This window comes from Somniosus microcephalus, unplaced genomic scaffold (assembly GCF_052327205.1).
Source record: "Somniosus microcephalus isolate GS21.2 unplaced genomic scaffold, FLI_Smic_1.0 unresolved_chr1, whole genome shotgun sequence".
Lineage (NCBI taxonomy): Eukaryota > Metazoa > Chordata > Chondrichthyes > Squaliformes > Somniosidae > Somniosus > Somniosus microcephalus.
In genome coordinates, this window is record NW_028225179.1 from 36,931,144 (window position 1) to 37,056,132 (window position 124,989).

The 124,989-nt window shown below is 53.6% G+C and overlaps 2 protein-coding genes across 4 annotated transcripts in view; both read left to right on the forward strand.

Annotated features, from left to right (window-relative positions):
* Window positions 1-13,688, forward strand: part of LOC147094627 (fructose-bisphosphate aldolase A-like) — a 16,780-nt gene extending 3,092 nt beyond the window's left edge. Inside the window, exons 2-5 of the mRNA XM_085974455.1 lie at window positions 4,241-4,324; window positions 5,719-5,893; window positions 9,760-9,959; window positions 13,072-13,688. Coding sequence (XP_085830581.1) covers window positions 4,241-4,324; window positions 5,719-5,893; window positions 9,760-9,959; window positions 13,072-13,167 — 555 coding nt within the window. The 3' untranslated portion in view covers window positions 13,168-13,688. The remainder of the gene's footprint in view (window positions 1-4,240; window positions 4,325-5,718; window positions 5,894-9,759; window positions 9,960-13,071) is intronic.
* Window positions 13,689-49,531: 35,843 nt separating this feature from the next.
* LOC147094628 (serine/threonine-protein phosphatase 4 catalytic subunit) lies at window positions 49,532-121,430 on the forward strand. Of its 3 annotated transcripts, XM_085974456.1 has the most exons (9): window positions 49,532-49,686; window positions 50,917-51,029; window positions 54,542-54,593; window positions 92,119-92,169; window positions 93,415-93,516; window positions 108,436-108,609; window positions 109,058-109,184; window positions 110,524-110,713; window positions 120,125-121,430. In XM_085974456.1, exons 1-9 carry the CDS (start codon window positions 49,537-49,539, stop codon window positions 120,252-120,254), a joined length of 1,089 nt encoding a protein of 362 aa, XP_085830582.1. In that variant the 5' UTR covers window positions 49,532-49,536; the 3' UTR covers window positions 120,255-121,430. The 3 variants fall into 3 exon arrangements, with proteins under 3 accessions (XP_085830582.1, XP_085830585.1, XP_085830584.1); XM_085974459.1 differs by lacking the exon at window positions 108,436-108,609; XM_085974458.1 differs by lacking the exon at window positions 93,415-93,516.
* The last annotated feature ends 3,559 nt before the right edge of the window (window positions 121,431-124,989 follow it).

Consider the following 124,989-nt stretch of genomic DNA (forward strand, 5'->3'; position numbering starts at 1 on the left):
AGAGAGATGGGGAGTGGGAGAGAGACGGGGAGAGGGAGAGAGACTGGGAGAGGGAGAGAGAGACGGGGAGAGGGAGAGACGGGGAGAGGGAGAGAGACGGGGAGAGGGAGAGAGATGGGGAGAGGGAGAGAGACGGGGAGAGAGAGATGGGGAGAGGGAGAGAGACAGGGAGAGGGAGAGAGAGGGAGAGAGAGGGAGAGAGAGAGAGAGACGGGGAGAGGGAGAGAGACGGGGAAAGAAAGAGGGAGACGGGGAGAGAGAGAGAGACGGAGAGAGAGAGGGAGAGAGAGAGAGACGGGGAGAGAGAGAGGGAGACGGGGAGAGAGAGAGAGACGGAGAGAGAGAGGGAGAGAGACGGGGAGAGGGAGAGAGACGGGGAGAGGGAGAGAGACGGGGAGAGGGAGAGAGACGGGGGAGAGAGAGAGAGACGGGGAGAGGGAGAGAGAGACGGGGAGAGGGAGAGAGACGGGGAGAGGGAGAGAGACAGGGAGAGGGAGAGACGGGGAGAGAGAGAGAGACGGGGAGAGGGAGTGAGAGACGGGGAGAGGGAGAGAGACGGGGAGAGGGAGAGAGACGGGGAGAGGGAGAGAGAGAGACGGGGAGAGAGAGAGAGACGGGGAGAGAGACGGGGAGAGGGAGTGAGAGACGGGGAGAGGGAGAGAGACGGGGAGAGGGAGAGAGACGGGGAGAGGGAGAGAGACGGGGAGAGAGACGGGGAGAGGGAGAGAGACGGGGAGAGGGAGAGAGACGGGGAGAGGGAGATGGACGGGGAGAGGGAGATGTACGGGGAGAGAGAGAGAGACGGGGAGAGGGAGAGAGACGGGGAGAGGGAGAGAGACGGGGAGAGGGAGAGAGACGGGGAGAGGGAGAGAGACGGGGAGAGGGAGTGAGAGTCGGGGGAGAGAGAGAGAGAGACGGGGAGAGAGAGAGAGAGATAGAGAGAGGGAGAGAAACGGGGAGAGGGAGAGAGACGGGGAGAGTGAGAGAGACTGGGGAGAGGGAGAGAGTCGGGGAGAGGGAGAGAGACGGGGAGAGAGAGAGAGACGGGGAGAGAGAGAGAGACGGGGAGAGAGAGAGAGATAGAGAGAGGGGGAGAGAGACGGGGAGAGGGAGAGAGAGAGAGATAGAGAGAGGGGGAGAGACGGGGAGAGGGAGAGAGACGGGGAGAGGGAGAGAGATGGGGAGAGAGAGAGAGACGGGGAGAGGGAGAGAGACGGGGAGAGGGAGAGAGACGGGGAGAGAGAGAGAGACGGGGAGAGAGAGAGACGGGGAGAGGGAGAGACGGGGAGAGGGAGAGAGACGGGGAGAGGGAGAGAGACGGGGAGAGGGAGAGAGAGACGGGGAGAGGGAGAGAGAGAGAGACGGAGAGAGAGAGAGACGGGGAGAGGGAGAGATGGGGAGAGGGAGAGAGACGGGGAGAGAGAGAGAGACGGGGAGAGGGAGAGGGACGGGGAGAGGGAGAGAGACGGGGAGAGGGAGAGAGACGGGGAGAGGGAGAGAGACGGGGAGAGGGAGAGAGAGAGAGAGACGGGGAGAGAGAGACGGGGAGAGAGAGAGAGACGGGGAGAGGGAGAGAGACGGGGAGAAGGAGAGACGGGGAGAGGGAGAGAGAGAGAGAGACGGGGAGAGAGAGACGGGGAGAGAGAGAGAGACGGGGAGAGGGAGAGGGACGGGGAGAGGGAGAGAGACGGGGAGAGAGAGAGAGACGGGGAGAGGGAGAGGGACGGGGAGAGGGAGAGAGACGGGGAGAGAGAGAGAGACGGGGAGAGGGAGAGAGACGGGGAGAGGGAGAGAGACGGGGAGAGGGAGAGAGACGGGGAGAGAGAGAGAGACGGGGAGAGGGAGAGAGACGGGGAGAGGGAGAGAGAGAGAGAGACGGGGAGAGAGAGACGGGGAGAGAGAGAGAGACGGGGAGAGGGAGAGAGACGGGGAGAAGGAGAGACGGGGAGAGGGAGAGAGACGGGGAGAGGGAGAGAGACGGGGAGAGGGAGAGACGGGGAGAGGGAGAGAGACGGGGAGAGGGAGAGGGACGGGGAGAGGGAGAGAGACGGGGAGAGGGAGAGAGAGAGAGACGGGGAGAGGGAGAGAGACGGGGAGAGAGAGAGAGACGGGGAGAGGGAGAGACGGGGAGAGGGAGAGAGACGGGGAGAGGGAGAGACGGGGAGAGGGAGAGAGACGGGGAGAGGGAGAGAGAGAGAGACGGGGAGAGAGAGACGGGGAGAGAGAGAGAGACGGGGAGAGGGAGAGAGACGGGGAGAGGGAGAGAGACGGGGAGAGGGAGAGAGAGGGAGAGAGACGGGGAGAGGGAGAGAGACGGGGAGAGGGAGAGACGGGGAGAGGGAGAGACGGGGAGAGGGAGAGAGACGGGGAGAGGGAGAGAGACAGGGAGAGAGAGACGGGGAGAGAGAGAGAGACGGGGAGAGGGAGAGAGACTGGGAGAGAGAGAGGGGGAGAGGGAGAGAGACTGGGAGAGAGAGAGGGGGAGAGGGAGAGAGACGGGGAGACGGAGAGAGACGGGGAGAGAGAGAGAGATGGGGAGAGGGAGAGAGACGGGGAGAGAAAGAGAGACGGGGAGAGGGAGAGAGATGGGGAGAGGGAGAGAGACGGGGAGAGGGAGAGAGACGGGGAGAGGGAGAGAGACGGGGAGAGGGAGAGAGACGGGGAGAGGGAGAGAGACGGGGAGAGGGAGAGAGACGGGGAGAGGGAGAGGGACGGGGAGAGGGAGAGAGAAAGAGACGGGGAGAGGGAGAGACGGGGAGAGAGAGACGGGGAGAGGGAAAGAGAAAGAGACGGGGAGAGGGAGAGACGGGGAGAGAGAGACGGGGAGAGGGAGAGAGAGACGGGGAGAGGGAGAGAGATGGGGAGTGGGAGAGAGACGGGGAGAGGGAGAGAGACTGGGAGAGGGAGAGAGAGACGGGGAGAGGGAGAGACGGGGAGAGGGAGAGAGACGGGGAGAGGGAGAGAGATGGGGAGAGGGAGAGAGACGGGGAGAGAGAGATGGGGAGAGGGAGAGAGACAGGGAGAGGGAGAGAGAGGGAGAGAGAGGGAGAGAGAGAGAGAGACGGGGAGAGGGAGAGAGACGGGGAGAGGGAGATGGACGGGGAGAGGGAGAGAGACGGGGAGAGGGAGAGAGACGGGGAGAGGGAGAGAGACGGGGAGAGGGAGAGAGACGGGGAGAGAGAGAGAGACGGGGAGAGGGAGAGAGAGGGAGAGAGAGAGAGAGACGGGGAGAGGGAGAGAGACGGGGAGAGGGAGATGGACGGGGAGAGGGAGAGAGACGGGGAGAGGGAGAGAGACGGGGAGAGGGAGAGAGACGGGGAGAGGGAGTGAGACGGGGAGAGGGAGAGAGACGGGGAGAGGGAGAGAGACGGGGAGAGGGGGAGAGACGGGCAGAGAGAGAGAGACGGGGAGAGGGAGAGAGACGGGGAGAGAGAGAGAGACGGGGAGAGGGAGAGAGACGGGGAGAGGGAGAGAGACGGGGAGAGAGAGAGAGACGGGGAGAGGGAGAGAGACAGGGAGAGAGACGGGGAGAGGGAGAGAGACGGGGAGAGGGAGTGAGAGACGGGGAGAGAGAGAGAGACGGGGAGAGGGAGAGAGACGGGGAGAGGGAGAGAGACGGGGAGAGAGAGAGAGACGGGGAGAGGGAGAGAGACGGGGAGAGGGAGAGAGACGGGGAGAGGGAGAGAGACGGGGAGAGAGAGTGAGAGACGGGGAGAGAGAGAGACGGGGAGAGGGAGTGAGAGACGGGGAGAGAGAGAGAGACGGGGAGAGGGAGAGAGACAGGGAGAGGGAGAGAGACGGGGAGAGGGAGAGAGACGGAGAGGGAGTGAGAGACGGGGAGAGAGAGAGAGACGGGGAGAGAGAGAGAGACGGGGAGAGAGAGAGAGACGGGGAGAGGGAGCGAGACGGGGAGAGGGAGAGAGACGGGGAGAGGGAGATAGATGGGGAGAGGGAGAGAGAGAGACGGGCAGAGGGGGAGAGAGAGACGGGGAGAGGGGGAGAGAGAGACGGGGAGAGGGAGAGAGAGAGACGGAGAAGGGAGAGAGAGACGGGGAGAGAGAGGGAGAGATAGAGAGACGGGGAGAGGGAGAGAGAGAGAGAGAGAGAGAGAGACTGGGACAGGGAGAGAGACCGGTGGAGGGAGGGGGAGAGAGACGAGTGGAGAGATAGAGAGACGGGGAGAGGGAGTGAGAGTTACTGGGAGTTTTGAGCAGCCATCACATCGTTTCTTCTCTTCCAGAACGGGATTGTGCCCATCGTGGAGCCCGAGATCCTGCCCGACGGAACTCACGATCTGAAACGTAGCCAGTACATTACAGAGAAGGTAGGACCATCGCAACAGGCCATTCGGCCCCTCGAGCCTGTTACACGGGAACAGGAGGAGGCCATTCAGCTCCCTCGAGCCTGTTACACAGGAACAGGAGGAGTCCATTCGGCCCCTTGAGCCTGTTACACGGGAACAGATGGAGGCCATTCAGCCCCTCGAACCTGTTACACAGGAACTGGAGGAGGCCCATTCAGCCCCTCGAGCCTGTTACACAGGAACAGGAGGAGGCCCATTCAGCCCCTCGAGTCTGTTACACAGGAACAGGAGGTGGCCATTCAGCCCCTTGAGTCTGTTACACAGGAACAGGAGGAGGCCCATTCAGCCCCTCGAGTCTGGTACACAGGAACAGGAGGAGGCCCATTCAGCCCCTCGAGCCTGTTACACAGGAACTGGAGGAGGCCCATTCAGCCCCTCGAGTCTGTTACACAGGAACAGGAGGAGGCCCATTCAGCCCCTTGAGTCTGGTACACAGGAACAGGAGGTGGCCATTCAGCCCCTCGAGCCTGTCACAAGGGAACAGGAGGAGGCCATTCAGCCCCTCGAGCCTGTCACAAGGGAACAGGAGGAGGCCATTCAGCCCCTCGAGCCTGTCACAAGGGAACAGGAGGAGGCCATTCAGCCCCTCGAGCCTGTCACAAGGGAACAGGAGGAGGCCATTCAGCCCCTCGAGCCTGTTACGCGGGAACAGGAGGAGGCCCATTCAGACCCTCGAACCTGTTACACCGGAGCAGGAGGAGGCCATTCAGCCCCCTCGAGCCTGTTACACCGGAATAGGAGGAGGCCAGTCAGCCCCTCGAGCCTGTTACACGGGAACAGGAGGAGGCCATTCAGCCCCTCGAGCCTGTTACGCGGGAACAGGAGGAGGCCATTCAGCCCCTCGAGCCTGTTACACAGGAACAGGAGGAGGCCATTCAGCCCCTCGAGCCTGTTACACAGGAACAAGAGGAGGCCATTCAGCCCCTCGAGCCTGTTACATAGGAACAGGAGGAGGCCATTCAGCCCCTCGAGCCTGTTACATAGAAACAGGAGGAGGCCATTCAGCCCCTTGAGCCTGTTATCCGGAACAGGAGGAGGCCCATTCAGCCCCTCGAGCCTGTTACATAGGAACAGGAGGAGGCCATTCAGCCCCTCGAGCCTGTTACATAGGAACAGGAGGATGCCATTCAGCCCCTCGAGCCTGTTACACAGGAACAGGAGGAGGCCCATTCAGCCCCTCGAGTCTGTTACACGGGAACAGGAGGAGGCCCATTCAGCCCCTCGAGCCTGTTACACAGGAACAGGAGGATGCCATTCAGCCCCTCGAGCCTGTTACATAGGAACAGGCAGAGGCCATTCAGCCCCTCGAGCCTGTTACACAGGAGTTCACACTTTCTCTCTCTCTCTCCCCCTAGGTCCTGGCCGCTGTCTACAAGGCCCTGAGCGACCACCACATTTATTTGGAAGGAACCCTACTGAAACCCAACATGGTGACCGCAGGCCATTCCTGCACACACAAATACAGCGCCGAGGAGATCGCCATGGCAACTGTGACCGCATTACGACGCACTGTCCCACCTGCAGTTCCAGGTGAGGTCCTGGCCGCTTCCCAGTGTCCGAGTCCAGGCTAGAGGGAGCCCTGTGTTGTACCTGTCCCCGGGAGCGCTCGATGCTGACACTGGGTATAAAGTGGGGGTACACTGTCAGGATAATGTATAGGGAGCTCTGTATTGTACCTGTCCCCGGGAGCGCTCGATGCTGCCACTGGGTATAAAGTGGGGATACACTGTCAGGGTAATGTAGAGGGAGCTCTGTATTGTATCTGTCCCCGGGAGCGCTCGATGCTGACACTGGGTATAAAGTGGGGGTACACTGTCAGGGTAATGTAGAGGGAGCACTGTTTTGTATCTGCCCCGGGAGTGCTCGATGCTGACACTGGGTATAAAGTGGGGGTACACTGTCAGGGTAATGTAGAGGGAGCTCTGTATTGTACCTGTCCCCGGGCTCACTCGATGCTGACACTGGGTATAAAGTGGGGGGTACACTGTCAGGGTAATGTAGAGGGAGCTCTGTATTGTACCTGTCCCGGGAGCGCTCGATGCTGACACTGGGTATAAAGTGGGGGTACACTGTCAGGGTAATGTAGAGGGAGCTCTGTATTGTACCTGACCCCGGGAGTACTCGATGCTGACACTGGGTATAAAGTGGGGGTACACTGTCAGGGTAATGTAGAGGGAGCTCTGTATTGTACCTGTCCCCGGGAGTACTCGATGCTGACACTGGGTATAAAGTGTGGGTACACTGTCGGGGTAATGTAGAGGGAGCTCTGTATTGTACCTGTCCCCGGGAGTGCTCGATGCTGACACTGGGTATAAAGTGGGGGTACACTGTCAGGGTAATGTAGAGGGAGCTCTGTATTGGACCTGCCCCGGGAGTGCTCGATGCTGACACTGGGTATAAAGTGGGGGTACACTGTCAGGGTAATGTAGCGGGAGCTCTGTATTGTACCTGTCCCCGGGAGTGCTCGATGCTGACACTAGGTATAAAGTGGGGGGCACAGTCAGAGTAATGTAGAGGGAGCTCTGTATTGTACCTGTCCCCGGGTTCGCTCGATGCTGACACTGGGTATAAAGTGGGGGTACACTGTCAGGGTAATGTAGAGGGAGCTCTGTATTGTACCTGTCCCGGGAGCGCTCGATGCTGACACTGGGTATAAAGTGGGGGTACACTGTCAGGGTAATGTAGAGGGAGCTCTGTATTGTACCTGTCCCCGGGAGCGCTCGATGCTGACACTGGGTATAAAGTGGGGGTACACTGTCAGGGTAATGTAGAGGGAGCTCTGTATTGCACCTGTCCCCGGGAGTGCTCGATGCTGACACAGGGTATAAAGTGGGGGGTACACTGTCAGGGTAATGTAGAGGGAGCTCTGTATTGTACCTGTCCCCGGGAGCGCTCGATGCTGACACTGGGTATAAAGTGGGGGTACACTGTCAGGGTAATGTAGAGGGAGCTCTGTATTGTACCTGTCCCCGGGAGCGCTCGATGCTGACACTGGGTATAAAGTGGGGGTACACTGTCAGGGTAATGTAGAGGGAGCTCTGTATTGTACCTGTCCCCGGGAGCGCTCGATGCTGACACTGGGTATAAAGTGGGGGTACACTGTCAGGGTAATGTAGAGGGAGCTCTGTATTGTACCTGCCCGGGAGCGCTCGATGCTGACACTGGGTATAAAGTGAGGGTACACTGTCAGGGTAATGTAGAGGGAGCTCTGTATTGTACCTGCCCCGGGAGCGCTCGATGCTGACACTGGGTATAAAGTGGGGGTACACTGTCAGGGTAATGTAGAGGGAGCTCTGTATTGTACCTGTCCCCGGGAGCACTCGATGCTGACACTGTGTATAAAGTGGGGGTACACTGTCAGGGTAATGTAGAGGGAGCTCTGTATTGTACCTGTCCCCGGGAGTGCTCGATGCTGACACTGGGTATAAAGTGGGGGTACACTGTCAGGGTAATGTAGAGGGAGCTCTGTATTGTACCCGTCCCCGGGAGCACTCGATGCTGACACTGGGTATAAAGTGGGGGTACACTGTCAGGGTAATGTAGAGGGAGCTCTGTATTGTAACTGCCCCGCGAGTGTTCGATGCTGACACTGGGTATAAAGTGGGGGTACACTGTCGGGGTAATGTAGAGGGAGCTCTGTATTGTACCTGCCCCCGGGTTCGCTCGATGCTGACACTGGGTATAAAATGGGGGTACACTGTCAGGGTAATGTAGAGGGAGCTCTGTATTGTACCTGTCCCCGGGAGCGCTCGTTGCTGACACTGGGTATAAAGTGGGGGTACACTGTCAGGGTAATGTAGAGGGAGCTCTGTATTGTACCTGTCCCCAGGTTCGCTCGGTGCTGACACTGGGTATAAAGTGAGGGTACACTGTCAGGGTAATGTAGAGGGAGCTCTGTATTGTACCTGTCCCCGGGAGCGCTCGATGCTGACACTGGGTATAAAGTGGGGGTACACTGTCAGGGTAATGTAGAGGGAGCTCTGTATTGTACCTGTCCCCGGGAGCGCTCGATGCTGACACTGGGTATAAAGTGGGGGTACACTGTCAGGGTAATGTAGAGGGAGCTCTGTATTGTACCTGTCCCCGGGAGCGCTCCATGCTGACACTGGGTATAAAGTGGGGGTACACTGTCAGTGTAATGTAGAGGGAGCTCTGTATTGTACCTGACCCGGGAGCGCTCGATGCTGACACTGGGTATAAAGTGGGGTTACACTGTCAGGGTAATGTAGAGGGAGCTCTGTATTGTACCTGTCCCCGGGAGTGCTCGATGCTGACACTGGGTATAAAGTGGGGGGTACACTGTCAGGGTAATGTAGAGGGAGCTCTGTATTGTACCTGTCCCCGGGAGCGCTCGATGCTGACACTGGGTATAAAGTGGGGTTACACTGTCAGAGTAATGTAGAGGGAGCTCTGTATTGTACCTGACCCGGGTTCGCTCGATTCTGACACTGGGTATAAAGTGGGGGTACACTGTCAGTCAGGGTAATGTAGAGGGAGCTCTGTATTGTACCTGTCCCGGGGGTGCTCGATGCTGACACTGGGTATAAAATGGGGGTACACTGTCAGGGTAATGTAGAGGGAGCTCTGTATTGGACCTGCCCCGGGAGCGCTCGATGCTGACACTGGGTATAAAGTGGGGGTACACTGTCAGGGTAGTGTAGAGGGAGCTCTGTATTGTACCTGTCCCCGGGAGCGCTCGATGCTGACACTGGGTATAAAGTGGGGGGTACCCTGTCAGGGTAATGTAGAGGGAGCTCTGTATTGTACCTGCCCCAGGAGCGCTCGATGCTGACACTGGGTATAAAGTGGGGGTACACTGTCAGGGTAATGTAGAGGGAGCTCTGTATTGTACCTGTCCCCGGGAGCGCTCGATGCTGACACTAGGTATAAAGTGGGGGGTACACTGTCAGGGTAATGTAGAGGGAGCTCTGTATTGTACCTGTCCCCGGGAGCGCTCGATGCTGACACTGGGTATAAAGTGGGGGTACACTGTCAGGGTAATGTAGAGGGAGCTCTGATATGTACCTGCCCCCGGGTTCGCTCGATGCTGACACTGAGTATAAAGTGGGGGTACACTGTCAGGGTAGTGTAGAGGGAGCTCTGTATTGTACCTGTCCCCGGGAGTGCTTGATGCTGACACTGGGTATGAAGTGGGGGTACACTGTCAGGGTAATGTAGAGGGAGCTCTGTATTGTACCTGTCCCCGGGAGCACTCGATGCTGACACTGGGTATAAAGTGGGGGTACACTGTCAGGGTAATGTAGAGGGAGCTCTGTATTGTACCTGTCCCCGGTAGCGCTCGATGCTGACACTGGGTATAAAGTGGGGGTACACTGTCAGGGTAATGTAGAGGGAGCTCGCTAACCTGCTCGTTTCCCACCCCCTCCATCTTTCAGGCATTACTTTCCTGTCCGGAGGTCAGAGTGAAGAGGAAGCTTCCATCAACCTGAACGCCATCAACACGTGCCCCCTGCACAAGCCCTGGGCCCTCACCTTCTCCTATGGCCGCGCTTTACAGGCCTCTGCGCTGAAGGCTTGGGCCGGCAAGAAGGAAAACACCAAGGCCGCCGAGGCGGAGTACGTCAAGCGGGCTCAGGTCAGCAATAACTTCCTTCTTTTTATTCGTTCACGGGATGTGGGCGTCGCTGGCGAGGCCCAGCATTTATTACCCATCCCCTGGTTGTCCTCGAGAAGGTGGTGGTGAGCCGCCTTCTTGAACCGCTGCAGTCCGTGTGGTGAAGGTGTTCCCACAGTGCTGTGAGGGAGGGATTTTGACCCAGCGACGATGAAACATAGAAACATAGAAGATAGGAGCAGGAGTAGGCCATTCGGCCCCTCGAGCCTGCTTCGCCATTCAAAGAGATCATGGCTGATCATCCAAATTCAGTACCCTGTCCCTGCCTTCTCCCCATATCCCTTTAGCCTTAAGAAATATATCCAACTCCTTCTTGAATATATTTCATGAATTAGCCTCAACTGCCTTCTGTGGCAGAGAATTCCGCAGGTTCACCACTCTCTGGGTGAAGAAATTCCTCCTCATCTCAGTCCTAAATGGCTTACCCCTTATCCTTAGACTGTGACCCCTGGTTCTGGACTCCCCGACCATCGGGAACATCCTTCCTGCATCTAGTCTGTCCAGTCCTGTCAGAATTTTATACGTTTCAATGAGATCCCCTCTCATTCTTCTAAACTCCAGCGAGTACAAGCCCAATCGACCCAATCTCTCCTCATACGTCATTCCTGCCATCCCAGGTATCAGCCTGGTGAATCTTCGCTGCACTCCCTCCATGGCAAGAACATCCTTCCTCAGATAAGGCGACCAAAACTGCACACAATACTCAAGGAAGGATCGGCCGATATATTTGGTGGTGTGTGACTTGGTGGGGAGCTTGGAGGTGGTGGTGTTCCCGTGCGCCTGCTGCCCTTGTCCTTCTAGGTGGAGGAGGTCGCGGGTTTGGGAGGTGCTGCCGAAGAAGCCTTGGCGAGTTGCTGCAGTGCATCTTGTAGATGGTACACACTGCAGCCACAGTACGCCGGTGGTGGAGGGAGTGAATGTTGAAGGTGGTGGATGGGGTGCCAATCGAGTGGGCTGCTTTGTCCTGGATGGTGTCGAGTTTCTTGAGTGTTGTTGGGGCTGCACTCATCGTTGACCTCTTTCGTTCTGTCACGATGCACCAGGCGATAAACGCCAGTGTCAAAGAATCATAGAACCCTCCAGCACAGGAGGAGGCCGTTCACCCCATTGTGCCTGTGCCGGCTCTCTGATTTTGAACACCTCCATCAAATCTCTTAACCTTCTCTGCTCTAAGGAGAACAGCCCCAGCTTCTCCAGTCTCTCCACATCACTGAAGACCCTCATCCCTGGTACCATTCTGGTCAATCTCCCCTTAACCTTCTCTGCTCGAAGGAGAACAACCCCAGCTTCTCCAGTCTCTCCACATCACTGAAGACCCTCATCCCTGGTACCATTCTGGTCAATCTCCCCTTAACCTTCTCTGCTCTAAGGAGAACAACCCCAGCTTCTCCAGTCTCTCCACATCACTGAAGACCCTCATCCCTGGTACCATTCTGGTCAATCTCCCCTTAACCTTCTCTGCTCTAAGGAGAACAACCCCAGCTTCTCCAGTCTCTCCACATCACTGAAGTCCCTCATCCCTGGTACCATTCTGGTCAATCTCTCCCTTAACCTTCTCTGTTCTAAGGAGAACAACCCCAGCTTCTCCAGTCTCTCCACATCACTGAAGTCCCTCATCCCCGGTACCATTCTGGTCAATCTCCTCTTAACCCTCTCTGTTCTGAGGAGAACAACGCCAGCTTCTCCAGTCTCTCCACATCACTGAAGTCCCTCATCCCTGGGACCATTCTGGTCAATCTCCCCTTAACCTTCTCTGCTCTAAGGAGAACAACCCCAGCTTCTCCAGTCTCTCCACATCACTGAAGTCCCTCATCCCCTGGTACCATTCTGGTCAATCTCCTCTTAACCTTCTCTGTTCTAAGGAGAACAATCCCAGCTTCTCCAGTCTCTCCACATCACTGAAGTCCCTCATCCCTGGTACCATTCCGGTCAATCTCCCCTTAACCTTCTCTGCTCTAAGGAGAACAATCCCAGCTTCTCCAGTCTCTCCACATCACTGAAGTCTCTCATCCCTGGTACCATTCCGGTCATTCGTAGCACCCTGTCCCAGCCTAACTTGCTCCATTCTCGGCTGGTCCTTGAGCACTTTGATTGAGAGAGGAGGCAGGCTACTCGATTCAAATCTAGTGGTGCATGAAAGACATACTCGAATTTCTCCAGCGCCTTTCACCACCTCAGGACGTCCCAAATCGCTTTACAGCCAATGAAGTACTTTTTGAACTGTGGTCACTGCTGTAATGTAGGAAATGCGGCAGCCAATTTGAGCACAGCAAGATCCCTGATACAGCAATGCTGCGCAGAAGTAAGGCAGTGATTCTCTGGAACTTGACTCCCCAGTACTACAATCCTTAGTGATGTGATGGGGGACAGTGTGGGGACCCGTACCCCGGGGAGAGTCGGCGCCCGTGGGGACCCGTACCCCGGGGAGAGTCGGTGCCCGCGGGGACCTGTACCCCGGGGAGAGTCTGTGCCCGCGGGGACCTGTACCCCGGGGAGAGTCTGTGCCCGAGGGGACCCGTACCCCGGTTAGAGTCGGTGCCCGTGGGGACCTGTACCCCGGGGGGAGTCGGTGCCCGTGGGGACCCATATCCCGGGGAGAGTCGGTGCCCGTGGGGGACCCATACCCCGGGGAGAGTCGGTGCCCGTGGGGGACCCGTACCCCGGGGAGAGTCGGTGCCCGTGGGGGACCCGTACCTCGGGGAGAGTCGGTGCCCGTGGGGGACCCATACCCCGGGGAGAGTCGGTGCCCGTGGGGGACCCATACCCCGGGGAGAGTCGGTGCCCGTGGGGGACCCGTACCCCGGGGAGAGTCGGTGCCCGTGGGGGACCCGTACCCGGGGAGAGTCGGTGCCCGTGGGGGACCCATACCCCGGGGAGAGTCGGTGCCCGTGGGGGACCCGTACCCCGGGGAGAGTCGGTGCCCGCGGGGGACCCATACCCCGGGGAGAGTCGGTGCCCGTGGGGACCCGTACCTCGGGGAGAGTCGGTGCCCTGGTGTGGCTGGGGTAGAGGGCAGGTGTGAGCAGGTTGTGGGTGCGAGACTGATCTAACCGTGCTTTTCTTCTTTCCACAGAGCAATGGACTGGCGGCCCAGGGGAAATACGCCATCTCTGCCGCGGCCGGAGCCGCAGCCGGTCAGTCGCTGTTCGTTGCCGACCACGCATACTGAGGAGGGTCATCCAGGAGGGGTCCGACAGGTCGGGGGCGAGGGGTGCGGAGCGTCGAGCGGTCCCTCCCCGGCCCTCGACAGCCGACCTCTCCCGCATCGCAGCCAGCTCGTGCCTCCTGTGCTCACACCACCGCCCTCGTCCCTAATTAAAAAATAACACTCCTGCATCTCCCGTCAAACATCGGCTCTTCGACTATGGCGGGCTTCGCCGCCCAGTCCCCAGTCGAGGGGCCGCCATCATCTCCCGCCGCCCCCCCCAGAGCTCATGTGCGTCCGCAGAGCCTGCCCGTCGTGTCTCGACTTCACTGTTTCTTCGCGTATTTGGTGTGTGTGCGTGTTCCCGTGTCGGCGCATGTCCGCGTGCGTGTGTGCGGCGCGTGCGTGCACCCGTGTCTGCCCGTGCGTTCCTGTGTTCCTGTTCAATGTGGCGACCACTGTGTAACCGGTAGAGGCTGGTGTTTCTGTCGCTGGTCAGTCTCTGTAGATGGTGCAGCGATGAAATAAAATCAGAGTATATTTAACGCTGTGTGTGCACGTGTGTGCGTCAATCAGTAAACAACCGCAGGTCTCAAGGGGGGTGGAGCTCTCCGTGTGAGCCGCGCAGGGGAGCGTCGACAGGAGGAAGCAGCGAGGGACGTCACAGTCGAATAGCAGCCCGTCCTGACCAGGTGTTCTCACGTACAGGGACCACTGGACGGCAACGAGTGGACGAACGCAGGAGGGACCTGACGTAACAAAACTCACTACACACTTGGTTTGAGTATAAAGCAAAGCTTTAATCAACTTGTTTCAGAACATGGAGGTCTCGTTGTATTTCACTAGTTCCTTGTCTTACAAAATGTCCCTGGGCAAGCTAGGGCCGACGCCCGAGTATTGAACCTCCAACAGTGCGCCGCTCCCTCAGTACTGCCCCTCCGACAGTGCGACGCTCCCTCAGTACTGCCCCTCCGGCAGTGCAGTGCTCCCTCAGTACTGCCCCTCCGACAGTGCGGCGCTCCCTCAGTACTGCCCCGACAGTGCTGCGCTCCCTCAGTACAGCCCCTCCGACAGTGCGGCACTCCCTCAGTACTGCCCCTCCGACAGTGCAGCACTCCTTCAGTACTGACCCTCCGACAGTGCGGCGCTCCTCCAGTACTGCCCCTCCGACAGTGCGGCGCTCCGTCAGTACTGCCCCTCCGACAGTGCAGTGCTCCCTCAGTACTGCCCCTCCGACAGTGCGGCGCTCCCTCAGTACTGCTCCTCCGACAGTGCGGCGCTCCCTCAGTACTGCCCCTCCGACAGTGCGGTGCTCCCTCAGTACTGCCCCTCCGACAGTGCGACGCTCCCTCAGTACTGACCCTCCGACAGTGCGGCGCTCCCTCAGTACTGCCCCTCCGACAGTGCGGCGCTCCCTCAGTACTGCCCCTCCGACAGTGCGACGCTCCCTCAGTACTGCCCCTCCGACAGTGCGGCGCTCCCTCAGTACTGCCCTTCCGACAGTGCGGCGCTCCCTCAGTACTGCCCCTCCGACAGTGCGGCGCTCCCTCAGTACTGCCCCTCCGACAGTGCGGCGCTCCCTCAGTACTGCCCCTCCAACAGTGCGGTGCTCCCGCAGTACTGCCCCTCCGACAGTGCGGCGCTCCCTCAGTACTGCCCTTCCGACAGTGCGGCGCTCCCTCAGTACTGCCCCTCCGACAGTGCGGCGCTCCCTCAGTACTGCCCCTCCGACAGTGCGCCGCTCCCCCAGTACTGCCCCTTCGACAGTGCAGCACTCCCTCAGTACTGCCCCTCCGACAGTGCGGCGCTCCCGCAGTACTGCCCCTCCGATAGTGCGCGGCTCCCCCAGTACTGCCTCTCCGACAGTGCGGCGCTCCCTCAGTAATGCCCCTCCGACAGTGCAGCGCTCCCTCAGTACTGCCCCTCCGACAGTGCGGTGCTCCCTCAGTACTGCCACTCCGACTGTGCAGCGCTCCCTCAGTACTGCCTCCTCCCGACGGTGCGGCACTCCCTCAGTACTGCCCCTCTGACAGTGCAGCGCTCCCTCAGTACTGCCCCTCCGACAGTGCAGCACTCCCTCAGTACTGTCACTCCGACTGTGCAGCGCTCCCTCAGTACTGCCTCCTCCCGACGGTGCGGCGCTCCCTCAGTACTGCCCCTCCGACAGTGCAGCACTCCCTCAGTACTGCCCCTCCGACAGTGCGGCACTCCCTCAGTACTGCCCCTCCGACAGTGCAGCGCTCCCTCAGTACTGCCCCTCCGATAGTGCAGCACTCCCTCAGTACTGCCCCTCCGACAGTGCGGCGCTCCCTCAGTACTGCCACTCCGACTATGCAGCGCTCCCTCAGTACTGCCTCCTCCCGACGTTGCGGCGCTCCCTCAGTACTGCCCCTCCGACAGTGCAGCACTCCCTCAGTACTGCCCCTCCGACAGTGCGGCACTCCCTCAGTACTGCCCCTCTGACAGTGCAGTGCTCCCTCAGTACTGCCCCTCTGACAGTGCAGCGCTCCCTCAGTACTGCCCCTCCCACAGTGCAGCGCTCCCTCAGTACCGCCCCTCCGACAGTGCAGCACTCCCTCAGTACTGCCCCTCCGACAGTGCGGCGCTCCCTCAGTACTGCCCCTCCGACAGTGCGGCGCTCCCTCAGTACTGCCACTCCGACTGTGCAGCGCTCCCTCAGTACTGCCTCCTCCCGACAGTGCGGCGCTCCCTCAGGACTGCCACTCCGACTGTGCAGCACTCCCTCAGTACTGCCTCCTCCCGACGATGCGGCGCTCCGTCAGTACTGCCCCTCTGACACTGCAGCACTCCCTCAGTACTGCCCCTCCGACAGTGCAGCACTCCCTCAGTACTGCCCCTCTGACAGTGCAGCGCTCCCTCAGTACTGCCCCTCCGACAGTGCAGCACTCCCTCAGTACTGCCCCTCTGACAGTGCAGCGCTCCCTCAGTACTGCCCCTCCGACAGTGCAGCACTCCCTCAGTACTGCCCCTCTGACAGTGCAGCGCTCCCTCAGTACTGCCCCTCCGACAGTGCGGCTCTCCCTCAGTACTGCCCCTCTGACAGTGCGGCGCTCCCTCAGTACTGACCCTCCAACAGTGCAGCACTCCCTCAGTACTGCCCCTCCGACAGTGCAGCACTCCCTCAGTACTGCCCCTCCGACAGTGCAGCACTCCCTCAGTACTGCCCCTCCGACACTGCAGCGCTCCCTCAGTACTGCCCCTCCGACAGTGCGGCGCTCCCTCAGTACTGCCACTCCGACTGTGCAGCGCTCCCTCAGTACTGCCTCCTCCCGACGGTACAGCGCTCCCTCGGTACTGCCCCTCCGACAGTGCGGCGCTCCCTCAGTACTGCCACTCCGACTGTGCAGCACTCCCTCAGTACTGCCTCCTCCCAACGATGCGGCGCTCCCTCAGTACTGCCCCTCCGACAGTGCAGCACTCCCTCAGTACTGCCCCTCCGACAGTGCAGCACTCCCTAAGCACTGCCCCTCTGACAGTGCAGCACTCCCTCAGTACTGCCCCTCCGACAGTGCAGCACTCCCTCAGTACTGCCCCTCTGACAGTGCAGCGCTCCCTCAGTACTGCCCCTCCGACAGTGCAGCGCTCCCTCAGTACTGCCCCTCCGACAGTGCGGCGCTCCCTCAGTACTGCCCCTCCGACTGCAGCGCTCCCTCAGTACTGCCCCTCCGACAGTGCAGCGCTCCCTCAGTACTGCCAGTCCGACTGTGCAGCGCTCCCTCAGTACTGCCCCTCCGACAGTGCAGCACTCCCTCAGTACTGACCCTCCGACAGTGCGGCGCTCCTCCAGTACTGCCCCTCTGACAGTGCAGCGCTCCCTCAGTACTGCCCCTCCGACAGTGCAGCACTCCCTCAGTACTGCCCCTCTGACAGTGCAGCGCTCCCTCAGTACTGCCCCTCCGACAGTGCAGCACTCCCTCAGTACTGCCCCTCTGACAGTGCAGCGCTCCCTCAGTACTGCCCCTCCGACAGTGCGGCTCTCCCTCAGTACTGCCCCTCTGACAGTGCGGCGCTCCCTCAGTACTGACCCTCCAACAGTGCAGCACTCCCTCAGTACTGCCCCTCCGACAGTGCAGCACTCCCTCAGTACTGCCCCTCCGACAGTGCAGCACTCCCTCAGTACTGCCCCTCCGACACTGCAGCGCTCCCTCAGTACTGCCCCTCCGACAGTGCGGCGCTCCCTCAGTACTGCCACTCCGACTGTGCAGCGCTCCCTCAGTACTGCCCCTCCGACAGTGCGACGCTCCCTCAGTACTGACCCTCCGACAGTGCGGCGCTCCCTCAGTACTGCCCCTCCGACAGTGCGGCGCTCCCTCAGTACTGCCCCTCCGACAGTGCGACGCTCCCTCAGTACTGCCCCTCCGACAGTGCGGCGCTCCCTCAGTACTGCCCTTCCGACAGTGCGGCGCTCCCTCAGTACTGCCCCTCCGACAGTGCGGCGCTCCCTCAGTACTGCCCCTCCGACAGTGCGGCGCTCCCTCAGTACTGCCCCTCCAACAGTGCGGCGCTCCCGCAGTACTGCCCCTCCGACAGTGCGGCGCTCCCTCAGTACTGCCCTTCCGACAGTGCGGCGCTCCCTCAGTACTGCCCCTCCCACAGTGCAGCGCTCCCTCAGTACCGCCCCTCCGACAGTGCAGCACTCCCTCAGTACTGCCCCTCCGACAGTGCGGCGCTCCCTCAGTACTGCCCCTCCGACAGTGCGGCGCTCCCTCAGTACTGCCACTCCGACTGTGCAGCGCTCCCTCAGTACTGCCTCCTCCCGACAGTGCGGCGCTCCCTCAGGACTGCCACTCCGACTGTGCAGCACTCCCTCAGTACTGCCTCCTCCCGACGATGCGGCGCTCCGTCAGTACTGCCCCTCTGACACTGCAGCACTCCCTCAGTACTGCCCCTCCGACAGTGCAGCACTCCCTCAGTACTGCCCCTCTGACAGTGCAGCGCTCCCTCAGTACTGCCCCTCCGACAGTGCAGCACTCCCTCAGTACTGCCCCTCTGACAGTGCAGCGCTCCCTCAGTACTGCCCCTCCGACAGTGCAGCACTCCCTCAGTACTGCCCCTCTGACAGTGCAGCGCTCCCTCAGTACTGCCCCTCCGACAGTGCGGCTCTCCCTCAGTACTGCCCCTCTGACAGTGCGGCGCTCCCTCAGTACTGACCCTCCAACAGTGCAGCACTCCCTCAGTACTGCCCCTCCGACAGTGCAGCACTCCCTCAGTACTGCCCCTCCGACAGTGCAGCACTCCCTCAGTACTGCCCCTCCGACACTGCAGCGCTCCCTCAGTACTGCCCCTCCGACAGTGCGGCGCTCCCTCAGTACTGCCACTCCGACTGTGCAGCGCTCCCTCAGTACTGCCTCCTCCCGACGGTACAGCGCTCCCTCGGTACTGCCCCTCCGACAGTGCGGCGCTCCCTCAGTACTGCCACTCCGACTGTGCAGCACTCCCTCAGTACTGCCTCCTCCCAACGATGCGGCGCTCCCTCAGTACTGCCCCTCCGACAGTGCAGCACTCCCTCAGTACTGCCCCTCCGACAGTGCAGCACTCCCTAAGCACTGCCCCTCTGACAGTGCAGCACTCCCTCAGTACTGCCCCTCCGACAGTGCAGCACTCCCTCAGTACTGCCCCTCTGACAGTGCAGCGCTCCCTCAGTACTGCCCCTCCGACAGTGCAGCGCTCCCTCAGTACTGCCCCTCCGACAGTGCGGCGCTCCCTCAGTACTGCCCCTCCGACTGCAGCGCTCCCTCAGTACTGCCCCTCCGACAGTGCAGCGCTCCCTCAGTACTGCCAGTCCGACTGTGCAGCGCTCCCTCAGTACTGCCCCTCCGACAGTGCAGCACTCCCTCAGTACTGACCCTCCGACAGTGCGGCGCTCCTCCAGTACTGCCCCTCTGACAGTGCAGCGCTCCCTCAGTACTGCCCCTCCGACAGTGCAGCACTCCCTCAGTACTGCCCCTCTGACAGTGCAGCGCTCCCTCAGTACTGCCCCTCCGACAGTGCAGCACTCCCTCAGTACTGCCCCTCTGACAGTGCAGCGCTCCCTCAGTACTGCCCCTCCGACAGTGCGGCTCTCCCTCAGTACTGCCCCTCTGACAGTGCGGCGCTCCCTCAGTACTGACCCTCCAACAGTGCAGCACTCCCTCAGTACTGCCCCTCCGACAGTGCAGCACTCCCTCAGTACTGCCCCTCCGACAGTGCAGCACTCCCTCAGTACTGCCCCTCCGACACTGCAGCGCTCCCTCAGTACTGCCCCTCCGACAGTGCGGCGCTCCCTCAGTACTGCCACTCCGACTGTGCAGCGCTCCCTCAGTACTGCCCCTCCGACAGTGCGACGCTCCCTCAGTACTGACCCTCCGACAGTGCGGCGCTCCCTCAGTACTGCCCCTCCGACAGTGCGGCGCTCCCTCAGTACTGCCCCTCCGACAGTGCGACGCTCCCTCAGTACTGCCCCTCCGACAGTGCGGCGCTCCCTCAGTACTGCCCTTCCGACAGTGCGGCGCTCCCTCAGTACTGCCCCTCCGACAGTGCGGCGCTCCCTCAGTACTGCCCCTCCGACAGTGCGGCGCTCCCTCAGTACTGCCCCTCCAACAGTGCGGCGCTCCCGCAGTACTGCCCCTCCGACAGTGCGGCGCTCCCTCAGTACTGCCCTTCCGACAGTGCGGCGCTCCCTCAGTACTGCCCCTCCGACAGTGCGGCGCTCCCTCAGTACTGCCCCTCCGACAGTGCGCCGCTCCCCCAGTACTGCCCCTTCGACAGTGCAGCACTCCCTCAGTACTGCCCCTCCGACAGTGCGGCGCTCCCGCAGTACTGCCCCTCCGATAGTGCGCGGCTCCCCCAGTACTGCCTCTCCGACAGTGCGGCGCTCCCTCAGTAATGCCCCTCCGACAGTGCAGCGCTCCCTCAGTACTGCCCCTCCGACAGTGCGGTGCTCCCTCAGTACTGCCACTCCGACTGTGCAGCGCTCCCTCAGTACTGCCTCCTCCCGACGGTGCGGCACTCCCTCAGTACTGCCCCTCTGACAGTGCAGCGCTCCCTCAGTACTGCCCCTCCGACAGTGCAGCACTCCCTCAGTACTGCCACTCCGACTGTGCAGCGCTCCCTCAGTACTGCCTCCTCCCGACGGTGCGGCGCTCCCTCAGTACTGCCCCTCCGACAGTGCAGCACTCCCTCAGTACTGCCCCTCCGACAGTGCGGCACTCCCTCAGTACTGCCCCTCCGACAGTGCAGCGCTCCCTCAGTACTGCCCCTCCGATAGTGCAGCACTCCCTCAGTACTGCCCCTCCGACAGTGCGGCGCTCCCTCAGTACTGCCACTCCGACAGTGCAGCACTCCCTCAGTACTGCCCCTCCGACAGTGCGGCACTCCCTCAGTACTGCCCCTCTGACAGTGCAGTGCTCCCTCAGTACTGCCCCTCTGACAGTGCAGCGCTCCCTCAGTACTGCCCCTCCCACAGTGCAGCGCTCCCTCAGTACCGCCCCTCCGACAGTGCAGCACTCCCTCAGTACTGCCCCTCCGACAGTGCGGCGCTCCCTCAGTACTGCCCCTCCGACAGTGCGGCGCTCCCTCAGTACTGCCACTCCGACTGTGCAGCGCTCCCTCAGTACTGCCTCCTCCCGACAGTGCGGCGCTCCCTCAGGACTGCCACTCCGACTGTGCAGCACTCCCTCAGTACTGCCTCCTCCCGACGATGCGGCGCTCCGTCAGTACTGCCCCTCTGACACTGCAGCACTCCCTCAGTACTGCCCCTCCGACAGTGCAGCACTCCCTCAGTACTGCCCCTCTGACAGTGCAGCGCTCCCTCAGTACTGCCCCTCCGACAGTGCAGCACTCCCTCAGTACTGCCCCTCTGACAGTGCAGCGCTCCCTCAGTACTGCCCCTCCGACAGTGCAGCACTCCCTCAGTACTGCCCCTCTGACAGTGCAGCACTCCCTCAGTACTGCCCCTCCGACAGTGCAGCTCTCCCTCAGTACTGCCCCTCTGACAGTGCGGCGCTCCCTCAGTACTGACCCTCCAACAGTGCAGCACTCCCTCAGTACTGCCCCTCCGACAGTGCAGCACTCCCTCAGTACTGCCCCTCCGACAGTGCAGCACTCCCTCAGTACTGCCCCTCCGACACTGCAGCGCTCCCTCAGTACTGCCCCTCCGACAGTGCGGCGCTCCCTCAGTACTGCCACTCCGACTGTGCAGCGCTCCCTCAGTACTGCCTCCTCCCGACGGTACAGCGCTCCCTCAGTACTGCCCCTCCGACAGTGCGGTGCTCCCTCAGTACTGCCACTCCGACTGTGCAGCACTCCCTCAGTACTGCCTCCTCCCAACGATGCGGCGCTCCCTCAGTACTGCCCCTCCGACAGTGCAGCACTCCCTCAGTACTGCCCCTCCGACAGTGCAGCACTCCCTAAGCACTGCCCCTCTGACAGTGCCGCGCTCCCTCAGTACTGACCCTCCGACAGTGCAGCACTCCCTCAGTACTGCCCCTCCGACAGTGCAGCACTCCCTCAGTACTGCCCCTCTGACAGTGCAGCGCTCCCTCAGTACTGCCCCTCCGACAGTGCAGCGCTCCCTCAGTACTGCCCCTCCGACAGTGCGGCGCTCCCTCAGTACTGCCCCTCCGACTGCAGCGCTCCCTCAGTACTGCCCCTCCGACAGTGCAGCGCTCCCTCAGTACTGCCCCTCCGACAGTGCAGCGCTCCCTCAGTACTGCCAGTCCGACTGTGCAGCGCTCCCTCAGTACTGCCCCTCCGACAGTGCAGCACTCCCTCAGTACTGCCCCTCTGACAGTGCAGCGCTCCCTCAGTACTGACCCTCCGACAGCGCAGCACTCCCTCAGTACTGCCCCTCCGACAGTGCAGCACTCCCTCAGTACTGCCCCTCCGACAGTGCGGCGCTCCCTCAGTACTGCCCCTCCGACAGTGCAGCACTCCCTCAGTACTGCCCCTCTGACAGTGCAGCGCTCCCTCAGTACTGCCCCTCCGACAGTGCGGCGCTCCCTCAGTACTGCCCCACCGACAGTGCGGCGCTCCCTCAGTACTGCCCCTCCGACTGCAGCGCTCCCTCAGTACTGCCCCTCTGACAGTGCAGCGCTCCCTCAGTACTGCCCCTCCGACAGTACGGCGCTCCCTCAGTACTGCCCCTCCGACTGCAGCGCTCCCTCAGTACTGCCCCTCCGACAGTGCAGCGCTCCCTCAGTACTGCCCCTCCGACAGTGCAGCACTCCCTCAGTATTGCCCCTCCGACAGTGCAGCACTCCCTCAGCACTGCCCCTCCGACAGTGCAGCACTCCCTCAGTACTGCCCCTCCGACAGTGCAGCGCTCCCTCAGTACTGCCCCTCCGACAGTGCGGCGCTCCCTCAGTACTGCCACTCCGACTGTGCAGCGCTCCCTCAGTACTGCCTCCTCCCGACGGTGCGGCGCTCCCTCAGTACTGCCCCTCCGACAGTGCGGCGTTCCCTCAGTACTGCCACTCCGACTGTGTAGCACTCCCTCAGTACTGCCTCCTCCCGACGATGCGGCGCTCCCTCAGTACTGCCCCTCCGACAGTGCAGCACTCTCTCAGTACTGCCCCTCCGACAGTGCAGCACTCCCTCAGTACTGCCCCTCTGACAGTGCAGCGCTCCCTCAGTACTGACCCCCCGACAGCGCAGCACTCCCTCAGTACTGCCCCTCCGACAGTGCAGCCCTCCCTCAGTACTGCCCCTCTGACAGTGCAGCGCTCCCTCAGTACTGCCCCTCCGACAGTGCAGCACTCCCTCAGTACTGCCCCTCTGACAGTGCAGCGCTCCCTCAGTACTGCCCCTCCGACAGTGCGGCGCTCCCTCAGTACTGCCCCTCCGGCAGTGCGGCGCTCCCTCAGTACTGCCTTCCCCCAACGGTGCGGCGCTCCCTCAGTATTACCCCTCCGACAGTGCAGCGCTCCCTCAGTACTGCCCCTCCGACAGTGCAGCACTCCCTCAGTACTGCCCCTCCGACAGTGCAGCGCCCCCTCAGTACTGCACTGGGAGTGTCGGCCTGGATTCTGGGCTCAAGTCTCTGGATTGGGACTTGATCCCACGACCTTCTGTGTCAGAGGCGAGGGTGTTGCCCACTGACCCGAGGCTCAACACAATTATCACAAAAGAATTACAGATGAGGGCCATTCGGCCCATCTAAATTCATCCCTCCAGTCAGATACTTGCTGTATCCTATCTCTTAAAGGAAGGATCCCATCTGCTGTGTAGAATCTTGCAGTACAGGAGGAGGCCATTCAGCCCATCGTGCCTGTGCCGGCTCTTTGAAAGAGCTCGCCAATTAGCCCCACTCCCCTGCTCTTCCCCCATATCCCTGCAATTTGTTTCCTTTTCAAATATTTATCCAATTTCCTTTTGAAAGTTACTATTGAATCTACTTCCACCGCCCTTTCAGGCAGCGCGTTCCAGATCACAACAACTCGCTGCGTAAAAACATTCTCCTCATCTCCCCTCTGGTTCTTTTGCCAATATCTTAAATCTGTGTCCTCTGGTTACCGACCCTCCTGCCACTGGGAACAGTTTCTCCTTATTTACTCTATCAAAACCCCTCGCAATTTTGAACAACTCTATTGAATCTCCCCTTAACCTTCTCTGCTCTAAGAAGAACAATCCCAGCTTCTCCAGTCTCTCCACATCACTGAAATCCCTCATCCCTGGTACCATTCTGGTCAATCTCCCCTTAACCTTCTCTGCTCTAAGGAGAACAACCCCAGCTTCTCCAGTCTCTCCACATCACTGAAGTCCCTCATCCCTGGTACCATTCTGGTCAATCTCCCCTTAACCTTCTCTGCTCTAAGGAGAACAATCCCAACTTCTCCAGGTAACTGAAGTCCCTCATCCCTGGTACCATTCTGGTCAATCTCCCCTTAACCTCCTCTGCTCTAAGGAGAACAATCCCAGCTTCTCCAGTCTCTCCACGTCACTGAAGTCCCTCATCCCTGGTACTATTCTGGTCAATCTCGCCCTTAACCTTCTCTGCTCTAAGGAGAACAATCCCAGCTTCTCCAGTCTCTCCACGTCACTGAAGTCCCTCATCCCCTGGTACCATTCTGGTCAATCTCCCCTTAACCTCGTCTGCTCCAAGGAGAACAATCCCAGCTTCTCCAGTCTCTCCACGTCACTGAAGTCCCTCATCCCTGGTACCATCCTGGTCAATCTCGCCCTTAACCTTCTCTGCTCTAAGGAGAACAATTCCAGCTTCTCCAGTCTCTCCACGTCACTGAAGTCCCTCATCCCCGGTACCATTCTGGTCAGTCTCTCCCTTAACCTTCTCTGCTCTAAGGAGAACAATCCCAGCTTCTCCAGTCTCTCCACGTCACTGAAGTCCCTCATCCCCTGGTACCATTCTGGTCAATCTCCCCTTAACCTTCTCTGCTCTAAGGAGAACAACCCCAGCTTCTCCAGTCTCTCCACATCACTGAAGTCCCTCATCCCTGGTACCATTCTGGTCAATCTCCTCTGCATCCTCTCCAAGGCCTCGACATCCTTCCTAAAGTGTGGTGCCCAGAATTGGAGAGTTACCACAATGTAGGAGTTTATTTTAAGTGTCAATCACTCCCTGTGTCTCGAGAAATGTCTTGATGCCAGTTCCAAAATTTACAATTTTGAGGTGAGTTTGCGACCACATTAGATCCGATCACTAAGAACGCCTATTTCCACCACCGTAACATCGCCCCTCTCCGCCCTTGCCTCAGCTCATCCGCTGCTGAAACCCTCATCCCAGCCTTTGTTACCTCTAGACTTGACTATTCCAACCCACTCCTGGCTGGCCTCCCACATTCCACCCCACATAAACTTGAGGTCATCCAAAACTCTGCTGCCCCGTGTCCTAACTCGCACCCAGTCCCGTTCGCCCATCACCCCCTGTGCTCGCTGACCTGCAATGGCTCCCGGTCCGACAACGCCTCGATTTAAAAGTTCTCATCCTTGTTTTCAAAGAACAACATAAGAAATAGGAGCAGGAGTCGGCCATTCGGCCCCTCGAGCCTGCTCCGCCATTCAATAAGATCATGGCTGATCTTCTACCTCAACTCCACTTTCCCGCACTATCCCACATCCCTTGATACCCTTAATATTCAAAAATCTATCGATCTCAGTCTTGAATACACTCAATGACTGAGCCTCCACAGCCCTCTGGGGTAGAGAATTCCAAAGATTCACCACCCTCTGAGTGAAGAAATTCCTCCTCATCTCAGTCCTAAATGGCCGACCCCTTATCCTGAGACTGTGACCCCTGGTTCTAGACTCTCCAGCCAGGGGGAAACAACCTCCCTGCATCTACCCTGTCAAGCCCTGTAAGAATTTTGTATTGAGATCACCTCTCATTCTTCGAAACTCTCGCGAATATAGGCCCAGTCTACTCAATCAATTCAATTCAATTCAATTCAAATCGCTTTATTGGCATGACAAGGTGCATCTTATGTTGCCAAAGCATCGAAAAACATTTATGGTTGAACACATAAACGCAGATCTATCCATACAGTGTATAAACAGATATATCCCTGAGTGTATAAATATACATTCGTATAATTTGTATATACTCTTTTTTTCAGATTTAATGGTTGTGTCCCTCTGTTTATGGCAAGCTGTAACATAGTGTGCCGCTGAGGTTACACAATTTCTCTGTTCCCCTAGTAGGTATGGGGGTTTTTGGTCGTCATTCAAATTTCTGAATTCAGGGCATATTTTTGTGAATTTTGGGTAGAAATTCTCCCTGATGCCCTGATATTTTCCACAAGCTGTGAGGAAGTGCATCTCTGTCTCCACCACTCACTGACTGCAGTGAGAGCATATCCTGTCCTCTCTTGGCAGCCGGGGCTGCCTGTGTCTGCCTTTTTCGATGGCCAGGCTATGTTCACTAAGTCTGTACATTGTCAAGGTTTTTCTCAGTTTGCTATCCTTTACCATGGTCAGGTATTCAGCCATGTTGTATTGTCTGTTTAGGGCCAAGTAGCAATTGAGTTTGTTTTGGGTTTTTGTTGTTTCTGCCCAATATGAGACATATTTTTCCTTTTGCTTAGTGACAATTGTGTTGGGTCGAGTTCTCTGTGCTACGATGTCACTGTCCTGGGGCTGGTTATTGTTAGTAGTGTTAGTAATTACTTCACTGAGTCCCAGGACTAGTTGACTGAGGGTATTCTTCTTTATGGTCCTCTCTTGGCATTTCAGGGCTTCGTAATGATAGCAGTGGGGGTTGCTCATTTTTAGGTGTTTCCAAAATTTGGTGGCTCTTTTTTGGATAGTGATTATTAATGGATATTGGCCTAGTTCTGTCCTGCATGCATTGTTTACGGTTTTCCTTTGGGTCCGGAGGATACTTTTACAGAATTCTGCATGTAGGATCTCAATGGGGTGTTTGTCCCATTTTGCGAATTCTTGTTGCGAAATCTCTCCTCACAGGACAATCCCCCCATCCCAGGAACCAGTCTGGTGAACCTTCGTTGCACTCCCTCTATGGCAAGTATATCCTTCCTTAGGTAAGGAGACCAAAACTGTACACAATACTCCAGGTGTGGTCTCACCAGGGCCCTATATAATTGCAGTAAGACGTCTTTACTCTTATACTCAAATCCTCTTGTAATAAAGGCCAACATACCATTTGATTTCCTAATTGCTTGCTGTACCTGCATGTTAACTTTCAGTGATTCGTGTACAAGGACACCCAGGTCCCTCTGAACACCAACATTTCCCAGTCTCTCACCATTTAAAAAATACTCTGCATTTCTATTTTTCCTACCAAACTTCACATTTCTCCACATTATACTCCATTTGCCATGTTCTTGCCCACTTATTTAGCCTGTCTATATCCCCTTGAAGCCTCCTTGCGTCCTCCTCACAACTTACATTCCCACCCAGCTTTGTATCATCAGCAAACTTGGATATATTACATTTGGTCCCCTCATCCAAATCATTGATGTAGATTGTGAATAGCTGAGGCCCAAGCACTCCCTCCATGGTCTCGCCCCTCCCTATCTTTGTAACCTCCTCCAGCCCCACAACCCTCCGAGATCTCTGCCCTCCTCTAACTCTGGCCTGTTGAGCATCCCCACCCTCCCGATTTCCATCACTCCACCATTGGCGGCCGTGCCTTCAGCTGCCTGGGTCCTAAGCTCTGGAATTCCCTCCCTAAACCTCTCCCCAACCAGCGGAAATAGTTTCTCTCTCTCTCCCCTATCTGTTCCCCCTTAATATCTTAAAAACTTTGATCAGATCACCCCTTAACCCTCTGAATTTCAGGGAATACAACCCTAGATTGTGTAATCTCTCCTTGTAACTTAACCCCTGGGAGCCGGGTATCATTCAGGTAAACCTACAATGCACTCCTTCCAAAGCCAATATATCCTTCCTAAGGTGTGTTGCCCAGAACTGCTCACAGTGCTCCAGGTGTGGTCTAACCAGGGTTTTGTACAGCTGCAGCATAACTTCTACCCCCTTGTAACATAGAAACATAGAAGATAGGAGCAGGGGTAGGCCGTTCGGCCCCTCGAGCCTGCTCCGCCATTCAATGCGATCATGGCTGATCATCCAAATTCAGTACCCTGTCCCTGCCTTCTCCCCATATCCCTTGATACCTTTAGCCTTAAGAAATATATCTAACTCCTTCTTGAATATATTTAATGAATTGGCCTCAACTGCCTTCTGTGGTAGAGAATTCCACAGGTTCACCACTCTCTGGGTGAAGAAATTCCTCCTCATCTCTGTCCTAAATGGCTTACCCCTTATCCTTAGACTGTGACCCCTGGTTCTGGACTCCCCGACCATCGGGAACACCCTTCCTGCATCTAGTCTGTCCAGTCCTGTCAGAATTTTATAAGCTTCAATGAGATCCCCTCTCATTCTTCTAAACTCTAGCGAATATAAGCCTAATCGACCCAACCTCTCTTCATACGTCATTCCTGCCATCCCAGGTATCAGTCTGGTGAATCTTTGCTGCACTCCCTCCATGGCAAGAACATCCTTCCTCAGATAAGGCAACCAAAACTGCACACAATATTCAAGGTGTGGTCTCACCAAGGCCCAGTACAACTAAAGCAAGACATCCTTGTTCTTGTACTCGAATCCTCTCGCTATGAAGGCCAACATACCATTTGCCTTCTTAACCGCCTGCTGCACCTGCATGCTTACCTTCAGCGACTGGTGCACAAGAACACCCAGGTCTCGTTGCACTTCCCCTTCTCCCAATCTATTGCCGTTCAGATAATAATCTGCCTTCCTGTTTTTGCCACCGAAGTGGATAACCTCGCATTTATCCACATTATACTGCATCTGCCCAATCACCCAACCTGTCCAAATCATACTGGAGTTTCTCGGCATCCTCCTCACAGCACACACGCCCACCCAGCTTTGTGTCGTCTGCAAACTTGGAGATATTACATCCAGTTCCCTCGTCTAGATCATTAATATATATTGTGAATAGCTGGGGCTCTAGTATTCTAGTCCTCCAGATAGAAAGGCCAGCATTCCATTAGCCTTTTTGATTATTTTCTGTACCTGTTCATGACATTTTAATGATCTATGTGCAAGGACCTCCAAGTCTCTTTGGACCTCCACTGTTTTTAACTTTTCACCATTTAGAAAGTTTCCTGTTCTATCCTTCTTAGGTCCAAAGTGGATGACCTCACATTTGCCTACACTGAAATCCATTTGCCACAGTTTTGCCCATTCACCTAATCTGTCTTCTTTTCTTTCGTATGGTCGTAGCAAAGTGTTAGGAGAAAATTTGGTTTAAGGGATATAAAGGGGTCCTCAATATTCGACCGGTATAAAACTATCTGAAAGGTACCATTTAGTCTTGTTCGCTGGAAAATGAAACGCAAAGCATCATGGGATACTTGGCTATATTAACTCTTTTTAAAATAACAAGTAGATTTAGATGACCAAGGACATTCCAAAGCTCTGCTCGTAAATTACTCCAAGTACATGTGTGGAGGAGGCCTCTTGGAAGAGATAAGGGCACAAAGGCACATTGATGAGGCCTTTGCAGACAGGTCTTGGAGAATAGTCGGCTGGCCCTTTTTGACTAGGGCTTTGTTCAGCGAGGCCATGTCGTGCTGGGGATGCCTGCCTCCCTATTTTTGATAACAAGGATAAGAGATAAGCTCATGAATGCGAAGTTAGAATGATGCTTTCGCAGCCCATAAGCTTGTCACTGATGTATTCAGGGGGTACTCGAGTTCGAAGGACAGGTTTGGTAGTTGATTGATTAACCATGTAAACCAATGAAATATCAATATTCCCACGTATACAGCCCATTAGTAATAAGTGGGTGTTGTCTAATAAACTGTATAAACTAAGCTGTATTGTCACTTTTCCTCTGAGAACGGAGCCTCCAGCTGGGGTTGGCTGAGGTGGTTCTCCCGTGTGCACTCGTAATAAACTATTGATCTGGGTAACACCTGAGTCTGTTAGTTCTGTTTTACCATCCAGATTTTCCTCGCTTACACAGAGTAAATCAGATGTCAATATCTAAGTCAGATATCCCGGCCAAAGCTTCCGGTGTAACAGCGTGGATATCTTGTAGGCGGCCTGCGAATTTCCTCTGAGGGCAGTGCTCAACGATGTGCTCCAGGGTCAGGTCAGGAGCTCCACAGTCTCATGATGGACATGCTTTAATCTTCCGTCTATGGAGAAGGTGGCGGTTGATGGTTGGCCACTGTTGGCGAGGAAGGTTTGATCCTTTGGGTTGTACTGTGGGGTCCTCTTTAACTTGCCATAGAGGGATTGCAACGAAGGTTCACCAGACTGGTTCCTGGGATGGGGGGATTGTCCAATGAGGAGAGATTGAGTAGACTGGGCCTATATTCTCTAGAGTTTAGAAGAATGAGAGGTGATCTCATTGAAACATACAAAATATTTAAGGGGCTTGACAGGGTAGATGCAGGGAGGATGTTTCCCCTGGCTGGGGAGTCTAGAACCAGGGGTCACAGTCTCAGAATAAGGGGTCGGCCATTTAGGACTGAGATGAGGAGGAATTTCTTCACTCAGAGGGTTGTGAATCTTTGGAATTCTCTGCCCCAGAGGGCTGTGGAGGCTCAGTCGTTGAGTAGATTCAAGACAGAGGTCGATAAATTTTTGGGAACGAAGGGAATTAAGGGACATGGGGATAGTGCAGGAAAGTGGAGATCAGGTAGAAGATCAGCCATGATCTCACTGAATGGCAGAGCAGGCTCGAGGGGCCGAATGGCCGACTCCTGCTCCTATTCCTTATGTTCTTATGTTCTAATGCCACCTACCTTTGTGTCATCTGCAAATTTGGATATGTGACTTTCTATGCCATCATCTAAGTCGTTAATAAATACGGTGAATAGTTGAGGCCCCAACACAGATCCCTGCAGGACACCACTAGTCACCTCCTGCCAATTTGAGTACCTTGTAGGAATTAACGAATTCCTACGAATAACTGAGAACGACACCAGAGAACAATTAAACAGGTCTTTACTCAACGGAGATGCCACGAGGACTGCCTGGGCGGTCCCGTGGTTTGCGACGTGACGTCATCGTGTTTGCCCGCGTTTTCCCGCGCTCTTAAAGGAGCCACGCCCCGTACATGCAAACTCTATATACAAAACACAGTAATGCCTAACACAATGGTACAGGTTTAGGCTGGTGTTAGAACATCGTTAAAGAGAATTATATACAGTTAGCCAGAGTCATTCAGTGGTTCTGCCACATGCGCCCCCCCAGAGTTCGCTTTAATGGACAAAGTCAAACGGTGAGGGGGTCTGACGAGCCTGTCAGAACGACTCCTGTACTCTCGAGGCGGAGGCTGCAGGGCGGCTGGCGGTCTGGCGGGCGGTCGCACTTGGTCTGCCGTAACGACGATGGGTGGCCGACCCCGTCTTGGCGGTTGTGCTGTCTCGACGGGGCGGTCGAGGTCCAAATGTGCCGGCTTTAAGCGGTCGACCGAAATGTGGTCCGGTTTACCACCGACATCTACCGTGAAGGTTTTGTCCCCTGCTTCCAGGAGTAAGTCATGGCAGGAGAGCTCAGACCCGTGTTCTGCTCCTCTTGCTCCATGTGGGAAATCAGGGACGCTGCCAGTGTCCCTGACGACCATGTGTGCGGGAAATGCATCCAGCTGCAGCTACTTGCAGACCGCATTGCGGCGCTCGAGCTGCGGGTGGATGAATTTTGGAGCATGCGCGATGCTGAGAGGCTCGTGGATAGCACGTTTAGCGAGTTGTTCACGCCTCAGGGCAGGGCAGCACAGGGGGTGACCATCAGGCGGAGCAACAAAGGCAGGCAGGTAGTGCAGGGAACCCCTGCGGGCATCCCCCTTTCAAACAAGTATACCGCTTTGGATACTGTTGAGGGGGATGACTCACCAGGGGAAGGCAGCAGCAGCCAACTTCCTGGCACTGGGGGTGCTCCTGCTGCCCAGGAAGGGGGGAAAAAGAGTGGGAGAGCAATAGTGGTAGGGGATTCTATAGTAAGGGGAACAGATAGGCGTTTCTGTGGCCGTAGACGAGAATCCAGGATGGTTTGTTGCCTCCCTGGTGCCAGGGTCAAGGATGTCACTGAGCGGCTGCAGGGCATTCTGGAGGGGGAGGGTGAACAGCCAATGGTCGTGGTCCACATTGGTACCAACGACATAGGTAAAAAGAGGGATGAGGTCCTGCATCAAGAATTTAGGGAGCTAGGTAACAGATTAAAGAGCAGGACCTCAAAGGTTGTAATCTCTGGATTACTCCCAGTGCCACGTGCTAGTAAGTATAGGAATGGGAGGATAGAGCAGATGAATGCGTGGCTAAAGAGTTGGTGTAGGGGGGAGGGTTTTACTTTCCTGGATCACTGGGCCTGCTTCTGGGAAAGGTGGGACTTGTACAAGTCGGACGGGTTGCACCTGAACCAGAGCGGGACAAATATCCTTGCGGGGAGGTTTGCTAGCACTGTTGGGGGGGGTTTAAACTAACTTGGCAGGGGGATGGGATACAGAGGGGAGCTGAAATAGGGGGGGATGTGCTGCCAATTATAGAGAAAAAAACAAGTCAGCTTGGTAGACAGGGCAAATATATAAGGGCAAGGCTGGATGGCATCTATTTTAATGCAAGGAGTCTTGCAAATAAGGTGGATGAGCTGAAGGTGTTGATAAACACATGGGAGTATGATATTGTTGCTATCACGGAGACATGGTTGAGGGAAGGGCAAGACTGGCAGCTCAATATTCCGGGGTACAGAATCTTCAGGCGAGACAGAGGGGGAGGTATAAGAGGAGGGGGTGTCGCAATATTAATTAAGGAGTCAATTACTGCAGTAAGGAGGGATGATATATTAGCAGGGTCCTCTAATGAGGCCATATGGGTGGAGCTTAAAAACAAAAAGGGGGCAAGCACTTTGCTGGGAGTGTACTATAGGCCTCCAAACAGTCAGGGGGAGATAGAGGAACAGATATGTAGGCAAATCTCAGAGAAATGTGCAAATAATAGGGTAATAATAATGGGGGATTTCAACTTCCCCAATATTAACTGGGATAGTCAGAGTGTGAAAGGCTCAGAGGGTGTAGAATTCTTAAAGTGCATCCAGGAGAGCTTTTTGAGCCAGCATGTAGAAAGTCCTACAAGAGAGGGGGCGGTACTGGACCTAATTCTAGGGAATGTGGCCGGCCAAGTGGAAAAAGTGCTAGTAGGTGAGCACTTTGGTGATAGTGACCATAATATGGTAAGATTTAAGGTGGTCATGGAAAAGGACAGGGATGGGCCGGAAATAAAGGTTCTAAATTGGGGGAAGGCCGATTTTAATAGGATAAGGCAGGATCTGGCCAAAATGGACTGGGATCAGCTACTTGTAGGAAAATCCGCATCGGAGCAATGGGAGGCTTTCAGAAGGGAGATTGAGATCATACAATGGCAACATGTTCCCGTAAAGGTCAAGGGTGGTTCCAAAAACCACAGGGAACCTTGGATGTCAGGGGATATACGAGAATGGATTAGGAAAAAAAGGAGGGCTTTTGGTAGATACAAAAGGCTAAAGACGGAGGAAGCCCTAGAGGAGTACAAAAAGTGCAGGGGGATACTTAAAAAAGAAATTAGGAGATCAAGGAGGGGCCATGAAATAACACTGGCAAGCAAAATAAAGGAAAATCCGAAGATGTTTTATAAGTATATTAAGGGTAAGAGGATAGCTAGGGAAAAAATAGGGCCCATTAGGGACAAAAGTGGCAATCTGTGTGTGGAGCCGGAAGATGTAGGAGGGGTTCTAAATGAATTTTTTGCATCTGTTTTCACTATGGAGAAGGACGATGTAGACATAGAAATAGGGCGGGGGGACTGTGATATGCTCGAACATATTAACATCGAGAGGGAGGAGGTATTGGCGGTTTTAGCTGGCCTAAAAATGGATAAATCCCCAGGCCCGGATGAAATGTATCCCAGGCTGCTGTGTGAGGCAAAGGAGGAGATTGCGGGGGCTCTAACACATATATTCAGGACCTCTCTGGCCACAGGGGATGTGCCAGAGGACTGGAGAACCGCTAATGTAGTACCATTATTCAAGAAGGGTAGTAGGGAAAAACCGGGGAACTACAGGCCAGTGAGCCTAACATCAGTGGTAGGAAAATTATTGGAAAAAATCCTGAGGGACAAAATTTGTCTCCACTTGGAGAGGCAAGGATTAATCAGGGATAGTCAACATGGCTTTGTCAAGGGAAGATCATGTCTGACTAATTTGATTGAATTTTTTGAGGGGGTGACTAGGTGTGTGGATGAGGGTAACGCAGTGGATGTGGTATACATGGATTTCAGTAAGGCCTTCGATAAAGTCCCGCACAGGAGACTGGTCAAGAAGGTAAGAGCCCATGGAATCCAGGGTGCCTTGGCACATTGGATACAAAACTGGCTTAGTGGCAGAAGGCAGAGGGTGATGGTCGAAGGTTGTTTTTGTGACTGGAAGCCTGTGGCCAGTGGGGTACCACAGGGATCGGTGCTGGGTCCCTTGCTGTTTGTGGTCTACATTAATGACTTGGATATGAATGTAAAGGGTATGATCAGTAAGTTCGCGGATGATACAAAAATTGGTAGGGTGGTAAATAGCGAGGAGGGTAGCCTCAGTCTGCAGGACGATATAGATGGGTTGGTCAGATGGGCGGAACAGTGGCAAATGGAATTTAACCCGGAAAAGTGCGAGGTGATGCACTTTGGGGGGACTAACAAGGCAAAGGAATACACAATGAATGGAAAGACCCTAGGCAAGACGGAGGGTCAGAGGGATCTGGGTGTGCAAGTACACAGATCCCTGAAGGCGGCGGAACAGGTGGATAAGGTGGTAAAAAAGGCATATGGGATACTTGCCTTCATTAGCCGAGGCATTGAATATAAGAGCAAGGAGGTTATGATGGAGCTGTATAAAACACTGGTTAGGCCACAGCTGGAATATTGTGTGCAGTTCTGGTCGCCACACTACAGGAAGGATGTGATCGCGTTAGAGAGGGTGCAGAGGAGGTTCACCAGGATGTTACCAGGGCTGGAGCGCTTCAGCTATGAAGAGAGACTGGGCAGATTGGGTTTGTTTTCCTTGGAGCAGAGGAGGCTGAGGGGGGACATGATTGAGGTGTACAAAATTATGAGGGGCATAGATAGGATGGATGCTGAGGAGCTTTTTCCCTTAGTAGAGGGGTCAATAACTAGGGGGCATAGATTCAAGGTAAAGGGCGGGAGGTTTAGAGGGGATTTGAGAAAGAACTTTTTCACCCAGAGGGTGGTTGGAGTCTGGAACTCACTGCCTGAAAGGGTTGTGGAGGCAGAAACCCTCACAACATTTAAGAAGCATTTGGATGTGCACTTGAAATGCCATAGCATACAAGGCTACGGACCAAATGCTGGAATATGGGATTAGATTAGACAGGGCTTGATGGCCGGCGCGGACACGATGGGCCGAAGGGCCTCTATCCGTGCTGTATTACTCTATGACTCTATGACTCTATGACACGCGGAAGGGACCGGTATATGGGGCCTTGAGCGGATCCCTATGTGCGTCATGGCGAACAAAAACGTACTCAGCCTTGTGAAGCTCCGTGGGAACGTGTGACCTCTGCAGCCTGTGGTGCGAAGTGGGCACCGGTGCGAAACATCTGGTCGCCTCTTGGTGACTAGCAAGCTGGGCAGACGCGGATCAGGGCTCCGTCGATGTTGGTAGGAAATCCCCTGGGACTCGCAGCGGCTGACCATACACGAGTTCCGCTGATGAAGAGTGAAGGTCTTCTTTGGGGGCCGTGCGAAGGCCCAACAGGACCCACGGTAGCTTGTCTGCCCATCCAGCGTCCTGGAGGCTGGCCCTCAGGGCGGCTTTCATTGAGCGGTGGAAGCGTTCGCAGAGGCCATTCGCCTGTGGGTGGTAGGCTGTGGTGCGGTGCAATTTGACACCGAGTCCTTGGGCCACTGCATTCCAGAGTTCGGAGGAAAACTGCGGTCCCCTGTCCGACGAAATATATGCGGGCACTCCGAAACGGGCGATCCAGGAGGAAATGAACGCCCTGGCCACGTCCGCCGAAGTAGTGGATGACAGGGGGACCGCCTCTGGCCATCTGGTGGTGCGGTCAACCATGGTCAGGATGTGTGAAAAACCATGGGAGGGTGGGAGTGGTCCTACCAGGTCCACGTTGACATGGTCAAAACGTCGCTCCGGAACTGTGAAGGTGGCCAACGGAGCTTTGATGTGGCGCTGTACCTTGGCCTTTTGGCAGACCACGCAGGTGTTGGCCCAGTCGCAGACGTCTTTATGCATGCCATGCCATACAAATTTCGCTGACATCAGTTTCTGAGAGGCCTTCATTCCAGGGTGTGACAACCCATGTATGGCGTCGAACACTTTGCGGCGCCAGACGACCGGCACGACAGGGCGAGGATCCTGTACGGAGACGTCACACAACAGCGTGGTACCTGCCGAATGGAACTTGGCATCGGCCAACTGGAGGCCAGTGATGGCCGTTCTGTAAGCTTGGACTTCCGGGTCTGATGCTTGGTCCGCTGCCATAGTCGATGCCCAAATGAACCGTATTGACGAACGCGCGGGAGAGGCAGTCTGCCACCAGGTTGTCCTTACCGGCCATGTGCCGTATATCCGTGGTGAATTCAGATATGTAGGTCAGTTGACGCTGCTGTCGGGCTGACCACGGTTCGGCGGTCTTGGACATTGCAAAGGTCAGCGGCTTATGGTCCACAAAGGCGGTGAAAGGACGTCCTTCCAGAAGGAACCGAAAATGGCGGATGGCCAGAAAAAGGGCGAGTAACTCCCGGTCGAACGTGCTGTATGCTCTCTCATTCTGCCGTAGTTGACGGCTGAAGAATGCCAACGGCTGCCACGTCCTGTTCACCCACTGCTGTTGCACGGCAGCGACTGCGTAGTCCGACGTGTCGGTGGTGAGGGCGATGGTGGCTCCTGGCAGCGGGTGCGCCAGCATAGTCGCGTTGGCTAAGGCGCTTTTGGTGTCGGCGAACGCTCGGGCCATGTCATCCGTCCAGTCTACCGGGTTCTTGCCAGTCTTGCCCTTGAGGGCCTCGTACAGGGGCCGCATGAGTAGTGCCGCCTTAGGCACGAAACGGTGGTAAAAGTTTACCATGCCTAGGAATTCCTGCAGGGCCTTTATGTTCTGCGGGCGTGGAAAGGATGTCACCGCCTCTACCTTCGAAGGTAAAGGAACCGCTCCCTCGGAGGTGATGCGATGCCCCAGGAAGTCAGTTTGGTGCAGGCCAAACTGACACTTGGCCGGGTTGATAATGAGGCCGTGTTGGCTGAGGCGTCGAAAAAGGGTGCGTAGGTGACAGGTATGTTCCTCCTTGGTAGGACTGGCAATTAGAGTATCATCCAGGTAGACGAAGAGGAACTTGAGGTCCCGCAGCACGGAGTCCATCAGGCGTTGGAAAGCCTGGGCGGCGTTCTTTAACCCAAACGGCATTCTTAAAAACTCGAAGAGGCCGAATGGGGTGATGACTGCGGTCTTCTGGACGTCCTGTGGATGAACTGGGGCCTGGTGGTAGCCCCGGACGAGGTCTACTTTAGAGAACACGGTGTTCCCTGCCAAATGGGCAGAGAAATCCTGGATATGGGGGATCGGGTACCGATCGGGAGTGGTGGTGTCGTTTAGGCGTCGATAATCACCGCATGGCCGCCATCCACCGCCAGGCTTCGGGACGATATGGAGGGGTGAAGACCAGGGACTATTCGACCGGCGAATAATCCCTAACCGTTCCATGGTTACGAACTCCGCCTTTGCGACTGCCAGCTTGCCAGGTTCCAGGCGCCGGGCCCGCGCGTAGACCGGGGGGCCGTTGGTGGTGATGTGGTGTTCTACACCATGTTTCGTGGCTGCGGAGGAGAACGTGGGTCTTGTCAGGTCGGGGAATTCACCGAGCAGGCGAGCAAATTCGTCAGGAGTCGGGAACGCACAGGAGGCGGTGCGTGACGTAGTGTTACTGTGGTAACACGGAAGAGAATTAAAAGTTGCTGCGTTGATCAGCCGCCGGTTCCTAACGTCGACCAGGAGGCTGTTGGCGCACAGGAAATCCGCGCCGAGGAGGGGCTGGGAAACTTTGGCCGTAACAAACTCCCAGTGAAAACGTTGCCCCCCAAGGCACACCTCCACTCGCCGTCTGCCGAAGGTCCGAATTGCTCCGCCATTGGCCGCTTCAAGGGCGGGGCCATGATTCCCCGTCTGCACCTCGAGGTCGGACGCGGGTAAAATGCTGCACTGCGCTCCGGTGTCGCACAGAAAACGATGACCGGAGAGAGTGTCGGTGATGAACAGCAATTTTCCCGCGTTGCCGACCGCCATCGCGGCCGCGGGGTGCCCGTTAGACCCGTTCCTCGGTGGTCGCAGTGTCAGTTGTTGGTTTTTTTTGTGGAAAACTGCAGGGAGGGCGGCAACACTTCGCCTTCGCGCCAAACTGCGCGTGGTAGAAACACAGCCCAGCAGGCTGACGAGCTGGGGCGGCGTCTGCGGGGGATGGGTGCCTCGTGGCTGCGCAGTACTGCCGAGTTACAGCGAAAATTTTGCCAGCCTCCGCAGCGAGTGTTGTGCAGTCTTCAATTTCAGATCTGACCAGGGCAGCTTATACCTGTTCAGGCAGTTGGCTGAGGAAAATCTCGCGGAATAGGAAACATTCCCGTTCTGAGCCCAGGAGTGTGAGCATTTGGCTCATCAACTCTGAAGGCTTGGAGTCCCCGAGCCCGGGCATAGCGAGTAATCGACGGGCACGCTCCGATTTTGAGAGCCCGAAAACCTGCAGTAACCGCGCTTTGAGGGTTTCATACTTGCGCTCCGTTGGAGGGTTTTCGAGGAGGCTGACGATCCGAGAGGCGGTAGAGCTGTCGAGTGCGGAGACCACATAAAGAGACTTGGTCTGATCCGCATCGATGTTCCTCAGGGCGAACTGGGCCTCGACCTGAATAAACCACGAGGGCGCTTGCTGCTCCCAGAACTGCGGTAGCTTCAGCGAAACGGCGTTCGCTTCCATGCTGTGTTCTTCTTTTGTGAAAACGTTCGCAAAAATGGGGTCACCAATGTAGGAATTAACGAATTCCTACGAATAACTGAGAACGACACCAGAGAACAATTAAACAGGTCTTTACTCAACGGAGATGCCACGAGGACTGCCTGGGCGGCCCCGTGGTTTGCAACGTGATGTCATCGCGTTTGCCCGCGTTTTCCCACGCTCTTAAAGGGGCCACGCCCCGTACATGCAAACTCTATATACAAAACACAGTACTGCCTAACACAACGGTACAGGTTTAGGCTGGTGTTAGAACATCGTTAAAGAGAATTATATGCAGTTAGCCAGAGCCATTCAGTGGTTCTTCCACAACCTCCCATTATCCCTACTGCCTGTCTCCTAGCACTCAGCCAATTTCCTAACCAGGTCAATAATTTGCCTCAATTCCATGGGATTCAAACTCAGTTAACGGTCTCTTATGTGGGACTTTATCAAATGCCTTCTGGACGTCCATATCAATAACATCCATAGACATTCCCCTGTCCACTACTTTAGTCACCTCCTCAAAAAATTCAGTCAGTTTTGTCAGGCATGACCTGCCTTTCACAAATCCATGCTGGCTCTCTCTGATCAGCTGAACATTTTGGAGCTGTTCAGTCACCCTGTCCTTAATTATAGACTCTAGCAATTTCCCGACAACAGACGTTAGGCTAACTGGTCTATAATTCCCTGTTTTCCCGCTCTCGCCATTCTTAAATAGCAGAGTGACGTGTGCAATTTTCCAATCTAAAGGGACGGTTCCCGAATCGAGAGAACTTTGGAAGATTATAGTTAGGGCATCTGCAATGTGCTCACCTACTTCATAGAAACATAGAAGATAGGAGCAGGAGTAGGCCATTCGGCCCCTCTAGCCTGCTCCGCCATTCAATGAGATCATGGCTGATCATCCAAACTCAGTACCCTGTTCCTGCCTTCTCCCCATATCCCTTGATCCCTTTAGCCTTAAGAAATATATCTAACTCCTTCTTGAATATATTTAATGAATTGGCCTCTACTGCCTTCTGTGGTAGAGAATTCCACAGGTTCACCACTCTCTGGGTGAAGAAATTCCTCCTCATTTCTGTCCTAAATGGCTTACCCCTTATCCTTAGACTGTGACCCCTGGTTCTGGACTCCCCGACCATCGGGAACATCCTTCCTGCATCTAGTCTGTCTAGTCCTGTTAGAATTTTATAAGTTTCAATGAGATCCCCTCTCATTCTTCTAAACTCCAGCGAGTATAAGCCCAATCAACCCAATCTCTCCTCATACATCATTCCTGCCATCCCAGGTATCAGTCTGGTGAATCTTCGCTGCACTCCCTCCATGGCAAGAACATCCTTCCTCAGATAAGGCGACCAAAACTGCAGACAATACTCAAGGTGTGGTCTCACCAAGGCCCTGTACAACTGCAGCAAGACATCCTTGTTCCTGTACTCGAACCCTCTCGCTACGAAGGCCAACATACCATTTGCCTTCTTAACCACCTGCTGCACCTGCATGCTTACCTTCAGCGACTGGTGCCCTTGTAAGATTTGCAAAATTGAACATTGTCCTATAAGGGTCTATTGGCAGAAGAGGCCTTAATTTTAAAGACTGTTTTAAAAGAAGCCCAGAAAAAGGGGCATACAAAATGGCCACCAGACCCGGTGACCAACTTTTCGGGACAGTTTAAAATGGTTCCTGCAGTCCCCAGACAGCCTTTGTGGATTCAGCCCACAGTAAGTTCTGGAAGGCCGTTTCGGAGAAAACGAAACCAGACAGAACCACATACATATGGATTGGATGCAGATCCAGTCAGATCGGCCTGTAGATAAAGGCCATCTGCATGTTTACCCAGACAAAGGGAAACAGTTTTATCTATATATAAAGAAGGATTGATCTGTCTGTCTGTCTGTCTGTCCTTCGGTGTGTCTGTCCGGCTATACACTCGAAAGTTATAGAGCGTACCTACACGTGCGTTACGTCCAAAGAAAGCTTACGATTCCAGGACGGTCGTAAGCATATTTACTTTTCGCTCGCACAAAAATTGTTCGCACCTTATACAAAAAACCTTCAAAATTCCACTCATTATCTGCTAATTAGCATTGAGTGACTGACGTCAAGGTTCCACCAATTCTGTGCCGTCATGATTGACCAATCCTACAGTTCAGTCACCTGATGGTTGGCCAATCGCTGCGTCTGTGCGCGGGACTAATGATTTTGAACTCAGGCATCGGGCAGCCATTGCTTCAACTACTTCCAGCTCAAAATCTGCTAATCCAGCTTCGAAAAAGTTAGTATCTCTTTTTAAAATAACATAAGATTTACCAAAAACGTTTTATAAGTTCTTTCACTTTCATCTTTCAAGCTCTTAAAAGGTACAAATGTTGCCCGGCAGCAGATTCACAGAGGGACAGAGAGACAGGGCCCAAAGCCTGGGACTCGATTTAAACCGCCCGGCCCAAAACAGCCCTGGCAACGCGGGGCCCCCCCAGCTAGTATTCATAATAAGGGGAGCATCAAAGACCCATTAAAGACATCAAGAAGACATTCAAAACAATACAAGGTCATTCCAGACCAGAGATGGCCGTTACCGGCCATCCCAAAGTAGTTTAAAACAAAATAACTACCCCGCTGTGTTACCAGCCCGCCAAAAGTTAAACAAAGACTAACCTTGATTTGGCGGGAGATAAAGGCCTCTTTTGAGAAGTATATCTGGAAGACCCGGGGTAGCGATCGAGGTTCTGAGAAAGATCGAGGTGCTGAGGAGGTTCACAGGATCCGAGGCTTCAGCTGGGCTTCTACATCGGCGCAGAGTTCAAGCGGAGACGACGGAGGATCGAGGTTTGGGATGGGAGGTCGAGTCAGCATCTAGGCCCGGGGCAACTGTCGGGAGATCATCGTCCAACCCCGGGACGCTGACAAGTATAGGTGAAACCTATATGAAAACGGTGAACCAACTGGGATGTGCGACGAAACCCATACGAGAATGGTAAAGCAGTTGGTCTCTCCCCGCACCGACTTCCGGGCCTGCTGACACCCAGCCTGTCCGTGACCTTCACCTCGAGGAAGAAGAGAGAGTGTCGCAGCCCGCAGCGCTGACCACGTGGAGACAGGACGCCTGAAAGGATCAAAACGCAGACCTGTTTCAAAACTCTATACTTTCCAACTGGATTGGTGAGCATGTTTCTGGCCCCTCACGATCTGATCTAGATAGGCTTAGGGGGTGGGCATTTAAGGGGTAATTTTAACAATGAGTTGTTGTCCCTCGATGTTCCGTGTGTTTCCCCATTTCGTGATGACTTTTGTAAAGTATAATATGCCTGTATATATCTTAGCCAGTACTGTATTATGATTTGTTTTTCCCTCCCATGTACCTTATTGGTTTGCAGTTTGAGTTGTTCCTTTATGCAATAAAATTTCATTTTGTTTCCATTAAACCTGGCCTATCGAGTATTCTCTACATTGTAGTTCCTGCCTCAAAGTCCAGTGTCTAGAACCTAAGGGGCGAGTGGGTCGAACCACTCAAGGTTTTACTGTGCAAAAGAGAGAGGCCTCTAGAGAGAGAAACCTCTGCGATCGAAAACCCCTTACACCCTGAACCATGGGGATGCCCGCTATCCCAGCAAAGCCACATGCGCGTTCGTGCAGTTTGTCTCGGCTTATGGGGAAAGAGTTGTAACTCCCTTCTCCTTTTGTACAGAGCATTTGTCACCTCCCGGATGCAGCAATGGAACACCGTCATCAAGTTTGCGGATGACACCACGGTAGTAGGCCAGATCACCAACAACGATGAGTCAGCCTACAGGGTCCAGCATCTCGTGAAGTGGTGCGCCGATAACAGCCTGGCCCTTAACATCAAGAAAACCAAAGAAATCATTGTGGACTTCAGGAAGTCCAAAGGCGGAAGTCACACCCCCATCCACATCAATGGGGCTGTGGTGGAAAGGGTGGACAGCTTTAAGTTCCTCAGAGTTCACATCACGGAAGACCTCTCCTGGTCACTCAACACCTCCTCTCTGGTGAAGAAGGCCCAGCAGCGCCTTTATTTCCTAAGGAGGCTGAAGGGCTGTAACCTGTCACCCCTGATTCTCTCTAACTTTTACCGCTGCACTATAGAGAGCATCCTGACAAACGGTATCACAGTATGGTATGGCAGCTGTAGCTACAATGACCGGAAAGCCCTGCAGCGGGTAGTCAAAACTGCCCAACGAATTACCGGCACCCGGCTACCGACCATGGAGCACATATACCAGAAACGCTGTTTACGGAGGTCACGGTCCATCATCAAAGACCCTACCCACCCCAGCCACAGTCTGTTCGCCCTCCTGCCATCTGGGAGACGCTACAGATGCATTCGCACCCGTACGACCAGATTTAGGAACAGCTTCTTTCCCAGGGCTGTCATCCTACTGAACTCCACAAATAAACTCTAAAGCCTGCACACCTGCCAATGCACTTTATTAGGGTTATGTTTATGTTAATATACTACAAGCCAAATGTATGTTGAATGTTTAAATGTCTTAATCCAAATGTACACTCTCGGGAGCCGCAAGCCTACATTTCGTTGTACTGCACTTGTGCACTAACAATGACAATAAAAGTTGATTTGATTTGATTTGATTTGATATGCGCAGCACATAGACTAACGTTAGGAATGATACGGAGTAGATTAGCACGGCCCGTGAGCAAGCAGAACACGCAATTCGTGAAACGTTCCCAGGGACAGAGAGACCTGGGAGTTAATGTGCGTAGGTCCCTGAAGGTGGCAGGACATATTGAGAGAGTGGTTAGCAAAGCATATGGGATCTTGGGCTTCATAAATAGAGGTATCGAGTACAAAAGTAGAGAAGTTATGCTGAACCTTTATAAAGCGCTGGTTAGGCCACAACTGGAGTATTGCATCCAGTTGTGGTCACCACACTTTAGGAAGGATGTGAAGGCCCTTGAGAGGGTGCAGAGCAGATTTACCAGAATGGTTCCGGGGATGGAGGATCTTAGCTACAAGGACAGGTTGGAGAAGCTGGATTTGTTTTCATTAGCACAAAGGAGGTCGAGGGGTGATTTGATAGAGGTGTACAAGATTATGGGCAGCACGGTGGCATAGTGGTTAGCACTGTTGCCTCACAGCGCCAGGGACCCGGGTTCGAATCCAGCCTCGGGCGACTGTCTGTGTGGAGTTTGCACATTCTTCCCGTGTTTGCGTGGGTTTACTCCGGGTGCTCCGGTTTCCTCCCACAGTCCAAAGATGTGCGGGTTAGGTTGATTGGTTATGATAAATTGACCCTTAGTGTTAGGGGGATTAAACACGTGGGGTTACGGGGATCGGGTGGGATATGTGTTGGTGTAGGGGTTACGGGGATCGGGTGGGATATGTGTCGGTGCAGGCTCGATGGGCCGAAATGGACTCTATCTGCACTGTGGGGTTTCTGTGATTCTGTGATTATGACGGGTTTGGATAGGCTGGACGGGGAAAGGCTGTTCCCACTAGTTGATGGTACAAGGACTAGGGGACACAGATTTAAGTTTTTGGGCAAGAGATACAGGGGGGATGTGAGGAAAAACGTTTTTACACAGCGAGTGGTGATAACCTGGAACTCGCTGCCGAGGGAAGTGATGGAAGCAGAGACACTCAATGTTTTCGAGGGGAGACTGGATAGTCACTTGAGGGGAATAAACTTGCAGGGCTACGGGGATAGAGCGGGTGTGTGCTGTCTCTCCCTCTAACTTAACCTTACTGTATGTACATAACCTACTTATATATGTATAACTTACCTGTTAGGGCCGTTGCCCCTTTAACTCACCTTTTAGGGCCATTGCCCCTTTAAGATGCGCCTTAGCGCGCTGACGTCACGTCACGTACGACGTGACGTGCGTGAGGCGGCTGCCGGACCGACTCGGCTCTCCGGAAAGGCCGCCGGCACAGCCCGGCCTAGCGTCTTCGGCCGCATCGATCAGCCGCCGGGAGCGCCGCTATCTTCCGCTCCCGCGGCAAGCACCGGCCCAGCCTGGCCTCCAGCCCCGCTCCCGACTTAGGCCCCAACGGCCAGCGACGCAACGACCGGCAAACGTGACGACGTCACAACCCCGAGCGTGATGAGGTCATCACGCTCCCCACGGGACTGCGAGCTCATTCCTCGTGGAGCAGCCGCCGGAACAGGACCTGCGCCACGGTGCTCCTCAGTTGTATTGCCCCCATGCTTGAGTCTTGGAAATTGTTTGTCTGTAAGTATTTTAGAATGCTATAGACGATTAGCGTACACTGTATGTTGTAGAAAATGTTTAGTTGTAACTTTTCTCGGTCTAGCTGGTTATCTAGCAGCTGTATTTGATACACTATGTACAGGGCTAATTTAAAGAGAATACCTTCCAGCTTGCTAAATGTATATTCGTTGCCAGACGTACTGTGTTGCCCAGGCGTACCTAAATTTGTGTACACATACCAATTATGCGTCTGTATACTAATGCGTCCTTCCATTTCTGTGTTGTATTTCAGTTTTACAATAAGAATCTTTCAATAAAGCGTTACAAGAAAAGTCAAGCCTTGTGATTTTACGGGAAGATATCAAGTTGTTCGCTATCTGTCTAGCTCTGCATAGCCACGCGTTGCGAGGGCAGAATAGGGGGAGTGGGACTGACTGGATTGCTCTACAGAGAGCCGGCACGGACTCGATGGGCCGAATGGCCTCCTTCTGTGCCGTTATGACTCTGATGTCCCCCAGTTGAAGCCTAGAAGGAGCCGCCGGCGTAGAAATTCGGAGCCACCGTCATTTTCACTGCCACCAACAGGGACGCCCCGGTCCTGAGCTGAGGCTGGAGCTCTGGCTGCAGGAGGTGGCAGAGTTCAGTGACCCTTATCCTTAGTCTGTGACCCCTGGTTCTGGACTCCCCGCCATCGGGAACATCCTTCCTGCATCTAGTCTGTCCAGTCCTGTTAGAATTTTATAAGTTTCAATGAGATCCCCTCTCATTCTTCTAAACTCCAGCGAGTACAAGCCCAATCGACCCAATCTCTCCTCATACGTCATTCCTGCCATCCCAGGTATCAGTCTGGTGAATCTTCTCTGCAGTCCCTCCATGGCAAAAACATCCTTCCTCAGATAAGGCGACCAAAACTGCACACAATACTCAAGGTGTGGTCTCACCAAGGCCCTGTACAACTGCAGCAAGACATCCTTGTTCCTGTACTCGAACCCTCTCGCTACGAAGGCCAACATACCATTTGCCTCCTTAACCGCCTGCTGCACCTGCATGCTTACCTTCAGCGACTGGTGCACAAGGACACCCAGGTCTCGTTGCACTTCCCCTTCTCCCAATCTATTGCCATTCAGATAATAATCTGCCTTCCTGTTTTTGCCACCAAAGTGGATAACCTCGCATTTATCCACATTATACTGCATCTGCCATGCTTCTGCCCAATCACCCAAAATGTCCAAATCATACTGGAGTTTCTCTGCATCCTCCTCACAGCACACACGCCCACCCAGCTTTGTGTCGTCTGCAAACTTGGAGATATTACATCTACAGACATTCCCCTGTCCACTACTTCAGTCACCTCCTCAAAAAATTCAATCAGGTTTGTCAGGCATGACCTGCCTTTCACAAATCCATGCTGGCTCTCTCTGATCAGCTGAAAATTTTCGGGCTGTTCAGTCACCCTATCCTTATAGACTCTAGCAATTTCCCGACAAAACTGAGATGAGGAGAAACTTCTTCACTCAGAGGGTGGTAGGTCTGTGGAATTTGCTGCCCCAGAGAGCTGTGGAAGCTACATCAGTAAATAAATTTTAAACAGAAATAGACAATTTCCTAGAAGTAAAGGGAATTAGGGGTTACGGGGAGCGGGCAGGAAATTGGACATGAGTCTAGGTTCGGATCGGTCATGGCCCTGTGGGTGGCGGAGCGGGCCCAGGGGCCGTGTAGCCTGGTCCTGCTCCTACTTCTTGTGTTCTAATTCTGTGTTAGATTTCAGGAGATGGTTCTATTCACAGGGATTAGTGGAGGCCTCAGGAACAGGCTGCCAGCTAGGAGTCCTTCAAGAGTAAATTGGGCCTGTTCCTGGCTGGGGTGGAGATTACCTTTTACAGAAGGTAAGTACTGTAGGAAATACAGGGACAGAGTGATCTCCTGGATGAGTTTCGATCGCCTAGATGGGTCGGAGAGGAATTTCCCAGATTTTTTCTCCCAAATTGGCCATTGGGTTTTTTATCTGGTTTTTCGCCTCTCCCGGGAGATCACATGGGTTTGGGTGGGATGGAGAGTGGAAGTAGATTTGAAGTTAGGATCAGATCAGCCATGATCTTATTGAATGGCGGAGCAGGCTCGAGGTGCCGATTGGCCTACTCCTGCTCCTATTTCTTATGTTCTTATGTTAACAGACATTCGGCTAACTGGTCTATAATTCCCTGTTTTCCCTCTCTCGCCATTCTTAAATAGCAGAGTGACGTGCGCAATTTTCCAATCTAAAGGGACGGTTCCTGAATCGAGAGAACTTTGGAAGATTATAGTTAGGGCATCTGCAATGTGCTCACCAATTCCTTTAAAACCCTGGGATGGAAACCATCTGGTCCTGGGGATTTGTCACTCTTTAGTCCCATTATTTTCTTCATTGCTGTTATTTTACTTACGTTAATTTTATTGAGTCCCCGTCCCTGATTTAGTTTCCTTGCGATTTCTGGCGTGCTATTCTCGTCCTCTACTGTAAATACTGACGCAAAGTAATTATTCAACATGTCCGCCACTTCCTTATCATTGACAATATCACCGCTTTCAGTCTTTAAGGGGCCAACAATACTCCGGGGGAGTTGCCTGAGGATTGGAAAGTGGCAAATGTGACACCATTGTTCAAGAAAGGGTGCAAGGACAATCCTAGTAACTACAGGCCGGTCAGTTTAACATCAGTGGTGGGTAAAGTTTTAGAAACAATAATCAAGGAAAAAATTAACGGGCACTTGGAGAGGTTTACGCTAATTAAGGAGAGCCAACACGGATTTGTAAAAGACAGATCGTGTTTGACTAATCTAATTAAATTTTTTGATGAAGTAACAGGGAGGATCGATGAAGGGAATGCAATGGATGTTGTCTACATGGATTTTAGGAAGGCGTTTGACAAAGTACCACATAGAAGGCTGGTTAGCAAAATTGAGGCTCCTGGAATAGGTGGGTCAGTGGCAGCTTGGATAAGGAATTGGCTTAAGGACAGAAAACAGCGAGTTGTGGTAAATGGCTGTTTTTCAGACTGGAGGATGGTAGACAGTGGTGTTCCCCAAGGGCCAGTGATGGGGCCACTGCTTTTTTTGATATATATAAATGACCTGGATATTGGAATACAGAGTAGCATTTCTAAATTTGCCGATGACACCAAACTTGGGGGTGTGGCAAACAGTGAGGATGGTACCAATCGACTGCAACAGGACATAGAAAGGCTAGCAGAATGGGCAGGCAAGTGGCAGATGGAATTTAATACAGAGAAGTGTGAGGTGATGCATTTTGGCAGAAGGAACAGGGAGAGGCAATATACACTTAATGGCACAGTTTTAAAGAGTGTGCAGGGACAGAGGGACCTGGGAGTTAATGTGCATAGGTCCCTGAAGGTGGCAGGACATATTGAGAGACTGGTTAGCAAAGCATATGGAATCTTGGGCTTCATAAATAGAGGTATTGAGTACAAAAGTAGAGACGTTATGCTGAACCTTTGTAAAGCGCTGGTTAGGTATTACGTCCAGTTCTGGTCACCACGCTTTAGGAAGGATGTGAAGGCCCTTGAGAGGGTGCAGAGGAGATTTACCAGAATGGTTCCGGGGATGGGGGGGATCTTAGCTACAAGGACAGGTTGGAGAAGCTGGATTTGTTTGCATTAGAGCAAAGGAGGTTGAGGGGTGATTTGATAGAGGTGTACAAGATTATGACGGGTTTGGATAGGCTAGACGGGGAAAGGCTGTTCCCACTGGTTGATGGTACAAGGACTAGGGGACACAGATTTAAGGTTTTTGGGAACGAGATACGGGGGGGGGATGTGAGGAAAAACTTTTTTACGCAGCGAGTGGTGAGGACCTGGAACTCGCTGCCGAGGGAAGTGGTGGAAGCGGAGACACTCAATGTTTTCAAGGGGAGACTGGATAGGCACTTGAGGGAAATAAACTTGCAGGGCTACGGGGATAGAGCGGGGGGAATGGGACTGACTGGATTGCACTACAGAGAGCCGGCATGGACTCGATGGGCTGAATGGCCTCCTTCTGTGCCGTTATGACTCTATGACCTACTTCGAAGGTTGGTTATCCGGGCATCGGACCAGTATGAGGCTACTCCCATTGCCCTGGCATCTTTGCGTGATACGCGTACAACTACTGGGCCGTGGGTGAAGAACGGGGTTACGAGCCCGAGGTATGGGAAGGTGGCTGGTGCCCGTCGGGCCCGTACCCCGGGGTGAGTTGGTGCCCGTGGGGGACCCGTGATTCAAGAAGGAGTTGGATATATTTCTTAAGGCTAAAGGGATCAAGGGATATGGGGAGAAGGCAGGGACAGGGTACTGAATTTGGATGATCAGCCATGATCTCATTGAATGGCGGAGCAGGCTCGAGGGGCCGAATGGCCTACTCCTATCTTCTATGTTTCTCTCTCTGGGGGTGATTCTCTCTCTCTTTCTGGGGGTTGACCAATGGCTCCATCTTCCTGCCCCTCACCAAGATGGCGCCCAGCTTCCTGCCACTCACCAAGATGGCGCCCAGCTTCCTGCCCCTCACCAAGATGGTGCCCAGCTCCCAGCCCCTCAACAAGATGGCGCCCAGCTTCCTGCCCCTCACCAAGATGGCGCCCATCACCGTTCCGTTGTCATCACGTGATCCGCAGGTCACATGGAAATACGGCCCGCGCATGCGCCGCGTGTCCCGGCCAGTCGCGGCGGACTGCGCATGCGTGCCTGGCCGGACTGCGCATGCGGCCTGGACCCCTCTCTCCTTTCCCTCCCCCGCCATCTTGTTTCGGCGGGGAGAGCGTCCGCCGGGACAGTGGCGCGCCGCCAGCTTGTTCGCTGGACGCGGGAGCCGGCGCCGGAGGAAGGGAGAGCCAGTGTGGGGCAGAGAAGGTAACACCAAACCCGGGGCGGCGGGCGAGTCGGCGGGGAGAGGGGGAGCCGGAGTGCTGCGGCCGCTGCTCGGGCTCGGCTCGGCACCCAGCGCTGGCGGAGCCGCTCGGGATCGCTCGGCAATCTCCGGAAACCCGCACTGCGCAAGCGCGGCGCCTGCCGCCCTCACATGCGCAGAGAGGAAAACTGGGCTGCCGCTGGGGGGAGGGGCCTGTGCCACTGGGGGAGGGGCCTGTGCCGCTGGGGGAGAGGCCTGGTGTCACTGGGGGAGGGGCCTGTGCCACTGGGGGAGGGGCCTGGTGTCACTGGGGGAGAGGCCTGGTGTCACTGGGGGAGAGGCCTGGTGTCACTGGGGGAGGGGCCTGTGCCGCTGGGGGAGAGGCCTGGTGTCACTGGGGGAGGGGCCTGTGCCGCTGGGGGAGAGGCCTGGTGTCACTGGGGGAGGGGCCTGGTGTCACTGGGGGAGAGGCCTGGTGACACTGGGGGGAGGGGCCTGGTGACATGGGTGGGGCCTGGTGACATGGGTGGGGGGGGCGCATGTGTCACTGGGGGGGGAGGAGACTGGTGCCACTGGGGGGGAGGGGCCGTGACACTTGGGGAGGGGTCTGTGCCACTGGGGTGGGGGCATGTGTCACTGGGGGGGGAGGGGCCTGTGACACGGGGGGGGGGCATGTGACACGGGGGGAGGGGCCTGTGCCACTGGGGGGAGGAGCCTGTGCCACCGGGGGTCGGGGCCTGTGTCTCTGGGGGAGGGGCCTGTGACATGGTGGGGACCCGTACCCCAGGGAGAGTCGGTGTCCGCGGCGGCCCATGGCCCGGGGAGAGTCGGTGCCCGCGGGGACCCATGGCCCGGGGAGAGTCGGTGTCCGCGGCGGCCCATGGCCCGGGGAGAGTCGGTGTCCGCGGCGGCCCATGGCCCGGGGAGAGTCGGTGCCCGCGGGGACCCATAGCCCGGGGAGAGTCGGTGTCCGCGGGGACCCGTACCCCGGGGAGAGTCGGTGTCCGCGGGGGCCCGTACCCCAGGGAGAGTCGGTGTCCGCGGCGGCCCATGGCCCGGGGAGAGTCGGTGCCCGCGGGGACCCGTACCCTGGGGGAAGTCGGCGTCCGATGGGGGTGCTGGAGGTGATGTAGATGGGCCGGGGAGTAATGGTGACTTTGTTGCTCAGGTCTCTCTCTCTCGGTTGTTGACTTGGGTTTCACTCTGTTTCCCTTCCCCTCCCCTCCCCTCAGGTCATTCTCAGCACCATGACAGAAATCAGCGACCTCGACCGACAGATAGAGCAGCTTCGGCGCTGTGAGCTCATCAAAGAGAACGAAGTAAAAGCCTTGTGTGCCAAAGCCAGGTCAGTGCAGCATTACTGTGGGTCAGGGAGGGGCCGGCTGGCTCTCTCCATCCACCTCTTCCTCTTCCGTCTGCTCCTCCTCTGTACCCTGTATCTAACCCGTGTTGTACCTGCCCTGGTAGTGTTTGATGGGACAGTGTAGAGGGAGTTTTACTCTGTATCTAACCCGTGCTGTACCTACCCTGGGAGTGTTTGATGGGACAGTGTAGAGGGAGCTTTACTCTGTATCTAACCCGTGCTGTACCTACCCTGGGAGTGTTTGATGGGACAGTGTAGAGGGAGCTTTACTCTGTATCTAACCCGTGTTGTACCTGCCCTGGGAGTGTTTGATGGGACAGTGTAGAGGGAGCTTTACTCTGTATCTAACCCGTGCTGTACCTGCCCTGGGAGTGTTTGATGGGACAGTGTAGAGGGAGCTTTACTCTGTATCTAACCCGTGCTGTACCTGCCCTGGGAGTGTTTGATGGGACAGTGTAGAGGGAGTTTTACTCTGTATCTAACCCGTGCTGTACCTACCCTGGGAGTGTGTGATGGGACAGTGTAGAGGGAGCTTTACTCTGTATCTAACCCGTGCTGTACCTGCCCTGGGAGTGTTTGATGGGACAGTGTAGAGGGAGCTTTACTCTGTATCTAACCCGTGCTATACCTGCCCTGGGAGTGTTTGATGGGACAGTGTAGAGGGAGCTTTACTCTGTATCTAACCCGTGTTGTACCTGCCCTGGGAGTGTTTGATGGGACAGTGTAGAGGGAGCTTTACTCTGTATCTAACCCGTGCTGTACCTGCCCTGGGAGTGTTTGATGGGACAGTGTAGAGGGAGCTTTACTCTGTATCTAACCCGTTCTGTACCTGCCCTGGGAGTGTTTGATGGGACAGTGTAAAGTGAGCTTTACTCTGTATCTAACCCGTGCTGTACCTGCCCTGGGAGTGTTTGATGGGACAGTGTAGAGGGAGCTTAACTCTGTATCTAACCCTGTGCTGTACCTGCCCTGGGAGTGTTTGACGGGACAGTGTAGAGGGAACTTTACTCTATATCTAACCCGTGCTGTACCTGCCCTGGGAGTGTTTGACGGGACAATGTAGAGGGAGCTTTACTCTGTATCTAACCCCTGCTGTCCCTGGCAGTGTCCTCAGCCCAACCATCTTCAGCTGCTTCATCAATGACCTTCCCTCCAACATAAGGTCAGAAATGGGGATGTTCGCTGATGACTGCACAGTGTTCAGCGCCATTCACAACTTCTCAGACAATGAAGCAGTCCATGCCCACATGCAACAAGGCCTGGATGACGTTCAGTCTTGGGCTGATAAGTGGCAGGTAACATTCGCGCCACACAAGTGCCAGGCAATGACTATCTCCAACAAGCCAGAGTCTAACCACTTCCCCATGACATTCAACGGCATTACCATCGCCGAATCCCCCACTATTAACATCCTGGGGGTCACCATTGACCAGAAACTTAACTGGACCAGCCACATAAATACTGTGGCAACAAGAGCAGGTCAGAGGCTGGGTACTCTGCGGCGAGTGTCTCACCTCCTGACTCCCCAAAGCCTTTCCACCATCTACAAGGCACAAGTCAGGAGTGTGATGGAATACTCTCCACTTGCCTGGGTGAGAGCAGCTCCAACAACACTCAAGAAGCTCGACACCATCCAGGACAAAGCAGCCCGCTTGATGGGCACCCCATCCACCACCTTAAACATTCACTCCCTCCACCACCGGCGCACCGTGGCTGCAGTGTGTACCATCTACAAGATGCACTGCAGCAACTCGCCAAGGCTTCTTCGGCAGCACCTCCCAAACCCGCGACCTCTACCACTTAGAAGGACAAGGGCAGCAGACGCATGGGAACATCACCACCTACAAGTTCCCCTCCAAGCCACACACCATCCTGACTTGGAAATTCTAGAATTTTTTGAGGATGTAACTGGTAAAATAGATAAGGGAGAACCAGTGGATGTGGTGTATTTGGACTTTCAGAAGGCTTTCGATAAGACATTAACGTGTAAAGTTAAGAGACCACATCTTGAGTATTGTGTGCAGTTTTGGTCGCCTTAGCTGAGGAAGGATGTTCTTGCCATGGAAGGAGTTCAGCGAAGATTCACCAGACTGATACCTGGGATGGCAGGAATGACGTATGAGGAGAGATTGGGTCGATTGGGCTTATACTCGCTGGAGTTTAGAAGAATGAGAGGGGATCTCATTGAAACTTATAAAATTCTAACAGGACTAGACCGACTAGATGCAGGAAGGATGTTCCCGATGGCGGGGGAGTCCAGAACCAGGGGTCACAGTCTAAAGATAAGGGGTAGGCCATTTAGGACAGAAATGAGGAGGAATTTCTTCACCCAGAGAGTGGTGAACCTGTGGAATTCTCTACCACAGAAGGCAGTAGAAGCCAATTCATTAATTATATTCAAGAACGAGTTAGATATATTTCTTAAGGCTAAAGGGATCAAGGGATATGGGGAGAAAGCAGGGACAGGGTACTGAATTTGGATGATCAGCCATGATCTCATTGAATGGCGGAGCAGGCTCGAGGGGCCGAATGGCCTACACCTGCACCTATCTTTTATGTTTCTATGTCGGCCGTTCCTTCATCGTCGCTGGGTCAAAATCCTGGAACTCCCTCCCTAACAGCACTGTGGGAGCACCTTCACCACACGGACTGCAGCGGTTCAAGAAGGCGGCTCCCCACCACCTTCTCAAGGGGCAATTAGGGATGGGCCATAAATGCCGGCATTGCCAGCGACGCCCACATCCCATAATGGTGGAAAGGGTGGGCAGCTTTAAGTTCCTCGGAGTCCACATTATGGAAGACCTCTCCTGGTCCCTCAACACCTCCTCTCTGGTGAAGAAGGCCCAGCAGCGCCTATATTTCCTAAGGAGGCTGAAGGGATGTAACCTGTCACTCCTGATCCTCTCTAACTTTTACCGCTGCACAATAGAGAGCATCCTGACGAACTGTATCACAGTATGGTATGGCAGCTGTAGCTACTATGACCGGAAAGCCCTGCAGCGGGTAGTCAAAACTGCCCAACGCATTACCGGCACCCGGCTACCGACCATAGAGCACATATACCAGAAACGCTGTTTACGGAGGTCATGGTCCATCATCAAAGACCCTACCCACCCCAGCCACAGTCTGTTCGCCCTCCTGCCATCTGGGAGACGCTACAGATGCATTCGCACCCGTACGACCAGATTTAGGAACAGCTTCTTTCCCAGGGCTGTCATCCTACTGAACTCCACAAATAAACTCTAAAGCCTGCACATCTGCCAATGCACTTTATTATGGTTATGTTTATGTTAATGTATTACAAGCCAAATGTATGTTGAATGTTTAAATGTCTTAATCTAAATGTACACTCTCGGGAGCCGCAAGCCTACATTTCGTTGTACTGCACTTGTGCACTAACAATGACAATAAAAGTTGATTTGATTTGATAAGCGACTAAAAGAAAAAGATGGTGAGGTGGGAGCTTGTTCTAAAGCTTGTTGTTGTGGTTTCAGGGAAATTCTGGTGGAGGAGAGCAATGTCCAACAAGTAGATTCTCCCGTAACCGTGAGTATTCACCCTTTCGTGTTCTCCGAACCCCACTGCTGCCTGCTTTCAAACTACCCCACACCTTACACCACTGGCTCAGCCGTGCTGTACCTGTTAACTACAGAATAATCCTGCCTAGGTGTCAATCCCAAAACGACCCCATCCGTTCATTGCATCCCTGTGTTGTATATATATACTAGCTGGCGTGCCCGGCGGTGCCGAGGCTTTTTCGAGGGCATGTTGTTGTTGGAAGAGAGAGAGAGCGCGACTGGGGGGGTGGGCGGGGGAAAGAGAGAGGGCGACTGGGGGGGGGAAGAGAGAGCGCGACTGGTGGGGGAAGAGAGAGAGCGACTGGTGGGGGAAGAGAGAGAGCGACTGGGGGGGGAAGAGAGAGAGCGACTGGGGGGGGGAAGAGAGAGAGCGACTGGGGGGGAAGAGAGAGAGCGACTGGTGGGGGAAGAGAGAGAGCGACGGGGGGAAGAGAGAGAGCGACGGGGGGGGAAGAGAGAGAGCGACTGGGGGGGAAGAGAGAGAGCGACGGGGGGAAGAGAGAGAGCGACTGGGGGGGGAAGAGAGAGAGCGACTGGGGGGGGGAAGAGAGAGAGCGACTGGTGGGGGAAGAGAGAGCGCGACTGGTGGGGGAAGAGAGAACGCAGAAAGCGGGAAAAAGAATGGAATCAAGATGGCTGACACTCACCTCGGTTCAGAACGATAAGGCCCGCCCACACACGCACCGATTGGTCGACCGTCAGGTCACCGAAGCGTAGGATTGGTCAATCGTCCCGTCACTCGAACGTAGGAGGGCACGGCCGCACGCGCCAGGAACCCGCCGTACGATTGGTCGACCTCGATGTCACTCTATCGCTAATGAGATGCTAATGAGCGGAATGTTGAACGTTTTTTGGATACCGCGGGTGCAATTTCTGTCCGGCCGAAACGTAAATACGCCTATGACCCCGATGTCACTCTATCGCTAATGAGATGCTAATGAGCGGAATGTTGAACGTTTTTTGGATACCGCGGGCGCAATTTTTGTCCGGCCGAAACGTAAATACGCCTATGACCGGTCCGTAATCGTAAGCTTTCTTTTGACGTGACGCGCGTGTAGGTACGCTCTATAACTTTCGAACGTATAGAGCCTGTCATGTCCTCTCCCTGTCCTATCCCTCCCTCCCCTCCCCTCCCCTCTCTCCCTCCCCTCCTCTCCCTCCCCTCCCCTCCTCTCCCTCCCTCCTCTCCCTCCCTCCCCTCCCCTGTCTCCCTCCGTCCCTCCCCCCACCCCCTCCCCCCCTCCCCTCACCCCCTCCCCTCCCCTCGCCCACCCCCACCCCTCCCCTCCCCTCTGTCCCTCTCTCCGGCCCCTCCCCCTGCCTAGCGCCTGAGGTCCGGTGCCGTTGCGATAGCGGCCGTGCGGGGCCTAGCGCTTAAGGCGCGGTCGGGTTCTGAGGCCGGGACGGACCGGAGCTGAGGTCCCCCGCGTATCGCGCGGCTGATGGACGGCCGCTGCGGTCGGGCGGCGCAAGGCGGCCCGCGGGGAGCAGGCAAGGGCGGCTTGGCGGCCGTTAGCGAGCAGGAAACTTCGGGCGGCCCGCCCGCGCTCTGTCCGCGACACCGTGAAACCTGAGAGGGGGAAGTAGAGAGAGACAGAGAGGGAAGAGGAGAAGGAGAGAGAGGGAAGAGGAGAGAGGGAAGAGGAGAAGGAGAGAGAGGGAAGAGGAGAAGGAGAGAGAGAGAGGGAAGAAAGAGAGAGAGAGAGAGAAATTTTTTGAGCTTCAGGCCCCGAGTCCCCCCTGCGCGAGGGTGAGGAGGAGGGTGGGGGTTGCTAAACACAATATAAAACTCAAATAAATTGTTAATTAATTCCCTAACACATAATTCAAATATTTACCTTACTTCCCTAACATACTGAAAGTGTGGGGAAAAAATCGTGAAAAATCAAGATGGCGGCCACTCACCTCGGTTCAGCAGGATAAGGCCCGCCCACACACGCACCGATTGGTCGACCGGTCAGGCCACCGAAGCGTAGGATTGGTCAATCGTCGAGTCACTCGACACTCAACTGTAGGAAGGAACCCGCCGTCCGACTGGTCGAGCTCGATGTCACACGGTCGCTAATGAGATGCTAATGAGCGGAAGGCTGAAAGTTTTTCGGATACCGCGGGCGGGATTTTTGTGCGGCCGAAACGTAAATACGCCTATGACCGGTCCGGAATTGCAAGCTTTCTTTTGAGGCGACGCGCGCGTCGGTACGCTCTGTAACTTTCAAACGTATAGAGAACGGACGGACAGACAGACAGACATCGGGACAGACAGAAGAGCCACTTTATATATATATATAGATAGATATATGTGTTTAGCTTAGCAGGCTCCGTCTCTCTCACTTCTCTCAGAAGTTCACGGCTCCGAGCCCCACACTCCCAGAGAGTCGAGCATCAAATTCAAGGCCGACACTCCCCGGTGCCAGTACTGAGGGAGCGCCGCACTGTCGGAGGGGCAGTACTGAGGGAGCGCCGCACTGTCGGAGGGGCAGTACTGAGGGAGCGCCGCACTGTCGGAGGGGCAGTACTGAGGGAGCACCGCACTGTCGGAGTATCAGTACTGAGGGAGCGCGAACCCTGTCGGAGGGGCAGTACTGAGGCCAATTCATTAATTATATTCAAGAAGGAGTTGGATATATTTCTTAAGGCTAAAGGGATCAAGGGATATGGGGAGAAGGCAGAGGCAGGGTACTGAATTTGGATGATCAGCCATGATCGCATTGAATGGCGGAGCAGGCTCGAGGGGCTGAATGGCCTACTCCTGCTCCTATCTTCTATGTTTCTATGCAATGTCGGAGGGTCAGTACTGAGGGAGCGCGAACCCTGTCGCAGGGCAGTACTGAGGGAGTGCTGCACTGTCGGAGGGTCACAACTGAGGGAGCGCGAACCCTATCGGAGGGGCAGTACTGAGGGAGCTCCGCACTGTTGGAGGGGCAGTACTGAGGGAGCGCTGTACTGTCGGAGGGTATCAGTACTGAGGGAACGCCGCACAGTTGGAGGAGCAGTACTGAGGGAACGCCGCACAGTCGGAGGAGCAGTACTCAGGGAGCGCCGCACTGTCGGAGGGGCAGTACTGAGGGAGCTCCGCATTGTTGGAGGGGCAGTACTGAGGCAGCGCAGTACTGAGGGAGCGCCGCACTGTCGGAGGGGCAATACTGAGGGAGCGCCGTACTGTCGGAGGGGCAGAACTGAGGGAGCGCAGCACCGTCGGGAGGGGCAGTACCGAGGGAGCGCCGCACTGTCGGAGGGGCAGTACTGAGGGAGCGCCGCAGTGTCGGAGGGGCAGTACTGAGGGAGCGATGCACTGTCGGAGGGCGCGGTACTGAGGAAGCGCTGCACTGTCGGAGGGGCAGTACTGAGGGAGCGATGCACTGTCGGAGGGGCAGTACTGAGGAAGCGCCGCACTGTCGGAGGGGCAGTGCTGAGGGAGCGCCTGGGAGCGCCGCACTGTCGGAGTATCAGTACTGAGGGAACGTGAACCCTGTCGGAGGGGCAGTACTGAGTGAGCGCCGCACTGTCGGAGTGGCAGTAGTGAGGGAGCGCCGCAGTGTCGGAGGTGCAGTACTGAGGGAGCGCGAACCCTGTCGGAGGGGCAGTACTGAGGGAGCGCCGCACTGTCGGAGGGGCAGTACTGAGGGAGCGCGAACCCTGTCGGAGGGGCAGTACTGAGGGAGCGCCGCACTGTCGGAGGGGCAGTACTGAGGGAGCGCCGCACTGTCGGAGGAGCAGTACTGAGAGAGCGCCGCACTGTCGGAGGGGCAGTACTGAGGGAGCGCCGCACTGTCGGGAGGGGCAGTACTGAGGGAGCGCCGCACTGTCGGAGGGGCAGTACTGAGGGAGCGCCGCACTGTCGGAGGGGCAGTACTGAGGGAGCGCCGCACTGTTGGAGGGGCAGTACTGAGGGAGCGCCGCACTGTCGGAGGGGCAGTACTGAGGGAGCGCCGTACTGTCGGAGGGGCAGTACTGAGGGAGCGCCGCACTGTCGGAGGGGCAGTACTGAGGGAGCGCCGTACTGTCGGAGGGGCAGTACTGAGGGAGCGCCGCACTGTCGGAGTGCCGTTTTTCGGATGAGACGTTAAACCAAGGCACCCCGTCCGCTCTCTCAGTTGGGTGTTAAAGTTCCCCCAGCCACTCTTGGAAGAAGAGCAGTGGAGTTCTCCCCGGTATCCTGGGGTCAATATTTATATCTCAATCAACATCAGTAAAACCGAATAATTGGTTATGCACCTCATGGCTGTTTGTGGGATCATGCTGTGTACAAATGGGCTGACGATACAGTACCCCAGTGTTATACAGTGACAGACCTGTACCCACCAGTACTGTACCCCAGTGTTATACACTGACAGACCTGTACCCACCAGTACTGTACCCCAGTGTTATACACTGACAGACCTGTACCCACCAGTACTGTACCCCAGTGTTATACACTGACAGACCTGTACCCACCAGTACTGTACCCCAGTGTTATACAGTGACAGACCTGTACCCACCTGTACTGTACCCCAGTGTTATACAGTGACAGACCTGTACCCACCATTACTGTACCCCAGTTTTATACAGTGACAGACCTGTACCCACCAGTACTGTACCCCAGTGTTATAGTGACAGACCTGTACCCACCAGTACTGTACCCCAGTGTTAGTGACAGACCTGTACCCACCAGTACTGTACCCCAGTGTTATACAGTGACAGACCTGTACCCACCAGTACTGTACCCCAGTGTTATACAGTGACAGACCTGTACCCACCAGTACTGTACCCCAGTGTTATACAGTGACAGACCTGCACCCACCAGTACTGTACCTCAGTGTTATACAGTGACAGACCTGTACCCACCATTACTGTACCCGTGTGTTATAGTGACAGACCTGTACCCACCAGTACTGTACCCCAGTGTTGTACAGTGACAGACCTGTACCCACCAGTACTGTACCCCAGTGTTATACAGAGACAGACCTGTACCCGCCAGTACTGTACCCCAGCGTTATAGTGACAGACCTGTACCCACCAGTACTGTACCCCAGTGTTATACAGTGACAGACCTGTACCCACCAGTACTGTACCCCAGTGAGAAGGTTGGATCTCAAACAAGTGTGCTAAGCTTGAATAAAGGAGACTGTGAAGGTATGAGAGCAGAATTGAGTAGAGTGGATTGGGAAAATAGATTAAAGGGTAAGACGATACATGATCAGTGGTGTACATTTAAGGAGTTATTTTACAACTTCCAAAAAATATATATTCCACTGAGAAGAAAAGGGTACAAAAGAAAAGACAGCCATCCGTGGCTAAGTAAAGAAATTAAGGATAGTATTCGACTAAAAACAAGGGCATATAAGGTAGCCAAATCTAGTGGGAGGACAGAGGATTGGGAAAACTTTAAAAGACAGCAAAAAATAACAAAAAGATTGATTAAGAAAGGGAAGATAGATTATGAAAGTAAATTAGCAAAAAATATAAAAACAGATAGTAAGAGTTTTTATAGTTATATATAAAGAAAAAGGGTGGCTAAAGTAAATGTTGGTCCCTTAGAGGATGAGACCGGGAAATTAATGGTGGGAAATATGGAGATGGCAAAAAAACTGAATGAATATTTTATATCAGTCTTTACAGTAGAGGACACTAAGAATATCCCAACACTGGACAAACAGGGGGCTATAGGGGGGGAGGAGCTAAACACGATCAAAATCACTAAGGAAGTGGTACTCGGTAAAATAATGGGACTCAAGGCGGAAAATTCACCTGGACCGGATGGCTTACATCCTAGGGTCTTGAGGGAAGTGGCGGTAGGGATTGTGGATGCATTGGTAATAATTTTCCAAAACTCCCTGGACTCAGCAAAGGTCCCGGCAGACTGGAAAACTGCTAATGTAACACCCTTATTTAAAAAGGGCAGTAGACAGAAGGCTGGAAACTATAGACCGGTTAGCCTAACATCTGTGGTAGGTAAAATTTTGGAGTCCATTATTAAGGAGACAGTAACAGGACATTTGGATAATCATAATTTAATAGGACAAAGTCAGCATGGTTTTATGAAGGGGAAGTCATGTTTGACAAATTTGCTGGAGTTCTTTGAGGAAGTAACATATAGGGTGGATAAAGGGGAACCAGTGGACGTAGTGTATTTAGATTTCCAAAAGGCATTTGACAAGGTGCCACACAAAAGATTATTGCTTAAGATAAAAAATCACGGGATTGGGGGTAATATTCTGGCATGGATAGAGGATTGGCTATCTAACAGAAGGCAGAGAGTTGGGATAAATGGTTCATTCTCAGACTGGCAATCAGTAACTAGTGGTGTTCCACAGGGGTCAGTGCTGGGTCCCCAACTCTTTACAATCTATATTAACGATTTGGAGGAGGGGACCGAGTGTAACATATCAAAGTTTGCAGATGATACTAAGATGGGAGAGAAAGTAATGAGTGAGGAGGACATAAAAAACCTGCAAGGGGACATAGACAGGCTAAGTAAGTGGGCAGAGATTTGGCAGATGGAATACAATACTGGAAAGTGTGAGGTTATGCACTTTGGCAGGAAAAATCGTAGAGCAAGTTATTATCTTAATGGCAAGAAACTGGAAAGTACTGAAGTACAAAGGGATCTGGGGGTCCTGGTGCACGAAACTCAAAAGGTTAGTATGCAGGTGCAGCAAGTGATTAAGAAGGCCAATGGAATGTTGGCTTTCATTGCTAGGGGGATAGAATATAAAAATAGGGAGGTATTGCTTCAGTTGTACAAGGTATTGGCGAGACCGCACCTGGAATACTGCGTACAGTTTTGGTGTCCATACTTAAGAAAGGACATACTTGCTCTCGAGTCAGTACAAAGAAGGTTCACTCGGTTAATCCCGGGGATGAGGGGATGGACATATGAGGAGAGGTTGAGTAGATTGGGACTCTACTCATTGGAGTTCAGAAGAATGAGAGGCGATCTTATTGAAACATATAAGATTGTGAAGGGGTTGGATCGGGTGGATGCGGGGAGGATGTTCCCGATGATGGGTGAAACTAGAACTAGGGGGCATAGTCTTAGAATAAGGGGCTGCTCTTTCAAAACTGAGATGAGGAGGAACTACTTCACTCAGAGGGTGGTAGGTCCGTGGAATATGCTGCCCCAAAAAGCTGTAGAAGCTACATCATTACATAAATTTAAAACAGAAATAGACAGTTTCCTAGAAGTAAAGGGAATTAAGGGTTACGGGGAGCGGGCAGGAATTTGGACATGAGTCTAGGTTCGGATCGGACATGGCCCTGTGGGTAGCGGAGCGGGCCCAGGGGTCGTGTAGCCTGATCCTGCTCCTATTTCGTGTGTCTAATTCTGTTGGATTCAGGAGATGGTTCTGTGATAGTAGATTGGCGGTTAGGATCAGATCAGCCATGATCTTATTGAATGGCGGAGCAGGCTCGAGGGGCCGATTGGCCTACTCCTGCTCCTATTTCTTATGTTCTTATGTGCTGTACCCCAGTGTTATACAGTGACAGACCTGTACCCACCAGTACTGTACCCCAGTGTTATACACTGACAGACCTGTACCCACCTGTACTGTACCCCAGTGTTATACAGTGACAGACCTGCACCCACCAGTAAGGTACCCGTGTTATACAGTGACAGACCTGTACCCACCAGTGCTGTACCCCAGTGTTATACACTTGACAGACCTGTACCCACCTGTACTGTACTCCAGTGTTATACAGTGACAGACCTGTACCCACCAGTACTGTACTCCAGTGTTATACAGTGACAGACCTGTACCATCCAGTACTGTACTCCAGTGTTATACAGTGACAGACCTGTACCCACCAGTACTGTACCCCATTGTTACACAGTGACAGACCTGTACCCACCAGTACTGTACCCCAGTGTTATACCGTGACAGACCTGTACCCACCAGTACTGTACCCCAGTGTTATACAGTGACAGACCTGTACCCACCAGTACTGTACCCCAGTGTTATACAGTGACAGACCTGTACCCACCAGTACTGTACCCCAGTGTTATACAGTGACAGACCTTTACCCACCAGTACTGTACCCCAGTCTTGTACAGTGATAGACCTGTACCCACCAGTACTGTACCCCAGTGTTATACAGTGACAGACCTGTACCCACCAGTACTGTACCTGTGTTATACAGTGACAGACCTGTCCCCACCAGTACTGTACCGCAGTGTTATACAGTGACAGACCAGTACCCACCAGTACTGTACCCCAGTGTTATACAGTGACAGGCCTGTACCCACCAGTACTGTACCCCAGTGTTATACAGTGACAGACCTGTACCCACCAGTACTGTACCCCAGTGTTATACAGTGACAGACCTGTACCCACCTGTACTGTACCCCAGTGTTATACAGTGATAGACCTGTACCCACCAGTACTGTACCCCAGTGTTATACAGACAGACTTGTACCCACCAGTACTGTACCCCAGTGTTATAGAGTGTCAGACCTGTACCCACCAGTACTGTACCCCAGTGTTAGTGACAGACTTGTACCCACCAGTACTGTACCCCAGTGTTATACAGTGACAGACCTGTACCCACCAGTACTGTACCCCAGTGTTATACAGTGACAGACCTGTACCCACCAGTACTGTACCGCAGTGTTATACACTGACAGACCTGTACCCACCAGTACTGTACCCCAGTGTTATACACTGACAGACCTGTACCCACCAGTACTGTACCCCAGTGTTATACAGTGACAGACCTGTACCCACCAGTACTGTACCCCAGTGTTATACAGTGACAGACCTGTACCCACCAGTACTGTACCCGTGTTATACAGTGTCAGACCTGTACCCACCTGTACTGTACCCCAGTGTTATACAGTGACAGACCTGTACCCACCAGTGCTGTACCCCAGTGTTATACAGTGACAGACCTGTACCCACCTGTACTGTACCCTAGTGTTATACAGTGACAGACCTGTACCCACCTGTACTGTACCCCAGTGTTATACAGTGACAGACCTGTACCGAACAGTACTGTACCCCAGTGTTATTCAGTGACAGACCTGTACCCACCAGTACTGTACCCCAGTGTTATACAGTGACAGACCTGTACCCACCAGTACTGTACCCCAGTGTTATACAGTGACAGACCTGTACCCACCAGTACTGTACCCCAGTGTTATACAGTGACAGACCTGTACCCACCAGTACTGTACCCCAGTGTTATACAGTGACAGACCTGTACCCACCAGTACTGTACCCCAGTGTTATACAGTGACAGACCTGTACCCACCTGCACTGTACCCCAGTGTTATACAGTGATAGACCTGTACCCACCAGTACTGTACCCCAGTGTTATACAGACAGACCTGTACCCACCAGTACTGTACCTGTGTTATACAGTGACAGAACTGTGCCCACCAGTACTGTACCCCAGTGTTATACAGTGACAGACCAGTACCCACCAGTACTGTACCCCAGTGTTATACAGTGAGAGGCCTGTACCCACCAGTACTGTACCCCAGTGTTATACAATGACAGACCTGTACCCACCAGCACTGTACCCCAGTGTTATACAGTGACAGACCTGTACCCACCAGTACTGTACCCCAGTGTTATACAGTGACAGACCTGTACCCACCTGTACTGTACCCCAGTGTTATACAGTGACAGACCTGTACCCACCTGTACTGTACCCGTGTTATACAGTGACAGACCTGTACCCACCAGCACTGTACCCCAGTGTTATACAGTGAGAGACTTGTACCCACCAGTACTGTACCCCAGTGTTATACAGTGTCAGACCTGTACCCACCAGTGCTGTACCCCCGTGTTATAGCGTGACAGACTTGTACCCACCAGTACTGTACCCCAGTGTTATACAGTGACAGACCTGTACCCACCGGTACTGTACCCCAGTGTTATACAGTGACAGACTTGTACCCACCAGTACTGTACCCCAGTGTTATACAGCGACAGACCTGTACCCACCAGTACTGTACCCCAGTGTTATACAGTGACAGACCTGTACCCACCAGTACTGTACCCCAGTGTTATACAGTGACAGACCTGTACCCACCAGTACTGTACCCCAGTGTTATACAGTGACAGACCTCTACCCGACCAGTACTGTACCCCAGTGTTATACAGTAACAGACCAGTACCCACCTGTACTGTACCCCAGTGTTTTCCAGTGACAGACCTGTACCCACCAGTACTGTACCCCAGTGTTATACAGTGACAGACCTGTACCGAACACTACTGTACCCCAATGTTAGTGACAGACCTGTACCCACCAGTACTGTACCCCAGTTAATACAGTGACAGACCTGTACCCACCTGTACTGTACCCCAATGTTAGTGACAGACCTGTACCCACCAGTACTGTACCCCAGTGTTATACAGTGACAGACCTGTAGCCACCAGTACTGTACCCCAGTGTTATACAGTGACAGACCTGTACCCACCAGTACTGTAATCCAGTGTTATACAGTGACAGACCTGTACCCACCAGTACTGTAATCCAGTGTTATACAGTGACAGACCTGTACCCACCAGTACTGTACCCCAGTGCTATACAGTGACAGACCTGTACCCGCCAGTACTGTACCCCAGTGTTATACAGCGACAGACCTGTACCCACCAGTACTGTACCCCAGTGTTATACAGTGACAGACCTGTACCCACCAGTACTGTACCCCAGTGTTATATAGTGACAGACCTGTACCCACCAGTACTGTACCCCAGTGTTATACAGTGACAGACCTGTACCCCCCAGTACTGTACCCCAGTCTAATACAGTGACAGACCTGTACCCACCAGTACTGTACCCCAGTGTTATACAATGACAGACCTGTACCCCAGTGTTATACAGTGAGAGACTTGTACCCACCAGTACTGTACCCCAGTGTTATACAGTGACAGACCTGTACCCACCAGTACTGTACCCCAGTGTTACACAGTGAGAGACCTGTACCCACCTGTACTGTACCCCAGTGTTATACAGTGACAGACCTGTACCCACCAGTACTGTACCCCAGTGTTATACAGTGACAGACCTGTACCCACCTGTACTGTACCCCAGTGTTATACAGTGACAGACCTGTACCCACCTGTACTGTACCCCAGTGTTATACAGTGACAGACCTGTACCCACCAGTACTGTACCCCAGTGTTATACAGTGACAGACCTGTACCCACCAGTACTGTACCCCAGTGTTATACAGTGACAGACCTGTACCCACCAGTACTGTACCCCAGTGTTATACAGTGACATACCTGTACCCACCAGTACTGTACCCCAGTGTTATACAGTGACAGACTTGTACCCACCAGCACTGTACCCCAGTGTTATACAGCGACAGACCTGTACCCACCAGTACTGTACCCCAGTGTTATACAGTGACAGACTTGTACCCACCAGTACTGTACCCCAGTGTTATACAGCGACAGACCTGTACCCACCAGTACTGTACCCCAGTGTTATACAGTGACAGACCTGTACCCACCAGTACTGTACCCCAGTGTTATCCAGCGACAGACCTGTACCCACCAGTACTGTACCCCAGTGTTATACAATGACAGACCTGTACCCACCAGTACAGTACCCCAGTGTTATACAGTGACAGACCTGTACCCACCCGTACTGTACCCCAGTGTTATACAGCGACAGACCTGTACCCACCAGTACTGTACCCCAATGTTCCACAGTGACAGACCTGTACCGAACAGTACTGTACCCCAGTGTTGCACAGTGACAGACCTGTACCGAACAGTACTGTACCCCAGTGTTATACAGTGACAGACCTGTACCCACCAGTACTGTACCCCAGTGTTATACAACGACAGACCTGTACCCACCAGTACTGTACCCCAGTGCTTTACAGTGACAGACCTGTACCCACCAGTACTGTACCCCAGTTATACAGTGACAGACCTGTACCCACCTGTACTGTACCCCAGTGTTATACAGTGTCAGACCTGTACCCACCAGTACTGTACCCCAGTGTTATACAGTGACAGACCTGTACCCACCAGTACTGTACCCCAGTGTTATACAGCGACAGACCTGTACCCACCAGTACTGTACCCCAATGTTCCACAGTGACAGACCTGTACCCACCAGTACTGTACCCCAGTGTTATACAGTGACAGACCTGTACCCACCAGTACTGTACCCCAGTGTTATACAGTGACAGACCTGTACCCACCAGTACTGTACCCCAGTGTTATACAGTGACAGACCTGTACCCACCAGTACTGTACCCCAGTGTTATACAGTGACAGACCTGTACCCACCAGCACTGTACCCCAGTGTTATACAGTGACAGACCTGTACCCACCAGCACTGTACCCCAGTGTTATACAGTGAGAGACTTGTACCCACCAGTACTGTACCCCAGTGTTATACAGAGTCAGACCTGTACCCACCAGTACTGTACCCCCGTGTTATACAGTGACAGACCTGTACCCACCAGTACTGTACCCCAGTGTTAGTGACAGACTTGTACCCACCAGTACTGTACCCCAGTGTTATACAGTGACAGACCTGCACCCACCAGTACTGTACCCCAGTGTTATACAGTGACAGACCTGTATCGAACACTACTGTACCCCAGTGTTATACAGTGACAGACCTGTACCCAACAGTACTGTACCCGTGTTGTACAGTGAAAGACCTGTACCCACCAGTACTGTACCCCAATGTTAGTGACTGACCTGTACCCACCAGTACTGTACCCCAGTGTTATACAGTGACAGACCTGTACCCACCAGTACTGTAGTCCAGTGTTATACAGTGACAGACCTGTACCCACCAGTACTGTACCCCAGTGTTATACAGTGACAGACCTGTACCCACCAGTACTGTACCCCAGTGTTATACAGTGACAGACCTGTACCCACCAGTACTGTACCCCAGTGTTATACAGTGACAGACCTGTACCCACCAGTACTGTACCCCAGTGTTATACAGCGACAGACCTGTACCCACCTGTACTGTACCCCAGTGTTATACAGTGACAGGCCTGTACCCACCAGTACTGTACCCCAGTATTATACAGTGACAGACCTGAACCCACCAGTACTGTACCCCAGTGTTATACAGCGACAGACCTGTACCCACCAGTACTGTACCCCAGTGTTATACAGTGACAGACCTGTACCCATCAGTACTGTACCCCAGTGTTATACAGTGACAGACCTGTACCGAACACTACTGTACCCCAGTGTTATACAGTGACAGACCTGTACCCACCAGTACTGTACCCGTGTTATACAGTGACAGACCTGTACCCACCAGTACTGTACCCCAATGTTAGTGACTCACCTGTACCCACCAGTACTGTACCCCAGTGTTATACAGTGACAGACCTGTACCCACCAGTACTGTAGTCCAGTGTTATACAGTGACAGACCTGTACCCACCAGTACTGTACCCCAGTGTTACACAGTGAGAGACTTGTACCCACCAGTACTGTACCCCAGTGTTATACAGTGACAGACCTGTACCCACCAGTACTGTACCCCAGTGTTATACAGTGACAGACCTGTACCCACCAGTACTGTACCCCAGTGTTATACAGTGACAGACCTGTACCCACCAGTACTGTACCCCAGTGTTATACAGTGACAGACCTGTACCCACCAGTACTGTACCCCAGTGTTATACAGAGACAGACCTGTACCCACCAGTACTGTACCCCAGTGTTATACAGTGACAGACCTGTACCCACCAGTACTGTACCCCAGTGTTATACAGTGACAGACCTGCACCCACCAGTACTGAACCCCAGTGTTATACAGTGACAGACCTGTACCCACCAGTACTGTACCCCAGTGTTATACAGCGACAGACCTGTACCCACCAATACTGTACCCCAGTGTTATACAGCGACAGACCTGTACCCACCAGTACTGTACCCCAGTGTTATACAGTGACAGACATGTACGCACCAGTACTGTACCCCAGTGTTATACAGTGACAGACCTGTACCCACCAGTACTGTACCCCAGTGTTATACAGTGACAGACCTGTACCCACCAGTACTGTACCCCAGTGTTATACAGTGACAGACCTGTACGCACCAGTACTGTACCCCAGTGTTATACAGTGACAGACCTGTACCCACCAGTACTGTACCCCAGTGTTATACAGTGACAGACATGTACGCACCAGTACTGTACCCCAGTGTTATACACTGACAGACCTGTACCCACCAGTACTGTACCCCAGTGTTATACACTGACAGACCTGTACCCACCAGTACTGTACCCCAGTGTTATACAGTGACAGACCTGTACCCACCAGTACTGTACCCCAGTGTTAATACAGCGACAGACCTGTACCCACCAGTACTGTACCCCAGTGTTATACAGTGACAGACCTGTACCCACCAGTACTGCACCCCAGTGTTATACAGTGACAGACCTGTACCCACCAGTACTGTACCCCAGTGTTATACAGTGACAGACTTGTACCCACCAGTACTGTACCCCAGTGTTATACAGTGACAGACCTGTACCCACCAGTACTGTACCCCAGTGTTATACAGTGACAGACCTGTACCCACCAGTACTGTACCCCAGTGTTATACAGCGACAGACTTGTACCCACCAGTACTGTACCCCAGTGTTATACAGTGACAGACCTGTACCCACCAGTACTGTACCCCAGTGTTATACAGCGACAGACCGGTACCCACCAGTACTGTACCCCAGTGTTATACAGTGACAGACTTGTACCCACCAGTACTGTACCCCAGTGTTATACAGTGACAGACCTGTACCCACCAGTACTGTACCCCAGTGTTATACAGTGACAGACTTGTACCCACCAGTACTGTACCCCAGTGTTATACAGCGACAGACCTGTACCCACCAGTACTGTACCCCAGTGTTATACAATGACAGACCTGTACCCACCAGTACTGTACCCCAGTGTTATACAGTGACAGACCTGTACCGAACAGTACTGTACCCCAATGTTCCACAGTGACAGACCTGTACCGAACAGTACTGTACCCCAGTGTTGCACAGTGACAGACCTGTATCGAACAGTACTGTACCCCAGTGTTATACAGTGACAGACCTGTACCCACCAGTACTGTACCCCAGTGTTATACAATGACAGACCTGTACCCACCAGTACTGTACCCCAGTGTTATACAGCGACAGACCTGTACCCACCAGTACTGTACCCCAATGTTCCACAGTGACAGACCTGTACCGAACAGTACTGTACCCCAGTGTTGCACAGTGACAGACCTGTATCGAAAAGTACTGTACCCCAGTGTTATACAGTGACAGACCTGTACCCACCAGTACTGTACCCCAGTGTTATACAATGACAGACCTGTACCCACCAGTACTGTACCCCAGTGTTATACAGTGACAGACCTGTACCGAACACTACTGTACCCCAGTGTTATACAGTGACAGACCTGTACCCACCAGTACTGTACCCGTGTTACACAGTGACAGACCTGTACCCACCTGTACTGTACCCCAGTGTTATACAGTGACAGACCTGTACCCACCAGTACTGTAGTCCAGTGTTATACAGTGACAGACCTGTACCCACCAGTACTGTAATCCAGTGTTATACAGTGACAGACCTGTACCCACCAGTACTGTACCCCAGTGTTATACAGTGACAGACCTGTACCCACCAGTACTGTACCCCAGTGTTATACAGCGACAGATCTGTACCCACCAGTACTGTACTCCAGTGTTATACAGTGACAGGCCTGTACCCACCAGTACTGTACCCCAGTGTTAGTGACAGACTTGTACCCACCAGTACTGTACCCCAGTGTTATACACTGACAGACCTGTACCCACCAGTACTGTACCCCAGTATTATACAGTGACAGACCTGAACCCACCAGTACTGTACCCCAGTGTTATACAGCGTCAGACCTGCACCCACCAGTACTGTACCCCAGTGTTATACAGCGACAGACTTGTACCCACCAGTACTGTACCCCAGTGTTATACAGCGACAGACCTGTACCCACCTGTACTGTACCCCAGTGTTATACAGCGACAGACCTGCACCCACCAGTACTGTACCCCAGTGTTATACAGTGACAGACCTGTACCCACCAGTACTGTACCCCAGTGTTATACAGTGACAGACCTGTACCCCCCAGTACTGTACCCCATTGTTACACAGTGACAGACCTGTACCCACCAGTACTGTACCCCAGTGTTATACAGTGACAGACCTGTACCCACCAGTACTGTACCCCAGTGTTATACAGTGACAGACCTATACCCACCAGTACTGTACCCCAGTGTTATACAGCGACAGACCTGTACCCACCAGTACTGTACCCCAGTGTTACACAGTGAGAGACTTGTACCCACCAGTACTGTACCCCAGTGTTATACAGTGACAGACCTGTACCCACCAGTACTGTACCCCAGTGTTATACAGAGACAGACCTGTACCCACCAGTACTGTACCCCAGTGTTATACAGCGACAGACCTGTACCCAGCAGTACTGTACCCCAGTGTTACACAGTGAGAGACTTGTACCCACCAGTACTGTACCCCAGTGTTATACAGTGACAGACCTGTACCCACCAGTACTGTACCCCAGTGTTAGTGACAGACTTGTACCCACCAGTACTGTACCCCAGTGTTATACAGTGACAGACCTGCACCCACCAGTACTGTACCCCAGTGTTATACAGTGACAGACCTGTACCGAACACTACTGTACCCCAGTGTTATACAGTGACAGACCTGTACCCACCAGTACTGTACCCGTGTTGTACAGTGACAGACCTGTACCCACCAGTACTGTACCCCAATGTTAGTGACTGACCTGTACCCACCAGTACTGTACCCCAGTGTTATACAGTGACAGACCTGTACCCACCAGTACTGTAGTCCAGTGTTATACAGTGACAGACCTGTACCCACCAGTACTGTACCCCAGTGTTATACAGTGACAGACCTGTACCCACCAGTACTGTACCCCAGTGTTATACAGTGACAGACCTGTACCCACCAGTACTGTACCCCAGTGTTATACAGTGACAGACCTGTACCCACCAGTACTGTACCCCAGTGTTATACAGTGACAGACCTGTACCCACCAGTACTGTACCCCAGTGTTATACCGCGACAGACCTGTACCCACCTGTACTGTACCCCAGTGTTATACAGTGACAGGCCTGTACCCACCAGTACTGTACCCCAGTATTATACAGTGACAGACCTGAACCCACCAGTACTGTACCCCAGTGTTATACAGCGACAGACCTGTACCCACCAGTACTGTACCCCAGTGTTATACAGTGACAGACCTGTACCCACCAGTACTGTACCCCAGTGTTATACAGTGACAGACCTGTACCGAACACTACTGTACCCCAGTGTTATACAGTGACAGACCTGTACCCACCAGTACTGTACCCCAATGTTAGTGACTGACCTGTACCCACCAGTACTGTACCCCAGTGTTATACAGTGACAGACCTGTACCCACCAGTACTGTAGTCCAGTGTTATAGTGACAGACCTGTACCCACCAGTACTGTAATCCAGTGTTATACAGTGACAGACCTGTACCCACCAGTACTGTACCCCAGTGTTATACAGTGACAGACCTGTACCCACCAGTACTGTACCCCAGTGTTATACAGCGACAGACCTGTACCCACCAGTACTGTACCCCAGTGTTATACAGCGACAGACCTGCACCCACCAGTACTGTACCCCAGTGTTATACAGTGACAGACCTGTACCCACCAGTACTGTACCCCAGTGTTATACAGTGACAGACCTGTACCCCCCAGTACTGTACCCCATTGTTACACAGTGACAGACCTGTACCCACCAGTACTGTACCCCAGTGTTATACAATGACAGACCTGTACCCACCAGTACTGTACCCCAGTGTTATACAGTGACAGACCTGTACCGAACAGTACTGTACCCCAATGTTCCACAGTGACAGACCTGTACCGAACAGTACTGTACCCCAGTGTTGCACAGTGACAGACCTGTATCGAACAGTACTGTACCCCAGTGTTATACAGTGACAGACCTGTACCCACCAGTACTGTACCCCAGTGTTATACAATGACAGACCTGTACCCACCAGTACTGTACCCCAGTGTTATACAGCGACAGACCTGTACCCACCAGTACTGTACCCCAATGTTCCACAGTGACAGACCTGTACCGAACAGTACTGTACCCCAGTGTTGCACAGTGACAGACCTGTATCGAACAGTACTGTACCCCAGTGTTATACAGTGACAGACCTGTACCCACCAGTACTGTACCCCAGTGTTATACAATGACAGACCTGTACCCACCAGTACTGTACCCCAGTGTTATACAGTGACAGACCTGTACCGAACACTACTGTACCCCAGTGTTATACAGTGACAGACCTGTACCCACCAGTACTGTACCCGTGTTACACAGTGACAGACCTGTACCCACCTGTACTGTACCCCAGTGTTATACAGTGACAGACCTGTACCCACCAGTACTGTAGTCCAGTGTTATACAGTGACAGACCTGTACCCACCAGTACTGTAATCCAGTGTTATACAGTGACAGACCTGTACCCACCAGTACTGTACCCCAGTGTTATACAGTGACAGACCTGTACCCACCAGTACTGTACCCCAGTGTTATACAGCGACAGATCTGTACCCACCAGTACTGTACTCCAGTGTTATACAGTGACAGGCCTGTACCCACCAGTACTGTACCCCAGTGTTAGTGACAGACTTGTACCCACCAGTACTGTACCCCAGTGTTATACACTGACAGACCTGTACCCACCAGTACTGTACCCCAGTATTATACAGTGACAGACCTGAACCCACCAGTACTGTACCCCAGTGTTATACAGCGTCAGACCTGCACCCACCAGTACTGTACCCCAGTGTTATACAGCGACAGACTTGTACCCACCAGTACTGTACCCCAGTGTTATACAGCGACAGACCTGTACCCACCTGTACTGTACCCCAGTGTTATACAGCGACAGACCTGCACCCACCAGTACTGTACCCCAGTGTTATACAGTGACAGACCTGTACCCACCAGTACTGTACCCCAGTGTTATACAGTGACAGACCTGTACCCCCCAGTACTGTACCCCATTGTTACACAGTGACAGACCTGTACCCACCAGTACTGTACCCCAGTGTTATACAGTGACAGACCTGTACCCACCAGTACTGTACCCCAGTGTTATACAGTGACAGACCTATACCCACCAGTACTGTACCCCAGTGTTATACAGCGACAGACCTGTACCCACCAGTACTGTACCCCAGTGTTACACAGTGAGAGACTTGTACCCACCAGTACTGTACCCCAGTGTTATACAGTGACAGACCTGTACCCACCAGTACTGTACCCCAGTGTTATACAGAGACAGACCTGTACCCACCAGTACTGTACCCCAGTGTTATACAGCGACAGACCTGTACCCAGCAGTACTGTACCCCAGTGTTACACAGTGAGAGACTTGTACCCACCAGTACTGTACCCCAGTGTTATACAGTGACAGACCTGTACCCACCAGTACTGTACCCCAGTGTTAGTGACAGACTTGTACCCACCAGTACTGTACCCCAGTGTTATACAGTGACAGACCTGCACCCACCAGTACTGTACCCCAGTGTTATACAGTGACAGACCTGTACCGAACACTACTGTACCCCAGTGTTATACAGTGACAGACCTGTACCCACCAGTACTGTACCCGTGTTGTACAGTGACAGACCTGTACCCACCAGTACTGTACCCCAATGTTAGTGACTGACCTGTACCCACCAGTACTGTACCCCAGTGTTATACAGTGACAGACCTGTACCCACCAGTACTGTAGTCCAGTGTTATACAGTGACAGACCTGTACCCACCAGTACTGTACCCCAGTGTTATACAGTGACAGACCTGTACCCACCAGTACTGTACCCCAGTGTTATACAGTGACAGACCTGTACCCACCAGTACTGTACCCCAGTGTTATACAGTGACAGACCTGTACCCACCAGTACTGTACCCCAGTGTTATACAGTGACAGACCTGTACCCACCAGTACTGTACCCCAGTGTTATACCGCGACAGACCTGTACCCACCTGTACTGTACCCCAGTGTTATACAGTGACAGGCCTGTACCCACCAGTACTGTACCCCAGTATTATACAGTGACAGACCTGAACCCACCAGTACTGTACCCCAGTGTTATACAGCGACAGACCTGTACCCACCAGTACTGTACCCCAGTGTTATACAGTGACAGACCTGTACCCACCAGTACTGTACCCCAGTGTTATACAGTGACAGACCTGTACCGAACACTACTGTACCCCAGTGTTATACAGTGACAGACCTGTACCCACCAGTACTGTACCCCAATGTTAGTGACTGACCTGTACCCACCAGTACTGTACCCCAGTGTTATACAGTGACAGACCTGTACCCACCAGTACTGTAGTCCAGTGTTATAGTGACAGACCTGTACCCACCAGTACTGTAATCCAGTGTTATACAGTGACAGACCTGTACCCACCAGTACTGTACCCCAGTGTTATACAGTGACAGACCTGTACCCACCAGTACTGTACCCCAGTGTTATACAGCGACAGACCTGTACCCACCAGTACTGTACCCCAGTGTTATACAGCGACAGACCTGCACCCACCAGTACTGTACCCCAGTGTTATACAGTGACAGACCTGTACCCACCAGTACTGTACCCCAGTGTTATACAGTGACAGACCTGTACCCCCCAGTACTGTACCCCATTGTTACACAGTGACAGACCTGTACCCACCAGTACTGTACCCCAGTGTTATACAGTGACAGACCTGTACCCACCAGTACTGTACCCCAGTGTTATACAGTGACAGACCTATACCCACCAGTACTGTACCCCAGTGTTATACAGCGACAGACCTGTACCCACCAGTACTGTACCCCAGTGTTACACAGTGAGAGACTTGTACCCACCAGTACTGTACCCCAGTGTTATACAGTGACAGATCTGTACCCACCAGTACTGCACCCCAGTGTTATACAGAGACAGACCTGTACCCACCAGTACTGTACCCCAGTGTTATACAGCGACAGACCTGTACCCACCAGTACTGTACCCCAGTGTTACACAGTGAGAGACTTGTACCCACCAGTACTGTACCCCAGTGTTATACAGTGACAGACCTGTACCCACCAGTACTGTACCCCAGTGTTATACAGTGACAGACCTGTACCCACCAGTACTGTACCCCAGTGTTATACAGTGACAGACCTGTACCCACCAGTGTTATACAGTGACAGACCTGTACCCACCAGTACTGTACCCCAATGTTAGTGACTGACCTGTACCCACCAGTACTGTACCCCAGTGTTATACAGTGACAGACCTGTACCCACCAGTACTGTAGTCCAGTGTTATACAGTGACAGACCTGTACCCACCAGTACTGTACCCCAGTGTTATACAGTGACAGACCTGTACCCACCAGTACTGTACCCCAGTGTTATACAGTGACAGACCTGTACCCACCAGTACTGTACCCCAGTGTTATACAGTGACAGACCTGTACCCACCAGTACTGTATCCCAGTGTTATACAGTGACAGACCTGTACCCACCAGTACTGTACCCCAGTGTTATACCGCGACAGACCTGTACCCACCTGTACTGTACCCCAGTGTTATACAGTGACAGGCCTGTACCCACCAGTACTGTACCCCAGTATTATACAGTGACAGACCTGAACCCACCAGTACTGTACCCCAGTGTTATACAGCGACAGACCTGTACCCACCAGTACTGTACCCCAGTGTTATACAGTGACAGACCTGTACCCACCAGTACTGTACCCCAGTGTTATACAGTGACAGACCTGTACCGAACACTACTGTACCCCAGTGTTATACAGTGACAGACCTGTACCCACCAGTACTGTACCCCAATGTTAGTGACTGACCTGTACCCACCAGTACTGTACCCCAGTGTTATACAGTGACAGACCTGTACCCACCAGTACTGTAGTCCAGTGTTATACAGTGACAGACCTGTACCCACCAGTACTGTAATCCAGTGTTATACAGTGACAGACCTGTACCCACCAGTACTGTACCCCAGTGTTATACAGTGACAGACCTGTACCCACCAGTACTGTACCCCAGTGTTATACAGTGACAGACCTGTACCCACCAGTACTGTACCCCAGTGTTATACAGCGACAGACCTGTACCCACCAGTACTGTACCCCAGTGTTATACAGCGACAGACCTGCACCCACCAGTACTGTACCCCAGTGTTATACAGTGACAGACCTGTACCCACCAGTACTGTACCCCAGTGTTATACAGTGACAGACCTGTACCCCCCAGTACTGTACCCCATTGTTACACAGTGACAGACCTGTACCCACCAGTACTGTACCCCAGTGTTATACAGTGACAGACCTGTACCCACCAATACTGTACCCCAGTGTTATACAGTGACAGACCTATACCCACCAGTACTGTACCCCAGTGTTATACAGCGACAGACCTGTACCCACCAGTACTGTACCCCAGTGTTACACAGTGAGAGACTTGTACCCACCAGTACTGTACCCCAGTGTTATACAGTGACAGACCTGTACCCACCAGTACTGTACCCCAGTGTTATACAGTGACAGACCTGTACCCACCAGTACTGTACCCCAGTGTTATACAGTGACAGACCTGTACCCACCAGTGTTATACAGTGACAGACCTGTACCCACCAGTACTGTACCCCAGTGTTATACAGTGACAGACCTGTACCCAGCATTACTGTTCCCGAGTGTTACACAGTGACGGACCTGTACCCACCAGTACTGTAACCCAGTGTTATACAGTGACAGACCTGTACCCACCTGTACTGTACCCCAGTGTTATACAGTGACAGACCTGCACCCACCAGTACTGAACCCCAGTGTTATGCAGTGACAGACCTGTACCCACCACTACTGTACCCCAGTGTTATACAGCGACAGACCTGTACCCACCACTACTGTACCCCAGTGTTATACAGCGACAGACCTGTACCCACCAGTACTGTACCCCAGTGTTATACAGTGACAGACCTGTACCCACCAGTACTGTACCCCAGTGTTATACAGTGACAGACATGTACCCACCAGTACTGTACCCCAGTGTTATACAGTGACAGACCTGTACCCACCAGTACTGTACCCCAGTGTTATACAGTGACAGACCTGTACCCACCAGTACTGTACCCCAGTGTTAGTGACAGACCTGTACCCACCAGTACTGTACCGCAGTGTTAGTGACAGACCTGTACCCACCAGTACTGTACCCCAGTGTTAATACAGCGACAGACCTGTACCCACCAGTACTGTACCCCAGTGTTATACAGTGACAGACCTGTACCCACCAGTACTGCACCCCAGTGTTATACAGTGACAGACCTGTACCCACCAGTACTGTACCCCAGTGTTATACAGTGACAGACTTGTACCCACCAGTACTGTACCCCAGTGTTATACAGCGACAGACCTGTACCCACCAGTACTGTACCCCAGTGTTATACAGTGACAGACCTGTACCCACCAGTACTGTACCCCAGTGTTATACAGTGACAGACATGTACCCACCAGTACTGTACCCCAGTGTTATACAGTGACAGACCTGTACCCACCAGTACTGTACCCCAGTGTTATACAGTGAGAGACCTGTACCCACCAGTACTGTACCCCAGTGTTAGTGACAGACCTGTACCCACCAGTACTGTACCGCAGTGTTAGTGACAGACCTGTACCCACCAGTACTGTACCCCAGTGTTAATACAGCGACAGACCTGTACCCACCAGTACTGTACCCCAGTGTTATACAGTGACAGACCTGTACCCACCAGTACTGCACCCCAGTTTTATACAGTGACAGACCTGTACCCACCAGTACTGTACCCCAGTGTTATACAGTGACAGACTTGTACCCACCAGTACTGTACCCCAGTGTTATACAGCGACAGACCTGTACCCACCAGTACTGTACCCCAGTGTTATACAGTGACAGACCTGTACCCACCAGTACTGTACCCCAGTGTTATACAGCGACAGACCTGTACCCACCAGTACTGTACCCCAGTGTTATACAGTGACAGACCTGTACCCACCAGTACTGTACCCCAGTGTTATACAGTGACAGACTTGTACCCACCAGTACTGTACCCCAGTGTTATACAGCGACAGACCTGTACCCACCAGTACTGTACCCCAGTGTTATACAATGACAGACCTGTACCCACCAGTACTGTACCCCAGTGTTATACAGTGACAGACCTGTACCCACCAGTACTGTACCCCAATGTTCCACAGTGACAGACCTGTACCGAACAGTACTGTACCCCAGTGTTGCACAGTGACAGACCTGTATCGAACAGTACTGTACCCCAGTGTTATACAGTGACAGACCTGTACCCACCAGTACTGTACCCCAGTGTTATACAGTGACAGACCTGTACCGAACACTACTGTACCCCAATGTTAGTGACAGACCTGTACCCACCAGTACTGTACCCCAGTTAATACAGTGACAGACCTGTACCCACCTGTACTGTACCCCAATGTTAGTGACAGACCTGTACCCACCAGTACTGTACCCCAGTGTTATACAGTGACAGACCTGTAGCCACCAGTACTGTACCCCAGTGTTATACAGTGACAGACCTGTACCCAGCAGTACTGTAATCCAGTGTTATACAGTGACAGACCTGTACCCACCAGTACTGTAATCCAGTGTTATACAGTGACAGACCTGTACCCACCAGTACTGTACCCCAGTGCTATACAGTGACAGACCTGTACCCGCCAGTACTGTACCCCAGTGTTATACAGCGACAGACCTGTACCCACCAGTACTGTACCCCAGTGTTATACAGTGACAGACCTGTACCCACCAGTACTGTACCCCAGTGTTATATAGTGACAGACCTGTACCCACCAGTACTGTACCCCAGTGTTATACAGTGACAGACCTGTACCCCCCAGTACTGTACCCCAGTCTAATACAGTGACAGACCTGTACCCACCAGTACTGTACCCCAGTGTTATACAATGACAGACCTGTACCCCAGTGTTATACAGTGAGAGACTTGTACCCACCAGTACTGTACCCCAGTGTTATACAGTGACAGACCTGTACCCACCAGTACTGTACCCCAGTGTTACACAGTGAGAGACCTGTACCCACCTGTACTGTACCCCAGTGTTATACAGTGACAGACCTGTACCCACCAGTACTGTACCCCAGTGTTATACAGTGACAGACCTGTACCCACCTGTACTGTACCCCAGTGTTATACAGTGACAGACCTGTACCCACCTGTACTGTACCCCAGTGTTATACAGTGACAGACCTGTACCCACCAGTACTGTACCCCAGTGTTATACAGTGACAGACCTGTACCCACCAGTACTGTACCCCAGTGTTATACAGTGACAGACCTGTACCCACCAGTACTGTACCCCAGTGTTATACAGTGACATACCTGTACCCACCAGTACTGTACCCCAGTGTTATACAGCGACAGACCTGTACCCACCAGTACTGTACCCCAGTGTTATACAGTGACAGACCTGTACCGAACAGTACTGTACCCCAGTGTTGCACAGTGACAGACCTGTACCGAACAGTACTGTACCCCAGTGTTATACAGTGACAGACCTGTACCCACCAGTACTGTACCCCAGTGTTATACAACGACAGACCTGTACCCACCAGTACTGTACCCCAGTGCTTTACAGTGACAGACCTGTACCCACCAGTACTGTACCCCAGTTATACAGTGACAGACCTGTACCCACCTGTACTGTACCCCAGTGTTATACAGTGTCAGACCTGTACCCACCAGTACTGTACCCCAGTGTTATACAGTGACAGACCTGTACCCACCAGTACTGTACCCCAGTGTTATACAGCGACAGACCTGTACCCACCAGTACTGTACCCCAATGTTCCACAGTGACAGACCTGTACCCACCAGTACTGTACCCCAGTGTTATACAGTGACAGACCTGTACCCACCAGTACTGTACCCCAGTGTTATACAGTGATAGACCTGTACCCACCAGTACTGTACCCCAGTGTTATACAGTGACAGACCTGTACCCACCAGTACTGTACCCCAGTGTTATACAGTGACAGACCTGTACCCACCAGCACTGTACCCCAGTGTTATACAGCGACAGACCTGTACCCACCAGTACTGTACCCCAGTGTTATACAGTGACAGACCTGTACCCACCAGTACTGTACCCCAGTGTTATACAGCGACAGACCTGTACCCACCAGTACTGTACCCCAATGTTCCACAGTGACAGACCTGTACCCACCAGTACTGTACCCCAGTGTTATACAGTGACAGACCTGTACCCACCAGTACTGTACCCCAGTGTTATACAGTGACAGACCTGTACCCACCAGTACTGTACCCCAGTGTTATACAGTGACAGACCTGCACCCACCAGTACTGTACCCCAGTGTTATACAGTGACAGACCTGTACCCACCAGCACTGTACCCCAGTGTTATACAGTGACAGACCTGTACCCACCAGCACTGTACCCCAGTGTTATACAGTGAGAGACTTGTACCCACCAGTACTGTACCCCAGTGTTATACAGAGTCAGACCTGTACCCACCAGTACTGTACCCCCGTGTTATACAGTGACAGACCTGTACCCACCAGTACTGTACCCCAGTGTTAGTGACAGACTTGTACCCACCAGTACTGTACCCCAGTGTTATACAGTGACAGACCTGCACCCACCAGTACTGTACCCCAGTGTTATACAGTGACAGACCTGTATCGAACACTACTGTACCCCAGTGTTATACAGTGACAGACCTGTACCCAACAGTACTGTACCCGTGTTGTACAGTGACAGACCTGTACCCACCAGTACTGTACCCCAATGTTAGTGACTGACCTGTACCCACCAGTACTGTACCCCAGTGTTATACAGTGACAGACCTGTACCCACCAGTACTGTAGTCCAGTGTTATACAGTGACAGACCTGTACCCACCAGTACTGTACCCCAGTGTTATACAGTGACAGACCTGTACCCACCAGTACTGTACCCCAGTGTTATACAGTGACAGACCTGTACCCACCAGTACTGTACCCCAGTGTTATACAGTGACAGACCTGTACCCACCAGTACTGTACCCCAGTGTTATACAGTGACAGACCTGTACCCACCAGTACTGTACCCCAGTGTTATACAGCGACAGACCTGTACCCACCTGTACTGTACCCCAGTGTTATACAGTGACAGGCCTGTACCCACCAGTACTGTACCCCAGTATTATACAGCGACAGACCTGAACCCACCAGTACTGTACCCCAGTGTTATACAGCGACAGACCTGTACCCACCAGTACTGTACCCCAGTGTTATACAGTGACAGACCTGTACCCATCAGTACTGTACCCCAGTGTTATACAGTGACAGACCTGTACCGAACACTACTGTACCCCAGTGTTATACAGTGACAGACCTGTACCCACCAGTACTGTACCCGTGTTATACAGTGACAGACCTGTACCCACCAGTACTGTACCCCAATGTTAGTGACTCACCTGTACCCACCAGTACTGTACCCCAGTGTTATACAGTGACAGACCTGTACCCACCAGTACAGTAGTCCAGTGTTATACAGTGACAGACCTGTACCCACCAGTACTGTACCCCAGTGTTACACAGTGAGAGACTTGTACCCACCAGTACTGTACCCCAGTGTTATACAGTGACAGACCTGTACCCACCAGTACTGTACCCCAGTGTTATACAGTGACAGACCTGTACCCACCAGTACTGTACCCCAGTGTTATACAGTGACAGACCTGTACCCACCAGTACTGTACCCCAGTGTTATACAGTGACAGACCTGTACCCACCAGTACTGTACCCCAGTGTTATACAGAGACAGACCTGTACCCACCAGTACTGTACCCCAGTGTTATACAGTGACAGACCTGTACCCACCAGTACTGTACCCCAGTGTTATACAGTGACAGACCTGCACCCACCAGTACTGAACCCCAGTGTTATACAGTGACAGACCTGTACCCACCAGTACTGTACCCCAGTGTTATACAGCGACAGACCTGTACCCACCAATACTGTACCCCAGTGTTATACAGCGACAGACCTGTACCCACCAGTACTGTACCCCAGTGTTATACAGTGACAGACATGTACGCACCAGTACTGTACCCCAGTGTTATACAGTGACAGACCTGTACCCACCAGTACTGTACCCCAGTGTTATACAGTGACAGACCTGTACCCACCAGTACTGTACCCCAGTGTTATACAGTGACAGACCTGTACGCACCAGTACTGTACCCCAGTGTTATACAGTGACAGACCTGTACCCACCAGTACTGTACCCCAGTGTTATACAGTGACAGACATGTACGCACCAGTACTGTACCCCAGTGTTATACACTGACAGACCTGTACCCACCAGTACTGTACCCCAGTGTTATACACTGACAGACCTGTACCCACCAGTACTGTACCCCAGTGTTATACAGTGACAGACCTGTACCCACCAGTACTGTACCCCAGTGTTAATACAGCGACAGACCTGTACCCACCAGTACTGTACCCCAGTGTTATACAGTGACAGACCTGTACCCACCAGTACTGCACCCCAGTGTTATACAGTGACAGACCTGTACCCACCAGTACTGTACCCCAGTGTTATACAGTGACAGACTTGTACCCACCAGTACTGTACCCCAGTGTTATACAGTGACAGACCTGTACCCACCAGTACTGTACCCCAGTGTTATACAGTGACAGACCTGTACCCACCAGTACTGTACCCCAGTGTTATACAGCGACAGACTTGTACCCACCAGTACTGTACCCCAGTGTTATACAGTGACAGACCTGTACCCACCAGTACTGTACCCCAGTGTTATACAGCGACAGACCGGTACCCACCAGTACTGTACCCCAGTGTTATACAGTGACAGACTTGTACCCACCAGTACTGTACCCCAGTGTTATACAGTGACAGACCTGTACCCACCAGTACTGTACCCCAGTGTTATACAGTGACAGACTTGTACCCACCAGTACTGTACCCCAGTGTTATACAGCGACAGACCTGTACCCACCAGTACTGTACCCCAGTGTTATACAATGACAGACCTGTACCCACCAGTACTGTACCCCAGTGTTATACAGTGACAGACCTGTACCGAACTGTACTGTACCCCAATGTTCCACAGTGACAGACCTGTACCGAACAGTACTGTACCCCAGTGTTGCACAGTGACAGACCTGTATCGAACAGTACTGTACCCCAGTGTTATACAGTGACAGACCTGTACCCACCAGTACTGTACCCCAGTGTTATACAATGACAGACCTGTACCCACCAGTACTGTACCCCAGTGTTATACAGCGACAGACCTGTACCCACCAGTACTGTACCCCAATGTTCCACAGTGACAGACCTGTACCGAACAGTACTGTACCCCAGTGTTGCACAGTGACAGACCTGTATCGAACAGTACTGTACCCCAGTGTTATACAGTGACAGACCTGTACCCACCAGTACTGTACCCCAGTGTTATACAATGACAGACCTGTACCCACCAGTACTGTACCCCAGTGTTATACAATGACAGACCTGTACCGAACACTACTGTACCCCAGTGTTATACAGTGACAGACCTGTACCCACCAGTACTGTACCCGTGTTACACAGTGACAGACCTGTACCCACCTGTACTGTACCCCAGTGTTATACAGTGACAGACCTGTACCCACCAGTACTGTAGTCCAGTGTTATACAGTGACAGACCTGTACCCACCAGTACTGTAATCCAGTGTTATACAGTGACAGACCTGTACCCACCAGTACTGTACCCCAGTGTTATACAGTGACAGACCTGTACCCACCAGTACTGTACCCCAGTGTTATACAGCGACAGATCTGTACCCACCAGTACTGTACTCCAGTGTTATACAGTGACAGGCCTGTACCCACCAGTACTGTACCCCAGTGTTAGTGACAGACTTGTACCCACCAGTACTGTACCCCAGTGTTATACACTGACAGACCTGTACCCACCAGTACTGTACCCCAGTATTATACAGTGACAGACCTGAACCCACCAGTACTGTACCCCAGTGTTATACAGCGTCAGACCTGCACCCACCAGTACTGTACCCCAGTGTTATACAGCGACAGACTTGTACCCACCAGTACTGTACCCCAGTGTTATACAGCGACAGACCTGTACCCACCTGTACTGTACCCCAGTGTTATACAGCGACAGACCTGCACCCACCAGTACTGTACCCCAGTGTTATACAGTGACAGACCTGTACCCACCAGTACTGTACCCCAGTGTTATACAGTGACAGACCTGTACCCCCCAGTACTGTACCCCATTGTTACACAGTGACAGACCTGTACCCACCAGTACTGTACCCCAGTGTTATACAGTGACAGACCTGTACCCACCAGTACTGTACCCCAGTGTTATACAGTGACAGACCTATACCCACCAGTACTGTACCCCAGTGTTATACAGCGACAGACCTGTACCCACCAGTACTGTACCCCAGTGTTACACAGTGAGAGACTTGTACCCACCAGTACTGTACCCCAGTGTTATACAGTGACAGACCTGTACCCACCAGTACTGTACCCCAGTGTTATACAGAGACAGACCTGTACCCACCAGTACTGTACCCCAGTGTTATACAGCGACAGACCTGTACCCAGCAGTACTGTACCCCAGTGTTACACAGTGAGAGACTTGTACCCACCAGTACTGTACCCCAGTGTTATACAGTGACAGACCTGTACCCACCAGTACTGTACCCCAGTGTTAGTGACAGACTTGTACCCACCAGTACTGTACCCCAGTGTTATACAGTGACAGACCTGCACCCACCAGTACTGTACCCCAGTGTTATACAGTGACAGACCTGTACCGAACACTACTGTACCCCAGTGTTATACAGTGACAGACCTGTACCCACCAGTACTGTACCCGTGTTGTACAGTGACAGACCTGTACCCACCAGTACTGTACCCCAATGTTAGTGACTGACCTGTACCCACCAGTACTGTACCCCAGTGTTATACAGTGACAGACCTGTACCCACCAGTACTGTAGTCCAGTGTTATACAGTGACAGACCTGTACCCACCAGTACTGTACCCCAGTGTTATACAGTGACAGACCTGTACCCACCAGTACTGTACCCCAGTGTTATACAGTGACAGACCTGTACCCACCAGTACTGTACCCCAGTGTTATACAGTGACAGACCTGTACCCACCAGTACTGTACCCCAGTGTTATACAGTGACAGACCTGTACCCACCAGTACTGTACCCCAGTGTTATACCGCGACAGACCTGTACCCACCTGTACTGTACCCCAGTGTTATACAGTGACAGGCCTGTACCCACCAGTACTGTACCCCAGTGTTATACAATGACAGACCTGTACCGAACACTACTGTACCCCAGTGTTATACAGTGACAGACCTGTACCCACCAGTACTGTACCCGTGTTACACAGTGACAGACCTGTACCCACCTGTACTGTACCCCAGTGTTATACAGTGACAGACCTGTACCCACCAGTACTGTAGTCCAGTGTTATACAGTGACAGACCTGTACCCACCAGTACTGTAATCCAGTGTTATACAGTGACAGACCTGTACCCACCAGTACTGTACCCCAGTGTTATACAGTGACAGACCTGTACCCACCAGTACTGTACCCCAGTGTTATACAGCGACAGATCTGTACCCACCAGTACTGTACTCCAGTGTTATACAGTGACAGGCCTGTACCCACCAGTACTGTACCCCAGTGTTAGTGACAGACTTGTACCCACCAGTACTGTACCCCAGTGTTATACACTGACAGACCTGTACCCACCAGTACTGTACCCCAGTATTATACAGTGACAGACCTGAACCCACCAGTACTGTACCCCAGTGTTATACAGCGTCAGACCTGCACCCACCAGTACTGTACCCCAGTGTTATACAGCGACAGACTTGTACCCACCAGTACTGTACCCCAGTGTTATACAGCGACAGACCTGTACCCACCTGTACTGTACCCCAGTGTTATACAGCGACAGACCTGCACCCACCAGTACTGTACCCCAGTGTTATACAGTGACAGACCTGTACCCACCAGTACTGTACCCCAGTGTTATACAGTGACAGACCTGTACCCCCCAGTACTGTACCCCATTGTTACACAGTGACAGACCTGTACCCACCAGTACTGTACCCCAGTGTTATACAGTGACAGACCTGTACCCACCAGTACTGTACCCCAGTGTTATACAGTGACAGACCTATACCCACCAGTACTGTACCCCAGTGTTATACAGCGAAAGACCTGTACCCACCAGTACTGTACCCCAGTGTTACACAGTGAGAGACTTGTACCCACCAGTACTGTACCCCAGTGTTATACAGTGACAGACCTGTACCCACCAGTACTGTACCCCAGTGTTATACAGAGACAGACCTGTACCCACCAGTACTGTACCCCAGTGTTATACAGCGACAGACCTGTACCCAGCAGTACTGTACCCCAGTGTTACACAGTGAGAGACTTGTACCCACCAGTACTGTACCGCAGTGTTATACAGTGACAGACCTGTACCCACCAGTACTGTACCCCAGTGTTAGTGACAGACTTGTACCCACCAGTACTGTACCCCAGTGTTATACAGTGACAGACCTGCACCCACCAGTACTGTACCCCAGTGTTATACAGTGACAGACCTGTACCGAACACTACTGTACCCCAGTGTTATACAGTGACAGACCTGTACCCACCAGTACTGTACCCGTGTTGTACAGTGACAGACCTGTACCCACCAGTACTGTACCCCAATGTTAGTGACTGACCTGTACCCACCAGTACTGTACCCCAGTGTTATACAGTGACAGACCTGTACCCACCAGTACTGTAGTCCAGTGTTATACAGTGACAGACCTGTACCCACCAGTACTGTACCCCAGTGTTATACAGTGACAGACCTGTACCCACCAGTACTGTACCCCAGTGTTATACAGTGACAGACCTGTACCCACCAGTACTGTACCCCAGTGTTATACAGTGACAGACCTGTACCCACCAGTACTGTACCCCAGTGTTATACAGTGACAGACCTGTACCCACCAGTACTGTACCCCAGTGTTATACCGCGACAGACCTGTACCCACCTGTACTGTACCCCAGTGTTATACAGTGACAGGCCTGTACCCACCAGTACTGTACCCCAGTATTATACAGTGACAGACCTGAACCCACCAGTACTGTACCCCAGTGTTATACAGCGACAGACCTGTACCCACCAGTACTGTACCCCAGTGTTATACAGTGACAGACCTGTACCCACCAGTACTGTACCCCAGTGTTATACAGTGACAGACCTGTACCGAACACTACTGTACCCCAGTGTTATACAGTGACAGACCTGTACCCACCAGTACTGTACCCCAATGTTAGTGACTGACCTGTACCCACCAGTACTGTACCCCAGTGTTATACAGTGACAGACCTGTACCCACCAGTACTGTAGTCCAGTGTTATACAGTGACAGACCTGTACCCACCAGTACTGTAATCCAGTGTTATACAGTGACAGACCTGTACCCACCAGTACTGTACCCCAGTGTTATACAGTGACAGACCTGTACCCACCAGTACTGTACCCCAGTGTTATACAGCGACAGACCTGTACCCACCAGTACTGTACCCCAGTGTTATACAGCGACAGACCTGCACCCACCAGTACTGTACCCCAGTGTTATACAGTGACAGACCTGTACCCACCAGTACTGTACCCCAGTGTTATACAGTGACAGACCTGTACCCCCCAGTACTGTACCCCATTGTTACACAGTGACAGACCTGTACCCACCAGTACTGTACCCCAGTGTTATACAGTGACAGACCTGTACCCACCAGTACTGTACCCCAGTGTTATACAGTGACAGACCTATACCCACCAGTACTGTACCCCAGTGTTATACAGCGACAGACCTGTACCCACCAGTACTGTACCCCAGTGTTACACAGTGAGAGACTTGTACCCACCAGTACTGTACCCCAGTGTTATACAGTGACAGATCTGTACCCACCAGTACTGCACCCCAGTGTTATACAGAGACAGACCTGTACCCACCAGTACTGTACCCCAGTGTTATACAGCGACAGACCTGTACCCACCAGTACTGTACCCCAGTGTTACACAGTGAGAGACTTGTACCCACCAGTACTGTACCCCAGTGTTATACAGTGACAGACCTGTACCCACCAGTACTGTACCCCAGTGTTATACAGTGACAGACCTGTACCCACCAGTACTGTACCCCAGTGTTATACAGTGACAGACCTGTACCCACCAGTGTTATACAGTGACAGACCTGTACCCACCAGTACTGTACCCCAATGTTAGTGACTGACCTGTACCCACCAGTACTGTACCCCAGTGTTATACAGTGACAGACCTGTACCCACCAGTACTGTAGTCCAGTGTTATACAGTGACAGACCTGTACCCACCAGTACTGTACCCCAGTGTTATACAGTGACAGACCTGTACCCACCAGTACTGTACCCCAGTGTTATACAGTGACAGACCTGTACCCACCAGTACTGTACCCCAGTGTTATACAGTGACAGACCTGTACCCACCAGTACTGTACCCCAGTGTTATACAGTGACAGACCTGTACCCACCAGTACTGTACCCCAGTGTTATACCGCGACAGACCTGTACCCACCTGTACTGTACCCCAGTGTTATACAGTGACAGGCCTGTACCCACCAGTACTGTACCCCAGTATTATACAGTGACAGACCTGAACCCACCAGTACTGTACCCCAGTGTTATACAGCGACAGACCTGTACCCACCAGTACTGTACCCCAGTGTTATACAGTGACAGACCTGTACCCACCAGTACTGTACCCCAGTGTTATACGGTGACAGACCTGTACCGAACACTACTGTACCCCAGTGTTATACAGTGACAGACCTGTACCCACCAGTACTGTACCCCAATGTTAGTGACTGACCTGTACCCACCAGTACTGTACCCGTGTTATACAGTGACAGACCTGTACCCACCAGTACTGTAGTCCAGTGTTATACAGTGACAGACCTGTACCCACCAGTACTGTAATCCAGTGTTATACAGTGACAGACCTGTACCCACCAGTACTGTACCCCAGTGTTATACAGTGACAGACCTGTACCCACCAGTACTGTACCCCAGTGTTATACAGTGACAGACCTGTACCCACCAGTACTGTACCCCAGTGTTATACAGCGACAGACCTGTACCCACCAGTACTGTACCCCAGTGTTATACAGCGACAGACCTGCACCCACCAGTACTGTACCCCAGTGTTATACAGTGACAGACCTGTACCCACCAGTACTGTACCCCAGTGTTATACAGTGACAGACCTGTACCCCCCAGTACTGTACCCCATTGTTACACAGTGACAGACCTGTACCCACCAGTACTGTACCCCAGTGTTATACAGTGACAGACCTGTACCCACCAGTACTGTACCCCAGTGTTATACAGTGACAGACCTATACCCACCAGTACTGTACCCCAGTGTTATACAGCGACAGACCTGTACCCACCAGTACTGTACCCCAGTGTTACACAGTGAGAGACTTGTACCCACCAGTACTGTACCCCAGTGTTATACAGTGACAGACCTGTACCCACCAGTACTGTACCCCAGTGTTATACAGTGACAGACCTGTACCCCAGTGTTATACAGTGACAGACCTGTACCCACCAGTGTTATACAGTGACAGACCTGTACCCACCAGTACTGTACCCCAGTGTTATACAGTGACAGACCTGTACCCAGCATTACTGTTCCCGAGTGTTACACAGTGACGGACCTGTACCCACCAGTACTGTAACCCAGTGTTATACAGTGACAGACCTGTACCCACCTGTACTGTACCCCAGTGTTATACAGTGACAGACCTGCACCCACCAGTACTGAACCCCAGTGTTATGCAGTGACAGACCTGTACCCACCACTACTGTACCCCAGTGTTATACAGCGACAGACCTGTACCCACCACTACTGTACCCCAGTGTTATACAGCGACAGACCTGTACCCACCAGTACTGTACCCCAGTGTTATACAGTGACAGACCTGTACCCACCAGTACTGTACCCCAGTGTTATACAGCGACAGACCTGTACCCACCAGTACTGTACCCCAGTGTTAGTACAGCGACAGACCTGTACCCACCAGTACTGTACCCCAGTGTTATACAGTGACAGCCCTGTACCCACCAGTACTGTACCCCAGTGTTATACAGTGACAGACATGTACCCACCAGTACTGTACCCCAGTGTTATACAGTGACAGACCTGTACCCACCAGTACTGTACCCCAGTGTTATACAGTGACAGACCTGTACCCACCAGTACTGTACCCCAGTGTTAGTGACAGACCTGTACCCACCAGTACTGTACCGCAGTGTTAGTGACAGACCTGTACCCACCAGTACTGTACCCCAGTGTTATACAGTGACAGACCTGTACCCACCAGTACTGTACCCCAGTGTTATACAGTGACAGACTTGTACCCACCAGTACTGTACCCCAGTGTTATACAGCGACAGACCTGTACCCACCAGTACTGTACCCCAGTGTTATACAGTGACAGACCTGTACCCACCAGTACTGTACCCCAGTGTTATACAGTGACAGACATGTACCCACCAGTACTGTACCCCAGTGTTATACAGTGACAGACCTGTACCCACCAGTACTGTACCCCAGTGTTATACAGTGAGAGACCTGTACCCACCAGTACTGTACCCCAGTGTTAGTGACAGACCTGTACCCACCAGTACTGTACCGCAGTGTTAGTGACAGACCTGTACCCACCAGTACTGTACCCCAGTGTTAATACAGCGACAGACCTGTACCCACCAGTACTGTACCCCAGTGTTATACAGTGACAGACCTGTACCCACCAGTACTGTACCCCAGTGTTACACAGCGACAGACCTGTACCCACCAGTACTGTACCCCAGTGTTATACAGTGACAGACCTGTACCCACCAGTACTGTACCCCAGTGTTATACAGTGACAGACCTGTACCCACCAGTACTGTCCCCCAGTGTTATACGGTGACAGACCTGTACCCACCATTACTGTACCCGAGTGTTATACAGTGACAGACCTGTACCCACCAGTACTGTAACCCAGTGTTATACAGTGACAGACCTGTACCCACCTGTACTGTACCCGTGTTATACAGTGACAGACCTGTACCCACCTGTACTGTACCCCAGTGTTATACAGCGACAGACCTGTACCCACCAGTTCTGTACCCCAATGTTCCACAGTGACAGACCTGTACCCACTGAATCAAGGAGAGCGCAGCTCAACTCAAACTGCGACCAAACTTTGTTGTCTGCTAATCGTCGTTCTCTTGCTCCCCAGGTCTGTGGAGACATCCATGGGCAGTTCTACGACCTAAAGGAATTATTCAGGGTGAGTAGCCGTTTACTGTCTCTCTTCCACGCACCACCCCGCTGCTGTTTATCACTCCTCCCTGTCAGCACTAACTCTCTCCCCGGGGTACGGGTCCCCACGGGCATCGACTCTCCCCGGATTACGGGTCCCCGCGGGCGCCGACTCTCCCCGGGGTACGGGTCCCCACGGGCACCGACTCTCCCCGGGGTACGGGTCCCCACGGGCACCGACTCTCCCCGGGGTACGGGTCCCCACAGGCAGCGACTCTTCCCGGGGTACGGGTCCCCACGAGCACCGACTCTTCCCGGGGTACTGGTCCCCACAGGCACCGACTCTCCCCGGGGTACGGGTCCCCACGGGCACCGACTCTCCCCGGGGTACTGGTCCCCACTGGCACCGACTCTCCCCGGGTTACGGGTCCCCACGGGCACCGACTCTCCCCGGGGTACGGGTCCCCGCGGGCACCGACTCTCCCTGGGGTACCGGTCCCCACGGGCACCGACTCTCCCCGGGGTACGGGTACCCACGGGCACCGACTCTTCCCGGGGTATGGGTCCCCACGGGCACCGACTCTCCCCAGGGTACGGGTCCCCGCGGGCACCGACTCTCCCTGGGGTACCGGTCCCCACGGGCACCGACTCTCCCCGGGGTACGGGTCCCCACGGGCACCGACTCTCCCCGGGGTACGGGTCCCCACGGGCACTGACACTCCCCGGGGTATGGGTCCCCACAGGCATCGACTCTCCCCGAGGTACGGGACCCCGCGGACACCCACTCTCCCTGGGGTACGGGTCTCCGCGGGCACCGACTCTTCCCGGGGTACAGCTCCCCACGGGCACCGACTCTCCCTGGGGTACGGGTCCCCACGGGCACCGAATCTCCCTGGGGTACGGGTCCCCACGGGCTCCGACTCTCCCCGGGGTACGGGTCCCCGCGGGCACCGACTCTCCCCGGGGTACGGGTCCCCGCGGGCACCGACTCTTCCCGGGGTACAGCTCCCCACGGGCACCGACTCTCCCTGGGGTACGGGTCCCCACGGGCACCGAATCTCCCTGGGGTACGGGTCCCCACGGGCTCCGACTCTCCCCGGGGTACGGGTCCCCGCGGGCACCGACTCTCCCCGGGGTACGGGTCCCCACGGGCTCCGACTCTCCCTGGGGTATGGGTCCCCACGGGCTCCAACTCTGCCCAGGTTACTGGAGCGGTGTCGGAGTGTACGGGACAGGCGATCGCTCTGATTTTTCGCCTTCTCGCTCTCCCCAGGTGGGTGGCGATGTGCCAGAGACAAATTACCTTTTTATGGGCGACTTTGTGGATCGAGGATTCTACAGTGTCGAGACGTTCCTGCTGCTGCTCGCATTGAAGGTGAGAACCAGGTGGGCAGAGGGCGGAGACACTGAACCCGGGTACGACCGAGAGTGGAGTGAGAGACTGCACAGGGAATACACGACCCCACCAACTCATAACTCCCAGGGCAGTCATTATCTAGGACTGTACTCTGTGTCTAAACCCGTGGTGTACCTGCCCTGGGAGTGTTTGATGGGACAGTGTAGAGGGAGCTTTACTCTGTATCTAACCCTGTGCTGTACCTGCCCTGGGAGTGTTTGATGGGACAGTGTAGAGGGAGCTTTACTCTGTATCTAACCCGTGCTGTACCTGCCCTGGGAGTGTTTGATGGGACAGTGTAGCGGGAGCTTTACTCTGTATCTAACCCGTGCTGTACCTGCCCTGGGAGTGTTTGATGGGACAGTGTAGAGGGAGCTTTACTCTGTATCTAACCCGTGCTGTACCTGCCCTGGGAGTGTTTGATGGGACAGTGTAGAGGGAGCTTTACTCTGTATCTAACCCTGTGCTGTACCTGCCCTGGGAGTGTTTGATGGGACAGTGTAGAGGGAGATTTACTCTGTATCTAACCCGTGCTGTACCTGCCCTGGGAGTGTTTGATGGGATAGTATAGAGGGAGCTTTACTCTGTATCTAACCCCGTGCTGTACCTGCCCTGGGAGTGTTTGATGGGACAGTATAGAGGGAGCTTTACTCTGTATCGAACCCCGTGCTGTACCTGCCCTGGGAGTGTTTGATGGGACAGTGTAGAGGGAGCTTTACTCTGTATCTAACCCGTGCTGTACCTACTCTGGGAGTGTTCGATGGGACAGTGTAGAGGGAGCTTTACTCTGTATCTGACCCATGCTGTACCTGTCCTGGGGGTGTTTGATGGGACAGTGTAGAGGGAGCTTTACTCTGTACCTAACCCGTGCTGTACCTGCCCTGGGAGTGTTTGATGGGACAGTGTAGAGGGAGCTTTACTGTGTATCTAACCCCGTGCTGTACCTGCCCTGGGAGTGTTTGATGGGACAGTGTAGAGGGAGCTTGACTCTGCATCTAACCCGTGCTGTACCTGCCCTGGGAGTGTTTGATGGGACAGTGTAGAGGGAGCTTTACTCTGTATCTAACCCCGTGCTGTACCTGCCCTGGGAGTGTTTGATGGGACAGTGTAGAGGGAGCTTTACTCTGTATCTAACCCCGTGCTGTACCTGCCCTGGGAGTGTTTGATGGGACAGTGTAGAGGGAGCTTGACTCTGCATCTAACCCGTGCTGTACCTGCCCTGGGAGTGTTTGATGGGACAGTGTAGAGGGAGCTTTACTCTGTATCTAACCCCGTGCTGTACCTGCCCTGGGAGTGTTTGATGGGACAGTGTAGAGGGAGCTTTACTCTGTATCTAACCCCGTGCTGTACCTGCCCTGGGAGTGTTTGATGGGACAGTGTACAGGGAGCTTTACTCTGTATCTAAGCCGTGCTGTACCTGCCCCGGGAGTGTTTGATGGGACAGTGTAGAGGGAGCTTTACTCTGTATCTAACCCTGTGCTGTACCTGCCCTGGGAGTGTTTGATGGGACAGTGCAGAGGGAGCTTTACTCTGTATCTAACCCGTGCTGTACCTACCCTGGGAGTGTTTGATGGGACAGTGTAGAGGGAGCTTTTCTCTGTATCTAACTCCGTGCTGTACCTGCCCTGGGAGTGTTTGATGGGGCAGTGTAGAGGGAGCTTTACTCTGTATCTAACCCTTGCTGTACCTGTCCTGGGAGTGTTTGACGGGGCAGTGCAGAGGGAGCTTTACTCTGTATCTAACCCGTGCTGTACCTGCCCTGGGAGTGTTCGATGGGACAGTGTAGAGGGAGCTTTACTCTGTATCTAACCCGTGCTGTACCTGCCCTGGGAGTGTTTGATGGGACAGTGTAGAGGGAGCTTTACTGTGTATCTAACCCCGTGCTGTACCTGCCCTGGGAGTGTTTGATGGGACAGTGTAGAGGGAGCTTTACTCTGCATCTAACCCGTGCTGTACCTGCCCTGGGAGTGTTTGATGGGACAGTGTAGAGGGAGCTTTACTCTGTATCTGACCCCGTGCTGTACCTGCCCTGGGAGTGTTTGATGGGACAGTGTAGAGGGAGCTTTACTCTGGATCTGACCCCGTGCTGTACCTGCCCTGGGAGTGTTTGATGGGACAGTGTACAGGGAGCTTTACTCTGTATCTAACCCGTGCTGTACCTGCCCCGGGAGTGTTTGATGGGACAGTGTCGAGGGAGCTTTACTCTGTATCTAACCCTGTGCTGTACCTGCCCTGGGAGTGTTTGATGGGACAGTGCAGAGGGAGCTTTACTCTGTATCTAACCCGTGCTGTACCTACCCTGGGAGTGTTTGATGGGACAGTGTAGAGGGAGCTTTACTCTGTATCTAACCCGTGCTGTACCTACTCTGGGAGTGTTTGATGGGACAGTGCAGAGGGAGCTTTTCTCTGTATCTAACTCCGTGCTGTACCTGCCCTGGGAGTGTTTGATGGGGCAGTGTCGAGGGAGCTTTACTCTGTGTCTAACCCTTGCTGTACCTGTCCTGGGAGTGTTTGACGGGGCAGTGTAGAGGGAGCTTTACTCTGTATCTAACCCGTGCTGCACCTGCCCTGGGAGTGTTCGATGGGACAGTGTAGAGGGAGCTTTACTCTGTATCTAACCCGTGCTGTACCTGCCCTGGGAGTGTTTGATGGGACAGTGTAGAGGGAGCTTTACTGTTTATCTAACCCCGTGCTGTACCTGCCCTGGGAGTGTTTGATGGGACAGTGTAGAGGGAGCTTTACTCTGTATCTAACCCGTGCTGTACTTGCCCTGGGAGTGTTTGATGGGACAATGTTGAGGGAGCTTTACTCTGTATCTAACCCCGTGTTGTACCTGCCCTGGGAGTGTTTGATGGGACAGTGCAGAGGGAGCTTTACTCTGTATCTAACCCTGTGCTGTACCTGCCCTGGGAGTGTTTGATGGGACAGTGTAGAGGGAGCTTTACTCTGTATCTAACCCTGTGCTGTACCTGCCCTGGGAGTGTTTGATGGGACAGTGTAGAGGGAGCTTTACTCTGTATCTAACCCTGTGCTGTACCTGCCCTGGGAGTGTTTGATGGGACAGTGCAGAGGGAGCTTTACTCTGTATCTAACCCTGTGCTGTACCTGCCCTGGGAGTGTTTAATGGGGCAGTGTAGAGGGAGCTTTACTCTGTATCTAACCCATGCTGTACCTGCCCTGGGAGTGTTTGATGGGACAGTGTAGAGCGAGCTTTACTCTGTATCTAACCCGTGCTGTACCTGCCCTGGGAGTGTTTGATGGGACAGTGCAGAGGGAGCTTTACTGTTTATCTGACCCCGTGCTGTACCTGCCCTGGGAGTGTTTGATGGGACAGTGTAGAGGGAGCTTTACTCTGTATCTAACCCGTGCTGTACTTGCCCTGGGAGTGTTTGATGGGACAATGTAGAGGGAGCTTTACTCTGTATCTAACCCTGTGCTGTACCTGCCCTGGGAGTGTTTGATGGGACAGTGCAGAGGGAGCTTTACTCTGTATCTAACCCTGTGCTGTACCTGCCCTGGGAGTGTTTGATGGGACAGTGTCGAGGGAGCTTTATTCTGTATCTAACCCTGTGCTGTACCTCCCCTGGGAGTGTTTGATGGGACAGTGTAGAGGGAGCTTTGCTCTGTATCTAACCCTGTGCTGTACCTGCCCTGGGAGTGTTTGATGGGACAGTGTAGAGGGAGCTTTACTCTGTATCTAACCCGTGCTGTACCTGCCCCGGGAGTGTTTGATGGGACAATGTAGAGGGAGCTTTACTCTGTATCTAACCCGTGCTGTACCTGCCCCGGGAGTGTATGATGGGACAGTGTAGAGGGAGCTTTACTCTGTATCTAACCCTGTGCTGTACCTGCCCTGGGAGTGTTTGATGGGACAGTGTAGAGGGAGCTTTACTCTGTATCTAACCCGTGCTGTACCTACCCTGGGAGTGTTTGATGGGACAGTGTAGAGGGAGCTTTACTCTGTATCTAACCCGTGCTGTACCTACTCTGGGAGTGTTTGATGGGACAGTGTAGAGGGAGCTTTTCTCTGTATCTAACTCCGTGCTGTACCTGCCCTGGGAGTGTTTGATGGGGCAGTGTAGAGGGAGCTTTACTCTGTATCTAACCCTTGCTGTACCTGTCCTGGGCGTGTTTGACGGGGCAGTGTAGAGGGAGCTTTACTCTGTATCTAACCCGTGCTGTACCTGCCCTGGGAGTGTTCGATGGGACAGTGTAGAGGGAGCTTTACTCTGTATCTGACCCGTGCTGTACCTGTCCTGGGGGTGTTTGATGGGACAGTGTAGAGGGAGCTTTACTCTGTATCTAACCCGTGCTGAACCTGCCCCGGGAGTGTTTGATGGGACAGTGTAGAGGGAGCTTTACTCTGTATCTAACCCGTGCTGTACCTGCCCCGGGAGTGTTTGATGGGACAATGTAGAGGGAGCTTTACTCTGTATCTAACCCGTGCTGTACCTGCCCCGGGAGTGTATGATGGGACAGTGTAGAGGGAGCTTTACTCTGTATCTAACCCTGTGCTGTACCTGCCCTGGGAGTGTTTGATGGGACAGTGTAGAGGGAGCTTTACTCTGTATCTAACCCGTGCTGTACCTACCATGGGAGTGTTTGATGGGACAGTGTAGAGGGAGCTTTACTCTGTATCTAACCCGTGCTGTACCTACTCTGGGAGTGTTTGATGGGACAGTGTAGAGGGAGCTTTTCTCTGTATCTAACTCCGTGCTGTACCTGCCCTGGGAGTGTTTGATGGGGCAGTGTAGAGGGAGCTTTACTCTGTATCTAACCCTTGCTGTACCTGTCCTGGACGTGTTTGACGGGGCAGTGTAGAGGGAGCTTTACTCTGTATCTAACCCGTGCTGTACCTGCCCTGGGAGTGTTCGATGGGACAGTGTAGAGGGAGCTTTACTCTGTATCTGACCCGTGCTGTACCTGTCCTGGGGGTGTTTGATGGGACAGTGTAGAGGGAGCTTTACTCTGTATCTAACCCGTGCTGAACCTGCCCTGGGAGTGTTTGATGGGTCAGTGTAGAGGGAGCTTTACTCTGTATCTAACCCGTGCTGTACTTGCCCTGGGAGTGTTTGATGGGACAATGTAGAGGGAGCTTTACTCTGTATCTAACCCTGTGCTGTACCTGCCCTGGGAGTGTTTGATGGGACAGTGTAGAGGGAGCTTTACCCTGTATCTAACCCTGTGCTGTACCTGCCCTGGGAGTGTTTGATGGGACAGTGTAGAGGGAGCTTTACTCTGTATCTAACCCTGTGCTGTACCTGCCCTGGGAGTGTTTGATGGGACAGTGTAGAGGGAGCTTTACTCTGTATCTAACCCTGTGCTGTACCTGCCCTGGGAGTGTTTGATGGGGCAGTGTAGAGGGAGCTTTACTCTGTATCTAACCCATGCTGTACCTGCCCTGGGAGTGTTTGATGGGACAGTGTAGAGGGAGCTTTACTCTGTATCTTACCCTGTGCTGTACCTGCCCTGGGAGTGTTTGATGGGACAGTGCAGAGGGAGCTTTACTCTGTATCTAACCCTGTGCTGTACCTGCCCTGGGAGTGTTTCATGGGACAGTGTAGAGGGAGCTTTACTCTGTATCTAACCCGTGCTGTACCTGCCCCGGGAGTGTTTGATGGGACAATGTAGAGGGAGCTTTACTCTGTATCTAACCCGTGCTGTACCTGCCCCGGGAGTGTTTGATGGGACAGTGTAGCGGGAGCTTTACTCTGTATCTAACCCTGTGCTGTACCTGCCCTGGGAGTGTTTGATGGGGCAGTGTAGAGGGAGCTTTACTCTGTATCTAACCCTTGCTGTACCTGTCCTGGGAGTGTTCGATGGGACAGTGTGGAGGGAGCTTTACTCTGTATCTGACCCATGCTGTACCTGTCCTGGGGGTGTTTGATGGGACAGTGTAGAGGGAGCTTTACTCTGTATCTAACCCGTGCTGTACCTGCCCTGGGAGTGTTTGATGGGAGAGTGTAGAGGGAGCTTTACTGTTTATCTAACCCCGTGCTGTACCTGCCCTGGGAGTGTTTGATGGGACAGTGTAGAGGGAGCTTTACTCTGTATCTAACCCGTGCTGTACTTGCCCTGGGAGTGTTTGATGGGACAAGGTAGAGGGAGCTTTACTCTGTATCTAACCCTGTGCTGTCCCTGCCCTGGGAGTGTTTGATGGGACAGTGCAGAGGGAGCTTTACTCTGTATCTAACCCTGTGCTGTACCTGCCCTGGGAGTGTTTGATGGGACAGTGTAGAGGGAGCTTTACTCTGTATCTAACCTTGTGCTGTACCTGCCCTGGGAGTGTTTGATGGGACAGTGCAGAGGGAGCTTTACTCTGTATCTAACCTTGTGCTGTACCTGCCCTGGGAGTGTTTGATGGGACAGTGTAGAGGGAGCTTTACTCTGTATCTAACCCTGTGCTGTACCTGCCCTGGGAGTGTTTGATGGGACAGTGTAGAGGGAGCTTTACTCTGCATCTAACCCGTGCTGTACCTGCCCTGGGAGTGTTTGATGGGACAGTGTAGAGGGAGCTTTACTGTGTATCTAACCCCGTGCTGTACCTGCCCTGGGAGTGTTTGATGGGACAGTGTAGAGGGAGCTTTACTCTGCATCTTACCCGTGCTGTATCTGCCCTGGGAGTGTTTGATGGGACAGTGTAGAGGGAGCTTTACTCTGTATCTAACCCGTGCTGTACATGCCCTGGGAGTGTTTGATGGGACAGTGTAGAGGGAGCTTTACTCTGTATCTAACCCTGTGCTGTACCTGCCCTGGGAGTGTTTGATGGGACAGTGCAGAGGGAGCTTTACTCTGTATCTAACCCCGTGCTGTACCTGCCCTGGGAGTGTTTGATGGGACAGTGTAGAGGGAGCTTTACTCTGTATCTAACCCGTGCTGTACTTGCCCTGGGAGTGTTTGATGGGACAATGTAGAGGGAGCTTTACTCTGTATCTAACCCTGTGCTGTACCTGCCCTGGGAGTGTTTGATGGGACAGTGCAGAGGGAGCTTTACTCTGTATCTAACCCTGTGCTGTACCTGCCCTGGGAGTGTTTGATGGGACAGTGTCGAGGGAGCTTTATTCTGTATCTAACCCTGTGCTGTACCTCCCCTGGGAGTGTTTGATGGGACAGTGTAGAGGGAGCTTTGCTCTGTATCTAACCCTGTGCTGTACCTGCCCTGGGAGTGTTTGATGGGACAGTGTAGAGGGAGCTTTACTCTGTATCTAACCCGTGCTGTACCTGCCCCGGGAGTGTTTGATGGGACAATGTAGAGGGAGCTTTACTCTGTATCTAACCCGTGCTGTACCTGCCCCGGGAGTGTATGATGGGACAGTGTAGAGGGAGCTTTACTCTGTATCTAACCCTGTGCTGTACCTGCCCTGGGAGTGTTTGATGGGACAGTGTAGAGGGAGCTTTACTCTGTATCTAACCCGTGCTGTACCTACCCTGGGAGTGTTTGATGGGACAGTGTAGAGGGAGCTTTACTCTGTATCTAACCCGTGCTGTACCTACTCTGGGAGTGTTTGATGGGACAGTGTAGAGGGAGCTTTTCTCTGTATCTAACTCCGTGCTGTACCTGCCCTGGGAGTGTTTGATGGGGCAGTGTAGAGGGAGCTTTACTCTGTATCTAACCCTTGCTGTACCTGTCCTGGGCGTGTTTGACGGGGCAGTGTAGAGGGAGCTTTACTCTGTATCTAACCCGTGCTGTACCTGCCCTGGGAGTGTTCGATGGGACAGTGTAGAGGGAGCTTTACTCTGTATCTGACCCGTGCTGTACCTGTCCTGGGGGTGTTTGATGGGACAGTGTAGAGGGAGCTTTACTCTGTATCTAACCCGTGCTGAACCTGCCCCGGGAGTGTTTGATGGGACAGTGTAGAGGGAGCTTTACTCTGTATCTAACCCGTGCTGTACCTGCCCCGGGAGTGTTTGATGGGACATTGTAGAGGGAGCTTTACTCTGTATCTAACCCGTGCTGTACCTGCCCCGGGAGTGTATGATGGGACAGTGTAGAGGGAGCTTTACTCTGTATCTAACCCTGTGCTGTACCTGCCCTGGGAGTGTTTGATGGGACAGTGTAGAGGGAGCTTTACTCTGTATCTAACTCCGTGCTGTACCTGCCCTGGGAGTGTTCGATGGGACAGTGTAGAGGGAGCTTTACTCTGTATCTGACCCGTGCTGTACCTGTCCTGGGGGTGTTTGATGGGACAGTGTAGAGGGAGCTTTACTCTGTATCTAACCCGTGCTGAACCTGCCCTGGGAGTGTTTGATGGGTCAGTGTAGAGGGAGCTTTACTCTGTATCTAACCCGTGCTGTACTTGCCCTGGGAGTGTTTGATGGGACAATGTAGAGGGAGCTTTACTCTGTATCTAACCCTGTGCTGTACCTGCCCTGGGAGTGTTTGATGGGACAGTGTAGAGGGAGCTTTACTCTGTATCTAACCCTGTGCTGTACCTGCCCTGGGAGTGTTTGATGGGACAGTGTAGAGGGAGCTTTACTCTGTATCTAACCCTGTGCTGTACCTGCCCTGGGAGTGTTTGATGGGACAGTGTAGAGGGAGCTTTACTCTGTATCTAACCCTGTGCTGTACCTGCCCTGGGAGTGTTTGATGGGGCAGTGTAGAGGGAGCTTTACTCTGTATCTAACCCATGCTGTACCTGCCCTGGGAGTGTTTGATGGGACAGTGTAGAGGGAGCTTTACTCTGTATCTTACCCTGTGCTGTACCTGCCCTGGGAGTGTTTGATGGGACAGTGCAGAGGGAGCTTTACTCTGTATCTAACCCTGTGCTGTACCTGCCCTGGGAGTGTTTCATGGGACAGTGTAGAGGGAGCTTTACTCTGTATCTAACCCGTGCTGTACCTGCCCCGGGAGTGTTTGATGGGACAATGTAGAGGGAGCTTTACTCTGTATCTAACCCGTGCTGTACCTGCCCCGGGAGTGTTTGATGGGACAGTGTAGCGGGAGCTTTACTCTGTATCTAACCCTGTGCTGTACCTGCCCTGGGAGTGTTTGATGGGGCAGTGTAGAGGGAGCTTTACTCTGTATCTAACCCTTGCTGTACCTGTCCTGGGAGTGTTCGATGGGACAGTGTGGAGGGAGCTTTACTCTGTATCTGACCCATGCTGTACCTGTCCTGGGGGTGTTTGATGGGACAGTGTAGAGGGAGCTTTACTCTGTATCTAACCCGTGCTGTACCTGCCCTGGGAGTGTTTGATGGGAGAGTGTAGAGGGAGCTTTACTGTTTATCTAACCCCGTGCTGTACCTGCCCTGGGAGTGTTTGATGGGACAGTGTAGAGGGAGCTTTACTCTGTATCTAACCCGTGCTGTACTTGCCCTGGGAGTGTTTGATGGGACAATGTAGAGGGAGCTTTACTCTGTATCTAACCCTGTGCTGTCCCTGCCCTGGGAGTGTTTGATGGGACAGTGCAGAGGGAGCTTTACTCTGTATCTAACCCTGTGCTGTACCTGCCCTGGGAGTGTTTGATGGGACAGTGTAGAGGGAGCTTTACTCTGTATCTAACCTTGTGCTGTACCTGCCCTGGGAGTGTTTGATGGGACAGTGCAGAGGGAGCTTTACTCTGTATCTAACCTTGTGCTGTACCTGCCCTGGGAGTGTTTGATGGGACAGTGTAGAGGGAGCTTTACTCTGTATCTAACCCTGTGCTGTACCTGCCCTGGGAGTGTTTGATGGGACAGTGTAGAGGGAGCTTTACTCTGCATCTAACCCGTGCTGTACCTGCCCTGGGAGTGTTTGATGGGACAGTGTAGAGGGAGCTTTACTGTGTATCTAACCCCGTGCTGTACCTGCCCTGGGAGTGTTTGATGGGACAGTGTAGAGGGAGCTTTACTCTGCATCTTACCCGTGCTGTATCTGCCCTGGGAGTGTTTGATGGGACAGTGTAGAGGGAGCTTTACTCTGTATCTAACCCGTGCTGTACATGCCCTGGGAGTGTTTGATGGGACAGTGTAGAGGGAGCTTTACTCTGTATCTAACCCTGTGCTGTACCTGCCCTGGGAGTGTTTGATGGGACAGTGCAGAGGGAGCTTTACTCTGTATCTAACCCCGTGCTGTACCTGCCCTGGGAGTGTTTGATGGGACAGTGTAGAGGGAGCTTTACTCTGTATCTAACCCGTGCTGTACTTGCCCTGGGAGTGTTTGATGGGACAATGTAGAGGGAGCTTTACTCTGTATCTAACCCTGTGCTGTACCTGCCCTGGGAGTGTTTGATGGGACAGTGCAGAGGGAGCTTTACTCTGTATCTAACCCTGTGCTGTACCTGCCCTGGGAGTGTTTGATGGGACAGTGTCGAGGGAGCTTTATTCTGTATCTAACCCTGTGCTGTACCTCCCCTGGGAGTGTTTGATGGGACAGTGTAGAGGGAGCTTTGCTCTGTATCTAACCCTGTGCTGTACCTGCCCTGGGAGTGTTTGATGGGACAGTGTAGAGGGAGCTTTACTCTGTATCTAACCCGTGCTGTACCTGCCCCGGGAGTGTTTGATGGGACAATGTAGAGGGAGCTTTACTCTGTATCTAACCCGTGCTGTACCTGCCCCGGGAGTGTATGATGGGACAGTGTAGAGGGAGCTTTACTCTGTATCTAACCCTGTGCTGTACCTGCCCTGGGAGTGTTTGATGGGACAGTGTAGAGGGAGCTTTACTCTGTATCTAACCCGTGCTGTACCTACCCTGGGAGTGTTTGATGGGACAGTGTAGAGGGAGCTTTACTCTGTATCTAACCCGTGCTGTACCTACTCTGGGAGTGTTTGATGGGACAGTGTAGAGGGAGCTTTTCTCTGTATCTAACTCCGTGCTGTACCTGCCCTGGGAGTGTTTGATGGGGCAGTGTAGAGGGAGCTTTACTCTGTATCTAACCCTTGCTGTACCTGTCCTGGGCGTGTTTGACGGGGCAGTGTAGAGGGAGCTTTACTCTGTATCTAACCCGTGCTGTACCTGCCCTGGGAGTGTTCGATGGGACAGTGTAGAGGGAGCTTTACTCTGTATCTGACCCGTGCTGTACCTGTCCTGGGGGTGTTTGATGGGACAGTGTAGAGGGAGCTTTACTCTGTATCTAACCCGTGCTGAACCTGCCCCGGGAGTGTTTGATGGGACAGTGTAGAGGGAGCTTTACTCTGTATCTAACCCGTGCTGTACCTGCCCCGGGAGTGTTTGATGGGACAATGTAGAGGGAGCTTTACTCTGTATCTAACCCGTGCTGTACCTGCCCCGGGAGTGTATGATGGGACAGTGTAGAGGGAGCTTTACTCTGTATCTAACCCTGTGCTGTACCTGCCCTGGGAGTGTTTGATGGGACAGTGTAGAGGGAGCTTTACTCTGTATCTAACCCGTGCTGTACCTACCATGGGAGTGTTTGATGGGACAGTGTAGAGGGAGCTTTACTCTGTATCTAACCCGTGCTGTACCTACTCTGGGAGTGTTTGATGGGACAGTGTAGAGGGAGCTTTTCTCTGTATCTAACTCCGTGCTGTACCTGCCCTGGGAGTGTTTGATGGGGCAGTGTAGAGGGAGCTTTACTCTGTATCTAACCCTTGCTGTACCTGTCCTGGGCGTGTTTGACGGGGCAGTGTAGAGGGAGCTTTACTCTGTATCTAACCCGTGCTGTACCTGCCCTGGGAGTGTTCGATGGGACAGTGTAGAGGGAGCTTTACTCTGTATCTGACCCGTGCTGTACCTGTCCTGGGGGTGTTTGATGGGACAGTGTAGAGGGAGCTTTACTCTGTATCTAACCCGTGCTGAACCTGCCCTGGGAGTGTTTGATGGGAGAGTGTAGAGGGAGCTTTACTGTTTATCTAACCCCGTGCTGTACCTGCCCTGGGAGTGTTTGATGGGACAGTGTAGAGGGAGCTTTACTCTGTATCTAACCCGTGCTGTACTTGCCCTGGGAGTGTTTGATGGGACAATGTAGAGGGAGCTTTACTCTGTATCTAACCCTGTGCTGTCCCTGCCCTGGGAGTGTTTGATGGGACAGTGCAGAGGGAGCTTTACTCTGTATCTAACCCTGTGCTGTACCTGCCCTGGGAGTGTTTGATGGGACAGTGTAGAGGGAGCTTTACTCTGTATCTAACCTTGTGCTGTACCTGCCCTGGGAGTGTTTGATGGGACAGTGCAGAGGGAGCTTTACTCTGTATCTAACCTTGTGCTGTACCTGCCCTGGGAGTGTTTGATGGGACAGTGTAGAGGGAGCTTTACTCTGTATCTAACCCTGTGCTGTACCTGCCCTGGGAGTGTTTGATGGGACAGTGTAGAGGGAGTTTTACTCTGCATCTAACCCGTGCTGTACCTGCCCTGGGAGTGTTTGATGGGACAGTGCAGAGGGAGCTTTACTGTGTATCTAACCCCGTGCTGTACCTGCCCTGGGAGTGTTTGATGGGACAGTGTAGAGGGAGCTTTACTCTGCATCTTACCCGTGCTGTATCTGCCCTGGGAGTGTTTGATGGGACAGTGTAGAGGGAGCTTTACTCTGTATCTAACCCGTGCTGTACATGCCCTGGGAGTGTTTGATGGGACAGTGTAGAGGGAGCTTTACTCTGTATCTAACCCCGTGCTGTACCTGCCCTGGGAGTGTTTGATGGGACAGTGTAGAGGGAGCTTTACTCTGTATCTAACCCCGTGCTGTAGCTGCCCTGGGAGTGTTTGATGGGACAGTGTAGAGGGAGCTTTACTCTGTATCTAACCCGTGCTGTACCTACCCTGGGAGTGTTTGATGGGACAGTGTAGAGGGAGCTTTACTCTGTATCTAACCCGTGCTGTACCTACTCTGGGAGTGTTTGATGGGACAGTGTAGAGGGAGCTTTTCTCTGTATCTAACTCCGTGCTGTACCTGCCCTGGGAGTGTTTGATGGGGCAGTGTAGAGGGAGCTTCACTCTGTATCTGACCCGTGCTGTACCTGTCCTGGGGGTGTTTGATGGGACAGTGTAGAGGGAGCTTTACTGTTTATCTAACCCCGTGCTGTACCTGCCCTGGGAGTGTTTGATGGGACAGTGTAGAGGGAGCTTTACTCTGTATCTAACCCGTGCTGTACTTGCCCTGGGAGTGTTTGATGGGACAATGTAGAGGGAGCTTTACTCTGTATCTAACCCCGTGTTGTACCTGCCCTGGGAGTGTTTGATGGGACAGTGCAGAGGGAGCTTTACTCTGTATCTAACCCTGTGCTGTACCTGCCCTGGGAGTGTTTGATGGGACAGTGTAGAGGGAGCTTTACTCTGTATCTAACCCTGTGCTGTACCTGCCCTGGGAGTGTTTGATGGGACAGTGTAGAGGGAGCTTTACTCTGTATCTAACCCTGTGCTGTACCTGCCCTGGGAGTGTTTGATGGGACAGTGCAGAGGGAGCTTTACTCTGTATCTAACCCTGTGCTGTACCTGCCCTGGGAGTGTTTGATGGGGCAGTGTAGAGGGAGCTTTACTCTGTATCTAACCCATGCTGTACCTGCCCTGGGAGTGTTTGATGGGACAGTGTAGAGGGAGCTTTACTCTGTATCTAACCCGTGCTGTACCTGCCCTGGGAGTGTTTGATGGGACAGTGTAGAGGGAGCTTTACTGTTTATCTGACCCCGTGCTGTACCTGCCCTGGGAGTGTTTGATGGGACAGTGTAGAGGGAGCTTTACTCTGTATCTAACCCGTGCTGTACTTGCCCTGGGAGTGTTTGATGGGACAATGTAGAGGGAGCTTTACTCTGTATCTAACCCTGTGCTGTACCTGCCCTGGGAGTGTTTGATGGGACAGTGCAGAGGGAGCTTTACTCTGTATCTAACCCTGTGCTGTACCTGCCCTGGGAGTGTTTGATGGGACAGTGTAGAGGGAGCTTTACTCTGTATCTAACCCTGTGCTGTACCTGCCCTGGGAGTGTTTGATGGGACAGTGCAGAGGGAGCTTTACTCTGTATCTAACCCTGTGCTGTACCTGCCCTGGGAGTGTTTGATGGGACAGTGTAGAGGGAGCTTTACTCTGTATCTAACCCTGTGCTGTACCTGCCCTGGGAGTGTTTGATGGGACAGTGCAGAGGGAGCTTTACTCTGTATCTAACCCTGTGCTGTACCTGCCCTGGGAGTGTTTGATGGGACAGTGTAGAGGGAGCTTTACTCTGTATCTAACCCGTGCTGTGCCTGCCCCGGGAGTGTTTGATGCGACAATGTAGAGGGAGCTTTACTCTGTATCTAACCCGTGCTGTACCAGCCCCGGGAGTGTTTGATGGGACAGTGTAGAGGGAGCTTTACTCTGTATCTAACCCTGTGCTGTACCTGCCCTGGGAGTGTTTGATGGGACAGTGTAGAGGGAGCTTTACTCTGTATCTAACCCTGTGCTGTACCTGCCCTGGGAGTGTTATGATGGGACAGTGTAGAGGGAGCTTTACTCTGTATCTAACCCGTGCTGTCCCTGCCCTGGGAGTGTTTGATGGGACAGTGTAGAGGAAGCTTTACTCTGTATCTAACCCTGTGCTGTACCTGCCCTGGGAGTGTTTGATGGGACAGTGTGGAGGGAACTTTACTCTGTATCTAACCCTGTGCTGTACCTGCCCTGGGAGTGTTTGATGGGACAGTGTAGAGGGAGCTTTACTCTGTATCTAACCCGTGCTGTACCTGCCCTGGGAGTGTTTGATGGGACAGTGTAGAGGGAGCTTTACTCTGTATCTAACCCGTGCTGTACCTGCCCTGGGAGTGTTTGATGGGACAGTGTAGAGGGAGCTTTACTCTGTATCTAACCCGTGCTGTACCTGCCCTGGGAGTGTTTGATGGGACAGTGTAGAGGGAGCTTTACTCTGTATCTAGGGGTCGGGTGGAGTTGTCTTGTTGAGGGGTCTGGTTGAGGGAGGGACGGGGGAGGGCGTTGGGAGGGATTAAGACTGGTGTCCGTGTCCTGGACCCCTCCTCATGCTGCGTCTCTCCCGTGCTCCTCAGGTGCGTTACCCGGACAGAATCACCTTGATCCGGGGGAACCACGAGAGCCGGCAGATTACGCAGGTCTACGGCTTCTACGATGAGTGTCTCCGCAAGTACGGCTCGGTGACGGTGTGGAGATACTGCACGGAGATCTTCGACTACCTCAGCCTATCCGCCATCATCGACGGCAAGGTACGGGCTGTGGGGGAGGGTGTAAGAGATAGAGTGTATGATGTGGTGGTTGGGCAGAGGTGGGGTCCGGGCGGGAGGGTCCGGGGGGGAGGGTGGGGAGGGTCCGGAGGGGGTGGGAGCGTGCCGGGAGGGAGGGAGGGAGGGTCCGGGGAGGGAGAGAGGATCTGGGCGGGGGGAGGGTCCAGGGAGAGGGGGTGTCCGGGGGTGTTCTGGGGGGAGAGGGGGTCCGGGGAGGGGGTCTGGGGGAAGGCTGGTCCAGGGGGAGGCGGTGTCCGTGGGGAAGGAGGGTCCGAGGGGAGGGGGGGTTCCGGGAAGGGGGTTCCGGGGGGAGTGCGGGATTATTGGGTAGGAGTGATGGGAGTGCAGGGCCAGCGGTTGTTGCTGGGAGTTTCTCTACTTGATGCTGAGCGTCCCTGTGTCTAACACCTCTCCCTCGTTCCTCTCTCAGATATTCTGTGTACATGGCGGCCTCTCTCCCTCCATTCAGACCCTAGACCAGATTAGGACGATAGATCGGAAACAGGAGGTTCCTCATGACGGTCCAATGTGTGATCTTTTGTGGTCCGACCCTGAAGGTAAACAGCTCTGAGATGCGTGGGGTGGTGGGAGCTGTAGAATTGTCCTGGGTCATCGCATTTCTCCCCATCCCCGGAATACATATCCCCAACGGCACCAACTCTCCCCGGGGAACGGGTCCCCACGGACGCCGACTCTCCCCGGGGTACGGGCCTCCACGGGCACGACTCTCCCCGGGGTACGGGCCCCCACGGGCGCAGACTCTCCCCGGGGTACGGGTCCCCACGGGCGCCGACTCTCTCCCCGGGGTACGGTTCCCCAACGGCACCGACTCTCCCCGGGGTACGGGTCCCCAACGGCACCGACTCTCCCCGGGGTACGGGTCCCCACGGGCGCCGACTCTCCCCGGGGTACGGGTCCCCACGGGCACCGACTCTCCCCAGGGTACGGGTCCCCACGGGCACCGACTCTCCCCGGGGTACGGGTCCCCGCGGGCACCGACTCTCCCCGGGGTACGGGACCCCACGGGCTCCGACTCTCCCCGGGGTACGGCTCCCCACGGGCACCGACTCTCCCCGGGGTACGGGTCCCCACGGGCGCCGACTCTCCCCGGGGTACGGGTCCCCACGGGCACCGACTCTCCCCGGGGTACGGGTCCCCAACGGCACCGACTCTCCCCGGGGTACGGGTCCCCAACGGCACCGACTCTCCCCGGGGTACGGGTCCCCACGGGCGCCGACTCTCCCCGGGGTACGGGTCCCCACGGGCACCGACTCTCCCCAGGGTACGGGTCCCCACGGGCACCGACTCTCCCCGGGGTACGGGACCCCACGGGCTCCGACTCTCCCCGGGGTACGGCTCCCCACGGGCACCGACTCTCCCCGGGGTACGGGTCCCCACGGGCGCCGACTCTCCCCGGGGTACGGGTCCCCACGGGCACCGACTCTCCCCAGGGTACGGGTCCCCACGGGCGCCGACTCTCCCCGGGGTACGGGTCCCCACGGGCACCGATTCTCCCCGGGGTACGGGTCCCCACAGGCACCGACTCTCCCCGGGGTACGGGACCCCCCGGGCACCGACTCTCCCCGGGGTACGGGTCTCCACGGGCGCCGACTCTCTCCCCGGGGTACGGGTCCCCACGGGCACCGACTCTCCCCGGGGTACGGGTCCCCAACAGCACCGACTCTCCCCGGGGTACGGGTCCCCACGGGCGCCAACTCTCCCCGGGGTACGGGTCCCCGCGGGCACCGACTCTCCCCGGGGTACGGGTCCCCGCGGGCACCGACTCTCCCTGGGTACGGGTCCCTGTGGGCACCGACACTCTCCAGATGGCTTTGGGCCAGCACTGACACTGACACTTTGACCCTACCTAACTGCTTCCCTCTTCACCCTCTTCAGATACGACGGGCTGGGGGGTGAGTCCGAGGGGTGCAGGGTACCTCTTCGGCAGTGACGTCGTCGCTCAGTTCAATGCCGCGAACGACATCGACATGATCTGCCGAGCGCACCAGCTGGTGATGGAAGGCTACAAGTGGCACTTCAACGAGACGGTACTGACAGTCTGGTCGGCCCCCAACTACTGCTACAGGTGAGGGGGTCACGGGCATGGGCACTGCCTTGGGTCATTCCGTTCACCCTCTGCAACCTGCGGGTCCAATACAGCCCCAGAAAGAGGGGGGATGTGGAATAAGCAGAGAACTCCTGCTAAACTTGAATCGAATCTTCGTGAGACCACACTTGGAGCACTGTGTACAGTTCTGCTCTGGTTAGACCACACTTGGAGCACTATGTACAGTTCTGGTCTGGTTAGACCACACTTGGAGCACTGTGCACAGTTCTAGTCCGGTTAGACCACACTTGGAGCACTGTGCACAGTTCTGGCCTGGTTAGACCACACTTGGAGCAATGTGCACAGTTCCGGTCTGGTTAGACCACACTTGGAGCACTGTGCACAGTTCTGGACTGGTTAGACCACACTTGGAGCACTGTGCACAGTTCCGGTCTGGTTAGACCACACTTGGAGCACTGTGCACAGTTCTGGTCTGGTTAGACCACACTTGGAGCACTGTGCACAGTTCTGGTCTGGTTAGACCACACTTGGAGCACTGTGCACAGTTCTGGTCTGGTTAGACCACACTTGGAGCACTGTGCACAGTTCTGGTCTGGTTAGACCACTATTGGAGCACTGTGCACAGTTCTGGTCTGGTTAGACCACACTTGGAGCACTGTGCACAGTTCTGGTCTGGTTAGACCACACTTGGAGCACTGTGCACAGTTCTGGTCTGGTTAGACCACACTTGGAGCACTGTGCACAGTTCTAGTCCGGTTAGACCACACTTGGAGCACTGTGCACAGTTCAGGTCTAGTTAGACCACACTTGGAGCACTGTGCACAGTTCTGGCCTGGTTAGACCACACTTGGAGCACTGTGCACAGTTCCGGTCTAGTTAGACCACACTTGGAGCACTGTGCACAGTTCTGGTCTGGTTCGACCACACTTGGAGCACTGTGCACAGTTCTGGCCTGGTTAGACCACACTTGGAGCACTGTGCACAGTTCCGGTCTGGTTAGACCACACTTGGAGCACTGTGCACAGTTCTGGTCTGGTTCGACCACACTTGGAGCACTGTGCACATTTCCGGTCTTGTTAGACCACACTTGGAGCATTGTGCACAGTTCTGGTCTGGTTAGACCACACTTGGAGCACTGTGCACAGTTACACTTGGAGCACTGTGCACAGTTCAGGTCTAGTTAGACCACACTTGGAGCACTGTGCACAGTTCTGGCCTGGTTAGACCACACTTGGAGCACTGTGCACAGTTCCGGTCTAGTTAGACCACACTTGGAGCACTGTGCACAGTTCTGGTCTGGTTCGACCACACTTGGAGCACTGTGCACAGTTCTGGCCTGGTTAGACCACACTTGGAGCACTGTGCACAGTTCCGGTCTGGTTAGACCACACTTGGAGCACTGTGCACAGTTCTGGTCTGGTTCGACCACACTTGGAGCACTGTGCACATTTCCGGTCTTGTTAGACCACACTTGGAGCATTGTGCACAGTTCTGGTCTGGTTAGACCACACTTGGAGCACTGTGCACAGTTCCGGTCTGGTTAGACCACACTTGGAGCACTGTGTACAGTTCTGGTCTGGTTAGACCACACTTGGAGCACTGTGTACAGTTCTGGTCTGGTTAGACCACACTTGGAGCACTGTGCACAGTTCTGGTCTGGTTAGACCACACTTGGAGCACTGTGCACAGTTCCGGTCTGGTTAGACCACAATTGGAGCATTGTGCACAGTTCCGGTCTGGTTAGACCACACTTGGAGCACTGTGCACCGTTCTGGTCTGGTTAGACCACACTTGGAGCACTGTGCACAGTTCTGATCTGGTTAGACCACACTTGGAGCACTGTGCACAGTTCTGGCCTGGTTAGACCACACTTGGAGCACTGTGCACAGTTCTGGTCTGGTTAGACCACACTTGGAGCACTGTGCACAGTTCTGGTCTGGTTAGACCACACTTGGAGCACTATGTACAGTTCTGGTCTGGTTAGACCACACTTGGAGCACTGTGCACAGTTCTAGTCCGGTTAGACCACACTTGGAGCACTGTGCGCAGTTCTGGCCTGGTTAGACCACACTTGGAGCACTGTGCACAGTTCTGGTCTGGTTAAATGTAAGAAGTCACACAACACCAGGTTATAGTCCAACAGCTTTATTTGAAGTCACAAGCTTTCGGAGCGCTGCTCCTTCGTCAGGTGAAGTGGAGAAATGCATAAAGACACAGCTTATATAGTCAGAGAATAATGTCAGATGTTTACAGGTAATCTTTCTAACTGCCATTTATCACACCTCGGCAGAGAGATAATCACAGCAATCAAAGGTGTGAATGGTGTCCAAACAGGTCAGTCAGGAATACATTACATCAAAGAACAATGAGGTGGGGTCACAAGAGGTCAAATGTTCAGATGCTGGGGTCTGTATGAAAAACAAAAAAAGACAGAAAACATTTTTTGTTGTTGCTGGAAATCACAGCAGGTCCGGCCGCATCTGTGTGGAGAGAACAAGCCAACGACGACTCGAGTCTGGATGACCCTACATCAGGTGGGGTTACATGTAGCGTGACATGAACCCAAGATCTCGGTGCAGGCCGTCCTCATGGGTGCGGAACTTGTGTATCAGTTTCTGCTCGACGATTTTGCGTTGACGTGTGTCTCGAAGGCCGCCTTGGAGAATGCTTACCCGAAGATCGGAGGCTGAATGTTCTTGACTGCTGAAGTGTTCCCCGACTGGGAGGGAACACTCCTGCCTGGCGATTGTTGCGCGGTGTCCGTTCATCCGTTGTCGCAGTGTCTGCATGGTCTCGCCGATGTACCATGCTCCGGGACATCCTTTCCTGCAACGTATGAGGTAGACAACGTTGGCCGAGTCACATGAGCATGTACCTGGTGGGTGGTGTCCTCACGTGTGATGATGGTATCTGTGTTGATGATCTGGCATGTCTTGCAGAGGTTGCCGTGGCAGGGTTGTGTGGTGTCGTGGTCGCTGTTCTCCTGAAAGCTGGGTAATTTGCTGCGAACGATGGTCTGTTTGAGGTTAGGCGGCTGTTTGAAGGCGAGTAGTGGAGGCGTGGGGATGGCCTTAGCGAGATGTTCGTCGTCATCGATGACATGTTGAAGGCTGCGAAGAACATGGCATAGTTTCTCTGCTCCGGGGAAGTACTGGACGACGAAGGGTACTCTGTTGGTTGTGTCCCGTGTTTGTCTTCTGAGGAGGTCTATACGATTTTTCGCTGTGGCCCGTCGGAACTGTCGATCGACAAGTCGAGCGTCATATCCCGTTCTTACGAGGGCGTCTTTCAGCGTCTGTAGGTGTCCATCGCGTTCCTCCTCATCTGAGCAGATCCTGTGTATTCGCAGGGCTTGTCCATAGGGGATGGCTTCTTTAACATGGTTAGGGTGGAAGCTGGAGAAGTGGAGCATCGTGAGGTTGTCCGTGGGCTTGCGGTAGAGTGAAGTGCTGAGGTGTCCGTCTTTGATGGAGACTCGTGTGTCCAAGAATGAAACCGATTCTGAGGAGTAGTCCATGGTGAATTTGATGGTGGGATGGAACTTGTTGATGTTATCGTGTAGTCTTTTCAGTGATTCTTCGCCATGGGTCCATAGGAAGAAAATGTCGTCGATGTATCTGGTGTATAGCATTGGTTGGAGGACCTGTGCAGCGAAGAAGTCTGGCTAGAAGTTGTGCATGAAGATGTTGGCGTATTGGGGTGCGAATTTGGTCCCCATGGCTGTTCCGTGTGTTTGGGTAAAGAACTGGTTGTCGAAGGTGAAGACATTGTGGTCAAGGATGAAGTGGATGAGTTGTAGGATGGCGTCTGGAGATTGGCTGTTGTTGGTGTTGAGTACTGAGGCAGTCGCAGCGATGCCGTCTTCGTGGGGGATACTGGTGTAGAGTGCCGAGACGTCCATCGTGGCGAGGAGTGTTCCTGGTTCAACTGGTCCGTGGGTGCTGAGTTTCTGTAAGACCCATGGCGAAGAATCACTGAAAAGACTACACAATAACATCAACAAGTTCCATCCCCCATCAAACTCACCATGGACTACTCCTCAGAATCGGTTTCATTCTTGGACACACGAATCTCCATCAAAGACGGACACCTCAGCACTTCACTCTACCGCAAGCCCACAGACAACCTCACGATGCTCCACTTCTCCAGCTTCCACCCTAACCATGTTAAAGAAGCCATCCCCTATGGACAAGCCCTGCGAATACACAGGATCTGCTCAGATGAGGAGGAACGCGATGGACACCTACAGACGCTGAAAGACGCCCTCGTAAGAACGGGATATGACGCTCGACTCGTCGATCGACAGTTCCGACAGGCCACAGCGAAAAATCGCATAGACCTCCTCAGAAGACAAACACGGGACACAACCAACAGAGTACCCTTCGTCGTCCAGTACTTCCCCGGAGCAGAGAAACTATGCCATGTTCTTCGCAGCCTTCAACATGTCATCGATGACGACGAACATCTCGCTAAGGCCATCCCCACGCCTCCACTACTCGCTTTCAAACAGCCGCCTAACCTCAAACAGACCATCGTTCGCAGCAAATTACCCAGCTTTCAGGAGAACAGCGACCACGACACCACACAACCCTGCCACGGCAACCTCTGCAAGACATGCCAGATCATCAACACAGATACCATCATCACACGTGAGGACACCACCCACCAGGTACATGGTACATACTCATGTGACTCGGCCAACGTTGTCTACCTCATACGTTGCAGGAAAGGATGCCCCGGAGCATGGTACATCGGCGAGACCATGCAGACACTGCGACAACGGATGAACGGACACCGCGCAACAATCGCCAGGCAAGAGTGTTCCCTCCCAGTCGGGGAACACTTCAGCAGTCAAGAACATTCAGCCTTCGATCTTCGGGTAAGCATTCTCCAAGGCGGCCTTCGAGACACACGACAACGCAAAATCGTCGAGCAGAAACTGATAGCCAAGTTCCGCACTCATGAGGACGGCCTCAACCGGGATCTTGGGTTCATGTCACGCTACATGTAACCCCACCTGACGTAGGGTCATCCAGACTCGAGTCGTCGTTGGCTTGTTCGCTCTACACAGATGCGGCCGGACCTGCTGTGATTTCCAGCAAAAAAAAAATGTTTTTTGTCTTTTTTTGTTTTTCACACAGACCCCAGCATCTGCAATATTTGACCCCTTGTGACCCCACCTCATTGTTCTCTGATGTAATGTTTTCCTGACTGACCTGTTTGGACACCATTCACACCTTTGATTGCTGTGATTATCTCTCTGCCGAGGTGTGATAAATGGCAGTTAGAAAGATTACCTGTAAACATCTGACATTATTCTCTGACTATATAAGCTGTGTCTTTATGCATTTCTCCACTTCACCTGACGAAGGAGCAGCGCTCCGAAAGCTTGTGACTTCAAATAAAGCTGTTGGACTATAACCTGGTGTTGTGTGACTTCTTACATTTGTCCACCCCAGTCCAACTCCGGCATCTCCACACCTGGCCTGGTTGGACCACACTTGGAGCACTGTGCACAGTTCCGGTCTGGTTAGACCACACTTGGAGCACTGTGCACAGTTTCAGTCTGCTTAGACCACACTTGGAGCACTGTGCACAGTTCCGGTCTGGTTAGACCACACTTGGAGCATTGTGCACAGTTCTGGTCTGGTTAGACCGCACTTGGAGCATTGTGCACAGTTCTGGTCTGGTTAGACCACACTTGGAGCACTGTGCACAGTTCTGGTCTGGTTAGACTACACTTGGAGCACTGTGCACAGTTCCGGTCTGGTTAGACCACACTTGGAGCACTGTGCACAGTTCTGGTCTGGTTAGACCACACTTGGAGCACTGTGCACAGTTCTGGTCTGGTTAGACCGCACTTGGAGCACTGTGCGCAGTTCTGGTCTGGTTAGACCGCACTTGGAGCACTGTGCACAGTTCTGCTCTGGTTAGACCACACTTGGAGCACTGTGCACAGTTCTGGTCTGGTTAGACCACACTTGGAGCACTGTATAGAGTTCCGGTCTGGTTAGACCACACTTGGAGCACTGTGCACAGTTCTAGTCTGGTTAGACCACACTTGGAGCACTGTGCACAGTTCTGGTCTGGTTAGACCACACTGGGAGCACTGTGTACAGTTCTGGTCTGGTTAGACCACACTTGGGGCACTGTGCACAGTTCTGGTCCGGTTAGACCACACTTGGAGCATTGTGTACAGTTCTGGTCTGGTTAGACCACACTTGGAGCACTGTGCACAGTTCTAGTCTGGTTAGAGCACACTTGGAGCACTGTGCACAGTTCTTTTTTTAAAATTCATTGATGGGATGTGGGCGTTGCTGGCTGGCTAGGCCTGCATTTAGTGCCCATCCCTAATTGCCCTTGAGAAGATGGTGGTGAGCCGCCGCCTTGAACCGCTGCAGTCCATATGGTGTAGGTACACCCACAATACGGTTAGGGAGTTCCAGGATTTTGGCCCAGCGACAGTGAAGGAACGGCGATACAGGTCCAAGTCAGGATGGTGTGTGGCTTGGAGGGGAACTTGTAGGTGGTGATGTTCCCATGCGTCTGCTGCCCTTGTCCTTCTAAGTGGTAGAGGTCGCGGGTTTGGAAGGTGCTGTTGAAGGAGCTTTGGCGAGTTGCTGCAGTGCATCTTGTAGATGTACACACTGCAGCCACGGTACGCCGGTGGTGGAGGGAGTGAATGTTTAAGGTGGTGGATGGGGTGCCAATCAAGCGGGCTGCTTTGTCCTGAATGGTGTCGAGCTTCTTGAGTGTTGTTGGAGCTGCACTCATCCAGGCAAGTGGAGAGTATTCCATCACACTCCTTACTTGTGCCTTGTAGATGGTGGAAAGGCTTTGGGGAGTCAGGAGGTGAGACACTCGCCGCAGAATACCCAGCCTCTGACCTGCTCTTGTAGCCACAGTATTTATGTGGTTGGTCCAGTTAAGTTTCTGGTCAATGGTGACCCCCCGGGATATTGATGGTGGGGGATTCGGCGATGGTAATGCCATTGAATGTCAAGGGGAGATGGTTAGAGTCTCGCTTGTTGGAGATGGTCATTGCCTGGCACTTGTGTGGTGCGAACGTTACTTGCCACTTGTCAGCCCAAGTCTGAATGTTGTCCAGGTCTTGCTGCATATGGACATGGACTGCGTCAGTATCTGACGAGTCTCGAATGGTGCTGAACAGTGTCATAGAGTCATAGAGTTTTACAGCACAGAAAGAGGCCCTTCGGCCCATCGTGTCTGCGCCGCCCATCCATCCCTGTCCAGTCTAATCCCATTTTCCAGCATTTGGTCCATAGCCTTGTATGCAATGGCATTTCAAGTGCTCATCCAAATGCTTCTTGAATGTTGTGAGGGTTCCTGCCTCTACCACCCTTTCAGGCAGTGAGTTCCAGCTTCCAACCACCCTCTGGGTGAAAAAGTTCCTCCTCAAATCCCCCCTAAATCTCCTGCCCCTTACCCTGAATCTGTGCCCCCTTGTTATTGACCCCCCTACTAAGGGGAAAAGTTCCTCTTTATCTACCCTATCTATGCCCCTCATCATTTTGTACACCTCAATCAGGTCCCCCCTCAGCCTCCTTTGCTCCAAGGAAAACAACCCCAGCCTGTAGAGTCTCTCTTCATAGCTAAGGCGCTCCATCCCAGGTAACATCCTGGTGAATCTTCTCTGCACCCTCTCCAGAGCAATCACATCCTTCCTATAGTGAGGCGACCAGAACTGCACACAGTACTCCAGCTGTGGCCTCACCAGCGTTTTGTACAGCTCCATCATAACCTCCCTACTCTTATATTCTATGCCTCTGCTAATGAAGGCAAGTATCCCATATGCCTTTTTAACCACCTTATCTACCTGTTCCGCTGCCTTCAGGGATCTATGTACATGTACACCAAGGTCCCTCTGACCCTCTGTACTTCCTAGGGCCCTACCACCCATTGTGTATTCCCTTGCCTTATTTGACCGTCCAAAATGCATCACCTCGCACTTTTCAGGGTTAAATTCCATTTGCCACTTTTCCGCCCATCTGACCAACCCGTTAATATCGTCCTGTAGCCTGAGACTTTCCTCCTCGCAATTTACCACCCCACCAATTTTCGTGTCATCTGCGAACTTACTGATCATACCCTTTACATTCTCATCCAAATCGTTAATGTAGATCACAAACAGCAAGGGACCCAGCACCGATCCCTGAGGTACCCCACTGGACACAGGCTTCCAGTCACAAAAGCAACCTTCGACCATCACCCTCTGCCTCCTGCCACTCAGCCAGTTTAGGATCCAACGCGCCAAGGCACCCTGGATCCCATGGGCTCTTACCTTCTTGACCAGTCTCCTATGCGGGACTTTGTCAAAAGCTTTACTGAAGTCCATGTAAACCACATCCACAGCATTTCCCTCATCTACACAGCTAGTCACCCCCTCGAAAAATTCAATCAGATTGGTCAGACATGATTTACCCTTGACAAAGCCATGCTGACTATCCCCGATTAATCCTTGCCTCTCCAAGTGGAGACTAATTCTGTCCCTCAGAATTTTTTCCAATAATTTCCCTACCACAGATGTTAGGCTCACTGGCCTGTAATTCCCTGGTTTATCCCTGCTACCCTTCTTGAATCATCAGCGAATAATTGTGTTTGAGGGGAGGCTAGACAAGCACACGAGGGAGAAGGGAATAGAGGTTATGCTGACAGATTAAGATGATATCCTTATCTGAGGAAGGATGTTCTTGCCATGGAGGGAGTGCAGCGAAGATTCACCAGGCTGATACCTGGGATGGCAGGAATGACGTATGAGGAGAGATTGGGTCGATTGGGCTTATACTCGCTGGAGTTTAGAAGAATGAGAGGGGATCTCATTGAAACTTATAAAATTCTAACAGGACTGAACAGACTAGATGCAGGAAGGATGTTCCCGATGGTCGGGGGAGTCCAGAACCAGGGGTCACAGTCTAAGGATAAGGGGTAAGCCATTTAGGACAGAGATGAGGAGGAATTTCTTCACCCAGAGAGTGGTGAACCTGTGGAATTCTCTACCACAGAAGGCAGTAGAGGCCAATTCATTAAATATATTCAAGAAGGAGTTGGATATATTTCTTAAGGCTAAAGGGATCAAGGGATATGGGGAGAAAGCAGGGACAGGGTACTGAATTTGGATGATCAGCCATGATCTCATTGAATGGCGGAGCAGGCTCGAGGGGCCGAATGGCCTACTCCTGCTCCTATCTTCTGTGTTTCTATGGGGAAAGACGGGAGGAGGCTCGAGTGGAGCAGAGACTGGTTGGGCCGAATGGCCTGTTTCTGTGCCGTATATCCTCCGTAATGTACCTGCGCAGATTCCGGGTTTGGAGGCGAGGGGCGATGAGCTCGGGGGGAGCGGGATGGTGGTGATTTCCAGAGCTGACCGCTGTTCTCTTTCCCCCCCCTTCGCCCCACCCCCCAAATCAGGTGCGGGAACGTGGCGGCCATTCTGGAACTGGACGAGCACCTCCAGAAGGAATTCATCATCTTCGAGGCGGCCCCTCAGGAGACCCGGGGAATCCCCTCCAAGAAGCCGGTGGCTGATTACTTCCTGTGACGCGACCCTTGGCCTCCTCCGGCCCAGACCGAACCTCAGCCCCACGCCACCCGCTCCCCTCCGGCCCCCCGCCTCCGACAGTCAGGAGACTGCCGACAATCCAGAGAGAGGGAGCGAGGCAGCGTCGGAGCGCCGCGGGGTTCCATGTTGAGCAGAGTGCGGTCCTCAGTGCCGCATCGCGCGCCCGCCCCTCCCCTCGCCCTACATTACACACAGTGAGCCCTTTGCCTGTCCGTGACCCCCCCCCCCCGCCCAAGGTTACGCAGCTGCCACCTTCCTTTTGGCTGCATCTCCCTCCGTTGACATTAGCGCAGGACCCCGCGGGCACCGACTCTCCCCGGGATACGGGTCCCCACAGGCTCCGACTCTCCCCGGGGTACGGGTCCCCGCAAGCACCGACTCTCCCTGGGGTACGGGTCCCCACGGGCACCGACTCTCTCCGGGGTATGGGTCCTCACGGGCACCGACTCTCCCCGGGGTACGGGTCCTTGCGGGCTCCGACTCTTGCCAGGGTACGGGTCCCCGCGGGCGCCGACACTCCCCGGGATATGGGTCCCCATGGGCGCTGACTCTCCCCGGGGTACAGGTCCCCGCAAGCACCGACTCTCCCTGGGGTATGGGTCCTCACGGGCACCGACTCTCCCCGGGGTACGGGTCCTTGCGGGCTCCGACTCTTGCCAGGGTACGGGTCCCCACGGGCACCGACTCTCCCCGGGGTACAGGTCCCCGCAAGCACCGACTCTCCCTGGGGTACGGGTCCTCACGGGCACCGACTCTCCCCGGGGTACGGGTCCTTGCGGGCTCCGACTCTTGCCAGGGTACGGGTCCCCGCGGGCGCCGACACTCCCCGGGATACGGGTCCCCTAGGGCACCGACTCGCCCCAGGGTACGGGTCCCCACGGGCACCGACTCCCCGCGGGCGCCGACTCTCCCTGGGGAACAGGAGCTTAGAACACACCAGTGGGATGAAATCAGGGACTCTCCTTCCCCATGTGTCTCTTTAACCTGAAGATTGTGTGCGCGCTGAGGCTCCACGTTAATCTGCTGAAACTTTTTATAATTTCTACAATCTCTGTATAAAACCTTTGACTTCAGGTTTAGTCACTAACATTTTTGATGATAGATTCATTCTCGTAATAAAATCCTCAAAAAACCAATAAAAATTGCAAACTTTCAGCCTCTTCTCCGAGTGTTTCTTCCAAAGCACTTTACATTTACAACCCAGGTCCCGTATTTGATGGGACGGTGCAGAGGGAGCTTTACTCTGTATCTACCCCGTGCTGTACCTGCCCTGGGAGTGTTTGATGGGACAGTGTAGAGGGAGCTTTACTCTGTATCTACCCCGTGCTGTACCTGCCCTGGGAGTGTTTGATGGGACAGTGTAGAGGGAGCTTTACTCTGTATCTACCCCGTGCTGTACCTGCCCTGGGAGTGTTTGATGGGACAGTGTAGAGGGAGCTTTACTCTGTATCTAACCCGTGCTGTACCTGCCCTGGGAGTGTGTGATGGGACAGTGTAGAGGGAGCATTACTCTGTATCTAACCCGTGCTGTACCTGCCCTGGGAGTGTGTGATGGGACAGTGTAGAGGGAGCATTACTCTGTATCTAACCCGTGCTGTACCTGCCCTGGGAATGTTTGATGGGACAGTGTGGAGGGAGCTTTACTCTGTATCTAACCCGTGCTGTACCTGCCCTGGGAGTGTTTGATGGGACAGTGTAGAGGGAGCTTTACTCTGTATCTAACCCGTGCTGTACCTGCCCTGGGAGTGTTTGATGGGACAGTGTAGAGGGAGCTTTACTCTGTATCTAACCCGTGCTGTACCTGCCCTGGAAGTGTTTGATGGGACAGTGTAGAGGGAGCTTTACTCTGTATCTAACCCTTGCTGTACCTGCCCTGGGAGTGTTTGATGGGACAGTGTAGAGGGAGCTTTACTCTGTATCTAACCCGTGCTGTACCTGCCCTGGGAGTGTTTGATGGGACAGTGTAGAGGGAGCTTTACTCTGTATCTAACCAGTGCTGTACCTGCCCTGGGAGTGTTTGATGGGACAGTGTAGAGGGAGCTTTACTCTGTATCTAACCCGTGCTGTACCTGCCCCGGGAGTGTTTGATGGGACAGTGCAGATGGAGCTTTACTCTATATCTAACCCGTGCTGTACCTGCCCTGGGAGTGTTTGATGGGACAGTGTAGAGGGAGCTTTACTCTGTATCTAACCCGTGCTGTACCTGCCCTGGGAGTGTTTGATGGGACAGTGTACAGGGAGCTTTACTCTGTATCTAACCCGTGCTGTACCCGCCCTGGGAGTGTTTGATGGGACAGTGTAGCGGGAGCTTTACTCTGTATCTAACCCGTGCTGTACCTGCCCTGGGAGTGTTTGATGGGACAGTGTAGAGGGAGCTTTACTCTGTATCTAACCCGTGCTGTACCTGCCCTGGGAGTGTGTGATGGGACAGTGTGGAGGGAGCTTTACTCTGTATCTAACCCGTGCTGTACCTGCCCTGGGAGTGTTTGATGGGACAGTGTAGAGGGAGCTTTACTCTGTATCTAACCCGTGCTGTACCTGCCCTGGGAGTGTTTGATGGGACAGTGTAGAGGGAGCTTTACTCTGTATCTAACCCATGCTGTACCTGCCCTGGGATTGTTTGATGGGACAGTGTAGTGGGAGCTTTATTCTATATCTAACCCGTGCTGTACCTGCCCTGGGAGTGTTTGATGGGACAGTGTAGAGGGAGCTTTACTCTGTATCTAACCTGTGCTGTACCTGCCCTGGGAGTGTTTGATGGGACAGTGTAGAGGGAGCTTTACTCTGTATCTAACCTGTGCTGTACCTGCCCTGGGAGTGTTTGATGGGACAGTGTAGAGGGAGCTTTACTCTGTATCAAAGAAGGTTAACTCGGTTAATCCCGGGGATGAGGGGGTGGTCACATGAGGAGAGGTTGAGTAGATTGGGACTCTGCTCATTGGAGTTCAGAAGAATGAGAGGCGATCTTATTGAAACATATAAGATTGTGAAGGGGCTTGATCGGGTGGATGCGGTGAGGATGTTCCCAATGAAGGGTGAAACTAGAACTAGGGGGCATAATCTTAAAATAAGGGGCTGCTCTTTCAAAACTGAGATGAGGAGAAACTTCTTCACTCAGAGGGTGGTAGGTTTGTGGAATTTGCTGCCCCAGAAAGCTGTGGAAGCTACATCATTAAATAAATTTAAAACAGAAATAGCTAGTTTCCTAGAAGTAAAGGGAATTGAGGGTTACGGGGAGCGGGTAGGAAATTGGACATGAGTCTAGGTTTGGATCGGACATGGCCCTGTGGGTAGTGGAGTGGGCCCAGGGGCCGTGTAGCCTGGTTCTGCTCCTACTGTGTTCTAATTCTGTGTTAGATTTCAGGAGATGGTTTTATTCCTGTTCCTGGCTGGGGTGGAGATCACCTTTACAGAAGGTAAGTACTGTCGAAAATATAAGGACAGAGTGATCTCCTGGAAGAATTTCGATCGCCTAGATGGGTCGGAGAGGAATTTCCCAGATTTTTTTCTCCCAAATTGGCCATTGGGTCTTTATCTGGTTTTCCGCCTCTCCAGGGAGATCACATGGGTTCGGGTGGATGCAGAGTGATAGAAGATTTGAGGTTAGGATCAGATCAGCCATGATCTTATTGAATGGTGGAGCAGGCTCGAGGGGCCGATTGGCCTACTCCTGCTCCTATTTCTTATGTTCTTAACCCGTGCTGTACCTGTCCTGGGAGTGTTTGATGGGACAGTGTAGAGGGAGCTTTACTCTGTATCTAACCCCATGCTGTACCTGCCCTGGGAGTGTTTGATGGGACAGTGTAGAGGGAGCGTTACTCTGTATCTAACCCGTGCTGTACCTGCCCTGGGAGTGTTTGATGGGACAGTGTAGAGGGAGCTTTACTCTGTGTCTAACCCGTGCTGTACCTGCCCTGGGAGTGTTTGATGGGACAGTGTAGAGGGAGCTTTACTCTGTATCTAACCCGTGCTGTACCTGCCCTGGGAGTGTTTGATGGGACAGTGTAGAGGGAGCTTTACTCTGTATCTAACCCGTGCTGTACCTGCCCTGGGAGTGTTTGATGGGACAGTGTAGAGGGAGCTTTACTGTGTATCTAACCCGTGCTGAACCTGCCCTGGGAGTGTTTGATGGGATAGTGTAGAGGGAGCGTTACTCTGTATCTAACCCGTGCTGTACCTGTCCTGGGAGAGTTTGATGGACAGTGAATGGGTTGAATCCCTGGGGAGGGGTTACTGTATCTGTGCTCAGACACAGGGCGATGGAGGTGAGGTCCGACACTCCATCTCGCAGTGAGCGAGCAGGATCCCAGGCTGATTCACGAGAATACATAGGAACAGGAAGTACGCCCCCAGCAGCTCCGCTCAGTATTTCCCCTCCACACAACCAATAGTTCAGATCACCTTAACCGCCCTGTTCCACCAGCCCTCTATCCCTCATCCCTCCATCCCCAACAGGTCCGTGCTTGTGCTGCACCCTCTCCAGGAGGGTCCGGGGGGAGAGGAGAGGGGGTCCGGGGGGAGGGTGAGGGGGGTCAGGGGGAGAGGAGAGAGGGTCCGGGGGGAGAGGAGAGAGGGTCCGGGGGGAGATGCATAGATACATAGAAGATAGGAGCAGGAGTAGGCCATTCGGCCCCTCGAGCCCGCTGCGCCATTCAATGCGATTATGGCTGATCATCCAAATTCAGTACCCTGTCCTTGCCTTCTCCCCATATCC

What these genes read in the sequence shown, in the direction of transcription:
- LOC147094628 (XM_085974456.1), top strand. Translation starts at nt 49,537, where the DNA reads ATGCGGCCTGGACCCCTCTCTCCTTTCCCTCCCCCGCCATCTTGTTTC. An exon ending in ACCTAAAGGAATTATTCAGG is followed by an intron (nt 92,170 to 93,414) that starts GTGAGTAGCCGT and finishes CGCTCTCCCCAG; the next exon opens with GTGGGTGGCGATGTGCCAGA. An exon ending in CCGCCATCATCGACGGCAAG is followed by an intron (nt 108,610 to 109,057) that starts GTACGGGCTGTG and finishes TTCCTCTCTCAG; the next exon opens with ATATTCTGTGTACATGGCGG.